The 144,179-nt window shown below is 38.5% G+C and overlaps 2 protein-coding genes across 3 annotated transcripts in view; both read right to left on the bottom strand.

The window, feature by feature from the left end:
• Window positions 1-49,651: 49,651 nt before the first annotated feature.
• Window positions 49,652-113,510, bottom strand: LOC128638174 (venom serine protease inhibitor-like). 2 transcript variants are annotated; one of them, XM_053690037.1, is made up of 5 exons: window positions 113,382-113,510; window positions 53,827-53,885; window positions 53,661-53,708; window positions 51,782-51,832; window positions 49,652-50,166 (listed from the first exon to the last, which is right to left on the bottom strand). In XM_053690037.1, the coding sequence occupies exons 3-5, from the start codon at window positions 53,698-53,700 to the stop codon at window positions 49,817-49,819; spliced, it is 441 nt and encodes a 146-aa protein (XP_053546012.1). In that variant the 5' UTR covers window positions 53,701-53,708; window positions 53,827-53,885; window positions 113,382-113,510; the 3' UTR covers window positions 49,652-49,816. The 2 variants fall into 2 exon arrangements, with proteins under 2 accessions (XP_053546012.1, XP_053546013.1); XM_053690038.1 differs by having other exon boundaries at window positions 51,782-51,829.
• A 29,098-nt stretch (window positions 113,511-142,608) lies between these two features.
• The window catches only part of LOC128638990 (venom peptide SjAPI-like), a 16,048-nt gene continuing 14,477 nt past the window's right edge, over window positions 142,609-144,179 (bottom strand). Inside the window, exon 5 of the mRNA XM_053691129.1 lies at window positions 142,609-143,319. Coding sequence (XP_053547104.1) covers window positions 143,141-143,319 — 179 coding nt within the window. The 3' untranslated portion in view covers window positions 142,609-143,140. The remainder of the gene's footprint in view (window positions 143,320-144,179) is intronic.

Below are 144,179 nucleotides of genomic sequence, written 5' to 3'. Positions count from 1 at the left end.
TCTCTCTCTCCCCCCTCTCTCTCTTTCTCCCCTTTCTCTCTCCCCTTTCTCTCTCTCTCCCCTCTCTCTCTCCTTTCTCTCTCCCCTCTCTCTCTCCTTTCTCTCTCCCTCTCTCTCTCCCCTCTCTCTCTCTCCCCCCTCTCTCTCCTTTCTCTCTCCCCCTCTCTCTCTCTCCCTCTCTATCTCCCCCCTCTCTCTCTCACTCCCCCTCCCCTCTCTCTCTCCCTCCCCTCTCTCTCTCTCCCTCCCCTTCCCCTCTCTCCCCCTCCCATCTCTCTCTCACTGCCCTCTCTCTCTCACTCCCCCTCCCCAATCTCTCTCTCCCTCCCCCTCTCTCTCTCCCTCCCCCTCTCTCTCTCCCTCCAACCTCTCTCTCTCCCTCCCCTCTCTCTCTCCCTCCCCCTCTCTCTCCCCTCTCTCTCTCTCTCTCCTCCTCCCCCCCCCCCTCTCTCTCTCTCTCTCCTCCCCTCTCTCCTCCTCCCCCTCTCTTTCTCTCCCCCCCCTCTCTTTGGATCTCTCTGTCCCCTTTCTTTTGCTCTCCCTCCCCCTCTCTTTTGCTGTCTCTCCCCCTCTCTTTTGCTCCCTCTCTTGTGCTCCCTTTATCTCCCCTCTTGATCCCTCTCACCTTTCTTATCTTTTCCCTACCCCCTCTCTCCCCTCTTTTGAGCTGTTTTGAGCTCTCACTGCACATCCTTTCACGGGACGCCTGGCCCCGCCCCTTCACGCTTGGCCACGTCCCCTCACATCCCTCGCGCTCGGTCACGCCCCCTTCACGTCCCCGGCCACGCCCCCGGCCACGCTCGGTCACGCACACTTCTGCTCGCACTGAAGAGCAGAGACTTAGGGACTCTCAAAGGCCAGGTGTGTTTGTCCTCGTGCTGTGCTGTCTACTGCGCATGACAGCTTCGGACAAACACACTTGGCCTTTTATTATATAGGATGATATCAAGAAAAAAAGTTGATAAAATCAAGGTAAATAAAACTCCAGGTCCAAATGGAATAAACCCAATTGTGCTAAGGGAACTGTCAAAGCCAAACCTCTGCTCTTAATATTTCAAAACTCATTATCCTCAGTGATAGTACCCTAGGACTGGCATCAAGCTGATGGGTGCCACTACTTAAAAGGGAAGTAGGTCTGATCCAGTAAGCTATAGACCAATAAGTCTGCCACTGGTAGTGGAGATGATACTGGAGGGATAATGAGGGATTCTATTCAAGAGTAGATTTGAGAAAACAAGATTATGAGTTCAAATCGGCATGGTTTTATAAGAAATAGATCATGTCAAACTAATCTAATTAGATTCTATGGGGAAGTAATGGACTAGGAATAGCTAAAATGTTAGCTTATATATAAATAACCGGATAAAAGACAGGGAGCAACACATTGTAATAAATGGGCCATACTCAGAATGTGCAAAAGTAATTAATAGGGATTAGCACAGGGCTCTGTTCTTTTTAATATTTTTATAAATAACAGTAAACAGTAAGATTTCTAGTTTTGCCCATTATACAAAGTTGTGTATGGTGATTATGTCAGTTTAGGATGTAATTGCTTTTCAAGGGGATTTACAAAAATTGGAAGAATGGACTGATAAATGGCAAATTTGATTTAGTACTGGTAAATGTAAGGTTCTAAATTTTGGAAGAAAAAATTTGCAGGATTAAAAATATATATACGTATATCAGCAATTTGTTAAAGGAACACTAAAGTCAATATTAACCTTTCCTGGTTCAGATACAGCATGCAATTTAAACAACTTAGCAATTTATTTCCATTGTGAAAGGTGCACAGTATTTTTATTTGCACACTTTCTGAGGCACCAGCTCCTACTGAGCATATGCATTAATTCACAGAATATATGTATATGTATTTTGTAATTGGCTGGGGAAATCTACTAATTTGAAATTTAGACTAAGGGGCCGAATTATCAAGCTCCGAACGTAGCTTGATGCTCCGTGTTTTGGCTCGGCGGAAACACAAGAATCGGCAGGGGGCGGTATTGCACCAGCAGTTCACAAGAACTGCTGGTGCACTGATAAATGCAGAGAGCGTATGCTGTCAGCATTTATCAATGTGCAGCAGACATGATCCGCAATATCGGATCATGTCCGCTTGCAGCAACATAAATAGGCCCGTAAGTGCTTTTGCACTGTTTATTTCATTATGCATTGGCTGATTATGCTATTCTAGTGTATGTAATGGTCCTTTACAATTCCATAAAAGAATTTCACATATTCTTTACACAACGAATGCTATCTTTATCCCTCCGTGTAATCATCTACATAAACTTACCTATGGCCACCAGCAAAATGATGGGAATGTTTTGTAGCATCTTTCTCTGTGGAGAGAAGGCACATTAGCATAAATAGTCTCTGTTTCTTCAGGTGCTGAATCATCTTTCTCCATTTCAGATCTCTTGTTTAGTGATATACCTGATAACTACCCCGAATCATTACCTGTCCTGGTGATGTTCTGGTGCTTCTTAATCTTTGCTGCTGACTATCAGGATCTTCATCGGCCAAGAATCAGAGAGTAATCACTTCTATTTATAATTAGCTATCAGAGGATGGTAAAGTAATAAACGAAATTGTTTACTGCAAAACATCATACTGTTATGAAACTAACAAACTAATGTCTTGATGTCTGGCGTTTATTGGAAAATATATTTTGTAATGTTATACTATTACATAAGAATGCAAAACATAAAATAAATACTAAGAGAAAAGAACTGATAATAAGAGAAAGAACGTGTAAAAAAGGGAGAAAAAGTAGTTAAATCATTACAGTGAATAAATAGAACATATTCTTCTATATGAAGAAGATTAAAATGTTAAATATTAATACTTCATCTCTGGTTAGAGCACCTGAGAAAACGTGGTGCAGAATTTTTAGTTCTGCACCACGGGCACTTTTTATTACAAAAGAGGGTTTTTCAGACCCGCCCTCTGTACTCTACTAAGCTGGTCTGGTTTTCCCTCAGAGCGCATCTGACCAGCTGTCTAGTCACAACCCGGCCCGACCGCTCCATTACACTCAGTGTAGCTCACTCCCGCTATCAGACAGAGCAGGAGCAAGCTACATTGAGTGTAATGGAGTGGTCGGGCCGGGCTGTGACTAGACAGCTGGCCAGATGCGCTCTGAGGGAAAACCAGACCCGTTCAGTAGAGCACAGAGGGCGGATCTGAAAAACCCTCTTTTGTAATAAAAAATGCCCGGCAATATTATGTTTTATAAAGCTAGCACTAAAATAATGTTATATAATTCTGCAGTATGTGTAAATTTATATAACATTATTTTCTATGTTTACAGGCACTTTAATGTGTGAGTGGGAGTGATAAATAGCACTACACATGTAATCTATCCCTAATTATGTGCATAGTATGTACATTTATATGACTTAACCCCCAGCTCTATAAAATGACATTATCATTCAGTGAACCTTTCATCTCTTCTATCCTCTTAAGAAATCATGACTTATATGCCCCTCCCAGAAAAAACCCCATCAGTGCTGTTGAACATGGATGCTACTTATCGAAAAATCACCTTCGCCTTAATTACCTCCCCTGTAAGCCAAGCACTCAATTCCTTTTTCCTAATGGCTGTTAGGGATGGGCGAATGTGTTTATATTCAAATTTGAATGTTAGAACAAATGTTATTATAGAAATCTGATTTACAGAATCGAATGTTGATAAGAACAAATTCTTCAAAATTCTATAATCTAATTGTCAGGGTATTGCTGAGTGATATTTAATATATATATATATATATATATATATATATATGTATATATATAGAAACATAGAATAGTGTATGAGCGCACAACGGGACCGCAATAAGGTAACTAACAATAGAAAATTGTTACCTGTGAAGCGGTAGTGAAACGGCTGTAGACCGGCACATCCGTAGCAATGGAGGTATAGTTGTTGAGAGCTGCAGATGTGAGTACTCCAAATCCTGGTCTGTGAACCAGGTCACATGTGAATAAGTATCCAATAGAGGGCAGAGTACTAGAAAAGCGCAAAGAACTCCTTGTAAAAGTTAAAAGTCCATTTATTTGAATTTACAGGGTAAAAACATAACAACCATGGGGTTGTAAAAATAAGCAGTAAAGATAAAATCAGTCACAATGTTGCAAAGATCAGGACCTCATGCAGACATGTTTCGTGCGAGTTGCGCACTTGGTCACTGCTTGTGTGAGGTCCTGATCATACAAGCTTTATAGCAAATTTATTTAAAGAGACAGATAATCTTGTGTTCAACATTGTGTAATTTCCTGCATAATAAGTTTTAACTATCTAATACATAATATATATTTATATGTTTGTTTACCCTAGACAATATTAGGTGAATTATTTCTCAAAAATATATATTGGATTTGTCATTGTATTTAAGCTAATGTGTCCTATCAAATGTTTATATATTTCATATCTTTATTCAAAATATATTCTTTCTAGACAATAAGCTATAAAAAAGATTTTTAATTAGATAGATAAATTGATTGTTATTGTTGATGAAACTTTATATTCAATTCACAAATAAATCTAGGTCTCTCCTCATGTTTAAACCCTGGGGACTGCTAGTTCTGAGTTTAAAAATCCAGAATACTTCACGTTTATTTAATTTGTCCTCTCTATCTCCTTCCCTTTTCCATAAGGGAACATGATCTATACCCTGGATTTTTAACAGTGATGCATCAGCATTATGGCAATTTTTAAAATGTCTGGATACCGGAGTATCCGTTTCATCGTCCTCAATGGATCTCAAATGTTGTAGGAATCTATCCTTGATACTACGTTTTGTTTTTCCTACGTATTGAATTTTACACAGTTGACACATGAGTAAATACACTACGTGTGTTGTAGAGCAATTTATATAATAATTGATATTAAATTTCTGTTGTGTAGTGCTTGAGACAAAGTTGTCTCCTTCAGTCACATGATGACAAGTTTTGCAGATGTTCCTTCTGCATTTGTAAAAACCATTTCTTCCCTTTAACCAACAGCTATTGGTCTTAGTTGGTAAGTCAGAGGGTGAAAGATAATTGGACAAAGTTTTACCTCTGATGGATATTATGTCAATACCTTCACTTGTTATTACTTTAAGAATTGGATCTGAATGCAAGATGTGAATAGTTTCTTTTACAATCTTTTTAATGCTGTTGAAATCTTTACTATAGGTAATAATAAACCTAGGTTTGTTTTTATCTCTAGAGTTTAAAGATTTCATTTTATAAGTTAACAAATCCTCTCTTGTTTTAGACTGTACATCTTCCCTAGCTTTCTTTAGTATATCCTCATTATATCCTCTTTGTTTTAACCTTGTTGTTATAACATCACACTGCTCTATAAAATCTGCATCTGTTAAGCAATTTCTCCTTGCTCTAATAAACTCTCCTCTGGGGATACCCTTGAAGACAGGTTTTGGATGACATGAATTAAATTGCAGTGTAGTGTTCCCCGCTGTCGGCTTCCTATATAGAGTAGTAGTAATGGTCTCATTAATCTGGTCTGCCTTTAATTCTAAGTCCAAAAAGTGGATAGACACTGGACTATATTCTCCCACAAATTTCAAACCACATGTATTGTGATTGAGATAAGCACAAAAATCTTCTGCTTCTGATATTTCTCCCTCAAAAATAAAAAAGCAGATCATCTATGTATCTGAAAAAATGTATTACTTTGTCTTTGAAGGGGTTTCAGTCTCCAAAGACGTGGAACTGCTCCCACCAACCCATAAAAAGGTTGGCGTAAGAGGGGGCAAACTGGGTTGGTGGGAGCTGTTCCACGTCTTTGGAGACAGAAACCTCTTCAAAGACAAAGTAATAAATTTTTTCAGATACATAGATGATCTGCTTTTTATTTTTGAGGGAGAAATATCAGAAGCAGAAGATTTTTGTGCTTATCTCAATCACAATACATGTGGTTTAAAATTTGTGGGAGAATATAGTCCAGTGTCTATCCACTTTTTGGACTTAGAATTAAAGGCAGACCAGATTAATGAGACCATTACTACTACTCTATATAGGAAGCCGACAGCGGGGAACACTACACTGCAATTTAATTCATGTCATCCAAAACATGTCTTAAAGGGTATCCCCAGAGGAGAGTTTATTAGAGCAAGGAGAAATTGCTCAACAGATGCAGATTTTATAGAGCAGTGTGATGTTATAACAACAAGGTTAAAACAAATAGGATATAATGAGGATATACTAAAGAAAGCTAGGGAAGATGTACAGTCTAAAACAAGAGAGGATTTGTTAACTTATAAAATGAAATCTTTAAACTCTAGAGATAAAAACAAACCTAGGTTTATTACTACCTATAGTAAAGATTTCAACAGCATTAAAAAGATTGTAAAAGAAACTATTCCCATCTTGCATTCAGATCCAATTCTTAAAGTAATAACAAGTGAAGGTATTGACATAATATCCATCAGAGGAAAAACTTTGTCCAATTATCTTTCACCCTCTGACTTACCAACTAAGACCAATAGCTGTTGGTTAAAGGGAAGAAATGTTTTTTACAAATGCAGAAGGAACATCTGCAAAACTTGTCATCATGTGACTGAAGGAGACAACTTTGTCTCAAGCACTACACAACAGAAATTTAATATCAATTATTATATAAATTGCTCTACAACACACGTAGTGTATTTACTCACGTGTCAGCTGTGTAAAATTCAATACGTAGGAAAAACAAAACGTAGTATCAAGGATAGATTCCTACAACATTTGAGATCCATTGAGGACTATGAAACGGATACTCCGGTATCCAGACATTTTAAAAATTGCCATAATGCTGATGCATCACTGTTAAAAATCCAGGGTATAGATCATGTTCCCTTATGGAAAAGGGGAGGAGATAGAGAGGACAAATTAAATAAACGTGAAGTATTCTGGATTTTTAAACTCAGAACTAGCAGTCCCCAGGGTTTAAACATGAGGAGAGACCTAGATTTATTTGTGAATTGAATATAAAGTTTCATCAACAATAACAATCAATTTATCTATCTAATTAAAAATCTTTTTTATAGCTTATTGTCTAGAAAGAATATATGTTGAATAAAGATATGAAATATATAAACATTTGATAGGACACATTAGCTTAAATACAATGACAAATCAAATATATATTTTTGAGAAATAATTCACCTAATATTGTCTAGGGTAAACAAACATATAAATATATATTATGTATTAGATAGTTAAAACTTATTATGCAGGAAATTACACAATGTTGAACACAAGATTATCTGTCCCTTTAAATAAATTTGCTATAAAGCTTGTATGATCAGGACCTCACACAAGCAGTGACCAAGTGCGCAACTCGCACAAAACATGTCTGCATGAGGTCCTGATCTTTGCAACATTGTGACTGATTTTATCTTTAGTGCTTATTTTTACAACCCCATGGTTGTTATGTTTTTACCCTGTAAATTCAAATAAATGGACTTTTAACTTTTACAAGGAGTTCTTTGCGCTTTTCTAGTACTCTGCCCTCTATTGGATACTTATGTATATGTATATATATATATATATATATATATATATATATATATATATATACAAATCCAAAAGTACCAGCACTCACTATGTATAGTCCACAATAACGGGTGCACTCAGGGTATCCAATATAGTAGTAGTTCAAAGAACAGGGGCACTTGCCATAAATAAAGAAAGCATGTTTATTCAAACATTAGAGTGAACGTTTTCGGACTGTGATGCCCGTCATCAGACTCCTGAAATGAATTACAGTGTTATTCTTTTCAGGAGTCTGAGGACGGGCATCACAGCCCGAAAACGTTCACTCTAATGTTTGAATAAACACGCTTTCTTTGTTTACGGCGAGTGCCTCGGTTCTTTGAACTACTATATATATATATATATATATATATATATATATATATATATATATATATATATATATATATACTGTATATATATATATATATATATATATATATATATGTGTACCACATAAATTAATATTTCATTTTAGATAAAAGCTGTTTTGAAATAAAAATGCTTTGACCATTTGTAAATGACTGAGGTGGGTGACCCAGAAACCCCTTTTACTATGCTAAAATACACCTCACAGGCAGGATGTCTAAAAAAAAATACAAAGGGGACATTTCTTAAAGTATAAGCGTCAAAAGATTCTTTACTTCATTGCTTAATGAGATCAGACCTCTACAAATGAGATAAACATGTTACCTAGATCAGGATGCCCCCTGGGATGGCAGAGACACAATTCTGTACTTTAATTCAGATATGCTCAGAATCTTCAGAAAAGTAAGTAATTTACACTTGCATGATATGCAAATGATGGGACAAAAAATCCCTTTGAAGGTTCACATTTATGTCTGGAAAGGTATGCTAGCTCAAATGCCAGCATATAGAAGACCAACTGTCATATGAAATGACATATATTTTAATATACTCCTATACTTTATTAAGAAATGACTTCAAATATGAAATGAGATTTTGAAACAGATGCCCACTAAATAGGCTGTCCTATGAATATTATTATAGACATGAGTCCATGCACTCAAAAATTATTAAGACATGTGCAATGATGAAATAAAATATATATAATAAATAGTCAGTAATAATATAGATATATATATATCTATATCTATAATGAATTAATTACTACAGAATTCTAATTAAATGCAATGTAATATCAAAATATTAAATTATATGATTCTATTGAAGTCAAATACTTAATAGTATAGCTGATTATTAATATCATACTGAAAGTATTAAATTTAAATACTTTTAAGTCCCCTCATAGAAATATGACTCTTAATTGCATCTCTTAAGACATTATCAGCAGGAAGTATATATATATATATATATATATATATATATATATATATATATATATATATATATATATATACAGGGAGTGCAGAATTATTAGGCAAATTAGTATTTTGACCACATCATCCTCTTTATGCATGTTGTCTTACTCCAAGCTGTATAGGCTCGAAAGCCTACTACCAATTAAGCATATTAGGTGATGTGCATCTCTGTAATGAGAAGGGGTGTGGTCTAATGACATCAACACCCTATATCAGGTGTGCATAATTATTAGGCAACTTCCTTTCCTTTGGCAAAATGGGTCAAAAGAAGGACTTGACAGGCTCAGAAAAGTAAAAAATAGTGAGATATCTTGCAGAGGGATGCAGCACTCTTAAAATTGCAAAGCTTCTGAAGCGTGATCATCGAACAATCAAGCGTTTCAGTCAAAATAGTCAACAGGGTCGCAAGAAGCGTGTGGAAAAACCAAGGCGCAAAATAACTGCCCATGAACTGAGAAAAGTCAAGCGTGCAGCTGCCAAGATGCCACTTGCCACCAGTTTGGCCATATTTCAGAGCTGCAACATCACTGGAGTGCCCAAAAGCACAAGGTGTGCAATACTCAGAGACATGGCCAAGGTAAGAAAGGCTGAAAGACGACCACCACTGAACAAGACACACAAGCTGAAACGTCAAGACTGGGCCAAGAAATATCTCAAGACTGATTTTTCTAAGGTTTTATGGACTGATGAAATGAGAGTGAGTCTTGATGGGCCAGATGGATGGGCCCGTGGCTGGATTGGTAAAGGGCAGAGAGCTCCAGTCCGACTCAGACGCCAGCAAGGTGGAGGTGGAGTACTGGTTTGGGCTGGTATCATCAAAGATGAGCTTGTGGGGCCTTTTCGGGTTGAGGATGGAGTCAAACTCAACTCCCAGTCCTACTGCCAGTTTCTGGAAGACACCTTCTTCAAGCAGTGGTACAGGAAGAAGTCTGCATCCTTCAAGAAAAACATGATTTTCATGCAGGACAATGCTCCATCACACGCGTCCAAGCACTCCACAGCGTGGCTGGCAAGAAAGGGTATAAAAGAAGAAAATCTAATGACATGGCCTCCTTGTTCACCTGATCTGAACCCCATTGAGAACCTGTGGTCCATCATCAAATGTGAGATTTACAAGGAGGGAAAACAGTACACCTCTCTGAACAGTGTCTGGGAGGCTGTGGTTGCTGCTGCATGCAATGTTGATGGTGAACAGATCAAAACACTGACAGAATCCATGGATGGCAGGCTTTTGAGTGTTCTTACAAAGAAAGATGGCTATATTGGTCACTGGTTTGTTTTTGTTTTGTTTTTGAATGTCAGAAATGTATATTTGTGAATGTTGAGATGTTATATTGGTTTCACTGGTAAAAATAAATAATTGAAATGGGTATATATTGTGTTTTTGTTAAGTTGCCTAATAATTATGCACAGTAATAGTCACCTGCACACACAGATATCCCCCTAAAATAGCTATAACTAAAAACAAACTAAAAACTACTTCCAAAACTATTCAGCTTTGATATTAATGAGTTTTTTGGGTTCATTGAGAACATGGTTGTTGTTCAATAATAAAATGTATCCTCAAAAATACAACTTGCCTAATAATTCTGCACTCTCTGTATATATATATATATATTTATAGTATAGGATTTAATATTGTGCCCAGATCTAATATTTAAATATATATAAGAATACATACTAGATTTAATAAACATGCCCATGTCTAGTCATAAAATGTGCATGCTCAGTTAAAATGTAATAGTCACATATATATTGACCAGATAGTTTATTAATACTAGGAAATAATAAATATACTGAATATACATTTATGAAAATATATTGTTCTGTACTTTAAAGTACCTTAATGATGGAACTATGTTCCAAATTCATGTTGTCCCCCCTGTGTTCAATATGAGGTAATGTAGCCAAAAGCTATTTGGTTACCAGGCCTGCATAGCTTACCAAGGGCCAATGAGAACTAAGCTCAAACTCAAAGGGCGTACCCAGAATTTCACTGGATGACTAGAAATAGAGGTAGGTTTTGATCACAGATAAAACCCTTGCACAGGAAGTGAAAGGGGCTGATTCTTATGTTCAATGCTGGCTGATACTGCTTACCTTGCCTTACTGACTGAACCTGCTGCCTGGAAATACACAATTTTTGTGAGTCAATTTTTGATGGGAAACTCTTTTTATACCAAAAAGAGCAAACAAAATTGGCCCTACTATTCACTTCCAGAATTGCACATACCTCTCTTCATATGACAGTGAAAATAATTCTGATTGAGGACTGAACCCTCAAATATTGGTATCTGGTATAGTATTGTGGTCTAATACTTTTAAAAGTTTACAGCAAAGATATTATTTATAGCCATAGTTTAAAGGGACACTGAACCCAAATTTTGTCTTTCGTGATTCAGATAGTGCATGACATTTTAAGCAACTTTCTAATTTACTCCTATTATCAAATTTTCTTCATTCTCTTGGTATCTTTATTTTAAATGCAAAAAACTAAGTTTAGATGCTGGCCCATTTTTGATGAACAACCTGGGTTGTCCTTGCTGATTGGTGGATAAATTCATCCACCAATAAAAAAGTGCTATCCAGAGTTCTGAACCCATAAAAAAGCTTAAATGCCTTCTTTTTCAAATAAAGATAGCGAGAGAACGAAGAAAAAATTATCATAGGAGTCAATTAGAAAGTTGCTTAAAATGGCATGCTCTATCTGAATCACAAAAGAAAAAATTTGGGTTCAGTGTCGCAATAATTGAAGCTGTATTTAAAGGTGTAATTTGTAGTTATAATTCTCATTTCATAAACCGGTGTAGTCTATAAATAAATATATTAGTGCTAAGTAATTTAAGAGGAAAGTATTAAGTATTTTAATGTTCATAGGGGTAGCCATTAATATTTACAAATTTGTTATATTTCACTTTGATATCTCTTAGAAATGTCACTAGTTATTGTGGTTAAAACATTGCTGCCACCAAAATAATAATCTGCCGCTCCCGATATCGCTGCCACTATAATAAAGTTATTAACCTCTATTTCCCCGCAGCCCAACATCACCCACACTATAATAAAGTTATTAACCCCTATTCCGCTGCTCCCCGACATCGCTGTCACTAAATAAAGTTATTAACCCCAAAACCTCCAGCCTCCCACATCACTGCCACTAAATAAACCTACTGAAATTCTATTGGCTGATTTGAATAGCCAATAGAATTTCAGTAGCTCTCATCCTATTGGCTGACTTGAACAGCCAATAGGATTTCATCCTATTGGCTGATTTGAATTTCCAAAATCAAATCAGCCAATAGGAATGCAAGGGACACCATTTTGAAAAGGCTCCCTTGCATTGAAGATTCAATTCAATTCTAAAAACAGGATGAGATAATACTGAAATCTTGGCCGTTGGTAATGTGCATTAAAGATGAACTATCCCCGTACAGGATAGAAGCAGAATGGCAATTACAGCAGCTAAAAGATGAAATTCGCTCATCATGCAAATGCAATTTTTTTTTTAGAAATAGCCCAAAATGAAATTTTTACACTTAAACAAGACATGGCCGCCTTAGATAAACATAACCAAAAATGAATAGCTAAAATAAAAAGCAACTTAGTTGTGGCTGCAAGACGCCGTGGGGGACCCGGTGAAGAAGGAAAACTGAGCTAGATAAGCGTTTTACAAAGTGCGTGCTACAAGGACGTTTCACATTCAGCAGCTCTGAGTAAGCAATTTATTTTCATTACTTCAAAGGGGCAGACTATGGGTCATATTCAATAGACAATAACTTTGGTAACAGACACATTGTCTAATAAGTTGCTTATCTTTATGTGTGACACCTAATATCTACGATCATTTGTAAAAAGTATAGCTACTATGACAGAATCACAGGAGGGCTTTGTGTTTACGGACTTAGAAGCCACCTTACAGACCTATGACCAGGAAGAAGACAATATTCTATAAGAAAATGAAAATACATTAGATGGGTTATTCTTCCAAATGGATGAATTGAGGAGAAAGGACATAAAATTGGACTTGGACATTAAGACCTTCCTTTTATACAAACGCCAAAAAAGAATACCCAGGGGACTCAGGATAAGGAAGTTCCCTTCCTTTCTGGTAAATGACATGGACTTTATCAGAAAATGGAACCAAATACTGGATGCATGTTCCTTTGCCTTAATGGAACTTTTAACTGACTTTAAAAAAGAACAAAGAAAGGAATCTATTGAATTTATTAAAACAGTACAAAAGGACTTACAATTGTTCCAAAATGATAAAGACTTTAAGTGATATGACAACAAATTTGAGGCCAATATGGCACGTTTTACTAAAGATCTATGGGAATTCAAAAAACAAAAACTGGCTAGGGATAACAGGGATTACGAGTTCAATAAAGTCTATAGATGGCAAAGTGTTGTGAGAGGTCAACGTCCTACTTATAGTTTCCACAAAAATAAAACAGATATACAATCCAAGAAAGGTACAGGTAAAAAAGTACAGTTTGCAGAAACAGAGTACGACGTTGACACCTCAGAGCATGATTCAAGTGAAGAACTAATGGTATCAGAAACAGTATCAGTGTTAGATGTACCAATAGACAATAGTGACAATATGTAAAAAAACGAACAGCGCATGGGAACAAAAGCAAAGATAAAAAAACAAGAAAGGGCAGCAGGGGGAGAAACAAACAGAAGAGGAAGGGGAATCAGATATCAGACACGCAACCAACAAAGGAAATACATATAAAAAATTTAATAAATTTATCTGATTATGATTTAACAGCCACGGAAATAGAGGTCATGGGCCTAGGGCTAGGCTTCACACCCACAACTCACTTTGACCTGTTCGGCACTGTCCATGATGTTAACAAGTTTGTAAGGAAACTTGCTTTAAGAAACCATTTTAATCGGGGCAGTGCCGAACAGGAACAAAGAGAAACAACACAAACAGTACAAATAGAAAATCCCACTGATGTACGTAGCCTCCCCTTTAGTGAGCAATGCTCTGTATTAGATCTTACCGCCATGCTAAATACTGATACGTCAGAACAACACACTGTAGCCATTCCTAAATTTAGGCCTAGTATGAGAAAAAGTAATTTCTACCCAGTTAACAGTAGGAGCAAAGGTATTGATGTGTTTCAACGCACAGTGGAACACAAATTGAAACAACTGTCGGATAAAATACAGACAGCAAAGACAAATAAGAACAAGGATAGGTACTTGCACAACCTAAGTAAAGAACACCATTTAGCCCTTAAATCCTTAAAATATAACCATCAAATAGTTATAAAGGAATCGGATAAGGGGGGGAATGTAGTGGTCATGAATCGTGACTACTACATCAAAGAAGCATACAGACAATTAAATGAGGAAGCTGTCTATACCAAACTTAAATTTAATCCCACAAAGAAATTTAAGGCCAAATTAGAAGATGTTCTTAGTCTGGGCAAACAAGTGGGTGCATTCGCAGAGACATTTTTTGAGACATTACTTCCTACAAATCCATATACACCAATTTTTTAGTTTCTACCGAAATTGCCTAAGGACAGCCAGGAACCACCAGGCCGACCCATCATCTCTGGGGTGGGGTCATTACTTGAACCCCTCTCGGAGCTGGTGGATACTTATCTCCAACCTTTGGTGGGAAATTTAATGAGTCATATCAGAGACTCAACAGAAGTCCTCAATCGAATGAATAACTTATCATGGAAAGACACCTATTGTCTAATGACAATAGATGTTTCTGCATTGTACACGTCCATCCCACACCACCAGGGGTTAGAAGCATTGTCATTCTTTTTGAACAACCACTCTAATTATACTAAGGAAATTAATCAATTTTTGCTAATAGCAGTGGAATTTCTTCTGTCTCATAATTATTTTCTTTTTGAGGGATGTTGATATCCAGAGACGTGGGACGTCTGTGGAGATGACAACCCCCTCAGGGAACATATAATCTATTACGGTAGATATATTGACGACCTGCTGGTGGTGTGGGATGGAGACCTGGAACTAGCTAAAGAATTTATTAATAATATTAATAATAACAGCTTGAATCTAACATTTACATCACAGTTGAGTTCTGACCACATAGAATTCTTAGATTTGGACATAATAGTGGATAAGGAGCATAAAGTTGTGAATATATCACTCTACAGAAAACCGACTGGGGGAAACACTATATTGAATTTAAAATCTGGTCACCCAGCACATGTAAAGAAAGCCATCCCCAAGGGACAGTACATAAGAACTAAAAGAATCTGTTCAGACACACAAATTTTTGAGACTCATTGTCAAATACTTGAGGATAGGCTAGCTCAAAGGAATTACCCCATTCCATTACTTAAGAAAACTAAAGAGGAAGTGGATAAGATTCCAAGGGAAAATTTGTTAAAATATAAACACAAAACTAACAGCAAACAAATCCATTTACACCAATTTTTTATTTTCTACCGAAACTGCCTAAGGACAGCCAGGAACCACCAGGCCGACCCATCATCTCGGGGATGGGGTCATTACTTGAACCCCTCTCGGAGCTGGTGGATACTTATCTCCAACCTTTGGTGGGAAATTTAATGAGTCATATCAGAGACTCAACAGATGTCCTCAATCGAATGAATAACTTATCATGGAAAGACACCTATTGTCTAATGACAATAGATGTTTCTGCATTGTACACGTCCATCCCACACCACCAGGGGTTAGAAGCATTGTCATTCTTTTTGAACAACCACTCTAATTATACTAAGGAAATTAATCAATTTTTGCTAATAGCAGTGGAATTTCTTCTGTCTCATAATTATTTTCTTTTTGAGGGATGTTGATATCCAGAGACGTGGGACGCCCATGGGGGCAAAATTTGCCCCCTCCTATGCCAACCTGTATATGGGTTGGTGCGAGGCCTCTCACGTCTATGGAGATGACAACCCCCTCAGGGAACATATAATCTATTACGGTAGATATATTGACGACCTGCTGGTGGTGTGGGATGGAGACCTGGAACTAGCTAAAGAATTTATTAATAATATTAATAATAACAGCTTGAATCTAACATTTACATCACAGTTGAGTTCTGACCACATAGAATTCTTAGATTTGGACATAATAGTGGATAAGGAGCATAAAGTTGTGAATATATCCCTCTACAGAAAACCGACTGGGGGAAACACTAGATTGAATTTCAAATCTGGTCACCCAGCACATGTAAAGAAAGCCATCCCCAAGGGACAGTACATAAGAACTAAAAGAATCTGTTCAGACACACAAATTTTTGAGACTCAGTGTCAAATACTTGAGGATAGGCTAGCTCAAAGGAATTACCCCATTCCATTACTTAAGAAAACTAAAGAGGAAGTGGATAAGATTCCAAGGGAAAATTTGTTAAAATATAAACACAAAACCAACAGCAAACAAAGTTTTAATACACAAGCCTCCAAAAGGAGAGCAAACTTGTATTCAGTACACCATATAGTCTAGAGTACCAGACAATATGTGATATCATTAAACAATGTTTACCAATCTTAGCCATAGACACGAATCTGGAAGACATAGCAACAGGAGGTTGCAGATATGTGGCGAGAAGAAGAAGAACTATTGGCAACATAATAGCACCCTCAGACTTAGCTAAAGTTGATACTCAAACATGGCTCCCACAAAGGTTGGGTTTCTTTAAATGTAGAGCACCAAGGTGCAAAACCTGCAGCCATGTAGCTGAAGGGGTAAACTTTACATCCTCAGTAACACAGAGTACATACAATATCAGATATAAGCTTAATTGTAAATCAAACCATGTCATCTATTTATTGACCTGTAGGGGGTGCAATATTCAATATGTTGGGAAAACCAAACGATTTGTTAGGGACAGGGCACAGGAGCACGTTAGGGACATTGAAGATCCAGAAGTATTTACCCCAGTAGCGAGACATTTCAAATTAGAACACTCAGGTAATGCGGCCCTTATGTCCATACAGGCAATAGACCATGTGCCACCACACAGGAGGGGTGGGGACAGAATTGAAAAGTTGGATTATAAGGAGGCACAGTGGATATTTTTACTTGGTACTAGATGTCCACAAGGTATTAATAAAGAGAGTGACGTTAATCTTTTCATTTAATTTAATATATCTCATTATGTGATAGTCACTATCTCTTTACTGTATACTAAATATTTCATCAAAGATAGAGGAAGTAAATATATATGTATCTGGATATGTATCCCCTTTGTATCTCCTTTCATCCATTTCAATTATACACAATATTTGGCCTATATTAAATGTATCTTTATTTAGGTTAAAGTAACACAATAAACATAAATGTATAGTGATGTATAGTGCCTTATTCACATTCATTTCTACTAGCTAATTATTTCCCCCAGTGTGTAATCTGTACATAGTAGCTTCTTGATAAATTATGACAATAAGGGGTTAATCTTGTTTGTTTTTAATAGATTGTTATGTTCCTTTAAATAGGAGTATCAGTGGCGGCAAACATTTAGCAGTGAACAAGTGTGTTTGAGGCACACGAAACATGTCTGCTGTTGCTACACTGATACCCCTGATTGTCAGTGTGTAGAGCTGCGGCTCTTTTTTGTTTTTATGAAGTGCACACAATAAAGTTTTCAACTTTTACTCTTTGGACTGACCCGTCCTCATCACTTGGACATAGTGGGTTTGTAGCCCTGTAGCCGTTGCTGTTTCGCATATTTGTATTTGTTGCGCCCAGGACAGAGGCGTTTCGGCTGGGCTCCCCACTTCCGGATTACACTCTCACAGCTGCAAGGAGGAACGAAACGGAACGGAAAGTATGACACGTTCATTACACGCTGAAGCGACGCTGCTCAGACTACGTACCCTGAAGGAGCGGTAAACGCCACTCTTGCTTCTTTGTTTGCACATAAAAAATAGATTTAATATTTCGGGTGATTTAAATGATTACATTGATATGTTTAATAAGGCCAAAAATATCGCTATTGAAAATAGAGCATGGAATGAAACAAGTGAATTATTTCAAAAATTATTAAGAATTAATCAATGCAAGAATTCTAAAAACGGGATGAGATAATACTGAAATCTTGGCCGTTGGTAATGTGCATTAATGATGAACTATCCCCGTACAGGATAGAAACAGAATGGCAATTACAGCAGCTAAAAGATGAAATTCGCTCATCGTGCAAATGCAAAATTTTTTTAAGAAACAGCCCAAAATGAAATTGTTACGCTTAAACAAGACATGGCCGCCTTAGATAAACATAACCAAAAATGAATAGCTAAAATAAAAAGCAACTTAGCAATTCATCATTAGCGATGAAAATAATGAGAATAATACAGAGATTATGAAATCCTTAAAAGAATTTGTAAGAAGTGAGATACAAAGCAACAGGGAAGAAATTAAACAGACGACCCCGATTGGCTCAGAAATAAACTTCCCAAATAGGCAGTCACCTAATGTTTTAAATTCAGGGAATTTCTACACTTCAGAGGGAGAGGGCATTTATTTTAGTGAGTCAGAGGGCAGAGCCAGCTACCCAGATAGCCCATATAATAATAATACTACACATAAGGGATCTCTCTGTAGTAGATATAGGACAGATAGGGAGTGCTCCAGCCCATACAATAAGGTCCTTAGGAGAATTGAAAATCTACCGCATAAGGTGTATGACACCCCTCAGATAATTAAAGGGACACTGAACCCAAATTTTTTCTTTTGTGATTTAGATAGAGCATGACATTTTAAGCAACTTTCTAATTTACTCCTATTATCAAATTTTCTTCATTCTCTTAGTATCTTTATTTGAAATTCAAGAATGTAAGTTTAGATGCCGGCCCATTTTTGGTGAACAGCCTGGGTTGTCCTTGCTGATTGGTGGACAAATTCATTCACCAATAAAAACGTTCTGTCCAGAGTTCTGAACCAAAAAAAAAAAGCTTAGATGCCTTATTTTTCAAATAAAGATAGCAAGAGAACGAAGAAAAAATGATAATAGGAGTAAATTAGAAAGTTGCTTAAAATAGCATGCTCTATCTGAATCACTAAGAAAAAATTTGGGTTCAGTGTCCCTTTAAATTCTTAAGCAATGCAGTACCTGTGTTCTCCAAAAGGGAGACCACTTCTATAATCGATCACTTAGAGGCCTATGAAAATGCTTTGTCTATATTAAATGTTAACAGTGAGCAGTCTAAAATTGAATTTCTGCCAATGGGTATTTGATGGTACGCAAAGGAAATTCTTTGCTTCACTAAAAGATATGAATGTCCATTCTTGGAGTGAAACAAAGCAACAGTGTAAAAGGGAGTTTGGGCAGTATTGCACCATCACCGCAGCTAAAGTAGTTGTATATGGGTTGAACTGTGGCCTGAATCAAAGCCCAATCAAATTCCTTTCTACATTAAAAGGAGCTTACTCTATGGCCCAAAACAATCCCAAATTTGAAAGCTCAGAATTTGTAAATGCATTTTATGAAACATTACCCTCATATATCAAAGTAAATCTGGCTAGAGACTTTGATGATATAACTGTTCATTGGATTGGCTGATCAGAGAGAGTACAACATTATACTCCATTCAGCAGTCCAGTGAACAGGGGGTTAAAGCAATACCGAATACTAAAATAGTATGAAGCTAGGGTGTCCCCAATCCCCCTCAATTTTTTTTTTTTTTTTAGTTTTCAAAAAATAGCTTTATTTGGCTCCAAAAAGAGCTTACAAATCATATTTCAAATGTACACAACATGTAATGGTAACGTAACAATGTCCAATGGTATCAAGCATTCTCGAGAAAGAGAGAGAGGAAGCAAAAGGGAATTTGTGTTTAAGGTCACAGTCTCTGGCTTCTGATGGTCAGTTTCTGAGTGTCTTTCTCTATTTTTATAGGTCTCCCGCAGGCCTCCATCAGAGTCTTATTAGGATGATGTCTGGAATGGCGTCTATTATTAGATCAAATCAAACTAAACAAAATTACAGCATATTGTCTAGAGTGGGAGGCATAAAGGTAGATATAAAAAATGAAAGGCAAATAGGGGTAGTTATCCAGACAATGGAACAATGAAGCTTGGTGGCACATGTGTTTTGAGGGTGTATGGTGTTAGTCACTAAGTGTAGTTTTTTTAGCCTGATTACTATCGTCTGGTGTTGTACCTTTTCCCAGTCTCCGTTAACCCCCCCCCCCTCAGTTGGCTTTACACTAGTCCCATAGGTCTTGTATGGGTGATGATGTATGTATATATATTTGGGTATATAGTCGAGTAGGTAGCCCTCCATCATATGACCCAAGCCCCCCATGTGGGACCCGTCACCGGTCTATACAACTCTACTTCTATACTGTGACCATTCAAGTATCATATATTCATGTAACTCTAGAGTCCCATTTTTTATGTGGTGATACCTTTCCAACTGCAAAAGTTTGTCTACCTGGTCCCTCCACTTCCCCACCCCTGGTATATCTTGTGACTTCCACTTGCAAGGAATCAATAATTTCGCACTGTTTAGCATAATTAGCATTAGGGCCCTAAGAGCCCCGTTCTCCACCTTGGGGAAGTCGAGGTATAGTAGAGTTTTTGGATCGTTCTTAATTGTCTTTCCCACCACTCTAGTAATGTGTGTCAGTATCTCCACCCAAAATGAGTCTACCTTAGGGCAACTCCACCAGATGTGCCCCATCGTGCCCTCGCCTCCGCAGCCTCTCCAGCATTGCCCATTAGCTGTTGTATATATTTTTTGCAATCTACTAGGTGTGAGATACCAGCGGGACAAGTATTTGTAGCAAGATTCCTGTATTCTAGTGGAAATTGAAGCTTTCTTTGTGGTTTCAAATGCCTTCTTCAACAGTCTTGGTGTTCAATCAGGTTCTCCCCTGCTACTTTAAATAGGTAAGCAGGTGTTCAGTATGCAGATATGATTACGAACTAAGGGTCGAAACATGTTACCATTTTGTTGCTAGTGTGCCGTATGTGACCCATGGATGCAATTTTTATCTTTGATTGAATAAAATATGAAGTTTTAACCATCCACCGCTATTCTTCTTTATTCAAATACACATATATATATATATATATATATATATATATATATATATATGAAATAAAGTAAAGAACTTTCAGCAATCAACCATAGGTGTATCAAAAAACGTAGTGCTTTATTCCACGATAAAACATCAGGACAAGCAGTAAAAATTTCAGAACATAGTCTGACCGGTTTCGGTCTCACTGACCGTAATCATAGACTGATGCATAACATGTGTAACATACATTTAAATAGCATGTATCTTATCCTGATTGGCTAAAAACAACCAGTCAGAAATTTTAACTCCATATGTACTGACACCAATGAATCACACTTATTAAATGGCTATACATATATAAAGTTTGTTAAACCATATAGACGTTAAGTGGTGAGGAGGACAATAATAGACCCTTTAAGCAAATATCATATCATAACATATAAAATGTGCAAGAATAAAGAGAGTTTATGTACAAAAAATATTTTATAAAGAATGTATATATGTGTATATATATTCTCACATGGAATACAGAAACTGGCAAAATAGGAATATATTTAAGCAAATACATATCTTCATGCTTATGCTTATAGACAGTTGGATCAAGAATATATAGTAGAGTTTAGGCAAAATGATATACTAATCTATAGCTTATCCCATAAAGTGATAATGAATCATATGGGAATTAAATATAGAAAATAGAAATAGTCTGGCATTAAATCATGATGATGACAACACCTTACTATTCATTGGACACATTTATAATCATACATATTACTCTCGAAACATACATTAAGATAAAGCAATAATAATGAATGTTTGTGCATCTCCAATTCAACTAGGTAATGAAACATCCTAAGATAATGCTTGATCATCTTTGCCAATTATTAATGATGTCGAACTCAGAATTAAAGCCTAAAGGTAATAAGCTTTTCATTTTAAATATCCAATAAGTTTCCTGTTTGCACAGAATTGGAAATTTGTTTCCACCTCTAGGAGGTTTCCTAATTTGTTCGATAGCTTGCCATCTCAATGTTTTAGCATTTTGATCATGCATTTCAATGAAATGCTTAGATAGCGCTGAACAGGTAACTTTACTGGATATGTAAGACAAATGCTCTTTTATACGTTTGCCAACTTCCCTTGTAGTTCTTCCTAAGTACTGTTTCTGGCAAAGACTGCATTCCACCAAATAAATGATGTATGTGCTCCTACAATTAATACATCCTTTAGTAGGAAATATTTTTCCAGTAACAGTAGATTGGAATGTTTCACTGCTACGAATGTGGTCACAAGAGCCACAGTTCTTTCTGCCGCATTTGAATGTCCCATTATGATGTAACCAAGAACTGGTCACTTTTTTGTCACTTCTCAGCATACTTGGTGCTAATATATTTCCCAAAGTGACATTTCTTCGGGGGACAAACATGCAACCCTTTTCTACAGTGTGTCTGAGGGACTTGTCTCCCATTAGAATCGGAAGATTTTTCTTGACTATGGTACAGACCTCATCATATTGATTGGAAAAAGACGTGATGACTTTGGGTTTACAATCATCTATTTGGTTTGTTTTTTTGTTGTTCTGAATCCCTTTTGTTTTAAGTAAAACATCACGTTTTAATCCTTTAGTCTCAAAAAACGCCTTATTAATAGTTTGTTTGGGATATCCCCTAACAATCATTCTGTTTCTAAGTTGTTTACTTTCAGATAGAAAATCACTCTCAAGGGATCAGTTTCGCTTAGCTTGTAGGAACTGGCTCTTAGCAATACCTTTAAATACATGTTTGGGGTGACTGGAATGGGCATGTAGAAGACTATTGCCTGAGATGGGCTTTCTATAAAGAGTGGAAATAATTTTTCCACTCCCCACATCGCCCATCAAGGTAACATCTAGAAAATTGACCCTAACCTATTCCATTCAGAAGTGAATGTTAGACCAACATTGTTGATATTAATATTAGCAACAAAGTTGCTGGCTTCTGATTCATCTGATGACCAGATGATAAGCAGGTCATCAATGAATTGCTGGTATAGTACAATGTGATCAATATTACCTCCATAGACGTGGGACCGCTCCCACCAACCCATAAATAGGTTGGCGTAAGAGGGAGCAAACTTTGCCCCTATGGCGGTCCCACGTCTCTGGAGGTAATATGTGTCTTGAAACACAAAAAAATTGTGTTCCAATAAAAATCTGACTACTTTGATGAACAGTAATCGTTTTTCATCAGTAAGGTCTGAGTATAACCTTAAATAGTAGTCAATTGCAGTAAGGCCATGATGATGAGGAATTGAGGAGTACAAGGAGGTGACGTCTATAGTCAACCAACTGAATCCTTTTTGCCATATGACATTATCCAATAGTTGCAGGACATGGGTAGTATCTCTCACATAGCTAGGTATTAGCTTCACTATGGGCTGTAAAAATTGATCAACTCATTTTGATAGCGGCTCCAATAAGGACCCAATACCTGCAACTATCGGTCTCCCCTTTACGTTCTCAACACTCTTGTGGACTTTCAGGAGATGATGGAAAATTGGGGTCACAGGTTGATCAACCAAAAGATGATCCGCTGTAACCCCATCCATCAAACCCTCTTCCACAATTTCATCAAGCAGATGGGATAACTAATTTTTGAATCTGGCAGTAGGATCCCCTGACAGAACAAGGTAAGTGTCACTGTCATTCAGTTGTCTAGTGGCTTCGGCAAGGTAGTCAACCCTGTCCAAAACCACCACACTCCCCCCCCTTGTCTGATTGCCTGATTACTATCTCACTGTTCTTTTGTAAATTAGCTAGTGCTTCACGTTCCTTTAACGATAGATTGTAAATATGCTCATCTGTTTGTTCAGCTAATATTGAAAGATCCTCTAAAACTCTCTGATGGAATGTTTCTAAGAGTTTGCCCCTAGCATGTATGGGGTAAAAATCTGATTTATTTTTAGGTTTAGATTTTGTCAGTGTATAGCTAGTCTCAGGGTCAGTAGAACTTTCATGATTGAGATCTTCAAGTGTGATGATGGCACAAGCATCATTAAAGTTTAAATTTGGCCCTCTTACTTCAGGGTCTTTGTTGGTAATGTTACCATCATATTGTTGATAATCACAATCATGAAAAAACCTTTTTAGTGTTAGATCCCTAACCAATTTGTTAACATCCAAAATTGTTTCAAAGAGGTTAAACTTTCTGGAAGGAACAAAGCCTAACCCATAGTTAAGAAGTTTAATCTCAAGATCAGATAATGAATATGATGATAAATTTATCACCATGTTTACTGATATTTTTTCGTTTTGGATTGTTTCCCCCTCAGTGTGTATCTCTGATTGTCCACATCCTGTATGTTGTCTACTACTGTTTTGCCTCCTCCCTGGAATTGTTTTGTGGCCCCTTGAAAAACCTGTTCCTCAATGGTGGGTTTGTTCTGTTGTTTGTTGGTTCTATTCTTATTACCATTTTCCACTGTATTTACATTAGTACTGGTTATTTTGGGTCTTGTACCTAAAGGTAAAGTGTTTTTCAATATACCCTTATTAACATTAGTGGTTGGTAATGTACATTGATCATCACCCTCAGAACCTCCTTCCTCTCCTGATGTGCCCTCAAAGCTAGAAGCAAACCTTTCCTCATCAGTGTTGTCACTTTCTGATGTGGAAAATGTAACTTTTTTGTTAGATTCAGTAGGGTTTTAGCTTTCTTATATCTCCTATTGAAAAACCTCCTTCTTTTGTTTTTTCTTATTAGTTTGTGGTGCTTCTAATTCATCTTTGTCGTACCAAGACTTATTTCTCTGGCGACGTCGCCAGATATATTCTGAGCCTTGTGTGTAGTCTTTCTGGTCACGCAGAAATTTACTGTGTTTCACCTGAATGACTAGTTTTTTTGACTCATCCATAGTTTCTTTAAAGATTTTATCAAATTTGAAAAATATTTCACACTGATTAAATTTATTCATATCGGTTTCTAATAGCGCAATCTTACTCTTGATGTCATTTAAAAGATAGTCCTTGTACTCAATAAGTAGGGTTATAACTAAGTGTGAGGGAACAATCAGTTAGTGCTTTGTTCCATCTTTCAACAAAGGATGGATCTTTTATATCATATGTTGGGAACTTGTTAATTCTGAGGCCTCTAGGGATCATTTTTAGAGACAAATACTTATAATATCCACTTGTCCCATTTAAGTTTCTGTTCCTTTAATTTTAAGTGTTCATAATCTTGAAATAAATCACCCAATTTCGTTTTTGGTGAATCACAATTAAAAACATCCTCCAATTCTAAAAGGTCTAAATTGTCCTCATCAATGTCATTAAAAGAATACATAATTTCTAAATCCTGAGTATTATCCATATTATATGTTTAAATTGTAAATCCACCAACTATTGGAAAAAATCTTAAACAAATGTTGATGTTTTAAATCCTGTACTATAATACATATAATTGGATAGAGCAAAACTGTGCAATTAATGCAGCCAAATGTACACAATATGTAATCACCCCTATTAAGGAGCAAAAAAACATTCCTAAAAAAATATATCTCTATAGGGTTAGGTAATAAGAATTAAGAATATAGAACAGAGATATATATTGAGTATCTAAGACAATTGTATTAAACAATAGCAGCCACATAGATCACATGTAATCAAAGGACACAAATATGCAGGCTTAAGCCTAAAAGCACAAGTCCCATCGTACTTAAATGGTCAGTCCCATGAGCATATGTAGAAAAGTGACCTAAGTCTTTTATCAGGTGTAGTTAATAAGAAGGCTTGTAGTGTCCCAATTGCAGAAAGGGACACAGCATAGTCAGCAAAGTTCAGTGGATACGTGCAGGACAAGACCGGAGCAGCTCCTCTCTAGGCCCTTGGGCACAGCGTGAGGACTGACACCGGTACACTCACCCAGGAAGCGACAACCAGCCGTGGAGAAAAGTAGAAGCTCCTATCTCCGCAGGACAGTGTCGTCTCGGCGTTCACATCTGAGAGCAAATCACTTCCGGTATCATGTGACTGCTACCTCACACGTCACGTGATCTCCAGCCAACCAATCTATAACTTTGTAGAGCCGTAACTAAGACCTTGATGCAGCCAGGGATTTCCATGTCACAGCACGATACATCCAGCTATAGGCATCTCCTCACTTAGATAGCGGCAATGATGGTGGCAAATGTAGGTGTAGGTGAATCCTGAACAGCACAGCTGCATATAGGCTGACAGAAAAGTGCTTCTTAGATGCCCCAATAGGTATAATGCGAATTGAGCCAGGGATGATATCAAAGGTAGAAACTGCTGATAATAGGTAGACACCCCACAGTCCACCAGGTATAAATGAAATAAAGTAAAGAACTTTCAGCAGTCAACCATAGGTGTATCAAAAAACGTAGTGCTTTATTCCAGGCTAAAACAACAGGACAAGCAGTAAAAATTTCAGAACATAGTCTGACCGGTTTCGGTCTCACTGACCGTAATCATAGACTGATGCATAACATGTGTAACATACATTTAAATAGCATGTATCTTATCCTGATTGGCTAAAAATTTTAACTCCATATGTACTGACACCAATGAATCACACTTATTAAATGGCTATACATATATAAAGTTTGTTAAACCATATAGACGTTAAGTGGTGAGGAGGACAATAATAGACCCTTTAAGCAAATATCATATCATAACATATAAAATGTGCAAGAATATAGAGAGTTTATGTACAAAAAATATTTTTATAAAGAATGTATATATATGTGTATATATATTCTCACATGGAATACAGAAACTGGCAAAATAGGAATATATTTAAGCAAATACATATCTTCATGCTTATGCTTATAGACAGTTGGATCAAGAATATATAGTAGAGTTTAGGCAAAATGATATACTAATCTATAGCTTATCCCATAAAGTGATAATGAATCATATGGGAATTAAATATAGAAAATAGAAATAGTCTGGCATTAAATCATGATGATGACAACACCTTACTATTCATTGGACACATTTATAATCATACATATTACTCTCGAAACATACATTAAGATAAAGCAATAATAATGAATGTTTGTGCATCTCCAATTCAACTAGGTAATGAAACATCCTAAGATAATGCTTGATCATCTTTGCCAATTATTAATGATGTCGAACTCAGAATTAAAACCTAAAGGTAACAAGCTTTTCATTTTAAATATCCAATAAGTTTCCTGTTTGCACAGAATTGGAAATTTGTCTCCACCTCTAGGAGGTTTCCTAATTTGTTCGATAGCTTGCCATCTCAATGTTTTAGTATTTTGATCATGCATTTCAATGAAATGCTTAGATAGCGCTGAACAGGTAACTTTACTGGATATGTAAGACAAATGCTCTTTTATACGTTTGCCAACTTCCCTTGTAGTTCTTCCTAAGTACTGTTTCTGGCAAAGACTGCATTCCACCAAATAAATGATGTATGTGCTCCTACAATTAATACATCCTTTAGTAGGAAATATTTGTCCAGTAACAGTAGATTGGAATGTTTCACTGCTACGAATGTGGTCACAAGAGCCACAAGGGAAGTTGGCAAACGTATAAAAGAGCATTTGTCTTACATATCCAATAAAGTTACCTGTTCAGCGCTATCAAAGCATTTCATTGAAATGCATTAAGGTGAGGAGGCTGCATTCCTTTACCCAATACGTGTATAACCTCAAAAACCATAACACCCCCGATCCCCGTTTTTCTTATCTAATTCTTATCTAAAAATAAAAACACAGACACAGTAGTTATGGCGAAATGTGGAAATGTCACGATTTATTACTTAATTGAATTTTGCCACCTTTAAACTATATCTTGAAAAATTCAGCCATAAATCAACTCAAATTAAACATCCAATAATGCCACTGCATTAAAACCAGAATTTTGGGAACCACGCCTAGGGGGTTGTAACAACTACCCCCCCCCCTGGCAGGGCAGCTTGGAGAAGGGAGTACCCACGGTATAGCCCTCCCCCTAGATAGACCACCGGATCACCCCTCAGGGCTGAGTATGCCGCGGGATCCTCCCACCTCCCCTTCTGCCCCGCCCACTTGTCGTGCACAAACTTCACCGCTTGTTGCGATTGTATGATCAATAATATGACAAAACAGCTGCCGTTTTGTATCCTCCAGTCAGCGTAGACCGCCAGGTCACCTGCTGCCCTTCGGTTGCGCTGTGTTCTTCCCCTTATTGAGGAGCACGGGCGGTCTTACTGTGACTCAACCAATTAGTCAACGTCCTGCCCTTAGACGTGCAAGTACTGCTTCCTCACGTGACCTCTCCGATTATTGCATCATGCTCTGCTGCGTCTAGGGTGGGAGGGTGGGAAGCAAAGAAAAAAGGTTAGTGACTCCTTCCTGCAGTCCCCTTCCTTATAACACCTTTTCCTCAGTCCCCCCCCCTGTCCCTTTTCCTGACCAATGCCTTCTCTCCTTATCTCTGCCTCAACCCCCACACCTGGCACACCTAGATCATCCATTGTTCTCTCCCAGCAGCCCCTCCCTTATGACGTTCCCCTCACATACGCTCCATACACTAGTTTAAGGTGAGGAGGCTGCATTCCTTTACCCAATACGTATATAACTTTAAAAACCACAACACCCCCGATCCCCGTTTTTCTTATCGAATTCTTATCTAAAAATAAAAACACAGACACAGTAGTTATGGAGAAATGTGGAAAGGTCACGATTTATTACTTAATTGAATTTTGACACCTTTAAACTATATCTTGCAAAATTCAGCCATAAATCAACTCAAATTAAACATCCAATAATGCCACTGCATTAAAACCAGAATTTTGGGAACCATGCCTAGGGGGTTGTAACAACTACCCCCCCCTGGCAGGGCAGCTTGGAGAAGGGAGAACCCACGGCATAGCCCTCCCCCTAGATAGACCACCAGATCACCTCTCAGGGCTGAGTATGCCGCAGGATCCTCCCACCTCCCATTCTGCCCCGCCCACTTGTCGTGCACAAACTTCACCGCTTGTTGCGATTGTATGATCAATAATATGACAAAACAGCTGCCGTTTTGTATCCTCCAGTCAGCGTAGACCGCCAGGTCACCTGCTGCCCTTCGGTTGCGCTGTGTTCTTCCCCTTATTGAGGAGCACGGGCGGTCTTACTGCGACTCAACCAATTAGTCAACGTCCTGCCCTTAGCCGTGCAAGTACTGCTTCCTCACGTGACCTCTCCGATTATTGCATCATGCTCTGCTGCGTCTAGGGTGGGAGGGTGGGAAACAAAGAAAAACGTTTAGTGACTCCTTCCTGCAGTCCCCTTCCTTATAACACCTTTTCCTCAGTCCCCCCCGTCCCTTTTCCTGACCAATGCCTTCTCTCCTTATCTCTGCCTCAACCCCAACACATGGCACACCTAGATCATCCATTGTTCTCTCCCAGCAGCCCCTCCCTTATGACGTTCCCCTCACATATGCTCCATACACTAGTTTAAGGTGAGGAGGCTGCATTCCTTTACCCAATACGTGTATAACTTTAAAAACCATAACACCCCTGATCCCCGTTTTTCTTCTCGAATTCTTATCTAAAAATAAAAACACAGACACAGTAGTTATGGAGAAATGTGGAAAGGTCACGATTTATTACTTAATTGAATTTTGCCACCTTTAAACTATATCTTGCAAAATTCAGCCATAAATCAACTCAAATTAAACATCCAATAATGCCACTGCATTAAAACCAGAATTTTGGGAACCACGCCTAGGGGGTTGTAACAACTACCCCCCCCTGGCAGGGCAGCTTGGAGAAGGGAGAACCCACGGCATAGCCCTCCCCCTAGATAGACCACCGGATCACCCCTCAGGGCTGAGTATGCCGCGGGATCCTCCCACCTCCCCTTCTGCCCTGCCCACGTGTCGTGCACAAACTTCACCACCACCAAAGAGAGCCCCTCTTTCGGCCAACCTCTTTCCTCCATTCGTGACCTTTCCTTACCTTTACCAACTCTTGGCACATCCCTCTGATGTCCACCAGCAGTTGGTCATTCCCCTCGTCCGTTAGGTGCACTCCATCCCGTCTGAATAGCTCCTCCTTTTTCGCTGCTATCAGTGGGTTCTCTACCACTCTACCCCCTATCTGCTTCATAACCTACGCTGCTACCTGGTTCACTTTTCTCCTTGATCTATACCCTGCTTTGCTCGTGTACGAGTTCCGCCATTATATCCTTGACACTATATTGGACCATACCGCCCTTACTGATGGCCATGCCACCTTCATACATCTCATTGCTCCTGTTACTTTCTCTTCTAGCTCTCTGAGTGGGTATGCTCCTATGTTGTTCCCCCCTAGATGTATAATTAGGGCGTCGGGACACCCCCATCTTCGCCTTGCCTGCTGTATTGTTGGTACTAACTCGTCCCACATCATACCTCTTTTTCCTAACCATCTAATGCTAACTTCCTTGTGCGATAGACCCAAATTTACTCCCTGTGCCGATGCTGCCGCCCTAGCCTGTGCCCAGTAAACGTAGGAATGCCCTACTATCCACACCCTTAATGCTTTGCCTGTAAAAACAAAAAACAATTTAACAATTAGAACCTTTTAATTGAAGCCTTAGTCCTTTTGTACTCTTATGTATGATTTGTATGCTGCGGATTTCCATCTCCCTAGCTTTTTTATTTGTACTTTTGAACAACCCCTACCGGCTGCTGCGGTCACTGCTCCTATTCTGAATGAATGCGGCGCAAGGTGTGCATCTTTCCATCCCAGTTTCTTATATACCCTTTGTAATACGCTTTTAAACTGAAAGGTTGTTACATCCGAGCCATCTGCATGCCTCAGAAATGTGCAACCCCCCTCCCTCTTTGTTATCAGGTACTCCTTAACACAGGCCACCGGGCACAGTGCTCCCCCTGTTCTAGCCATATTTAGCCATGCCCCTTTTCCTTCCTTGTCTGTTTTAGATCGTCTTACCAATATTAGCACAGCTTCCTCCCCCCATCTTACATCCCCTATCTCTACACCCCCTTTACCTATTTTTCTGTTCTTTGGTAACAGCTCCCCTATCCTCATTGCTCCGTGAAACGCCACTACAAACACCATTCTGAAGATTAGTGCCTCATCCCGGTTTGCACATACGCCTTCTAACGCCCCTGTCATTTTCTGTAATCTGACCTCCGTTATTGATTCCCTTTTATCCGCTCCCTTTTCTTCCCCTCTTCCCCATGCCCTTGCGATTTTCTTTACTATAAACTTTCTGGACCAATCTATTCCTCCGTATAGCTGTGAACAGTATGAGATCCCTGCTAACACTGTGCTCAACCTCCCCTTTTTTACGCCTTCCCTCCGCAGTACCATCAATCATTCTAGGAATCTTCCTTCCTCCCCTCCTTTCGCCTCCTCCCTATGCTTGCACCATTGACCCCAATATTTCCTGTACACTGCCCATGTACTTGGTGCCAAGGCTCTCTCGACCAGTTCCTCGATTCCTTCTATCCTCTGCCAATCTGCCAAAGAAGCATAGGGCAACATTCACCTTCCTGCCTGGCATTGGGTGCGAGCTCCCTAAACTCCTTCCACTTAAATCGTGATAGCGCGTCAGCAACTACGTTTCTGAAACCCGGAATATGCTTGGCCATGACACATATATTATGCTTTAAACATTTCAAAACCAAGTACCTTAGGTACCTAACTACTGGCAGTGATGATGCGGATAGCTGATTGATGATTTCGACCACTCCCATGTTGTCCGACCAGCATATTATTGTCCTATTTGCTAGCTCCCCACCCCATAGCTCCATGGCCACCACTATGGGGAATAGTTCCAGCAGCACCAAATTCTTAACCCAACCTATTTCCTTCCATCTTTCTGGCCATTCTCCCGCGCACCACCTCCCTTGAAAATATGCTCCATAACCCCTTCCCCCTGCTGCATCCGTGTATAGTTCTAAATCTAATGCGGGCGCCACCTCCTGCCATATGCGCACCCCGTTGAATTCCTGCAAAAACTGGTCCCATACTTTCAGGTCGTCCCTCATCTACTTTGTCACCCTAATCATATGCTCTGGCCTTTTTGCGCCCTTTGTGCTAATTTCCAATCGCCTTTTGAAGATCCTCCCTACTGGTATCACCTTACATGCAAAGTTTAATACCCCCAAAGTTTTCTGCATCTCCCTTAGTGTTACTTTTTTATGCGTCGCCATCCATGCTATCATCTCCCTAGCCTTTTCCACCTTATCCTCGGGTAGCTCACATTTCCCTTTCAGCAAATCTATTGTTATGCCTAGGAATGCTAGCCTCGCGCATGGGCCCTCTGTCTTTTTGTCTGCCACCGGGACCCCCATTTCTTCAAGCAAACCTATCAGCCCCGCTTTCATGCTTTCGCATTTGTCAGTGCCCGCCCTTCCTACTACCATGAAATTGTCCAGGTAGTGGACTATTGAATCCCTCTTTTGCCTTGCTACCACTAACCAGTGCAGAAAAGTGCTAAACTTCTCAAAAATTGAGCATGATATAGAGCACCCCATTGGAAGGCATTTATCCATATAAAACTGCCCTTCGAACTTGCACCCCATCAGCTTAAAACTATCAGGATTCAGCAGCAGTAGCCGAAAAGTCGATTCAATGTCTATCTTAGCCATCATGGCCCCCCTCCCCGCCTTCCTTACCAACTGCACTGCGCTGTCAAACGATTGGTACTGCACTGCTGCTTCCGCTTTATCGATAGCATAGTTTACCGACCTACGCTTTGGGTATGATAAGTGATGTATCGTGCAATATTTCCCTTCTTCCTTCTTGGGCACCACCCCCAAGGGGGAAATGACTAGCTCTGCTATTGGCTTTTCTGCGAATGGCCCAGCCATCCTCCCACATTCTACCTCCTTCCCTAGCTTCTCCTTCAGTATACCCGGGAGTTCCGCTGCTGATTTTAGATTTCTAGCTTTCATTGCACCCGTTACCACCCCTTTTACTGGTACTGTAAAACCTTTACTCAACCCCTCAATTAATAAATCTCTATCCTCTATGATAGGGTATGATTGCAACTCGCGAACCAGTCTATCTATTCTCAGCAGGGTTGGCGCTAATCCCCCCAACTTGTCCTCCACCCGCGTTTCCTTGGCCCAGAAAAGACTGCTTCCCATACCCGTTGTTACCCCCATTTTTTCTGCAGTCTACTCCAGGGTGCGCCCCGCCACAGTATCTGCAAATGTGTCTGGACTTGCATGCTCCCCCCCTATCGCACTTTTTCTCGTTATACGCCCAGCACTCCTTGTTATCAGTTCTCCTGCTCTTATTAGCATTAAACGTTGCGCCCCGCCCCCATGATCATCCTGTACCCTCATTACCCTGGTGTATAGATCTAATATCTTTATACCAAAGTCCCTCCTTCCTTTGTCTCCTAATTGCAGGATACCCTTCCTAAATTCTGTGTCGTAGTCCTTCCATGCAAACCCCCCATATGTCGTGTAACATTCTGCGATAAAATGGATGTACCTTAACATGCCCTTCACCTTCCCTGGATTGGCAGCTAAAAAACACTCCGCGTATATGAGTATCCCTTTCACCCACTCTGTAAATGTTTGCTTACCCTTCTTCCCTTTACCTTCCTCGCCCCTAGATTTAACAGCCGCTGCGTCCCTAGTAATTTCGAATATGTCCACATATTTCCCTTTCTGCGCCCTGGCAATTATCTTTGCTTTTAAATGCGTTGTTAAAGGCATTAACATGGTTCCCGTTACCTCATCATCCCCATTAAACACCTCTCCCGTCTCCTCCTGTTCCTGCGCTGTTAGCCCCTTCCCTGCACCTTTTCCTTGTTCTGCATAGATTTTCCTCACTATTTTTAATATCCGCTTCTCCCCTTCCCATTTTACATTCTCGTCCTCAGAGTCAAACTCGGATGAACTATCGGATACATAACTGTTCAAGCACAATACTTTCTTACCTTGCTTTGCCCCTTGTTCGTCGCCTGCCGCACCTGATGCTGCCACCTGCTTTGCTTTTCCTGCTTCCTCCCCCCTTCCTGGGGTTGTTCCTGCTACCACAATGTTTTCCCCCGCATTGCTGCTGGGTACTTCCATTGGCTCCTGCTGCCGTGCTTGCTCCGGTGGGCATACCTCCTTTTCAGCGCTCTGTGTGGATAACATAGAAAAGTTAATATTCCTTCCTACTTTCTGGGATCCCGGTGTCTGTGCCATTCCCCCACTCCTACTGACGTCTGATATTACTACCTCATCCTGCCCCCTGACCCCCCTCTCTTTTTCTGCCTCCCACCTCTGTCCTTCTCCCCTTTCCACTCCTGATTCCATATCCCTTATTTTTGACTCTTCCTCTATTAACCTATAGCTATTCCCCTCCGAGTCCCTGATCACCCTCTTATCTCCCATGCTCCCCCAATTCCTCTAGCTCTCTTCTGTGGCCTAATGCCCTCCTCCCCCCTCTCCTAAATACCTCTATCCTACTGGGCTCCCCATACCCCCCCTCGCTGCCCATGTTCCCCTTTATGCTCCCTGTACCCAATTATTCCCCTGCCCCCAGTTTTCCCATGCTCCCTCCCTCCACTCCCTTGGCCCGTTTTGTAACCTCCAGATGTGCTCACTCGGCCCACCGGGACCGACATAATCCTCCTCCGTCCCCCATCCCCCCCACCCGTACCCCCGCTGTGCAGCTCCTATTGAGAATGGGCTCCTGTCCCACCCGTTACCGCCCGCCGCGTATGCGCCTCTGCCAAATCCATCCTGCTCCCAAGATGGCTGCCCCCATTGCGTGACCTCCGCCCTACGCTCCCCCAGTGCCCGCGCATGTCGCCACCCATGTGACCCCCCTTAGCCTATCATCACCGAGGCCTCTCCCAGCCACGGTGACATTGATTGGGCATGCGCAATGCGCTCCAATTCTAGAAAGTTGCGGCTCGCTTGCGTCCCTAATGCCTATGGGTAAACTGTGCATGCTGCTGCCGCCCCCCTGTCTCAGCGGAATGGAGATGAGGCTAGATGCGGGGCTCCCACTGAATAAATCCGGACTACCTCCGCTACCCCCCGGGGATACACTTGGCCCCTCCACCGCTCCAGCACCACTACCCGGTGGCCCCGTACCTGTTCCTCCGCTCCCCCTGCATGGGGTGCTAACCCCCCCCCCTGGCTTACCTGCATGGCCGCCATCGCACCAACCTCCACTGTGCCTCCGCCGGATATCACCTCTCCTTGGACTGTCTGTTGTTCCTTCCTGGCTTTCTCCATCCTCCTGATCCTCTTCTGAGCCTGGATTGCCCTGGTCTTCCACACTGTCTCACCCTCGTCCAAGTATCTCCTTGGGATTCTCCTATTCCTTGCGGTCATCTTCAAGCTTCTTCTCTGAAACAAAGAAAAAAGGTTAGTGACTACTTCCTGCAGTCCCCTTCCTTATAACACCTTTTCCCCAGTCCCCCCCCCGTCCCTTTTCCTGACCAATGCCTTCTCTCCTTATCTCTGCCTCTACCCCCACACCTGGCACACCTAGATCATCCATTGTTCTCTCCCAGCAGCCCCTCCCTTATGACGTTCCCCTCACATACGCTCCATACACTAGTTGATCAAAATACTAAAACATTGAGATGGCAAGCTATTGAACAAATTAGGAAACCTCCTAGAGGTGGAGACAAATTTCCAATTCTGTGCAAACAGGAAACTTATTGGATATTTAAAATGAAAAGCTTATTACCTTTAGGTTTTAATTCTGAGCTCGACATCATTAATTATTGGCAAAGATGATCAAGCATTATCTTAGGATGTTTCATTACCTAGTTGAATTGGAGATGCACAAACATTCATTATTATTGCTTTATCTTAATGTATGTTTCGAGAGTAATATGTATGATTATAAATGTGTCCAATGAATAGTAAGGTGTTGTCATCATCATGATTTAATGCCAGACTATTTCTATTTTCTATATTTAATTCCCATATGATTCATTATCACTTTATGGGATAAGCTATAGATTAGTATATCATTTTGCCTAAACTCTACTATATATTCTTGATCCAACTGTCTATAAGCATAAGCATGAAGACATGTATTTGCTTAAATATATTCCTATTTTGCCAGTTTCTGTATTCCATGTGAGAATATATATACACATATATATATTCTTTATAAAATATTTTTTGTACATAAACTCTCTATATTCTTGCACATTTTATATGTTATGATATGATATTTGCTTAAAGGGTCTATTATTGTCCTCCTCACCACTTAACGTCTATATGGTTTAACAAACTTTATATATGTATAGCCATTTAATATGTGTGATTCATTGGTGTAGGTACATATGGAGTTAAAATTTCTGACTGGTTGTTTTTAGCCAATCATGATAAGATACATGCTATTTAAATGTATGTTACACATGTTATGCATCAGTCTATGATTACGGTCAGTGAGACCGAAACCGGTCAGACTATGTTCTGAAATTTTTACTGCTTGTCCTGTTGTTTTATCGTGGAATACAGCACTACGTTTTTTGATACACCTATGGTTGACTGCTGAAAGTTCTTTACTTTATTTCCTTTATACCTGGTGGACTGTGGGGTGTCTACCTTTGATATCATCCCTGGCTCAATTTGCATTATACCTATTGGGACATCTAAGAAGCACTTTTCTGTCAGCCTATATGCAGTTGTGGTGTTCAGGATTCACCTACACCTACATATGCCACCATCATTGCCGCTATCTAAGTGAGGAGATGCCTATAGCTGGATGTATCGTGCTGTGACATGGGAATCCCTGGCTGCATCAAGGTCTTAGTTACGGCTCTACAAAGTTATCGATTGGTTGGCTGGAGATCACGTGACGTGTGAGGTAGCAGTCACATGATACCGGAAGTGATTTGCTCTCAGATGTGAACGCTGAGACGACACTGTCCTGCGGAGATAGGAGCTTCTACTTTTCTCCACGGCTGGTTGTCGCTTCCTGGGTGAGTGTACCGGTGTCAGTCCTCACGCTGTGCCCAAGGGCCTAGAGAGGAGCTGCTCCGGTCTTGTCCTGCGCGTATCCACTGAACTTTGCTGACTATGCTGTGTCCCTTTCTGCAATTGGGACACTACAAGCCTTCTTATTAACTACACCTGATAAAAGACTTAGGTCACTTTTCTACATATGTTCATGGGACTGACCATTTAAGTACGATGGGACTTGTGCTTTTAGGCTTAAGCCTGCATATTTGTGTCCTTTGATTACATGTATGTGACCTATGTGGCTGCTATTGTTTAATACAATTGTCTTTGATACTCAATATATATCTCTGTTCTATATTCTTAATTCATATATATATATATATATATATATATATATATATATATATATATATATATATATATATATATATATATATATATACATATATTTATATATAATGTAGCAAAGTTCAGTATCTGCACTCTCACCAACTCTCCACAACTGCCAGGGTGCTTTCAGGAGTATGTAGTAGGTAAATGATTTAAAGCACTCTCTGGACTTCTGACAACAAAAGCAAACTTTATTGTGATAGTGACGTTTCGGGACCAAACCTGTCCCTTCTTCTGACAGACAAACAATGCAAAAAACAAACTTAAATAGGCCCTTCAGACCCTCCCCTATGTTGCTACCAATCCCAGGTAAGCGTGTGCAAAAGTAAAGACCACACCAAAATAAGGTACAATGTGTAATTGTAAATGTGTAAAACTGATATGAAACATAATAATCATTATTAGTAAAATCATCATATATCTAAGTGAACTTTGATCATAATAATCAAATTATACAAACATATTAGTGCAGATTCTCATAATACATATCAAGGATTCACACCTCCTTTAAAGTGCACAAAATGGATTCTACCACTATTCAAGAGAAACACCCCTATTCATTGATAGGTTCTAGTCCACAGTCACAATAATATTATACAATGTGACTATAAGGGTCATCAAATCATCAAACCAAGTTATTTATTTTGTGACTTAACAGCGCATCATTCATGGGGTGTTTCTTAACCATAGCAAAACAAAAGTAATATAAAGAAATAAAAAATATAAACCGTGCGATTAGATCGCAGCTGAGTGCTGCTATCACCATAACATCTGTTAACACACACCTCCTGCTCTCATAGGTCAAGCGTAAACAACACCTCTCCACATTCATATGAGCTGGAAAATAAACAAACGGAAACAAACATGCCCTTACTAGATTTAGTGACTGAAACATTAATAGCGCATCTCTCATAGGGTGCTTCTCAACCGCACAAGACAAATATAAAAGTATAAGCCGTGCGATCAGATCGCAGCTGAGTGTTGCTATCATCATGACATCTGTTAACACACCCCTCCTGCTCCCATAGGCCAAGCGTAAACAACGCCTCTCACCATTACCATAAGCTGGAAAATAAACGAACGGAAACAAACGCACCCTCTCTAGGTTTAGCGACTGGGGCATAAACCTGGAACAAAAATTCTATGTGCTTTCATAACATGCACTTAACCACACTGCAATCCTACTGTCCGATCTCCACTGCTATAGATGTAACCAGAGTGCTGGGCTTAATCTTACCGTCATCGCCAATCACAATTGCTTTTAAGCCACACACCCCCGTGTCAAACCCAAGTGGCAGCGTTAATAGTCTCAGAGGTGAATGACGTCACCCGGTTCTAGCATACATCAGCACAGTTTTCTACTATAGCAGCCAAAGGCGTGAGACCACTGTAGATCCATTATATACTTACTGGTAACCGAAAACGCATAAGTGAAGTCTCAGCATCACAGCAATCACCTGCCCCCGGTCATATCATTTGCTCAAACAAGCACATACTGACAGGACATATTATTCCCATATCTTAAAAACTAACTACAGCTAGATCACACAAACCAATGTACGCTCTATTTTACAAAAATTTTACTTTCTATTTTCCAATGTACGCTCTATTTTACTAAAATATATGCAGTCTCTTAAACACCTGCTATACTCCACAAATAAGTAAATCATAGCCTTCGTCATGATAACGCTATATCTCTATGGAATAATAAAAACAAAAAATTAAGCACACAAAAACTTGAACTACTATACCACTATGAAAATCTATTTCCAAAGGCATATTTCAGGCATAAAAGTTATTAGAAAGCATAATAGGGGTGTTTCTCTTGAATAGTGGTAGAATCCATTTTGTGCACTTAAAAGGAGGGGTGAATCCTTGATATGTATTATGAGAATCTGCACTAATATGTTTGTATAATTTGATTATTATGATCAAAGTTCACTTAGATATATGATGATTACACTAATAATGATTATTATGTTTCATATACAGTTTTACACACTTACAATTACACATTGTACCTTATTTTGGTGTGGTCTTTACTTTTGCACATGCTTACCTGGGATTGGTAGCAACATAGGGGAGGGTCTGAAGGGCCTATTTAAGTTTGTTTTTTGCATTGTTTGTCTGTCAGAAGAAGGGACAGGTTTAGTCCCGAAACGTCACTATCACAATAAAGTTTGCTTTTGTTGTCAGAAGTCCAGAGAGTGCTTTAAATCATTTACCTACTACATACTCCTGAAAACACCCTGGCAGTTGTGGAGAGTTGGTGAGAGTGCAGATACTGAACTTTGCTACATTATATACCCCATGGTATAATGCACCCACATCAGGGCTGAGCTAAGCCCATTCAGCAGCTTCCCTTATTTCTTTTTGTGTCTATTGAACTGTTTACAACATGGATGCTAATGAGGCATTAACACAGACTGAGGATAATACAGTCACACTGGGCGCCAGTGGAGAGGAGAAAGATGAAGACATATTTATGTTTACAGATGAGGACGCTGATCTCATCAGGTTTGGCTCAATTGAAGAACAACAAGTGGAGGAGTCTAATCAGTCACTATACAACACATGGGCCAAACTTAAACAGAGAGAAATAGACCTTAACCTACATGGGACTTATCTGTCCGAATATCATAAAAAGAGAATGATACCCAGAGGATTCAGAATTAGGAATGTGCCTACAATTGGTAGATCGAATACGGAGTTTTGTATTAATTGGAGCAAAATACTTAATAAATGCTCATTTGACCTTATGTTGCTGGTGATCCGGGAGGCTGGGAAACTACTAGCCGAAGTAAGAGTTGAAATAAGGGCATTTGAGAATGATCAAGCAATAAGACTAAGGACTGACAATACCTGTGATTGGCTTAATAAGCTCACAACACAAGTGAAATTATATAAGTAAGAACTCATTGCTTTTAAAAACCGTAAATTACAAACTGTAAGTCTTGATTATACACACAAAAGTGTCTATCGTTGGATGTTGGCACCTGAGGAGAGAAAGCTGTTTAGACCCAGGCGGGAAAGACGCCATACAAAAAGAACCCTCAATACAGTGGATACAAGTTTGGGTGACAGTGCTGAATTAGAAAGTGGAACTGATACTGAAACACCTACTTTTGCCGGTATTACTACTAGATCTTGTGGGCAACAACAGTGGGAATTCCCACGTGAAGAAATAACGACCAGGCCCCCACTAGCTCCATACTCCCAGACATCGTCTCGTTTTTTCGGAAGAGGCCCCGGCCGCACACGAGAAGGGGGGGGCACATCCTGCCGGCCATCCACTCGGAGAAGACAATAAACAATGTCTTTAACATTAGTTCCAGGGAATTAACCCCAGGAGAAATGTCACTACTAAATAAAGGACTCTCTTTTGTGCCATACACCAAGATGAACACGTTCAACACACTGGTGGATATTCAAAAATTTGGCAGACAGTTACGCCTAAAGGAACATTTTGGCACTACAAGTGAGAGCAACCAGCATTTTAGAACTGCGGGTTCCTTTGATACAAACTCCAGTAACGCATCTATTACCACTTATACCAAATACCTTATGAAATTGACAGAAGAGACGAGAAGTACATCTAGACATTTTGATAATCTCTCCAAGGATGAGAGAGTGGCCTTGAAGACCCTGGGTGATGATTCTACTATTATGATTCGCCCGGCTGACAATGGTGGGGCTGTCGTAATAATGAACACAACCGATTACAAGAGCGAAATTATTCGCCAACTCTCTGATGAAACAACATACAAGGTGCTTGATAGAGATCCGACATCAGCTCTAAAATGTGTGATTGACAACAAGATTGTGACATGGAAACAAGAGGGGTCTATTACAGAACAGGAAGCAAGATTCTTACAAAAGGGCTTTCCTATTATACCAATCTTGTATATACTCCCCAAGATTCATAAAGATCCTGTACGCCCCCCTGGGAGACCTATCGTTTCGGCAAGGGGCTCTCTTCTACAATCTTTGGCCATATTTGTGGATCATTTCCTACAACCTTTAGTGAAAAGAATGAGATCTTTTACCCAGGATTCAACAACATTTATACAAAAAATCATCTCTTTGAAAGATATCAGTGAAACCGATCTACTTGTCACCATGGATGTCTCAAGTCTCTATACGGTCATTCCCCATTCTGCAGGAATAACAGCTGTAGCGAAAGCATTAAGGCGAATGCCCTATGTTGGCCCACCAGAATATATCCTGATTGACCTCCTCTCTATGTGCCTTGAGAAGAACTACTTTAGATTCAATAATATCTTTTACCTACAAATTGCAGGAACAGCGATGGGGTCGAATATGGCCCCATCGCTGGCGAATCTATTTATGGAGGAGTACGAAACCACTCTGATGAACGTCTATGAAAATCCATCAATCAATTTCTATTGCAGGTATATAGACGATTTGTTCCTCATTTGGAGAGGTGATGAAGAATCCCTGAGCCAATGGATACAGACACTTAATACAATGGAAAGTACCATTAGGTTCCAATATGTGGCCAGTAGAGACACTGTCGACTATCTGGACGTGAGAGTGTTTAAGAAGAGTGGCTCATTAGGCACCACACTCTACAGGAAAAGCACGGATCGGAATACGGTACTACATGCCAGAAGTTGTCATCAACCATCTCTCATCAAGAATATACCCAAAGCTCAATATCAGAGAGTCAGGAGAAATAACACTGATGGTGAATTATGTCTGACTCAGCTGACGGAGATGACAGAGAGATTCACACAAAGAGGGTATAAGAGGAAAGAATTGCAAGTTACCTGTGATCAGACCAACGAGGTGGAGACCAGGGCCATTAGTAACGAGGCTGAAAAACAAATGACCTTTGTCACAACATATTCACCAGATCAGTATCGGATCTTGAGAGCCATCAAAGATGAGTGGAAGATTATTGAATCAGACAGTAGCTTACCGTTCAAACATTGGAGAGCACCAAGACTATCATACAGAAGAGGGCAAAGTTTACGAGATTCCCTTATGAAAACGGATATCTCCCCGCTGATGGAAAAACAATCATGGCTCAAAAAGAAAAATGGGTGCTTTAAATGTCTGAGCTGCGTCACATGTAACAGTATGCACACTGGAAATTTGTTCCAACACCCCGAAAAAAAGAAAAAGTATAAGATCAACTGGTTTCTAACATGTACTACCACACATATCATATACCTCCTCAACTGTCCATGTGGGATGTTTTACATTGGGAAATTGACTGATGATGCCAGAACTCGAATGGCTAACCACCGTTCAAGTATTAGAACTGCACTTGAGAGTGGAAGATCGGGACAACCAGTTGCTCGACATTTTCTGGACAACAACCATTCAGTCACTGATCTCAGGTTTCGCCTCATTGATCATGTGCCACCACTAAGACGGGGAGGTAATAGAGCGAAGATTCTGCTCCAAAAGGAGGCTCGCTGGATCCATGAATTGGGTACACTGGTGCCCAGAGGCCTCAATATACAATCCGGGTGGCAAGCATTCTTGGGTTAACCTATGGACCTAAATATCAGATGAGAGTCCTGATTCATTATACATGAATGAGAGAATGTGATGGCCAAGTCATGCTTTTGCCTCTTATTTAATAGTATTTGACTTCTAGCTATATCCATACAGTTTATTATTGGCTATTGGGGCCATATATACATGGGCTTATTCCAGTATTTTTGTTATTCTACAATAGACACAAGTGCTTTTAAGTTTAATTAATGTATGTGTAGTTTAATGTTTTAGTCATTTCTATATTCTTCATTTCACCATGTACCACGTGGAGTTTTGTAATACACCATCAATTGTTCACTCACTTAAATTGATTAGAGCCTGATCAGCTCGATTTGTAAGGTTCACACCTATAAAGTGCTGAATTTGGATTTTTAGTTTTTGTATTTAGGTATGTTTTGACTTTATCCATCTAAATTTAGATGGTATGACCCCTCCGGTTTATAGCTTTCACAGAGGTTCTGATATATACACATATGTCTTGGCATTTATTTTAGATGCTTTCTAATAACTTTTATGCCTGAAATATGCCTTTGGAAATAGATTTTCATAGTGGTATAGTAGTTCAAGTTTTTGTGTGCTTAATTTTTTGTTTTTATTATTCCATAGAGATATAGCGTTATCATGACGAAGGCTATGATTTACTTATTTGTGCAGTATCGCAGGTGTTTAAGAGACTGCATATATTTTAGTAAAATAGAGCGTACATTGGAAAATAGAAAGTAAAATTTTAGTAAAATAGAGCGTACATTGGTTTGTGTGATCTAGCTGTAGTTAGCTTTTAAGATATGGGAATAATATGTCCTGTCAGTATGTGCTTGTTTGAGCAAATGATATGACCGGGGGCAGGTGATTGCTGTGATGCTGAGACTTCACTTATGCGTTTTCGGTTACCAGTAAGTGTATAATGGATCTAGAGTGGTCTCACGCCTTTGGCTGCTATAGTAGAAAACTGTGTTGATGTATGCTAGAACCGGGTGACGTCATTCACCTCTGAGACTATCAGCGCTGCTGTGTTTACCAGCCACTTGGGTTTGACACGGGGGGTGTGTGGCTTAAAAGCAATTGTGATTGGCGATGACGGTAAGATTAAGCCCAGCACTCTGGTTACATCTATAGCAGTGGAGATCGGACAGTAGGATTGCAGTGTGGTTAAGTGCATGTTATGAAAGCACATAGAATTTTTGTTCCAGGTTTATGCCCCAGTTGCTAAACCTAGAGAGGGTACGTTTGTTTCTGTTCGTTTATTTTCCAGCTTATGGTAATGGTGAGAGGCGTTGTTTACGCTTGGCCTATGGGAGCAGGAGGGGTGTGTTAACAGATGTCATGATGATAGCAACACTCAGCTGCCATCTGATCGCACGGCTTATACTTTTATATTTGTCTTTTGCGGTTGAGAAACACCCTATGAGAGATGCGCTATTAATGTTTCAGTCACTAAATCTAGTGAGGGCATGTTTGTTTCCGTTTGTTTATTTTCCAGCTCATATGAATGTGGAGAGGTGTTGTTTACGCTTGACCTATGAGAGCAGGAGGTGTGTGTTAACAGATGTTATGGTGATAGCAGCACTCAGCTGCGATCTAATCGCACGGTTTATATTTTTTATTTCTTTATATTACTTTTGTTTTGCTATGGTTAAGAAACACCCCATGAATGATGCGCTGTTAAGTCACAAAATAAATAACTTGGTTTGATGATTTGATGACCCTTATAGTCACATTGTATAATATTATTGTGACTGTGGACTAGAACCTATCAATGAATAGGGGTGTTTCTCTTGAATAGTGGTAGAATCCATTTTGTGCACTTTAAAGGAGGTGTGAATCCTTGATATGTATTATGAGAATCTGCACTAATATGTTTGTATAATTTGATTATTATGATCAAAGTTCACTTAGATATATGATGATTACACTAATAATGATTATTATGTTTCATATACAGTTTTACACATTTACAATTACACATTGTACCTTATTTTGGTGTGGTCTTTACTTTTGCACACGCTTACCTGGGATTGGTAGCAACATAGGGGAGGGTCTGAAGGGCCTATTTAAGTTTGTTTTTTGCATTGTTTGTCTGTCAGAAGAAGGGACAGGTTTGGTCCCGAAACGTCACTATCACAATAAAGTTTGCTTTTGTTGTCAGAAGTCCAGAGGGTGCTTTAAATCATTTACCTACTATATTTATATATATATATTTATTTAGACATATATATGTACGAATCTCTTTGTTAAAGCCCTTTGTAGCCCTTTGTAACATCGGAGACGTCATATCTTTGAGCCCTTATAACTTTTTATTGCAGTTTTTTTTTATTTAATAGTGTTATTATGTGTGTAACTGTACTTTTAAATATCATATTGATGTGTTTTGTGCAACTTTTTAGTCGAGCGTAACAGTTAATCAGAGCTCTGAAGTCGAGCAACCCTTTAAATTGCGCTCATGGGAAGCGTTTACTTTCAACCTGTAATACGTGCGCTACTTCCAATGCACAAAGAGCTGCGATAAACCCATTTTCGCTTAAGTGCAACAGTTATCGTGCCACTCGTAATCTAGCCCTCAGTTTGACTTTCTTCCTGAATTTGATTTATATAAACTTTCATAGATAAAAATGAATGTTTAAATAAATTAAAGTGCCAGAGAAGGTGTGATATATTTAAAACAAATAACGTTTTTATAAAAACAGCTATGCGATAAGCCTGCCCAGAGGGCAGTCTATGTTTAAAAAATACAAACCCCCAAGCTAAAGTTACAAAAATAAAAAAACGTAAAATTATAGATAAAAAATAAACAAAGCTATCCAAAATAAAAAATTTAAACCTAAACTAATACCCCCTATAAAAATAAAAAAATGCCCCCCAAAATAAACCCCCCCTAATCTAATACTAAACTACCACTAGCTCTTAAAAGGGCCTTTTGTAGGGCATTGCTGCCCTAAGTTAAACAGCTCTTTTACTTAAAAAAAAAATACCAATTACCCCCTAACAGTAAAAGCCCCCACCTAACCAACCCCCCAAAATAAAAAAAAACCTAACACTAAAAAAATCTAAACTACCCATTGCCCCTAAAGCATTTGTATGGGCATTGCCATTAAAAGGGCATGCAGCTCTTTTACTGCCCTTAAAAGGGCAATCAGCTCTTTTACAGCCTATTAAATCCCAAATCTTTTTTTAAAAAAAATTCCTAAAACCAAGCCCCAAATAGGTATTCATCTTTCCTGGAGTCCGGAGAAGGTCTTTTCCAGGCAGCTCCATCATCTTCTATCTTCATCCTGTGTGAAGACGGTGTGGAGCAGAGGTGCGGAGTGGTCTTCCCCGATGTGCGGAACCGGACCTGTGGTCTTCAGCGGCGGTCCTCAACAGCGATCTTCAGTGGTGGTGATCCTCAGCGGCATGGAGGCTCCTCTTAATCCAATCTCCGGTGTACACTGAAAATTGAATGCACAGTACCGCAATCAATTTGGGGTACCTTGCATTCCTATTAGCTGACATTTTTAAATCAGTCAATAGGATTAGAGCCACTGAAATCCTATTGGCTGTTCAAATCAGCCAACAAGATTTCAGTAGCTCTCATCCTATTGGCTGATTTCAAAATTTCAGCCAATAGGAATGCAAGGTATCCCAATAAATATGGGGTACCTTGCATTCAATCTTCAGTGTGTGATGGACGATTGCATGAAGAATAGCCTCCACGCTGCTGAGGACCACCGTTGAGAAGCCATGCATCGGGGAAGCCAGCTCCGCACCTCCGCTCCGTGCCGCCTTCGCTGTGGATGAAGATAGAAGATGATGGAGCCGCCTGGAAGAAGACTTTCTCCACTGGACTTCAGAAAGGGTGAGTACCTATTTGGGGCTTAGTGTTAGGATTTTTTTTTGTAATTTTAGATATTTTTTCTTGGTAATTTAATGTTATGTTTTATTTAAGTGTAACTTAGTATTGGGGTTAATTTAGGGGGTGTTAGGTTAGGGGGCTTAGTAATTAAATTAGTTATTTGCATTGGCGGTTTAGGTTAGTTAATAGGTTAATTAGGTTTATTGTGATGTGGGGGTTCGTCAGTTTAGGGGTTAATAGGTCAATTAGTTTTATTGTGATGTGGAGACTTGGCGGCTTAGGGGTTAATAGATTAATTAGGCTTATTGCGATGTGGAGGTTTGTTGGTTTAGGGGTTAATAGGTTAATTAATTTTTTTTGCGATGTGGGGGTTGACGGCTAAGGGGTTAATATTTTAATTATGTTATTTGCGGATTAGGGGTTAATTACTTTATTCATTTGCAATGTTGGCGGTTTCAGTGTTTTTTAATACTTCGTGCGGGAGGTTAGTTTTTTTTTGTTATACTTTGTGTGGGCGTTTTTTTTTTTTTTAATTTCTTGCGAGTGGTTATGTGGTTTTTCGTTGTTTCGTGCGGGCATGTTTTTTTTTTTTTTTTTAAAGGCTTCGTTTACCTACCCTGCATCATGGTGGATTCTAAAAATGTCAGGGTGGTGAAAGAATCTACCTCTGGTGGATTCTTTCACCACCCTGCCATTTTCGGAATCCACCAGGAGGCAGCTTTGCTGCATCAAAGTGGATTCTTTTGGCTCCGCGCACAGCCAACATTCTTTTGGCTGCCTCATGCAGACAACATTCTTTTGAGGATGTGTGTGCAACTAGCGACGGCAACAAACGCGTTACAAACGTGATTATACTATAGATGGGCATAACACTTTAGAAAACTTTTATGTTCTACCTAGAAACATTTTCTTAGAGTTTAAAGAGTGAAACTAGGTAGGCCCATTAGAGCTCAGGAGTGTGCACGTGTCTTTAGTACTCTATGGCAGCAGTGTTTTGCAACATTATTTGTAGCTTTCTTGTACAATGCTGCTAAACACAGCTGCCATAAATTAGTAAATACACGTGCACACTCCTGAGCGCTTATGGGCCTACCTAGTTTTTCTCTTTAATAAAATATACTAAGAGAATATAACAAATTTGATAATAGAAGTAAATTGGAAAGTTGTTTAAAATTGCATGCTCTACTCAAATCATGAAAGTTTAATTTTGTCTTTACTGGCAATTCTGTAGACTTAAGTCCTAAAGAGTTAGAATGAATATGCCTAATTACAAAAAGATGATTAGCAATTGAGTGACAACACAGACTTTACTCAATTAATCTCATTTGATTTATTTTAGAACCTTTACAATTATTAATGATTTTCAACTTGATATTTTGACAAAAGAAACAGATTTTTCCAAAACTTTGTGTGGGCATTTTTTTTTTTTTTAATTTTTCTTGCGAGTGGTTATGTGGTTTTTCGTTGTTTCCTGCGGGCATGTTTTTTTTTTTTTTAAGGCTTCGTTTACCTACCCTGCATCATGGTGGATTCTAAAAATGTCAGGGTGGTGAAAGAATCTACCTCTGGTGGATTCTTTCACCACCCTGCCATTTTCGGAATCCACCAGGAGGCAGCTTTGCTGCATCAAAGTGGATTCTTTTGGCTGCGCGCACAGCCAACATTCTTTTGGCTGCCTCATGCAGACAACATTCTTTTGGCTGCCTCATGCAGACAACATTCTTTTGAGGATGTGTGTGCAACTAGCGACGGCAACAAACGCGTTACAAACGTGATTATACTATAGATAGGCATAACACTTTGGAAAACTTTTATGTTCTACCTAGAAACATTTTCTTAGAGTTTAAAGAGTGAAACTAGGTAGGCCCATTAGAGCTCAGGAGTGTGCACGTGTCTTTAGTACTCTATGGCAGCAGTGTTTTGCAACATTATTTGTAGCTTTCTTGTACAATGCTGCTAAACACAGCTGCCATAAATTAGTAAATACACGTGCACACTCCTGAGCGCTTATGGGCCTACCTAGTTTTTCTCTTTAATAAAATATACTAAGAGAATATAACAAATTTGATAATAGAAGTAAATTGGAAAGTTGTTTAAAATTGCATGCTCTACTCAAATCATGAAAGTTTAATTTTGTCTTTACTGGCAATTCTGTAGACTTAAGTCCTAAAGAGTTAGAATGAATATGCCTAATTACAAAAAGATGATTAGCAATTGAGTGACAACACAGACTTTACTCAATTAATCTCATTTGATTTATTTTAGAACCTTTACAATTATTAATGATTTTCAACTTGATATTTTGACAAAAGAAACAGATTTTTCCAAAACTTTGTGTGGGCATTTTTTTTTTTTTTAATTTTTCTTGCGAGTGGTTATGTGGTTTTTCGTTGTTTCCTGCGGGCATGTTTTTTTTTTTTTAAGGCTTCGTTTACCTACCCTGCATCATGGTGGATTCTAAAAATGTCAGGGTGGTGAAAGAATCTACCTCTGGTGGATTCTTTCACCACCCTGCCATTTTCGGAATCCACCAGGAGGCAGCTTTGCTGCATCAAAGTGGATTCTTTTGGCTGCGCGCACAGCCAACATTCTTTTGGCTGCCTCATGCAGACAACATTCTTTTGGCTGCCTCATGCAGACAACATTCTTTTGAGGATGTGTGTGCAACTAGCGACGGCAACAAACGCGTTACAAACGTGATTATACTATAGATGGGCATAACACTTTGGAAAACTTTTATGTTCTACCTAGAAACATTTTCTTAGAGTTTAAAGAGTGAAACTAGGTAGGCCCATTAGAGCTCAGGAGTGTGCACGTGTCTTTAGTACTCTATGGCAGCAGTGTTTTGCAACATTATTTGTAGCTTTCTTGTACAATGCTGCTAAACACAGCTGCCATAGAGTAGTAAATACACGTGCACACTCCTGAGCGCTTATGGGCCTACCTAGTTTTTCTCTTTAATAAAATATACTGAGAGAATATAACAAATTTGATAATAGAAGTAAATTGGAAAGTTGTTTAAAATTGCATGCTCTACTCAAATCGTGAAAGTTTAATTTTGTCTTTACTGGGAATTCTGTAGACTTAAGTCCTAAAGAGTTAGAATGAATATGCCTAATGACAAAAAGATGATTAGCACTTGAGTGACAACACAGACTTTACTCAATTAATCTCATTTGATTTATTTTAGAACCATTACAATTATTAATGATTTTCAGCTTGATATTTTGACAAAAGAAACAGATTTTTCCAACACTGAAGCTAATATGATTATTGTGCATAACCTACAGTGGATGTGAACGTCAAAAAAAAAATAACTTCATGATAACAATTAGTTGTTAGATCTTGGACACCTTGAGCGCATAATACACCTCCCCCTGTGTCTGACATAGTTTTCCTTGCATTTGCAACCAGGTTTACATATGAATGTGCACGGAGTTGGACCATCACAAGTATCATCGCAGTGAGCACGGCATTCATCATAAACTTCCAGTTCTCCGCATTTAATACATTTTGCTTCTGGGATGCATGCTGTAGAGGAGGAAGTCTGACGAACATAGCCAGGTTTGCAGCCACAGCCAGGTTTACACATCATAGTGCATGCAACACGTTCATTTCCACAGTATTTGGGGCAGGGCTTGCATTCAGAATAATATTGTTCATTAACCCCACAGTTTGGCTCTGCAAGATAAGAGAAAACATATTTTAGCTAACTAAATATTACAAATCACAGCAGAACATAAAACTGGCTAATTAAAAATAATTTTAAAGTAATGCATTCAAAGTTTTATATCATTTGTTTGTAGAGCATAAATATGTATGACATGCACTTATGTAGGTATACACTTAAAGGAACATGAACATTTTAAAAATTTTCTACTTTACTTTGATGATCAAATTTATTTGTTCTCTTGGTATCTTTTGCAGAAAAGCAGGGAGGTGGGCTCAGGAGCGTGCATGTCGGGAGCACTATATGGCAGCAGTTTTGCAAGAATGTTAGACATTTGCAAGAACATTAGATGGCAGCACTATTTCCTATCATTTAGTATTCCAGATGCCTGGGTATCTCTTCAACAAAACAAAGAATAACATGGGAAAAAAGCAAATTTGATAACAGAAGTAAGTTGGAAACGTTTTATGTATGTGGTACATAAATTTTGTTTGTTTCACATCCCTTTAATGGAATATTTGTGGAGGTTACAGCAACTTTGGGGCAAAAATAATATGTTAATGCTCAGTTGCCTGTATTATAAACTACAGTACTAAATTTACATAAAAGAGACTTTTATGCTTAGACATCTTTCCCAAATGTCAATTTATATTGTTCATAATATTAAAGGGACATTTAACAGAAAATAAATTCTAGATGTTGTAATTTATGCAGAACAAAGAATTTGCAGAGAATAATATGCAGACATATTTTTAAACTTAAATCTTAGGAATTTAGTGTAAATGTTCCACATTCATAAAGCTACTTGGCTTTACTAATTTCTAAATAGACCTAACAAAGGGATAAATCACAATCCTTAGAAAAGCTTATAAAAGGATTGTTCTAAAACAATCCCAAAAGGCTTTAAAGGGACATGAAACTCAAATATTTTGTAAAACAATCAGTAGATAAACTCCAATAAAGGATTGTGATCAACCCATATGTTTTACTCATACTGATAAGTACTTTTCACAACTTTAAAAATACATGAAACTCTTAAATATGATCTATTTTTATTTGAATAGTTAATAGTTCAGCATAATTAATACTTGCCAAGGGCTCTCACCTTACAATTAAAGGGATGTGGCACTCAAAATGTTTATTGCGTATGATAAAAATATATTTGCATGAGACTCTACTGACTCTACTCTACTGTTCACAGGCTAATAGCGGCAACTCCTACAGATAAAAAAATATTATTATTCAGTTTCTAAACATATTTTTTATTAAAAAAAGCTCTGTAATACATTTTGATGCATTATCTTTTAGATAGAGCAGAGAAATGTTTGAGTACCATGCCCCTTTAATTTCAAATGTCTGATCCACATTTTACATAGTTGTATGTTGTCTCTAACTGACTTCTCATATCCATCAGACTGCAGTTAAACAATCATAGAAGTAAAATGAACATTACACTCAAAACCATAAATGTATTAATTATTGAAAATAAATAACTGCAATATATTTCCATTATTTATTTTATTTGCCTTTGAGGGAAAATGTTTTTTGTGTGCAGATATTTTACAATTCAGTACATAATTACTTCTACCTACTGTGCATATATAAAATAAATGCAATATGTCTTACTATGATTCACAGGGTATCCTTGGGCTTTTACCAAAGTCAAGGGCAGCACTGCTGGAGAAAATAATATGTTAATTACACATGTAATACTCTGTTTCACATTGCTTTATCATGCATTGTAGTAAGTCATAAAAAAGCAAAACTGTAAATATTTAAATACATTTATTAAAGGGATACCAAACCCATTTTTTTCTTTCATGATTCAGATAGAGCATGCAATTTTAAGCAACTTTCTAATTTACTCCTATTATCATTTTTTTCTTCATTCTCTTGCTATCTTTATTTAAAAAGCAGTAATGTAAAGCTTAGAAGCCGGCCCGTTTTTTGGTTCAGAACCTAGGTAGCACTTGCTGATTGGTGGCTAAATGTAAACAAATCATGTAAAAGACCAATTAGATTAGCCACAAATGAAAATGAAAGATTAATTGCGAAGGATTCTACAACAAGCCCTAAAAGATTTTATAAGTATATAAATGGCAAACATCTAAAAGTAAAATATAGGTACATTAAAATATGAGAAGAGTAGAATGATTAACGGTGAACGGGGAAAGGTTTAGGTGCTAAACACGAGAGAAACGAAAGGGAGAGACATTGAACAAACTAGAACACAGAAGTTCATACCAATAAATGGATTATTTTTAGATGATATCAAGAAAAAAAGTTGATAATATCAAGGTAAATAAAACTCCAGGTCCAGATGGAATAAACCCAATGGTGCTAAGGGAATTTAGAGCTGGCAATGCCAAACCTCTACACTTAATATTTCAAGACTCATTATCCTCAGTCACAGTACCCTAGGACTGGCATAAAGCTTATCGGGTCCCACTTCGTAAAAAGGGACGTAGGTCTGATCCAGGAAGCTATAGAGCAATATGCCTGGCATTGGTAGTGGGGAAGATACTGGAAGGGATAATAAGAGATTATATTTAAGAGTAGATTTGTGTAAACAAGATTATGAGTTAAAATCAGCATGGTTTTATTAGGCATAGATCATGTAAACTAATCTAATTAGATTATATGGGGAAGTAATCAAGAACATAGATAAAGGTGAATTAGTTCATGTGATATACTTTTTTGCAAAGGCTTTTCATACAATACCACATAAGAAATTATTGTACAAAATGAATGGACTTGGAATAGCTAATATTTTAGCTATGGATAATTAATTGGATAGAAGACAGTGTCAGGGAGCAACACATTGTAATAAATGGACCATACTCAGATTGGGCAAAAGTAATTAATGGGGTCCCCCAAGTATTAGTAAAGGGCCCTGCTCTTTTTAATACTTTTATAAATAACTTAGGAGAGGGATTAAACATTAATATTTTTATTTTTGCAGATGATACAAAGTTGTGTATGGTGATTAGATCAGTTCAAGATTTAATTGCTTTCTAAGGGGATTTACAAAAATTAGAATAATGGACTGGTAAATGGCAACTTTGTTTTGTACTGGTGTAAGGTAAGGTTCTACATTTTGTAAGTAAAAATTTGCAGGATTCCGGATTCAGATACAGCATGCAATTTAAACAACTGCAATTTACTTCCATTGTGAAAGGTGCACACTTTGCACACTTTCTGAGGCACTAGCTCCTACTGAGCATGTGCAAGAATTTACAGAATATAAGTATATGCATTTTTTTGATTGGTTGATGAATGTCATACGATGCTGGGGGAATGAAATTGAATTAACTTTGACAAAATCTACTACTCATTTAAAAATTAGCTAAGTGCTTTTGAACCATTTTTTTTCATTATTCATTGGCTGATTATGCTATTCTAGTATATGTAATGGCCTTTTATAATTCCATATAAGATTTTCACATATTCTTTACACAACAAATGCTACCTGTATCCCTCGGTGTAATCATCTACATTAACTTACCTATGGCCACCAGCAGAATTATAGGAATGTTTTGTAGCATCTTTTTATCTGTGGAGAGAAGTCACATTAGCATAAATAGTCTCAGTTTTGTCAGGTGCTGGGTTATCTATCTGCAACTTAAATCTCTTGTTTTGTGATATATCTGATAACTACCCCCAATCATTACCTGTACTGGTGATGTCCTGGTGCCTCTTTATCTTTGCTGCTGACTATCAGGATCTTCATCTGCAAAGTATCAGAGAGTGATCACTTCTATTTATAATCAGATATAATAGGGTGGTAAGGTAATAAATGAAATTGTTTATTGTGAAACGTCATACTGTTATGAAACAATAATTATATGTAATAAATTAATGTCTTGATGTTTGGCGTCTCTTGGAAAAAGATATTATGTAATGTTATGCTATTACGTAAGAATGCAAAACATAAAATAAATACTAAGAGAAAAGAACTGATAAGAGAGAGAAAGAACGTGGGAAAAAGGAAGAAAAAAATAGTGAAATCATCTCACTGAATTGTCTTGGAAAAAAGTCAGAGCCTGGAAGCCTCTGTGAGATGTGAGATGTGAGCTGCCTCCCAAATAAAGTAATGAGGTTTTTCTGAGTATGAGATAACCAGGGGAGTTCTGATAAAAATTATCAATGCATTGCAAATAAAAATCAATTTCCATGTTTTTAAAAACAATTTAACATGCATTTGCCTCCAGTTAATATGTGTATTATGAGTTATAGTAATTTTTTTTTAAATACAGTTGCTGAGATAAATCAGTGAGACCAAATGGTGTAGCTCTCCCCAACACTTGATCATAACCTAAAAAGATATGTTTAGCCTAGGGCTCCATTTATCAATAGGTGGCCGGACGATGTTTGCTGTCATGAACTTTGTTTGCCCAGCCTCAGGCCAGCGGGCAGCATGCGCTGCCTGCATTCAACATCACAGAAGCTGCAGCTTGTGCAATGCCACCCTCTGCAAGCCTGCAGCCAATCTTGTGCAAACAATAGCTGTCAGTTGGATCTGATCAGGTTGATTGAACTCTGCCACACTTTAGATAGCGGAGAGGTTAAATAGCAGTGGTCTAAAGACTGCTGCTACATAACTATTGTACCAGGATCGCTCACACTGGGGCTCTGAAGCTGCTCTTGCAGCTGTGACAGGGCTTCATATGATTGGCTGTTCTGCCCATCTAAAAAAAAGTGGGTTGCCATGGAAGCTTAGGCTTTGGTGAGCAAAGAACTCCCTACATGTGTGAAATTAACATTTTGAACATTGTTTGAAAACGTTGATGGAAAGCCTTAAACAGTCTGTGCTTCCCAGCTTTTAAAGCTTTTCAGAAAAATGTAAAGTTTACTGTCCCTTTAAATTCTTATTTTAACTACAAACAAAAGAGTGCTAACACATACAGAAAACTATTTAACACTTTATTTTATATTCAGAGGCTGCTGTTCAACATTCTCAAGGAGCTCTAGTAAATGTGTGTGGGGGGTCCCAGTCTGTAAGAAGACAAGGTAGCATAATAATGACCTATTTCTTACATTTGCCAACCCCTAAAAGTCTGCAGATCTAATTGGATTATGCTTTTACACATTCCTTGGTGTAATTCTAGCTAAAGTACTGAAAATAGTTCCATAGGATCTATAAAGCAAACTACATATTGTACCTGATTCTCAATGATTTTTCCCTGAGCAGTAGGGTTGCTGCATTTCTGGCATACTGGAATATTATTTAGCAGAAATTTGTATAAATAATTATACAGCATAACTTGGAAACTGCAACTGCGAGGGCATGAAATAATAAATGGTTTAGATTCTAACAAAGTAGAAGGTTCGACATAGCAGGACCCTTATTTGTAGATGTATATTTATTATCTACATTTACCTGCTAAGACGTGAAACCAAAAATGTATAATTCAAATAAAAGGATAAATCTATTCATTTACAAATGCATTTTATCAATCCAGGAAAACTACTTAATAGTAAATAAAATTAATTAAAATCTTTCTCTTATCAGATCACAATGAGTACTGAGAAAGTAAAGCAGATGCTAGCTCATCATACATCTGCACATCATCAATATACTTTAATGTCTGATCAAACGACAAGTACAAAACCAGAATTCCAGAAAACCAGTATAGGGTATATCAATACACTTTATATAGTGAGACATTGTTGCCTATGTACCCCATAAACATATTGTATCAAGAGTTTCATATGTTCGGCTTTCTTTTCAAGCCTCCATTGTCTTAGGTATAGCACTGCCATGTCTAGCTAAAGTACTGAAAATAGTTCCATGGGATCTATGAAGCTTGCTACATATTGCAGCAAATACAAAGTAGCAATCCCAGCATGAAAATAAGCCAGGAGAGAGGTAATTATTAAAACGTCCACTTTATTGGATACAGCATATAAAAACCTAAAGGGCACAGCAGACAGGTTCTGCAGCTGACGTGTTTCCTGCCTCAAGTGCATTTCATCAGAGCTGGAAAACAGGTGTATCTACCACAATATATTGCCAATGAAGGTGTTTGCCTGAACCAATCACAGTGTAAAACAAATAAATATCAAAATTAACCATTGACCCACCACCTAACTTAGAAATTCACATAATATCAAAAAAGTAAATATCTTTATTAAACAAAATATACACTTAAAATACATAAGTAACACTGAATTGGGTACCTTGTTATTAAAACATCTCCCCTATTAAATTTGCAAAACAAACACATATGTATACATAAGGTAAGATAAAAGGTGTAGGAGCACATGGATTAAATAGCTAAAGTAAACAACTCATCAAAGGCTATTACAGATATATGTATAAAAGATAAATGCAAAATATATATATATCATGTCACTACTAGTGATGTCGCAACGATAAAAATTTGGGTTCGCGAACGGCGAACGCGAACTTCCACAACTGTTCGCAAACGGGCGAACCGGGCGAACCGCCATAGACTTCAATAGGCAGGCGAACTTTAAAACCCACAGGAACTCTTTCTGGCCACAATAGTGATGGAAAAGTTGTTTCAAGTGGACTAACGCCTGGACTGTGGCATGCCGGAGGGGGATCCATGGCAAAACTCCCATGCAAAATTACATAGTTGATGCAGAGCCCGGTTTTTATCCATAAAGGGCATAAATCACCTAACATTCCTAAATTGTTTGGAATAACATGCTTTAAAACATCAGGTATGATGCTGTATCGATCAGGTAGTGTAAGGGTTACGCCCGCTTCACAGTGACAGACCAAACTCCCCGTTTAACGCACCGCAAACAACTGCAAACAGTCCATTTGCACAAACGCAAACTTCCCATTTGCACAAGGTTGGATACCAAGCTAGCCATGTCCCGTTCCTTGTCCTCACTGATGTCATTGAAGGTCTCTTCCTCCACCCAGCCACATACAACACCAAGGGTCCCCGAAAGGTGACAACAAGCCCCCTGGGACGCCTGCTGTGTTTGGTCTTCCACCTCCTCAAAGCCACCTCCCTCCTCTGACTCCTCTTCTTCAGACTCCTCTCTCTGCGTTGCCTCTCTCTGCGTTATTATAAGGTGTGTTAAGTAGTACTATTCCTATCAGTTTAATCCCTGTTACGTCCCCTATCAGGGGACGTGTATATGGCATCGATTTTAGGAACTGGGAGATGGAAAAAGATGCTTGGTCGGTCCTCCTACTTCAAATTTGGGGCACTGCGTGTGCAATCTAATGTGCCACCAGATAGGAGTGGTGTGTTAAGTTGTTCTATTCTTATCAGTTTAATCCCTGTTACATCCCCTATCAGGGGACGTGTATATGGCATCGATTTTAGGAACCGGGAGATGGAAAAAGATGCTTGGTCGGTCCTCCTACTTCAAATTTGGGGCACTGCGCGTGCAATCTAATGTGCCACCAGATAGGAGTGGTGTGTTAAGTAGTACTATTCTTATCAGTTTAATCCCTGTTACGTCCCCTATCAGTGTTGTTTTTTTTTAAATGTACACTACTGTTACACTAGATATGAGTTGCACTGGGGTGACACTGTGCCCTGGCAGGCAGGCACTGAAACGCACACGTGTGAAGGAAACTGACTGCTATTATTTAACACAGTCAAAAAAGTGTTGTTTTTTTAAATCTACACTACTGTTACACCAGATATGAGTGGTGGCACTGGGCAAGTGGGCACAGTATACGCTGTCAGCCTGACACAAAAAAGCAGACTGATGCTGGCAGGCAGGCAGGCAACTGCAATTAGATTACAAAGGAAAAAAACAAAAGCAGACTGATGTTCTAGCCCTAAAAAGGGCTTTTTGGGGTGCTGTCCTTACAGCAGAGATCAGATGAGTCCTTCAGGACTGTAGTGGACACTGAATACACTAGCCTAGCTATCGATTTCCCTATTAAATCAGCAGCAGCTACACTGTCCCTCCTCTCACTAAGAATGCAGCTTCCGAATTAATCTAAAATGGAAGCTGTCCAGGAGGTAGGAGGGTCTGGAAGGGAGGGTCTGCTGCTGATTGGCTGGAATATGCCTGCTGACTGTGAGGTACAGGGTCAAAGTTTTACTCAATGATGACGAATAGGGGGCGGATCGAACATCACATATGTTCGCTCGCCACGGTGAACGCAAACATGCTATGTTCGCTGGGAACTATTCGCCGGTGAACTATTCGCGACATCACTAGTCACTACATATTGTACCTGATTCTCAATGTGGAATTTTTCCCTGAGCACGCAGTAGGATTGCTGCATTTTTGGCATACTGGATATAATATTTAGCATAAATTTGCATAAATAATTATACAGCTTAACTGGGAAACTGGAGCTGATAGGGCATGAAATAATCATTTGCATAGATTCCAAAAAAAGTTAGAAAAGCGTTCAACATAGCAGGAGCCCTATTTGTATATGTATATTTATTATCTATATTGACCCACTAAGCTGTAAAACCAAGAAGTTATCATTCCCATAAAAGTAATAAAAGGATGTATCTATTAATTTACAAATGCATTTTATCAACCCAGGAAAACCACTTAATTGTATGTAACATAAAAAATAATCTGCACATATCAATATACTTTAATGTCTGATCAAACACCAAGTACAAAACCAGAATGCAACAGCATAGTATTTAAATCCCCTTTATATAGTGAGTCACTGTTGGTCACTGTTGCCTATGTACCCCATAAACTTATTGGGGCCTAGTTATCAAGCCGTCAACCTCAAATACGCTGGAATTCCGCAGCGTATTTGTGGCGAGGCTGATTTGCCTTAGTTATCAAGCCCTAGACACCGGCAAAAGTAGAATTTTGTGACGTAAGTTTCGATCCGCCGGACTCAGTCCGACACAGATCGATTCTTACGTCACTCCAGATGTTCCGCACACAAGTGCGGCAGAATCTGACTACTTTTGCTAGTTATCAAAAAACTAGCAGGTACGCTCGGCACTTTTCCGGCCCAGCGTACCTGGTTTTCAATCCGCCGCCCTGGAGGCGGCGGATCCCATAGGAATCAATGGGAGTCTGACCATAGCGAAAGTACAAGTTCGCTGCTGCCAGACATCCCATTGATTTCTATGGGAGATGTCTGCACCTAACACCCTAACATGTACCCCGAGTCTAAACACCCCTAATCTGTCCCCCCTACACCACCGCAACTAAATAAAGTTATTACCCCCTAAACCGCCGCTCTCGGAGGCCACTGCAAGCTATACTAAATATGTTAACCCCTAAACCGCTGCTCTCGGAGCCCACCGCAAGCTACTCTATACATATTAACCCCTAAACCGCCGCTCCCTGACCCAGCCGCAACTATAATAAATGTATTAACCCCTAACGGCCGCTCCCGGACACTGCCGCAACCTACATTATACCTAGTAACCCCTATCCTGCCCCCCTATGCCGCCGCCCTCTATAATAAAGTTATTAACCCCTATCCTGCTGATCCCGCACCTCGCCGCAACTAAATAAATAGTTTAACCCCTAAACCGCCGCTCCTGGACCCTGCCGCAAACTATATTAAATTTATTAACCCCTAATCTGCCCCCCCTACACCGTCGCCACTGATAATACATTTATTAACCCCTATCCTGCCCCCCACTACACCGCCGCCACTGTAATAAATTTATTAACCCCTAAACCTAAGTCTAACACTAACCCTAACACGCCCCTAACTTAAATATTAATTAAATAAATCTAAATAATATATCTATTATTAACTAAATTAATCCTATTTAAAACTAAATACTTACCATTAAAATAAACCCTAATATAGCTACAATATAAATAATAATTATATTGTAGCTATCTTAGGCCTAGATTTAGAGTTGAGCGGTAGCCGTGAAAACCAGCGTTAGAGGCTCCTAACGCTGGTTTTGGGCTACCGCTGGTATTTAGAGCCAGTCATTAAAGGGTCTAACGCTCACTTTGCAGCCGCGAATTTCCATACCGCAGATCCCCTTACGTCAATTGCGTATCCTATCTTTTCAATGGGATCTTTCTAACGCCGGTATTTAGAGTCGTGGCTGAAGTGATTTTTAGAAATCTAACGACAAAACTCCAGCCGCAGAAAAAAGTCAGTAGTTAAGAGCTTTCTGGGCTAACGCCGGTTTATAAAGCTCTTAACTACTGTGCTCTAAAGTACACTAACACCCATAATCTACCTATGTACCCCTAAACCGAGGTCCCCCCACATCGCCGCCACTCAATAAAACATTTTTAACCCCTAATCTGCCGACCGCCACCTACGTTATACTTATGTACCCCTAATCTGCTGCCCCTAACACCGCCGACCCCTATATTATATTTATTAACCCCTAACCTGCCCCCCACAACGTCGCCTCCACCTACCTACACTTATTAACCCCTAATCTGCCGATCGCAAAGCGCCGCTACCTACGTTATCCTTATGTACCCCTAATCTGCTGCCCCTAACACCGCCGACCCCTATATTATATTTATTAACCCCTAATCTGCCCCCTCAACGTCGCCTCCACCTGCCTACACTTATTAACCCCTAATCTGCCGAGCGGACCGCACCGCTACTATAATAAAGTTATTAACCCCTAATACGCCTCACTCCCGCCTCAATAACCCTATAATAAATAGTATTAACCCCTAATCTGCCCTCCCTAACATCGCCGACACCTAACTTCAATTATTAACCCCTAGTCTGCCGACCGAATCTCGCCGCTACTATAATAAATGTATTAACCCCTAAAGCTAAGTCTAACCTTAACCCTAACACCCCCCTAAGTTAAATATAATTTAAATCTAACGAAATAAATTAACTCTTATTAAATAAATTATTCCTATTTAAAGCTAAATACTTACCTGTAAAATAAACCCTAATATAGCTACAATATAAATAATAATTATATTGTAGCTATTTTAGGATTAATATTTATTTTACAGGTAACTTTGTATTTATTTTAACCAGGTACAATAGCTATTAAATAGTTAATAACTATTTAATAGCTACCTAGTTAAAATAATTACAAAATTATCTGTTAAATAAATCCTAACCTAAGTTACAATTAAACCTAACACTACACTATCAATAAATAAATTAAATAAAATACCTCCAATTATCTACAATTAAACCTAACACTACACTATCAATAAAGTAATTAAATACAAATACCTACAAATAACTACAATTAAATAAACTAACTAAAGTACAAAAAATAAAAAAGAACTAAGTTACAAAAAATAATAAAATATTTACAAATATTAGAAAAATATTACAACAATTTTAAACTAATTACACCTACTCTAAGCCCCCTAATAAAATAACAAAGCCCCCCAAAATAAAAAAATTCCCTACCCTATTCTAAATTAAAATAGAAAAGCTCTTTTACCTTACCAGCCCTGAAAAGGGCCCTTTGCGGGGCATGCCCCAAATAATTCAGCTCTTTTGCCTGTAAAAAAAACATACAATACCCCCCCAACAGTACAACCCACCACCCACATACCCCTAATCTAACCCAAACCCCCCTTAAATAAACCTAACACTAAGCCCCTGAAGATCTTCCTACCTTATCTTCACCTCACCGGGTATCACCGATCGGTCCTGGCTCAAAAATCTTTATCCAACCCAAGCGGGGGCTGGCGATCCATAATCCTGCGGCTGAAGAGGTCCAGAAGAGGCTCCAAAGTCTTCATCCTATCCGGGAAGAAGAGGCGATCCAGACCGGCAACCATCTTGATCCAAGCGGCATCTTCTATCTTCATCCGATGAGGAACGGCTCCATCGTGAAGACCTCCAGCGCGGATCAATCTTCTTCCGACGACGTCCAACTGAAGAATGACGGTTCCTTTAAGGGACGTCATCCAAGATTGCGTCCCTCGAATTCCGATTGGCTGATAGGATTCTATCAGCCAATCGGAATTAAGGTAGGAAAATTCTGATTGGCTGATGGAATCAGCCAATCAGAATCAAGTTCAATCCGATTGGCTGATCCGATCAGCCAATCAGATTGAGCTCGCATTCTATTGGCTGTTCCGATCAGCCAATAGAATCAGCCAATCGGAATTCGAGGGACGCCATCTTGGATGACGTCCCTTAAAGGAGCCTTCATTCGTCGGTAGTCCGTCGGCCCAGAAGGATGTTCCGCGCTGGAGGTCTTCAAGAAGATGGAGCCTCATCGGATGAAGATAGAAGATGCCGCTTGGAAGAAGATGTTTGCCGGTCCGGATCTACTCTTCTGCCCGGATAGGATGACGACTTTGGAGCCTCTTCTGGACTTCTTCAGCCGTTACTAATCCATGTTGAAATATTTTCAAATAGAGATCCTATACCCAAAATATTTCAACATGGATTGAATCTCTACTACAACCAGTAGTCTATGGTCTTCCATCATATCTCAAAGATACGAAGCACCTTTTAGGTTGTCTAAAAGAGGTAGCTTGGACAGATGCAGCGGAATGGCTTACTATAGATGTAGTTAGTCTGTATTCTGCTATCCCTCATAAAAAAGGTTTAGAAGCCATCTCATACATGCTGGACAGATTCAGTAACTATGACAGCAATCTTAAGACCTTTCTAATTCAAACCTTGGATTTTTTACTAACCCATAATTTTTTCCAATTTGAGGGGACTTTTTATCTCCAAGGACGTGGCACTGCCATGGGGGCTAAATTCGCCCCAGCCTACGCCAACCTATATATGGGTTGGTGGGAGGCATGCCACGTCTTTGGAGATGCAAATCCCTTCAGGGGTTACATTACTATGTATAAAAGGTACATCGATGACCTCCTGTTCGTTTGGACAGGGGGTCCATCTAGATTAAAGGAGTTTGTCCAATTTCTCAACTGCAATGATGCTAATTTACAGTTTACATATGAGAGTAATAAAGAATCTATACCCTACTTAGACCTCCTACTGATTGGAAAAACAGACACTCAGCAGATAAAGACAACTTTATATCGCAAACCAATTGCGGCGAATGCCATATTACATGGCCAAAGCAATCATCCAAAACATATGGGTTTTGGAATAGCCAAAGGGCAATTCATAAGGTTAAAACGTAATTGTACTGACAATGAAGTCTTTATCACAGAGAGCTTGAAAATGAGAAAAGATCTCCTAGAGAGAGGCTATCATATAAAAACAATAGATCAAGCTCTCCTATAAGTAACCAGATTAGATAGAGAAACCCTCCTCCTTGATAACAAAGCCCTAGTGAATAAACAACGTTTTGATAACTCCAGACCTACATTCATAACCACATATAGTGCACAATTTAATGCAATATGTGATATAGTGAAAAAACATCTCCCAATTTTAACTGCTGAGGACAGCCTCAAAGACCTTGTGCAGAAGGGATGCAACTTTGTCTCGCGTAGAGGCTATACGATAGGTAATGCAGTTTCTCCTAGTCTACTTAGAAGTACACAGACAAGAAGCAATAGCTGGTTAAATGTAAAAGGGCACTATAGGTGTCACTACAGCAATTGCATTGCTTGTGGATTCACAAAAGTTACTAAGAATTTTCAATCATACACCACACAGAAGGTCTATGAGTTGGATACATATACTAACTGTCGCTCTGTCTTCGTAATCTATCTTATAGATTGCGTGGAATGTAAAAAACAATACATTGGGTGCACCTCTAGAGAGTGTAGAAATAGGATTAGGGAGCATCTCAAGAATATTGAGCATGGTATCGAATGTTCTGACCTTGCCAGACATTTTATACATGTCCACAACAAAGTGGTTAATAGTCTAAAATGGCAAATTATTGACCATATCAAACCTGCCATACGTGGTGGAGATAGAGTAACTAAACTTTCATACAAAGAGGCTTTCTGGATTTTCAAAATGAAAACCAGGATTCCAGATGGTTTTAACATAGTGGGCGATGTCATTAATTTTTGGAGGCATTAATAGATAGGATTTATGATTATGATCCCAGGAAGTCCATTATGTAGCAAAATGTGATAATCTATACTAAAGAGGAGTTACATCATGTATTTAAGATGGGTACACAGAAGTATAGTTTAGATTGGCTTGTATATATCCTTTATCTCTATGTATTAATAGAGTAAATTCCATCTTTACTAATTTATTCTAGGTACATTATCATTAGAATTAGCACACCTCGCTCTGAACCATATATAAAGAGATTTATACACATTATTCTGTGCATCTCCTCATTGTCTTTTGCAACGCTCTCTCTATTGTTCTTCATTAATAAGTTCTCTCAGGTATACAATATATATAATACTGTTGGGGTAATTAATAATGTGATGCACTCACTACCATTTATTTCCAAAAATATGGTTATTGTTAAGGCATTAGCATATCAGTTCATAAATATTTTTTCGCATGGAGGCTCTACATTAAATAGAGGCAGATCCCATTTATATAAGTCTTTAATTAGATGTTTATGGTAGAATATGCTACTCAAATTATATGTATATGTTTAGCCCAGGCGTTTATAAATTGTTGAGATCTGTATATTTCTTTATATGCTATATTGACATTTAAAGTATTAACGTTGCAATCCCCCAATGAAATGCTTATTATTTTTAGTCTGTCTTTATTTCAGTATGGTGATATTCTAGGTCTGTCCCTTTAATAATTAGTACCTGGAGCTCTCACACCTGATGACAAGGGTGTGTTTAAATAGACATGCTGGTGTGGAGTAAATTATGTCCATGAATAAGGCGAATATCTGCTGAAACGCGTAGGACGATTCCTTTATTTGTTCCAGGTTGTTGGGACATTCTGTATGTTTTACCCTTTCTTATATGTTTTTGTGCACGGTTTTCCAAATAAATCTTTGATTGATTATATGCCTGGGAGGTTTGCTGGATTTCTTTTCTGATATTTCTCTTATGTTTGTAAATATTTTTTATTTTTTTTAACTTAGTTTTTTTTTATTTTTTGTACTTTAGATAGTTTATTTAATTGTAGTTATTTGTAGGTATTGTATTTAATTAATTTATTAATAGTGTAGTGTTAGGTTTAATTGTAGATAATTGTAGGTATTTTATTTAATTAATTTATTGATAGTGTAGTGTTAGGTTTAATTGTAACTTAGGTTAGGATTTATTTTACAGGTAATTTTGTAATTATTTTAACTAGGTAACTATTAAATAGTTATTAACTATTTAATAGCTATTGTACCTGGTTAAAATAAATACAAAGTTGCCTGTAAAATAAATATTAATCCTAAAATAGCTACAATGTAACTATTATTTATATTGTAGCTATATTAGGGTTTATTTTACAGGTAAGTATTTAGCTTTAAATAGGAATAATTTATTTAATAAGAGTTAATTTATTTCGTTAGATTTAAATTATATTTAATTTAGGGGGGTGTTAGTGTTAGGGTTAGACTTAGCTTTAGGGGTTAAAAAAAGTATTATAGTAGCGGTGAGCAGATTAGGGGTTAATACTTGAAGTCAGGTGTCGGTGATGTTAGGGAGGGCAGATTAGGGGTTAATACTATTATTATAGGGTTATTGAGGCGGATTAGGGGTTAATACATTTATTATAGTAGCACTCAGGTCTGGTCGGCAGATTAGGGGTTAATAAGTGTAGTTAGGTGGAGGCGACGTTGGGGGCAGCAGATTAGGGGTTAATATATATAAAGTAGGGGTCGGCGGTGTTAGGGGCAACCGATTAGGGGTACACAGGGATAATGTAGGTAGCAACGGTTTACGGAGCGGCAGATTAGGGGTTAATAATAATTTGCAGGGGTCAGCGATAGCGGGGGCGGCAGATTAGGGGTTAATAAGTGTAAGGTTAGGGGTGTTTAGACTCGAGGTACATGTTAGGGCAGTGCTTTCCAAACTGTGTGTCGGGACACACTAGTGTGTCGGCAGCAGTGTGTAGGTGTGTCCCTGCTTCAGCACAATATTTTTAAAATGTAATTTTTAAAAAAAATTTTTTTTTGGTTTCTGACTTTCCGCCTTCCTGCTATGCATATCACATGGTTGACACGTGATTGATACCTAGGGGGTCTCAGATCATCTTAACCTATTGGCGCAGCTCAGTGGGAACTGAAAGTTTTCTCATTGGTGGCTTTGGCGGCACATTGGCTCCTGACTGCACGTGTAGTCTCCTTAAATGGCTCGTGACTGCATGTGTAGTCAGTAAGTGGGACAGCAGTCACCGAGCTCTAAGGGCAGCAGCTTAAACGCTGAGCTGAAGTCAGTGGGGGGTTTTTGCAACTAGCTCCCAGTAGTGCATTGCTGTTCCTACTCTTGATATATGGATAGGAAGGGGAAGCTTAAAAATGCGAGTGTCTAATATTCCACCAAATATTCATAAACTGTGTTCATCCCGTCAACCTCATACATCCCATTAAAATAGTAAGTAGCTATTGGTGTTGTTAAACTTGTTTTAATTCTTGCACATACATACTGTTACTTGTAAATGCATTTCGTTATTATATAATTTATTTATGTGTCCGTATCTCTTAAAACAAGTTAGTTTAACCTCCTGTTTGCCAGTGCAACTGAATTACTGTGTCGCGAAATGACGTAGGTCTAAAAAGTGTGTCACCAACATAAAAAGTTTGGAAAGCTCTGTGTTAGGGTGTTAGGTGCAGACATAGGAAGTGTTTCCCCATAGGAAACAATGGGCTGCGTTAGGAGCTTAACGCTGATTTTTTGCAGGTGTTAGGGTTTTTTTAACCTCAAACTGCTCCATTGTTTCCTATGGGGGAATCATGCACGAGCACGTTTTTGAAGCTGGCCGCGTCCGTAAGCAACGCTGGTATCTAGAGTTGCAGTGGCGGTAAATGATGCTCTACGCTCCCTTTTTGGAGCCTAACGCACAGAAAACCCTGCCATTCTGTGAACTCTAAATACCAGCGGGCTTTAAAAGGTGCGGGGGAAAAAAAGCATGCATTAGCTACGCGGTTCGTTACCGACAAAACTCTAAATCTAGGCCTTAGGATTTATTTTTATTTTACAGGTAACTTTCAATTTATTTTAACTAGGTACAATAGCTATTAAATAGTTCTTAACTATTTAATAGCTACCTAGCTAAAATAAAGAGAAATTTACCTGTAAAATAAAAACTATCCTAAGTTACAATAACACCTAACACTACACTATACTTTAATAAATTATTCCTATTTAAAACTAAATACTTACCTATAAAATAAACCCTAAAATAGCTACAATGTAATTAATAATTACATTGTAGCTATTTTAGGAATTATATTTATTTTACAGGTAACTTTGTATTTATTTTAGCTAGTTAGAATAGTTATTAAATAGTTATTAACTATTTAATAACTACCTAGCTAAAAGAAATACAAAATTACCTGTAAAATAAATCCTAACCTAAGTTACAATTAAACCTAACACTACACTATCATTAAATTAATTAAATAAATTAACTACAAATAACTACAATTAAGTACAATTACATAAACTAACTAAAGTACAAAAAATAAAAAAAGCTAAATTACAAAAAAAAAAAAATAGGTTACAAACATTTAAAAAATATTACAACAATTTTAAGCTAATTACACCTAATCTAAGCCCCCTAATAAAATAACAAAGCCCCCCAAAATAAAAAAATTCCCTACCCTAATCTACATTAAAAAAGTTCAAAGCTCTTTTACCTTACCAGCCCTTAAAAGGGCCTTTTGTGGGGCATGCCCCAAAGAAAACTGCTCTTTTGCCTGTAAAAGAAAAATACAACCCTCCCCAACATTAAAACCCACCACCCACATACCCCTAATCTAACCCAAACCCCCCTTAAAATAACCTAACACTAATCACCTGAAGATCATCCTACCTTGAGTCGTCTTCACTCAGCCGAGCAGCGATGGAACCGAAGAGGAGATCCGGAGCGGCAGAAGTTATCCTCCAAGGGGCGCTGAAGAAATCTTCCATCCGATGAAGTGATCCTCCAGTCGGCGCTGAAGAAGTCTTCTATCCGGGCGATGTCATCTTCCAAGCGGGGTCTTCAATCTTCATCCCGCCGACACGGAACATCCTTCCTTCCCGACGGACTACCGACGAATGAAGGCTCCTCTAAGGGACGTCATCCAAGATGGCGTCCCTTCAATTCCGATTGGCTGATAGGATTCTATGAGCCAATCGGAATTAAGGTAGGAAAAATCTGATTGGTTGATTGAATCAGCCAATCAGATTGAAGTTCAATCCGATTGGCTGATCCAATCAGCCAATCAGATTGAGCTCGCATTTTATTGGCTGTTCCGATCAGCCAATAGAATGCGAGCTCAATCTGAATGGCTGATTGGATCAGCCAATCGGATTGAACTTCAATCTGATTGGCTGATTCGATCTGCCAATCAGATTTTTCCTACCTTAATTCCGATTGGCTGATAGAATCCTATCAGCCAATCGAAATTGAAGGGACGCCATCTTGGATGACGTCCCTTAAAGGAGCCTTCATTCGTCGGCAGTCCGTCGGGAAGGAAGGATGTTCCGCATCGGCGGGATGAAGATTGAAGATTGAAGACGCCGCTTGGAAGATGACATCGCCCGGATAGAAGACTTCTTCAGCGCCGACTGGAGGATCACTTCATCGGATGGAAGATTTCTTCAGCGCCCCTTGGAGGATAACTTCTGCCGCTCCGGATCTCCTCTTCGGTTCCATCGCTGCTCGGCTGAGTGAAGACGACTCAAGGTAGGATGATCTTCGGGGATTAGTGTTAGGTCATTTTAAGGGGGGTTTGGGTTAGATTAGGGGTTTGTGGGTGGTGGGTTTTAATGTTGGGGGGGTTGTATTTTTCTTTTACAGGCAAAAGAGCTGAATTCTTTGGGGCATGCCCCACGAAAGGCCCTTTTAAGGGCTGGTAAGGTAAAAGAGCTTTGAACTTTTTTAATTTAGAATAGGGTAGGGCATTTTTTTATTTTGGGGGCTTTGTTATTTTATTAGGGGGCTTAGATTAGGTGTAAGTAGCTTAAAATTGTTGTAATATTTTTAAAATGTTTGTAACTTATTTTTTTGTTTTTTGTAACTTAGCTTTTTTTATTTTTTGTACTTTAGTTAGTTAGTAATTGTATTTAATTGTAGTTATTTGTAGTTAATTTATTTAATTAATTTAATGATAGTGTAGTGTTAGGTTTAATTGTAACTTAGGTTAGGATTTATTTTACAGGTTATTTTGTATTTCTTTTAGCTAGGTAGTTATTAAATAGTTAATAACTATTTAATAACTATTCTAACTAGCTAAAATAAATACAAAGTTACCTGTAAAATAAATATAATTCCTAAAATAGCTACAATGTAATTATTAATTACATTGTAGCTATTTTAGGGTTTATTTTACAGGTAAGTATTTAGTTTTAAATAGGAATAATTTATTAAAGTATAGTGTAGTGTTAGGTGTAATTGTAACTTAGGTTAGTTTTTATTTTACATGTTAATTTCTCTTTATTTTAATAACTATTTAATAGCTATTGTACCTAGTTAAAATAAATTGAAAATTACCTAAAAAATAAAAAATAAATCCTAAGATAGCTACAATATAATTATTATTTATATTGTAGCTATATTAGGGTTTATTTTAAAGGTAAGTATTTAGTTTTAAATAGGAATAATTTAGTTCATAATAGAAATATTATTTAGATTTATTTAATTAATATTTAAGTTAGGGGGTGTTAGGGTTAGTGTTAGACTTAGGTTTAGGGGTTAATAATTTTATTACAGTGGGGGCGGTGTAGTGGGGGGCAGGATAGGGGTTAATAAATGTATTATAGGTGGCGACGGTGTAGGGGGGGCAGGGTAGGGGTTAATAAATTTAATATAGGTTGCGGCAGGGTCCGGGAGCGGCGATTTAGGGGTTAATACATATATTATAGTTGCGGCGGGGTCAGAGAGCGGCGGTTTAGGGGTTAAACTATTTAGTTGCGGCGAGGTGCGGGATCAGCAGGATAGGGGTTAATAACTTTATTATAGAGGGCGGCGGTATGGGGGGCAGGATAGGGGTTACTAGGTATAATGTAGGTTGCGGCAGTGTCTGGGAGCGGCGGTTTAGGGGTTAATACATTTATATGTGTTGCGGCGGGGTCTAGGAGCGGCGGTTTAGGGGTTACTAACTTTATTTAGTTGCGGGGGGCTCCGGGGGCGTCTGTATAGGGGGTAGAACAGTGTAGTTTAGTGTGGGTGCTTAGTGACAGGCTAGCAAGAAAGCTGTAAAAAAGCTGAAGAGCAGCGAGATCGGATGAGTGATAACTCTCACAGTCTGCTGCTCATCGCCCCGTACTTGGTGCACGGCTTTTTACCAGCTTTTTTGATAACTTAGGCAAATTTTTGCAGGTCCGCGGCGGCGATGTGAGGCGAGCTTAGGTGGGCGTATTGGGCCGGCGAAGGCAGGTAAAGTAGACACGTTGATAACTACCCCCATTGTATCAAGGGGCACATATGTTAGGTTTTCTTTTTTATAGCACTGCCATGTAAAAGAGAAGGAATGTATAAACCTCTTAGTGCTCAGCCCATATTGGCAAAAACAAATCATCCTCTTTAAAAGTATTTATACTAAGGTTTGCGATAGAATAAAATATGAGACAATTAAATTCAACACAAAAAATGCCCTGATAATGTATGTTTGTTGCTTATTCTCAGCTTCAGTAATAAATTAGCAGCTTGCAGACCAGGATTACAGGCCAGGAAGAGCTCATTATCTCCCTACTGGACATCTCACTGATATAACTTTGGTTGCAGAGGTGCTAGGCACATGTAGGTGATTTTATAAAGTCCAACTGCTCCAGCAATTGCTGAGTATGTATAATATTTCAAACAAAAGTGGAAAAATGAACAACCATGCTTTGGGTGATGGGACACTTATTGTGTAGAAAATGAAAATGAATGGTGTAGGTGAGAAAACACATGTTCATACACAGTTAAATACATTTATTAAATATGAATATTAAATAAATAACATTTATCATGTTTTCAGCTACTTGACTGCAAAGGGCTCCAATGCATTTTCAGCTACTTGCATTTTAAACAGAACAGTACAATATACAAAACTTAAATACAATTTTAAAACACATAGAATAGAACTATAAAATATTTTTTTAAACTGTGATAAATGACATTTTTATTGGTGTGATTCTGTTTAGTTCTTGAATGATGTTTCCTTTAACCCCTTAACGACACACGTCGTACAGGGTACGTCATACACAAACTGGTCTTTAAAGACCAGCGATGTACCTTGTACGTCGTTAGGGGTTTAAAGCGGCTGGAAGCGATCCTGATCGCTTCCAGCAGCTTTCAAGGTATTGCCGTGATGCCTCGATATTGAGACATCACTGCAATACCTTTTTTGGCACACCGATGCAAAGATACCACTCTGTGACCCTCTCTGCATAGGCCAGCGATTGTGCTGATCGTTGGTGGGTGGGAGCAGCTGCAGGGAGGTAGGTGGGCGGCCCATCGCTGGTGAGCTTGCGGCCAGCAATGGGAAATGCTTGTCACTACCCTAAAGCTAAAATTAACCCTCTAAGCTACCTAATTAACCCCTTCACTGCAGGGTCTAATACAAATGGGTTGCACAGCAGCATTTAGCGGCCTTCTAATTACCTAAAAGCAACGCCAAAGCCATATATGTTTGCTATTTCTGAACAAAAAGGATCCCAGAGAAGCATTTACAACCATTTGTGCCATAATTGCACAAGCTGTTTGTAAATAATTTAATTGAGAAACCTAAAGTTTGTGAAAAAGTGAACAATTTTTTTTATTTGATTGCATTTGGCGGTTAAATGGGGGCATGAAATATACCAAAATGGGCCTAGATTAATACTTTGGGATGTCTTCTAAAAATAAATATTTACATGTCAAGGGATATTCAGGGATTCCTGACAGATATCAGTGTTCCAATGTAACTAGCGCTAATTTTGAAAAAAAAAAATGGTTTGGAAATAGCAAAGTGCTACTTGTATTTATTGCCCTTGCAAAAAAGCAAAGAACATGTAAACATTGGGTATTTATAAACTCAGGACAAAATTTAGAAACTATTTAACAAGGGTGTTTTTTGGTAGTTGTAGATGTGCAACAGATTTTGGGGGTCAAAGTTAGAAAAAGTGTTTTTTTCCATTTTTTCATTATATTTTATATTTTTTTAATAGTAGATATGATGAAAATAATGGTATCTTTAGAAAGTCTATTTAATGGAGATAAAAACGGTATATAATATGTATGGGTACAGTAACTGAGTAAGAGGAAAATTACAGCTAAGCACAAACACAGCAGAAAGGTAAAAATAGCCCTGGTCCATAAGGGAAAGAAACTGAAAAATGGCCTTGTCCTTAAGGGGTTAAGAAGCAATATTTCAACTCTGCGATTTTTCTGTTAACTGCATCACTTATGACGCCTTTTGAAGTTCAAGGAAACTTCTTCAGAGAAGCGGCTTTAAAAAGTAAATGAAATGTATTGAACTTATTAGATTTTTCTCCTGAACCAAAAACTCTGCAACAGCTATCAACTGAATAAATTAGCAATATTAGGCATGTCAAACTACATACAAATATTGTAGACCTACAAGGACCAGATTACAAGTGAAGCGCTAACAGGTACACACAAAAAATGGATTGAAAGTAGATCGCTTGAGCTCAATTTAAGTTAACGCGTGTCAGGATTGCGTACCCTCAGAGCTCTGGTTAACTGTTTTGCGAAACAAAAAACATGAAAAATGCATTGAAAAAAGTACATAATAACACTATCTAATAAAAAATGTTTTTTAAAAAAATAGCACAAAAAATTATAACTGCTCATAGTGTTGGGGAAAAAAAAAAGACAGACAAAGGGCTTTAACATATATATATATATATATATATATATATATATAAGGCAGTAGTAGGTCCAGCACCAGTATGCAAAGGCAATTCAAGCCCATATGTTAAGTGCACGTCCGCCTGAGGGTCCTGCAACTTCTCAAATATGTATATCCAAAGGAACAAAGATGGCGTCAGCACTGCTTCTTTAGTTAAGCAAACGTCTTTATTGCGACAGAGGAACAGCAACATTTCTGGTCCCACAGACCCTTAGTCATGCTATGGAATGCTACGAAACACTGCCTTATATAGCACCTGTGTCTTAATTACTAATCATTAACCCTTTGGGCTCTTGAATACTATCATATGACATTACAACACTGACATCTACTGACAAAAAATAAACATAACACCTTAAGAAAATTATTATCTCTAACACAGATTATATGCTAGCAGAAAGTTATACATAGCAAGATTAAAACCATACAATATAATGAAAATATTGCAACATTAAAAAGAAAAAAGTTACATAAAGAATTACTTATTTAAACAAATGGAGATCATAATCTTTATTAAGACCTATCGGATGCAAAGTTTTAAGGTGTCGAATCCACCAAACCTCTCTTTTTTTTAGCTCTATCTCCCTATTACCACCTCTCCTTAATTTTGGAATGTGGTCAATAATCTGAAATCTTAATTGACTGACCGTTTGTCCCATTTCAATAAAATGTGATGAAACAGGAAGGGATTTGTCCTCACACCTAATTGATGATTTGTGGGCCCTGATTCTGTCCCTAATGGAGCATATGGTCTCCCCACATAGCCCCGCCCACATGGACATTTAAGTAAATACCACATTGTCAGTGTCACAGGTATAGAAACTACTTATTTCATGCTTCTTCCTATCCTGTAGTTGTGCTACAAATTGACCTTTTATCATAGCAAAATGTAGACAGGGATAAGAGCCCTTTTTTGGAGTGGTTAAATAGTTGATTCTTCCAGTGTTATGTCCACCCACATCAGCTTTCACTAGTACATCTCTGATATTTTTAGCCCTTTTGTAGGAGTGCATGGGGGGAATTTTAAATTCTGCTATATGTGGATTATATTTATTTAAAAGATACTAATGTTTTCTTATGATCTTGGAAATAGTGTCACTGAGTGTTATATTCAGAGTTAAAAATTAGTTGTTTATTATCTTTCTTGCTCTTAGGACTGGTATTTGTCAAAACTTCATTTTTACACTCTGAAATAATGGAGGAAGGATATCCCCTCTCCCTGAATTTGTGAGCCATTTGCTCGAGTCTAATGCCTTGCAAATTTTTGTCCTTAATCCCTTAACAACCGAGGACGTGCAGGGTACGTCCTAAAAAAAAGGCAGTTAACGCCTGAGGACGTACCCTGCACGTCCTCGGTGTGGAAAGCAGCTAGAAGCAATCCTGCTCGCTTCCAGCTGCTTTCCGGTTATTGCAGTGATGCCTCGATATGGAGGCATCCTGCAATAACCTTGTATGGCGATCTGATGCAGAGAGAGCGACTCTGTGGCCCTCTCTGCACCGGACATCGATGGCCGGTATCGTTGGTGGGTGGGAGCCTGTGTGGGAGGCGGGTGGCGGCCATCGATGATGATCAGTGAGGTGGAGGGGGGCGGGATCGTGGGTGGGGATGGCCGGGGGAGCGCACGGACGCACGCGCATGCACGGGAGGGCGGGGCAGGCGCATGCACGGGGAGGGAGCGGGTGGGAACCACTACACTACAGAAAAAGTTGGAGTACAAATTTTAAAAAAAGGATAAAAAAGTAAAAAAAAAAAGATCAGGCAGGTGGTGGGGGTTGGTCTGTGGGGGGGGGAATCTACACTACAGAAAAAAAAACAATTATTGGGGGCCATCTTGGGTACTGGCAGACAGCTGCCAGTACCCAAGATGGCCCCCAATAAGGCAGATGGGGAGGGGTTAGAGAGCTGTTTTGGGGGGATCAGGGAGGTTGGGGGCTAAGGGGGATGCTACACCACAGCATATGTAAATATGCTAAAAAAATACAAACAATTTTTAAAAACCTTTTATTTTAGTACTGGCAGACTTTCTGCCAGTACTTAAGATGGCGGGGGCAATTGTGGGGTGGGGGAGGGAAGGGAGCTGTTTGGGAGGGATCAGGGGGTCTGATGTGTCAGGTGGGATGCTGATCACTACACTAAAGCTAAAATTAACCCTGCAAGCTCCCTACAAACTACCTAATTAACCCCTTCACTGCTAGCCATAATACATGTGTGATGTGCAGCAGCATTTATCAGCCTTCTAATTATCAGAAAGCAACGCCAAAGTCATATATGTCTGCTATTTCTGAACAAAGGGGATCCCAGAGAAGCATTTCCAACCATTTGTGCCATAATTGCACAAACTATTTGTAAATAATTTCAGTGAGAAACCTAAAATTGTAAAAAAAATTACATTTTTTTTTTTTTTTAATTTGATCGCATTTGGTGGTAAAATGGTGGCATGAAATATACCAAAATGGGCCTATATCAATACTTTGGGTTGTCTACTACACTACACTAAAGCTAAAATTAACCCTACAAGTTCCCTACAAGCTCCCTAATTAACCCCTGCACTGCTGGGCATAATACACGTGTGGTGCGCAGCAGCATTTAGGGGCCTTCTAATTACCAAAAAGCAATGCCAAAGCCATATATGTCTGCTATTTCTGAACAAAGGGGATCCCAGAGAAGCATTTACAACCATTTGTGCCATAATTGCACAAGCTGTTTGTAAATGATTTCAGTGAGAAACCTAAAATTGTGAAAAATGTAAAAAATTTTTTTAATTTGATCGCATTTGGCGGTGAAATGGTGGCATGAAATATACCAAAATGGGCCTAGATCAATACTTGGGGTTGTCTAATACACTACACTAAAGCTAAAATTAGCCCAAAAAGCTCCCTACATGCTCCCTAATTAACCCCTTCACTGCTGGGCATAATACATGTATGGTGCACAGTGGCATTTAGCGGCCTTCTAATTACCAAAAAGCAACGCCAAAGCCATAAATGTCTGCTATTTCTGAACAAAGGGGATCCCAGAGAAGAATTTACAACCATTTATGGCATAATTGCACAATCTGTTTGTAAATAATTTCAGTGAGAAACCGAAAGTTTGTGAAAAAATTTGTGAAAAAGTGAACGATTTGGCGTGAAATGGTGGCGTGAAATATACCAAAATTGGCCTAGATCAATACTTTGGGATGTCTACTAAAAAAAAATATATACATGTCAATGGATATTCAGGGATTCCTGACAGATATCAGTGTTCTAATGTAACTAGCGCTAATTTTGAAAAAAAAAATGGTTTGGAAATAGCAAAGTGCTACTTGTATTTATTTCCCTATAACTTGCAAAAAAGCAAAGAACATGTAAACATTGGGTATTTCTAATCTCAGGACAAAATTTAGAAACTATTTAGCATGGGTGTTTTTTGGTGGTTGTAGATATGTAACAGGTTTTGGGGGTCAAAGTTAGAAAAAGTGTTTTTAAGATTATAAGATATGATGAAAATAATGGTATCTTTAGAAAGTCCATTTAATGGCGAGAAAAACATTATATAATATGTTTGGGTACAGTAAATGAGTAAGAGGGAAATTACAGCTAAACACAAACACTGCAAAAATGTAAAAATAGCCTTGGTCCCAAACGGACAGAAAATGGAAAAGTGCTGTGGTCATTAACGGCTAGATTTAGAGTTGGGCGGTAGCCGTCAAAACCAGCGTTAGAGGCTCCTAACGCTGGTTTTTACCGCCCTCTGGTATTTGGAGTCAGTCAGGAAAGGGTCTAACTCTCACTTTGCAGCCGCGACTTTTCCATGACGCAGATCCCCCTACGCCATTTGCGTATCCTATCTTTTCAATGGGATCTTTCTAACACCGGTATTTAGAGCCTTGGCTAAAGTGAGCGTTAGAAATCTAACGACAAAACTCCAGCCGCAGAAAAAAGTCAGTAGTTAAGAGCTTTCTGGGCTAACGCCGGTTCATAAAGCTCTTAACTACTGTGCTCTAAAGTACACTAACACCCATAAACTACCTATGTACCCCTAAACCGAGGCCCCCCCACATCGCCGCCACTCTATTAAATTTTTTTAACCCCTTATCTGCCGCTCCGTACACCGCTGCCAGCTACGTTATCCCTATGTACCCCTAATCTGCTGCCCCTAACACCGCCGACCCCTATAATATATTTATTAACCCCTAATCTGCCGCCCCCAACGTCGCCGCCACCTACCTACAAATATTAACCCCTAATCTGCCGACTGGAGCTCACCGCTACTATTATAAAGTTATTAACCCCTAATCGGCCTCACTCCCGCCTCGCAAACCCTATAATAAATATTATTATCCCCTAATCTGCCCTCCCTAACATCCCCGACACCTAACTTCAAGTATTAACCCCTAATCTGCCGACCGGAGCTCACCGCTACTATAATACATTTATTAACCCCTAAAGCTAAGTCTAACCTTAACCCTGACACCCCCCTAAATTAAATATAATTTAAATCTAACAAAATAAATTAACTCTTATTAAATAAATTATTCCTATTTAAAGCTAAATACTTACCTGTAAAATAAACCCTAATATAGCTACAATATAACTATTAGTTACATTGTAGCTATTTTAGGATTAATATTTATTTTACCGGCAACTTTGTATTTATTTTAACCAGGTACAATAGCTATTAAATAGTTAATATCTATTTAATAGTTACCTAGTTAAAATAATTACAAATTACCTGTAAAATAAATCCTAACCTAAGTTACAATTAAACCTAACACTACACTATCAATAAATTAATTAAATACAATACCTACAATTACCTACAATTAAACCTAACACTAAACTATCAATAAATTAATTACATAAAATACCTACAAATAAATACAATTAAATAAACTAACTAAAGTACAAAAAATAAAAAAGAACTAAGTTACAAAAAATAAAAAATTATTTACAAACATTAGAAAAATATTACAACAATTTTAAACTAATTACACCTACTCTAAGCCCCCTAATAAAATAACAAAGCCCCCCAAAATAAAAAAAATGCCCTTCCCTATTCTAAAATTAAAATAGAAAAGCTCTTTTACCTTACCAGCCCTGAAAAGGGCCCTTTGCGGGGCATGCCCCAAAGAATTCAGCTCTTTTGCATGTAAAAAAAACCCATACAATACCCCCCCCAACATTACAACCCACATACCCCTAATCTAACCCAAACCCCCCTTAAATAAACCTAACACTAAGCCCCTGAAGATCTCCCTACCTTGTCTTCACCACACCGGGTTCCGATCTGTCCAGAAGAGCCTCCGAAATCTTCGTCCAAGCCCAAGCAGGGGCTGAAGAGTGACGTCCATCCTCCGGCTGAAGTATGGATCCAAGCGGCAAATGAAGAAGTCCATCTTCGGGAAGATATCTTCATCATATCCGGGCAGAAGAGGACATCCGGACCAGCAAACATCTTCATCCAAGCCGCATCTTCTATGTTGTTCCATCAGATGACGAGCGGCTGATCTTGAAGACCTCCGGCGTGGATCCATCCTCTTCGTTCGACGTCCAACTGAAGAATGACGGTTCCTTTAAGGGACGTCATCCAAGATGGCGTCCCTCGAATTCCGATTGGCTGATAGGATTCTATCAGCCAATCGGAATTAAGGTAGGAAAATTCTGATTGGCTGATGGAATCAGCCAATCAGCTTCAAGTTCAATCCGATTGGCTGATCCAATCAGCCAATCAGATTGAGCTTGCATTCTATTGGCTGTTCCGATCAGCCAATAGAATGCAAGCTCAATCTGATTGGCTGATCCAATCAGCCAATCGGATTGAACTTGAATCTGATTGGCTGATTCTATCAGCCAATCAGAATTTTTCTACCTTAATTCCGATTGGCTGATAGAATCCTATTAGCCAATCGGAATTCGAGGGACACCATCTTGGATGACGTCCCTTAAAGGAACCTTCATTCTTCAGTTGGACGTCGGAAGAAGAAGATGGATCCGCGTTGGAGGTCTTCAAGATGGAGCCGTTCGTCATCAGATGAAGATAGAAGATGCCGCTTGGATCAAGATGGTTGCCGGTCCGGATCTCCTCTTCTTCCCGGATAGGATGAAGACTTTGGAGCCTCTTCTGGACCTCTTCAGCCGCGGCTTGATAAAAGACTTCAGCCGGATTATGGATCGCCAGCCCCCGCTTGGGCTTGGATCAAGACTTCGTAGGACGGATCGGTGAACCTGGCATGGTGAAGATAAGGTAGGAAGATCTTCAGGGGTTTAGTGTTAGGTTTATTTAAGGGGGGTTTGGGTTAGATTAGGGGTACGTGGGTTGTAATGTTGGGGGGGTATTGTATGTTTTTTTTTACAGGCAAAAGAGCTGAATTCCTTGGGGCATGCCCCGCAAAGGGCCCTTTTCAGGGCTGGTAAGGTAAAAGAGCTTTGAACTTTTTTAATTTAGAATAGGGTAGGGAATTTTTTTATTTTGGGGGTCTTTGTTATTTTATTAGGGTGCTTAGAGTAGGTGTAATTAGTTTAAAATTGTTGTAATATTTTTCTAATGTTTGTAAATATTTTTTTATTTTTTGTAACTTAGTTCTTTTTATTTTTTGTACTTTAGTTAGTTTATTTAATTGTAGGTATTGTATTTAATTAATTTATTGATAGTGTAGTGTTAGGTTTAATTGTAGGTAATTGTAGGTAGTTTATTAAATTTATTTATTGATAGTGTAGTGTTAGGTTTAATTGTAACTTAGGTTAGGATTTATTTTACAGGTAATTTTGTAATTATTTTAACTATTTTAGCTATTAAATAGTTATTAACTATTTAATAGCTATTGTACCTGGTTAAAATAATTACAAAGTTGCCTGTAAAATAAATATTAATCCTAAAATAGCTACAAAATAATTATTATTTATATTGTAGCTATATTAGGGTTTATTTTACAGGTAAGTATTTAGCTTTAAATAGGAATAATTTATTTAATAATAGTTAATTTATTTTGTTAGATTTAAATTATATTTAATTTAGGGGGGTGTTAGTGTTAGGGTTAGACTTTAGGGGTTAATACATTTATTATAGTAGCGGTGAGATCCGGTCGACAGATTAGGGGTTAATTATTGTAGGTAGGTGGAGGCGACGTTGGGGGCGGCAGATTAGGGGTTAATAAATATAATATAGGGGTCAGCAGATTAGGGGTACATAGGTCTAATTTAGGTTGCGGCGGTATACGGAGCGGCAGATTAGGGATTAATAATAATATGCAGGTGTCAGAGATAGCGGGGGCGGCAGATTAGGGGTTAATAAATATAACATAGTGGTCGGCGATGTTAGGGGCAGCAGATTAGGGGTACATAGGTATAATGTAGCTGGCGGCGGTGTACGGAGCGGCAGATTAGGGGTTAATAATAATATGCAGGGGTCAGCGATAGCGGGGTCGGCAGATTAGGGGTTAATAAGTGTAAGGTTAGGGGTGTTTAGAAAGTACAAAACAGAAAAGCTGAGGGGCGCTTACGTTCCTGGGTTTAGTCTGTGAACTGAAGGAAAGCCGGTTGCTCTATTGAGCAGGAAGTAGATCCACTGTGAAAGCGTGTTGCAGATGTCAGTGATGGTCTGCTTCCTGTGTCACTGTAGTGATGAGCGCTGCCTGAGAAAGAGGGGGGTGTATTCTCCAAACACCTCCAGCAGGTAGTAATCTGTGAAAAGAAAGCAAAGACAGGCGCAGCCCAATTCAAGTGTAGTATTCTTTAATTCAGTGTAAGAGCACACGTACAAATGGCTACTTACAAAATGCACAAATAAAAACTGCATATAAAGGTATCTTTACATCCAAACTGTGTTGTAGTATAACATACAGCTGTGAAACAAACTCTACGCGTTTCGTCTGAGAACGCCCAGACTTTCTCAAGAGGTGAAAAATTGGAAGTGTTGCAAGCATGGTGCCTACCGGCTTAATAAAAGGAACCATTAATTGCATGATTGATTACCAGCCAATCAAAGTGTAGGTGAAACTGATTGGCAGGTGAGCATGTTAAGTAGGAAAAATGCTTTGCATTATTGCATGTCTGAAAAGCATATAGAATTTGTTCAGTGTAATCACCTTAAATGCAAAAATAAAAGTTAAAATATGAACATAGATATGAAAATGAACAATGATGAACATGAATTGTACTACATGTACATTATGTTAAAAAACCTTGAATGTTAAAAACTAAATAAATGTTTAAAAGCAATGTGTGATTGTATACATTAAAATTAAAAATGTGATGTTGTGTTTTTAAAATGTGTTTTTAATGAAACTACATGAAAGCTTGCAGGTCTAGTTCTAGGTTTAGACCTGATGGTTGCATGGTGTTTAGTTGATAAATCCACCATGATTCTCTGCGTCTGAGTGTTAGAAGCCTGTTTTGAAATTTGTTGGGGGGTATCCAGTCTATGACTTGGATTTTTAGGGATACAGGATTTGAATTGTGATGTAGTTTAAAATGTTCTGGCACACTGTGTGTCATGAGGCCATTTTTTATATTATTGACATGTTCTCCCAGCCTCGTACGTATACTTCTTTTGGTTCTTCCTATGTAAATCAAATTGCAGCTACATTTCAGCAAGTAAACTACATAGGTGGTACTGCAGTTGCTCTTATATTTTTGTTTGAATGTTATATCTCCCCCTGAAAACTTTGACCCAAATGCCTTATTTAAGGACCTAGAGAAATTATTAAATAATGACACCAGAGAATGGCAGGACCTAGTGTTGCTTGATAACTATGTCTTACATGACATAGTTCCCAGGGGACTAAGGTTGTATAAGAAACCAGCCTTTGAACTAGAGGAGGTAGAATTTAGCACGGAGTGGGATAAAGCTTTCCATGACTGCTCACTTACCCTAATCAAAATCCTCATCAAATATAGGGAATACAAACTGGGCAAAATTAAAGTAGATCTAGATAAATTGTTCCCTAAAATTCAGAACTTTCAGAATATTGATCATTGGAAGAAACTCAATGATAGTATTCAAGAAAGAAATAATAAATATGGGTCTGACCTAATGAGTGCAAAATATAAAAAACTCTGCAGAGATATGGAAGACTATCAAAATGATAGGGTCTATACTTACAAAACAAAAGAAATCACTCATACCATATCTGAGAATGAGACTAGAAATGACACATGCGAACAAAGACCATCCAATCATCATACTAGAAATCCACATATAAATTGCAATACATATCAGCCCCAACAGAATGAAAACCACAATAGACATTTAACTGAAAATTACAATAAAGGCCATCAACAAACTATGCAACCCAATGGACAACGGAGTTTTAATGTCAGCTCACATTCAACAAATAGAAATAGAAATCAAAACACAAACACTTTCAATAGGCCTTTCTCAGTTCCCCACACAGGTGGAAACACAGAACATAGAGATGATAATCATCAATTTAACAACAATTATTATCGTAATAATAAAAATGGTAATTTTAGGAGAAATTCCAACACAGGAAACCACATTGCACATCATACTGCAAATACGGGCTTCCACACTGCCAGGAAGGAATCCTGGCGAAGCGGAAATAATTCCAGCTGCTTCACTCCACCATATCTTAAAGAATCTAGATTTAACATTCCAACCACAAACAGATTCAATACTCTGGGGCACTTGGGAAATGGTAACTCAAGTACAGCTTTAAAGCCCAACTGGCAAATACAGGGGGCGAAACCTAAGTTTACACATTTAACACACAATACATCTAATCAGGATAATAGAAGTCACCAGTTGCATTTTTTAGATCTCGCCACTTCCCCAACAGGAAGATTTCGAAATCAAACACACGAAAACACAATAGAAAACCTAAGGCTTTTGCCAGGCAAAAGAAGAAGAGCAAGCGGGGATGTAGAGGGGGGAGAAAGATCCAACTTCTCAAACACAAAAAGAATGAGATAGAAAAAAATAGAGCTAATATATTTAATCTTTCCACTGTACCATTGGGCAATAAAGAAATCAATCTTTTGGCGAAAGGCCTTAACTTTGCCCCCAAAAAAGCCCCAAACAAATTTCAGACTTACCTCGATGTACAAAAATATATTAGAAACCTGACCATAAAAAGGTATTTTTTAAAGAACACACCAAGAATTACACCGACATTGCCTATCACCTTGGACCACTCTGACCAATCTGCTTTGGCGACTCTCAATGAACTAGATACGGGGGTGACTTTAACTAATACATTGACTCAAAATCAATCAGATTTGTTAGATCTTAGCACACATGATCTCGAGGAAAGTATCAAACACAGTGATTTTAAACGTAAATCTAGTTTTTACCCCTACACATCCCAAGGCCAATTTGTAAATACTTTTAGCAAACTTATATGTGATGATCTCACTAAACTTTGGGAAAAGAAAGGTGACAACTGGATACACAAATATAATGATAATTTAACAATAAGTGAAAGAAAAACACTTAAAGATTTAGAAAACAATTATAATATCACTATCAGGGCAGCGGACAAGGGTGGTGGGGTGGTGATAGAAAACAGAGATGATTATCTCAAAGAGGCTTTTAATATATTAAATGACAAAAGCACATACAAAAAATTAAACTTTGATCCCACCCTTAAATTTAAAAAGGAATTCAATATTATTTTGAAAGAAGCAAAAAATAACAACATACTTAATAATGATGAATTCAATTTCTTAACAGAAAACCACCCCACCATACCCACGTTTTATCACCTTCCCAAGGTGCATAAAACCTTAATATCTCCACCTGGTAGACCCATAATTTCTGGGATCGGATCACTAACCAATAACCTGTCTTTATATATAGATCATTACTTACAGCCTATAGTACAATCTACTAAGGCGTATCTCAGGGATACAATCCACACAATCAACACATTTGAAGGGTTAGATTGGTCGAATGACTTTCTGTGGGTATCCTGCGACGTATCGTCGCTATACACTTGTATACCGCACGACCAAGGAATCAAGGCTATTAAAGAAATACTTATTGAAGACTTCTCACCCCATCAACATCTTCAGTTTATTTTAACAGGCATTAATTTTATACTTTCACATAATTATTTCACATTCGACAAACAGTTTCACAGACAGATACAGGGCACTGCGATGGGGACCACATTTGCCCCATCGTATGCCAATCTCTATATGCATCATTTCGAGAACAATCGCATTTGGACAAATAACCCTTATCACAGTCACCTAATTTGTTATTTTCGGTATATAGATGATGTAATTATCATCTGGAGAGGAAGCGAAACACTATGTAAGGAGTTTATAGAACACATCAACACCAATAATTATAACTTAAAATTTACATCAAAAATAGATACCAAACAAATAGAGTTTCTTGATTTAATTTTATATATCGATGAACAAAACAAGGTAGCAGTGAAGAATTTCAGAAAGCCAACTGATAAGAATGGGTTCCTTAACGCAGGTAGTGGCCATTTACCCAGATGGAAGACTAACATTCCCCTGGGGCAATACCAAAGGGTAAAGAGAAACTGCACCAAAATAAGCGATTACAATCAAGAGTGCGCTCTACTTGACTCTAGATTCATTGAAAAGGGTTATTCAGTTGAGTTATTAGAACAGGCTAAAACTAAAGTTTCTCTAATGGACAGGAAAACTCTTTTACTTCCCACTGAAAAGTCAAAACGAAGGAGACAATCTAACACATCAAATAATGTCAGATTTATCACTACATACAGTCAGGGTTCTAGAGAAATACAAAATATCCTAAAGAAACACTGGGGTGTGTTAAAGGCAGATCCTATACTGGGTGATGTTTTACCAGATCACCCATTGGTAACTTTTAGAAAAAATATGGATTTTAAAAACATTTTAGCACCCACAAGATTGCGTAATTCTAATAAACCTTGTATAATTAAGGATAAAACACACTGGTTACAACAAAAAACCGGCACCTACAAATGCGGGGTATCCAGATGTGGCATGTACGAACATGTAAATAGGGAGGTTACCTTTACCAATTAAGGGGGAGATATAACATTCAAACAAAAATATAAGAGCAACTGCAGTACCACCTATGCAGTTTACTTGCTGAAATGTAGCTGCAATTTGATTTACATAGGAAGAACCAAAAGAAGTATACGTACGAGGCTGGGAGAACATGTCAATAATATAAAAAATGGCCTCATGACACACAGTGTGCCAGAACATTTTAAACTACATCACAATTCAAATCCTGTATCTCTAAAAATCCAAGTCATAGACTGGATACCCCCCAACAAATTTCAAAACAGGCTTCTAACACTCAGACGCAGAGAATCAGGGTGGATTTATCAACTAAACACCATGCAACCATCAGGTCTAAACCTAGAATTAGACCTGCAAGCTTTCATGTAGTTTCATTAAAAACACATTTTAAAAACACAACATCACATTTTTAATTTTAATGTATACAATCACACATTGCTTTTAAACATTTATTTAGTTTTTAACATTCAAGGTTTTTTAACATAATGTACATGTAGTACAATTCATGTTCATCATTGTTCATTTTCATATCTATGTTCATATTTTAACTTTTATTTTTGCATTTAAGGTGATTACACTGAACAAATTCTATATGCTTTTCAGACATGCAATAATGCAAAGCATTTTTCCTACTTAACATGCTCACCTGCCAATCAGTTTCACCTACACTTTGATTGGCTGGTAATCAATCATGCAATTAATGGTTCCTTTTATAAAGCCGGTAGGCACCATGCTTGCAACACTTCCAATTTTTCACCTCTTGAGAAAGTCTGGGCGTTCTCAGACGAAACGCGTAGAGTTTGTTTCACAGCTGTATGTTATACTACAACACAGTTTGGATGTAAAGATACCTTTATATGCAGTTTTTATTTGTGCATTTTGTAAGTAGCCATTTGTACGTGTGCTCTTACACTGAATTAAAGAATACTACACTTGAATTGGGCTGCGCCTGTCTTTGCTTTCTTTTCACAGATTAGGGGTGTTTAGACTCGGGGTACATGTTAGAGTGTTAGGTGCAGACGTAGGAAGTGTTTCCCCATAGGATACAATGGGGCTGCGTTAGGAGCTGAACGCTGCTTTTTTGCAGGTGTTAGTTTTTTTTTCAGCTCAAACAGCCCCATTGTTTCCTATGGGGGAATCGTGCACGAGCACGTTTTTGAAGCTGGCCACGTCCGTAAGCACTGCTGGAATTTAGAGTTGCAGTGGCGGTAAATTATGCTCTACGCTCCCTGTTTGGAGCCTAACGCACTGAAAACGCAGCCCTTCTGTGAACTCTAAATACCAGCGGTATTTAAAAGGTGTGGGAGAAAAAAAGCCAGCGTTAGCTACGCACCCCTTTGGCCGCAGAACTCTAAATCTAGCCGTCAGAGTTTAAAGGGACACTGAACCCAATTTTTTTTTCTTTTGTGATTCAGAAAGAACATGTAATTTTAAGCAACTTTCTAATTTACTCCTATTATCAATTTTTTTTCGTTCTCTTGCTATCTTTATTTTGAAATAGAAGGCATCTAAGCTAAGGAGCCAGCAAATTTTTGGTTCAGCACTCTGGACAGCACTTTTTTTATTGGTGTGTGAATTTAGCCACCAATCAGCAAGCACAACCCAGGTTGTTCACCAAAAATGGGCCGGCATTCTTGCTTTTCAAATAAAGATACCAAGAGAATGAAGAAAATTTGATACTAGGAGTAAATTAGAAAGTTGCTTAAAATTGCATCCTCTATCTGAATCACAAAAAAAAAAAAAAATTGGGTTCAGTGTTAACATTTCTCATAGTGTGAATAAATTGTCTCTTTGGGATGGAGGAGAATACTCTTTTAGGATGGTGACTGTCGTAATGTAATAGTGTGTTATGGTCCGTTGGTTTAACATATAAGTCAGTTATGAGTGTAGAATCTTTTTTGTACACAATAGTATCTAAATAGTTAACTAAGGTATATGAATAACTAAGTATAAGCCTCAGACTGTCTGAGCATATATTCATTTCCTCTACAAAATTCTCCAATGATGTTAAAGGGCCCCTCCATACGCCAAACACGTCATCTATGTAGCGAAGCTATAATTTACGTTTTCTTTTTACAAAATAAAGAGACCACCATGGGCTCTAATATGGTCCCTTCATACGCCAACATCTTTGTCAGCCAATTTGAAAAAAGATTTGTGTACAACAAGCTAACATTTCAGACACAATGTCAATTATATCTTTGCACCATAGACCATACGCCCCATTAGTGCCCACAAATCATCAATTAGGTGTGAGGACAAGTCCCTTCCTGTTTCATCACATTTTATTGAAATGGGACACACGTCAGTCAATTAAGATTTCAGATTATTGACCACATTCCAAAACTAAGGAGAGGTGGTAATAGGGAGCTAGAGCTAAAAAAAGAGAGGTTTGGTGGTTTCAACACTTTACAACTTTGACTTTAATCTTGCTATGTATCACTTTCTGCTAGCATATAATCTGTTTTAGAGATAATCATTTTCTTTAGGTGTTATGTTTATTTTTTTGAAACAAACAAATTAAATACAGCACCCACCAATCACAGAGACATGGAGAAGGCTTACCAAGCCCAGCAGAACATCCACACAAAAGAGTTTCTCCAGCTGTGATGTATAAAACAACCTTTATTGCTTATACAGGGTCCAAAAGAAAAGCAGCTTTTCTCGCTTACACTTAGCCCTTTCTCAAGCTTGACATATTGTGAACATAATGGTGTTTAAATAGCCATAATGGCACCAAAAAATTGTAATTAACACATAAACATCGCCATTTAGTGGTTAAAAAAGTGAACAATTCTATTTAACATTTGCATATACAGTACTTTGTAAGAACTGATGCAACAGTTCCCTCTAATGGTTATCAACATACACGTGCATGTGCAAAATTCTATAAAAATGTACAGGTGGCCCTCGTTTTACAACGGTTCAATTTACACCGTTTCAGAATAACAACCTTTTTTTCCAGTCATGTGACTGCTATTAAAATGCATTGAGCAGTGCATTTATTAAAATAGCCAGTAGGTGTAGCTGTCCGCTTGTGTTGCAGCAAAGCCAAGCAAGCTGAAATTAATCAGTTTAACCAGACCTGAGCTATTGAGCAGATTTCAAGGGAACAAGATCTTCCGGTCTATAACTCAGTCCAGATTGGAATGCATAGAAAGAACAGTGAAGTCTGTGTTGTGTGATTATTTTATTAGGTTTATAATGCTGTTTAGCAAATGTTTTTATTTATTTAACTTAGTTTATTTATATATTCTGTGTTGTGTGATTATTTTATTAGGTTTATAATGTTGTCTAGCATTTAAAGTCTTTATTTCAAAGCTTTTAAAATAATGCATTAGGTGTTACTTATGACAATTTTGAGAGGTGCCTGGAACCTATCTACCTCACTTCCTATTGACTTACATTATAAACTGGGTTTCAATTTACAACGGTTTCGATTTACAACTATTCCTTCTGGAACCTAACCCCGGCGTAAACTGAGGGCTACCTGTATATACATGATCAAAATTCAAAAACTAATTAAAAATACATTTATATACAAGAAATAATAAATAAAAAATACAATTTCATATAGATAATTACAATTGTGTCAATTAGCTCTAAAAAATATCTAAAAAATATTTTTGTCAATAATATATGGGTACTCAGAAAAGAATGTTTATAATAAAAAGACAATGTAAGTATATATAAGTAAATATATCGGTCATAAATTAGAAACCTATTATATGTTTAGATGTTAACCAAGATGATCTAATTAAACTGCACATACATAATATAGGGGACAGAAATGTATCTACCAGAAAGCTGTCCAGTTACATTCCCTATTTAAACCTTTAGGCCATAAAGTATCTAATTCATTAATCCAGAAGGTTTCCCTTTTATTCGATATAGCTTCCCTATCACCACCTCTTCTGGGCATATGGATCTGTTCAATGATTTGAAAGTGGAGCTGGCTAATATTATGTCCCGCTTTAAAAAAAGGGAGGAAACTGGGGCATCCTTGTCTCCACACCTAAATATTTGATTTATGTTCAGAGATCCTCTCTTGTGCCTCTCTAGTCGATGGACCAATATATAAAAGAGAACATGGACATTTAATAGCATAAATGATGAACTTAGATCTACAAGTCAGATACTCTTTCATCTTATACTTTTTACCTGTATAAGGGTGAAAGATTCTATCACCTTTAACCATGGAATTGCAATTAATACAAAAACATCATGGGCCCGTCATTTGTTCTAGACGTACTTTTTTCAAATCAGTGTTAGACACAATGCGGCTTACTCTCAAGAGCTTGCTCTTTGGTATAGCCTTAAAAGTGGGGGGTGGATGGAAGCTATTAAACAACAACGTAAATTTTTTATCAGTAGGCTTGGAATAGATGTCAGATTTCAAACCATACTCCCCTTTATAAATGCAAGTGTCAAGAAACTGAATAGACTGTTCATTTCACGTTAAGGTAAATTTGATGCTATTGACTGATCTATTAAGATCATCCACAAAGTCAGTTAGGGATCCAATGTCGCCATACCATATGCCAAACACATCATCAATGAACCGCCACCATGTGGCTCCATATTTTTTGAACAACATGTTTTATATACAAATGATTTTTTATAGTTGTTCATGAAGATGTTGGCATAGGTTGGGGAGACATTGGATCCCATAGCTGTACCGTTCATCTGAAAGTAAAATGTATCTTTAAAGAGAAAGTAATTAATATACAGAATCACTTCTAAAAACCTTAGAAAAAAAACTGACGGCTAGATTACAAGTTTTTGCGGTAAAGCTGTGTGGGGCTAATGAGCAGTTTATGCTCACTGCTCACTTGCAGACATCGCTGGTATTACGTTTTTTTTAAAACCCGGCGTTAGCTGCAGAAAAGTGAGCGAAGAGCAAAATTTTGCTCCACATCTCACCTCAATACCAGCGCTGCTTACGGTAGCAGTGAGCTGGTAAAACGTGCTTGTGCATGATATCCCCATAGGAATCAATGGGGCAGAGCTGGCTGAAAAAAAACCTAACACCTGCAAAAAAGCAGCGTTCAGCTCCTAACGCAGCCCCATTGATTCCTATGGGGAAACACATTTTATGTCTACACCTAACACCCTAACACTAACCCCTTGAAGATCACCCTACCTTGAGAAGTCTTCACCCAACCAGGCCGAAGTCCTCAACGAAGCCGGGCGAAGTGGTCCTCCAGACGGGCAGAAGTCTTCATCCAAGCTGGGCAGAAGAGATCTTCCAGACGGGCAGAAGTCTTCATCCAGACGGCATCTTCTATCTTCATCCATCCGGCACGGTTTAGGGGTTAATACATATAGTGGCGGCGACGTTGGGGGCGGCAGATTAGGGGTTAATAAATGTAGGTAGGTGTCGGCGATGTTAGGGACGGCAGATTAGGGGTTAATAAAATGTAACTAGTGTTTGCGATGCAGGAGTGTGGCAGTTTAGGGGTTAATATGTTTTTTATAGTGGAGGCGATGTCCGGTTCGGCAGATTAGGGGTTACAATTTTTATTTAACTGTTTGCGATGTGGGGGGGGGGGCCTCGGTTTAGGAGTTAATAGGTTAGTTTATGGGTGTTAGTGTACTTTTTAGCACTTTAGTTAAGAGTTTTATGCTACGGCGTTAGCCCATAAAACTCATAACTACTGACTTTCAAATGCGTTAGGGATTTTGGAGGTAGAGGGTGTACCTGTCACTTTTAGGAAGACTCGTAATACCGGCATTAGGAAAATCCCATTGAAAATATAGGATACGCAATTGACATAAGTGGATTTGCGGTATTTTAGAGTCGCGCCAAAAAAGTGAGTGGTACACCTGTACCTGCAAGACTTGTAATACCAGCGGGTGTTAAAAAGCAGCGTTAGGACCCAAAGCTACCTTTTAACCCTAACGCAAGACTCGTAATCTAGCCGTGAATTTGTACAGCATTATACTTATTATCGCTCACCAGTATTTTAGCTACTGACATTATACCACTTGTATGTTTAATTGATGTGTACAAACATACATCTAATGTAAACATAATGATTGTTTGATTGTAAATTAAGGTCTTCAAGTTTCTTTAAAAATAATAAGAATCTTTAATATAAGAAGAGGATTTAACCACATAGGGCTGCATCCTATCAAGGAAAACAGCAATGTTGGTAAAAATTGACCCTGAACCAGTCACTATGGGTCTGCCAGATGACTTAGACTCATTTTTATGGATTTTAGGCAAACAATGTATAACAGGTCTTATAGGGTGCTTGATATTCAAAAATTCACATCTTTCACAGCCTGTACAATAAATATACCAAATATCACAAAGAAATACAAGTGAAATAAATGTGATAATCTAATGTTACAAAATGAAAAGGTGAACCATAAAATAAAAGTTCATATGTAAGGATATGTTCGTTCTCTTTGGGTTAGTTTCCCCGCTCCTCTGCGTTCCTCCGTGTGTTCTCAGAGAAAAGGAAACAAAATATGCAACATAGTGTAACTCTGTAACCACTTGAAATGGAGAAGTTCTACTTGTTAACGAGTGATTACTCACATTTGTTGGAGCTTGTCGGAATTGTAACGATAGACTCTCCTGTGCGTCTTTACATTTGCCTGTACACCTGGGGGAGGAGCATTCTTTACTGGTATTGCGAGGTGGAGGATTTAGCGGTTAAGGTTCTGCTTTTCCATCCATCCCCATCCAGGACTTGCAACTGCTCTTTTGAGTGATCTTATACTTAATATTGCTCATTTACCCTATGTCATAGGTGATTTGGGTGCATTTGTGACGCCTTTTATATATTTTAATAAATATTTGTTTTTAAGAGATTTGCCTGAGAGTAACTGTTTTCCCACCAGTATAAAGTGGGAGTGCGCATTTCCCTGAGCTTGGTTATAAGCTCCAACAAATGTGAGTAATCACTCGTTAACAAGTAGAACTACTCCATTTCAAGTGGTTACAGAGTTACACAATGTTGCATATTTCACAGCCTGTACCAAAATGCCAAATATTTATTTCTGTATCTTATGTGTGGGATCAAAATAGATGGCTTCATATACCTCTGTATCACTTAATTGGTGTTCAATTTCTGATACATAATCATTTTGATCCATAACCACTGATGCACCACCTTTATCAGCCCCTTTCACGGTTAACCCTTTCCTAGATTTAAGTAAATTTAAGGATGCCAGATCAGTTTTATATTCTATAAGTTTCTTTTGAAACAACAAATCAGGTTTTTGGAATAATTTCTCAACATCCTTAATTACTAGATCAAATAATGTGTTTGCACTATTGTCAGTAGTCTTAGGGTTAAATGTGCTGATATTTCTAAGGCCAATTAAATTACATGTAAGTGTCCTCTCTTTAAGTGTATTATCTTCATCGCATACAGTGTTTGCATTTTTGCCAATGAACAATTTCAATTTAATGGTACGAAAAAAAATTCTGTAACTCATGTTTAATTTGAAACAAATTCCTTTTATTCATTGGACAATATGATAACCCTTTATTTAGAAGTAAAAGTTCCACGTCTGTTAAATTTACCCCAGAAATATTATGTACAATATCGATTTCATTAGTGTTAATACTATCACCAGTAAGAGATTTGACAAATGTAACTGAATTTTACGGTTCTGTTTGTGCAGAAAGACCAACCAAGTCCATTTCACCAACTGTGGGGGCATCATATGATATAGTATGATTGCAGTCCACCCCAGAAAGAATTTCCTTATTTGAAGAAAACATTACCATCTTCATCTGACTCACATGAAGAACGGGTGGTCATGTTTTCTTCAAATAAGGACACCATCGTTGCTCCTTTGGATATATATATATATATATATATATATATATATATATATATATATATATATATATATATATATATATATATATATATGTGTGTGTGTGTGTGTGTTCATATGTATTTATGTGGGTATATATGTCTGTAAATATATATATATACCCACATAAATACATATGAACACACACACACCCTTTTCTATATCATGCAGTAGGAACAGTAAAAAATAAACGCGTTTCAGCCAAATTTAGTTTTTGGACACATTTTGGCTGATTCCGAGATTCGAATTAATCTAAATTTCCGAATCGGCACTATAACTAAAATGCCAAAAAATTCAGAAAATTAATAAATCAGTTTGCCGAATTTTTGGATCCATTCTTTATTCACATTCTGAATTTGTCATTATTTTAATCTAAACCGCAGTTCCCCGACACTAACTAAATCACTAAATAAAGCTATTAACCCTTAAACCGCCGTTCCCTGACATCGGCAACACTAAACATATTAAACCCTTAAACCGCAGTTCCCTGACATCGACGACACTAACTAAACCTATTAACCCCTAAACCGCAGTTCCCCGACATTGCCAACACTAACTAAACCTATTAACCCCTAAACCGCTGGCCCCCACATCGCAACAACCTAAATAAAACTATATTAACCCCTAAACCTAACACCCCCAGCTTTAACGTAATTAAAATAGACCTAAATTAAAGTTACAATTATTAACTAACTACCTATTTAAAAATAAATACAAACTTACCTGTGAAATAAAAATAAAACCTAAGCTAGCTACAATATTACTATTTACTAACTACCTAGTTAAAATAAATACAAACTTACCTGTGAAATAAAAAAAAACCAAAGCTTACAGTAACAAAACCTAACATTACTAAAAATAAAAATCCTAACATTACTTCAAATAAAAAGAACTAAGATTACTTAAAAAATTAAACTAACATTACAAAAAATAATAAACACTAAAATGGCAAAAAAAATAAAAAAAACTACAATTACAAAAAATAACAAACGAAATTATCCAAAATAATAAAAAATATTCCTATTCTAATACCCCGTTTTAAAAAAAACAAAAAACTTACCTCAAAATAAAAAGTCCTAATCTATAATAAACTACCAAGGGTCCTTAAAAGGGCCTTTCGTAGGGCATTGCCCTAAAGTAACAGCTCTTTTCAAAACAAATAAAAACAAACACCCCCTAACATTACAAACCCCTACCCCCCAAACCCACAAAATAATAAAAAAACTAACTAAAAAAAACGAATCTGCCCACCCCCCTGAAAAGGGCATTTGTATGGGTATTGCCCTTAAAAGGGCATTCAGCTCTTTTACTGCCCTTTATAGGGCATTCAGCTCTTTTTGGGCCCATCAAAATAAAAAAAGCCCTAATCTAGAAAAAAAAAAACACCCAAAAAAAACAAAAAAAACCCTAACACTAACCCCAAAATCGGTACTCACAGTTACTAAAGTCCGGTGAAAGATCTTCACCCAGTAGGCTCCATCTTCATCCATCATGGAACTGGCATCTTCTTCATCCCTGCGGAGGTGGAGCGGTCGATGCGCGGAGGCGGAGATTGAGGCAGACGTCCATCGGTCCGACGTGGATGTCCTCTTCATGCGATCGTCCGCTGCACACTGAGGATTCTATGCAAGGTACCCCTTATATATTTATACTATTGCATTCCTATTGGCTGAAAAATTAAAATCAACCAATAGGAATGAGATTTAAACAGTTTTTTTTATTTTTGGGTGCTTTATTTTTTTTTTTAAAACGGGGTATTAGAATAGGAATAATTTTTATTATTTTGGATAATTTCCGGCTAGATTACGAGTTGTGCGTAAGGTTAAAAAGCAGCGTTAAGAGGTTCTAACGCTGCTTTTTTTACACCCGCTGGTATTACGAGTCTTGAAGGTTTAGGGGGTACCGCAAACTTCTTTGGCCTTACCGCAAAACGACTTACGTAAACTTTGCAAAGTCTTTTTTCTATGGAACTTCCATAGCGCTGATATTACGAGTCTGTCCTGGGAGGCCAAAAAGTGAGTGGTACACCCTACCCCGTCAAGAATCCTAACACATTTAAAAGTCAGTAGTTATGAGTTTTATGGTACAACGCCGTAACATAAAACTCATATCTAAAGTGCTAAAAAGTACACTAACACCCATAAACTACCTTTTAACCACTAAACCGAGGCCCTCCCGCATCGCAAACACTATAATACAATTTTTAACCCCTAATCTGCCGCTCTGGACACCGCCGCCACCTACATTATATTTATGAACCCCTAATCTGCTGCCCCAACATCGCCGACACCTACATTATATTTATTAACCCCTAATCTGCCACCCCCAATGCCGCTGCAACCTACCTACACTTATTAACCCCTAATCTACCTCCCCCAACGTCGCCGACACTATAATAAACATATTAACCCCTAAACCGCCCCACTCCCGCCTCACAAACATTAGGTAAATATTATTAACCCATAATCTGCCGTCCCTAACATCGCCGCCACCTACCTACCTACATTTATTAATCCCTAATCTGCCGTCCCCAACGTCGCCGCCACTATACTAAATGTATTAACCCTAAGTCTAACCCTAGAACCCCCTAACTTAAATATAATTTAAATAAATCTAAATAAAATTATTATAATTAACTAAATTATTCCTATTTAAAACTAAATACTTACCTATAAAATAAACCCTAAGATAGCTACAATATAACTAATAGTTACATTGTAGCTATCCAACACCTAGATTACGAGTTTTGCGTTCGAGGTTATGCGGTGCTAATGAGCAGTTTTTGCTCACCGCTCACTTACCTACAGCGCTGGTATTACGAGTTTTCAGAAAACCGTCGTTAAAACACTAGAAGTGAGCGTTGAGCAAAATTTTGTTCATTACCGCACTCCAATACCAGCGCTGCTTAAGTCAGCGGTGAGCTGGTGTAACATGCTCGTGCACGATTTCCCCATAGGAATCCACGGGGAGAGCTGGCTGAGAAAAAGTCTAACACCTGCAAAAAAGCAGCGTAAAACTCAGTAACGCAGCCCCATTGATTCCTATGGGGAAATAAAAGTTATGTCTACCCCTAACACCCTAACATGAACCCAGAGTCTAAACACCCCTAATCTTACACTTATTAACCCCTAATCTGCCGCCCCCGACATCGCCAACATCTACATTACATTATTAACCCCTAATTTGCCGCTCCGGACACTGCCGCCACCTACATTATAGTTATAAACCCCTAATCTGCTGCCCCCAACATCGCCGACACCTACATTATTTTTATTAACCCCTAATCTGCCGCCCCAAATGTTGCCACAAACCTACCTACACTTTTTAACCCCTAATCTGCCGCCCCAACGTCGCTGTCACTATAATAAACATATTAACCCCTAAACCGCCGCACTCCTGCCTCGCAAACATTAGTTAAATATTATTAACCCCTAATCTGCCAGCCCTAACATCACCGCCACCTACCTACATTTATTAACCCCTAATCTGCTGCCCCCAACATCGCCGCCACTATATTAAAGTTATTAACACCTAAACCTAAGTCTAACCCTAACACTAACACCCCCTAATTTAAATATAATTTAAATAAATCTAAATAAAATTATTATCATTAACTAAATTATTCCTATTTAAAACTAAATACTTACCTATAAAATAAACTCTAAGCTAGCTACAATATAACTAATAGTTGCATTGTAGCTAGCTTAGGGTTTATTTTTATTTTAAAGGCAAGTTTGTATTTATTTTAACTAGGTAGAATAGTTATAAAATAGTTATTAACTATTTAATAACTACCTAGCTAAAATAAATACAAAAGTACCTGTAAAATAAAACCTAACCTAAGTTACAATAACACATACCACTACACTATAATTAAATAAATTAAATACAATTAAATAAATTACATACAATTTGCTAAATTCAATTCAATTAAATTAGCTAAAGTACAAAAAACAAACAAACACTAAATTACAGAAAATAAACAAATTACAGATATTTAAACTAACTACACCTAATCTAATAGTCCTATTAAAATAAAAAAAAGCCCCCACAAAATAAAAAAAACCCCTAGCCTAAACTAAACTACCAATAGCCCTTAAAAGGGCCTTTTGCAGGGCATTGCCTCAAAGTAATCAGCTCTTTTACCTGTAAAAAAATACAAACAACCCCCCAACAGTAAAACCCACCACCCACACAACCAACCCCCCAAATAAAATACTATCTAAAAAAAACTAAGCTCCCCATTGCCCTGAAAAGGGCATTTGGATGGGCATTGACCTTAAAAGGGCAGTTAGCTCTTTTGCAGGCCCAAAGTCCCTAACCTAAAAAATAAACCCACCCAATACACCCTTAAAAAAACCTAACACTAACCCTCTGAAGATCGACTTACCGGGAGAAGTCTTCATCCAAGCTGGGCCGAAGTCCTCAAAGAAGCCGGGAGAAGTCTTCATCCAAGCCTGGCGAAGTGGTCCTCCAGACGGGCAGAAGTCTTCATCCAGACGGCATCTTCTATCTTCATCCATCCCGCACGAAGACATCCGACGCGGAGCATCCTCTTCATCTGATGACTACCCGACAAATGAAGGTTCTTTTAAGTGACGTCATCCAAGATCACGTCCCTTAAATTCTGATTGGCTGATAGATTGAAGTTTAATACTATTGGCTGATCCAATCAGCCAATAGGATTGAGCTTGCATTCTATTGGCTGTTCCAATCAGCCAATAGAATGTGAACTCAATCCTATTGGCTGATTGGATCAGCCAATAGGGTTGAACTTCAATCCTATTGGCTGATTGCATCAGCCAATAGGATTTTTTCTACCTTAATTCTGATTGGCTGATAGAATTCTATCAGGCAATCAGAATCTAAGGGATGCCATCTTGGAGGACGTCACTTAAAGGTACCTTCATTCATCTTTAGTCGTCGGATGAAGAGGATGCTCTTCGTCGGATGTCTTGAAGATGGACCCGCTCCGCGCCGGATGGATGAAGATTGAAGATGCCGTCTGGATGAAGACTTCTGCCTGTCTGGAGGACCACTTCACACGGCTTGGATGAAGACTTCTCCCAGTTAGTCGATCTTCAGGGAGTTAGTGTTAGGTTTTTTTAACGGTGTATTGGGTGGGTTTATTTTTTAGGTTAGGGACTTTGGGCCTGCAAAAGAGCTAACTGCCCTTTTAAGGGCAATGCCCATCCAAATGCCCTTTTCAGGGCAATGGGGAGCTTAGGTTGTTTTTACATAGTATTGTATTTGGGGGGTTGGTTTTGTGGGTGGTGGGTTTTACTGTTGGGGGGTTGTTTGTATTTTTTTTTTTACTGATTTTTTTGATTACTTTGGGGCAATGCCCCGCAAAAGGCCCTTTTAAGGGCTATTGATAGTTTAGTTTAGACTAGGGTCTTTTTTTATTTTGGGGGGCTTTTTTATTTTAATAGGGCTATTAGATTAGGTGTAATTAGTTTAAATATCTGTAATTTGTTTATTATTTTCTGTAATTTAGTGGAGTTTTTTGTACTTTAGCTAATTTAATTTAATTTAGGTAATTGTATTTAATTTAGTTAATTTATTTAATTGTTATGTAGTGTTAGGTGTTAGTGTAACTTAGATTAGGTTTTATTTTACAGGTACTTTTGTATTTATTTTAGCTAGGTAGTTATTAAATAGTTAATAACTTTTTAATAACTATTCTACCTAGTTAAAATAAATACAAGCTTGCCTGTAAAATAAACATAAACCCTAAGATAGCTACAATGTAACTATTAGTTATATTGTAGCTAGCTTATGGTTTATTTTACAGGTAAGTATTTAGTTTTAAATAGGAATAATTTAGTTAATGATAGTAATATTTATTTAGATTTATTGTAATTATATTTAAGTTAGGGGGTGTTAGGGTTAGGTTTAGACTTAGGTTTAGGGGTTCATAACTTTAATATAGTGGCGGCGACATTTGGGGCGGCAGATTAGAGGTTAATAAATGTAGGTAGGTTGCGGCGACATTGGGGGCGGCAGATTAGGGGTTAATAAATAGTATTTAGGTGTCGGCAATGTTGGGGGCAGCAGATTAGTGGTTCATAAGTATAATGTAGGTGGCGGCAGTGTCCTGAGCAGCAGATTAGGGGTTAATAATATAATGTTGATGTCGGCGATGTCGGGGGCGGCAGATTAGGGGTTAATAAGTGTAAGGTTAGGGGTGTTTAGACTCGGGGTTCATGTTAGGGTGTTAGGTGTAGACATAAATTTTATTTCCCCATAGGAATCAATGGGGCTGCCAGTACCCAGTTTATACAAAAATATATTTATTTTTTTATTTTATTTTTTATTTTCTGTAGTGTAGCTTCCCCCCCCAAAAAGACCATCCCCCCACCCGCTCCCAGATCCCTTCGCAACTTATTAACCCATTCCCTCCCCCCTTTCTCCCACTTAGAAGTTTTTTTTTCTGTAGTGCAGCGGTTCCCACCCGCACCCTCCCCGTGCACGCGCACGCCACTTTCCCGTGCGTGCCCCCAGCAGCCACGCCCCCAATCCCGCCCCCCTCTTAATCATAAGAGCCATCGATGGCCGCCCACCCGCCTCCCAATTTGGCTCCCACCCACCAACGATTTTCAGCCAACGATGTCCGGTGCAGAGAGGGCCACAGAGTGGCTCTCTCTGCACCGGAGGGGTAAGAAATGTTATTGCAGGATACCTCGATATCGAGGCATCACTGCAATAACCAGAAAGCGGCTGGAAGCGATCAGGATCGCTTCCAGCCGCTTTAAACCCCTATGTTGTACAGGGTACATCTCTGGTCTTTAAAGACCAGCTTGTGCAAAACGTACCGTGTACAACATGAGTCGTTAAAGGGTTAACTATTTACTAACTACCTAGTTAAAATAAATACAAATGCACCTGTAAAATAAAACCTAAACTGTTTTACTCTAACACCTAACATTACACTACAATTAAATAAATTAAATTAATTAAATACAATTACCTAAATTTAAAAAAAAAAAACACTAAATTACACAAAATAAAAAAAGAAATTATCAGAACTAATTACACCTAAAGAAATCAGCTCTTTTACCTGTAAAAAAAATACAAACAACCCCCCAACAGTAAAACCCACCACCCACACAACCAACTCCCCAAATAAAATATTAACTAAAAAAAACTAAGCTCCCCATTGCCCTGAAAAGGGTATTTAGCTCTTTTGCCATCTTGGTTTTAATATCTGATAATTTATTTTTTTATTTTGTGTAATTTAGTGTTTGTTTGTTTTTGTAATTTAGGTAATTGTATTTAATTGATTTAAATTTGTATTTATTTTAATGAGGTAGTTAGTAAATAGTTAATAACTATTTAGTAACTATTCTACCTAGTTAAAAATAAATACAAATTTGCCTGTAAAATAAAATTAAACCCTAAACTAGCTACAATGTAACTATAAGTTATATTGTAGCTATCTTAGGGTTTATTTTATAGGTAAGTATTTAGTTTTAAATAGGAATAATTTAGGTAATGATAGGATTTTGTATTTAGATTTATTTTAATTATATTTAAGTTAGGGGGTGTTAGGGTAAGTGTTAGACTTAGGTTTAGGGGTTAATAAATTTAGTATAGTGGCGGCGATGTTAGGGGCGGCAGATTAGGGGTTAATAAATGAAGGTAGGTAGGTGGCGGCAATGTTAGGGGCGGCAGATTAGGGGTTAATATTTAACTAGTGTTTGCGAGGCAGGATTGTGGCAGTTTAGGGGTTAATATGTTTATTATAGTGGCGGCGATGTCGGGAGAGGCAGATTAGGGGTTAATAATTTTGTTTTAGTGTTTACGATTTAGGAGGGCCTCGTGTTTAGGGGTTAATAAGTAGTTTATGGGTGTTAGTGTACTTTTTAACACTTTAGTTATGAGTTTTATGCTACAGCTTTGTAGTGTAAAACTCATAACTACTGACTTTAGATTGCGTTACGAATCTTGCGGGATAGGCTGTACCGCTCACTTTTTGGCCTCCCAGAAAAAGCTTGTAATATCGGCGCTATGGAAGTCCCATTGAAAAAAGACTTTACACAAATTGTGTAAGTTAATTTGCATTTAGTCCAAAAAAGTGTGTGGTGCCCCTAAACCAGCGGTAGTGAAAAGGCAGCGTTATGGCCTTAACGCTGCTTTTTCACTCATACCGCAAAACTAGTAATCTAGCCGTTGGTTAGCAATAGCAGTAGTTGTGAGCAAGCCAAATTTCCCCGTAGTTTATTCTGGCAGTCAGAGTGTTAAATGCGGTAAGTCAACAAGCAAGCAGATGTTAGTATGTCAGTAAATATTAGACACGGATGAATATTGAGCAATTGACTTTCCGTATATAAATCTAGAGGCATCTGTTTATTTATGGGAAGGGGGTCTGCTTCCATCCATTCAGGGACCTCTACACCCAGTGGTTAATAGCTTTATCTCCTTATTTGTTTATTTATAGATTGTGCTGGCATAGGGCATACTGTGATCTCGTAAGGCGAAATTACAAGTTTTGTGTTAGGAGCTATGCGGTGCTAACGAGCAGTTTCTTCTCACCGCTCACTTACCTGCAGCGCTGGTGATAAGGGTTTTCATTAACCTGGCGTTAAAAGACAAGAAGTGAGCGAAGAGCAAAATTTAGCTCCATATCTCACTTCAATACCAGTGCTGCTTAAGTCAGCGGTGAGCTGGTCGTACATGTTCGTGCACGATTTCCCCATAGACATCAATGGGGAGATCCGGCTGAGAAAAAGTCTAACACCTGCAAAAAAGCAGCGTCAAACTCAGTAACGCAGCCAATGCATTACGAATCTTGGAGGTAGAGTGTGTACCGTTCACTTTTTGGCCTCCCAGGGCAGACTCGTAATACCGGCGCTATGGAAGTCCCATAGAAAAAAGGGTTTACAAAGTTTACGTAAGTCATTTTGCGGAAAGGCCAAAAAAGTGTGCGGTGCCCCTAAACCTGCAAGACTCGTAATACCAGCGGTAGTGAAAAAGCAGCGTTAGGACCTGTTAACGCTGCTTTTTCAGCTTTCCGCAAAACTCGTTATCTAGCCATATATGTTGTAAATACAACCCCCCAAGCTACAAAAAATAAAAAATAGAAATACAGAAAAAAATAAACACGTTATCCAAAATAAAAAAGCCCCCCAAAATAAAAACACCCCCTTATCTAATGATAAAATACCAATAGCCATTAAAAGGGCTTTTTGTAGGGCATTGCCCTAAGTTAAACAGCTCTTTTACATTAAAAATAAACAAAGTCCCCCCTAACAGTAAACCCCCACCCATTAAACCCCCCAAAATATAAAAAACCTAACAATAATAAACCGAATCTACCCATTGCCATAAAAAGGGCATTCAGCTCTTTTTCACTGCCCTTAAAAGGGCATTCAGCTCTTTTTCAAAGTGCCCCAAAAAAACTAAGTTAAAAAATAAAAATAATAAAATCTTTTTTTTAAAAAAACCTAACACTAAAGCCCCAAATAGGTACTCATGGTTTCAGAAGTCCGGCGGAGAAGGTCTTCTTCCAGGCGAGTCCATCAACTTCATCCACAATGAAGGCAGAGGGAAGGTCCGGAGCGGTCTTCCCAGATGTGGTGATCCTCGGCGATGGGCCTCGGCAGTGGTGGCGGTCCTCAGCAGCAGAGGCAGCAGTCTGCGTCGGCGGCGGTCCTCAGCGACATGTAGACTCCTCTTCATCTGATCATCCGTGGTATACTGAAGAAAGAATGCTAGGTAGCACAACCAATTTGGGGTACCTTGCATTCCTATTGGCTGAATTTTTCAAAACAGCCTATAGGATTAGAGCTACTAAAATCCTATTGGCAGTTCAAATCAGACAAAAAGATTTCAGTAGCTCTCATTCTATTGGCTGCTGAATTTTTCAAAATAGCCAATAGAATGAGAGCTACTGAAATCCTATTGGCTGTTCAAATCAGCCAATAAGATTTCAGTAGCTCTCATCCTATTGGTTGATTTAGAACATTTTAGCCAATAGGAATTCAAGGTACCCCAATAAATATGGGGTACCTTGAATTCTTTCTTCAGTGTGTGGCGGACGATCGCATGAAGAGGAACCTCCACTCCTTCGCTGAGGTCTGCCGCCACTGAGGAGTGCCAATGCCGCAGCCGAGGAGCGCCACCGCTGCAGATGACTGCCGCCGAGGATCACCACATCTGGGAAGACCGCTCCATCCCGCCTTTGCTGTGGATGAAGATGATGGACCTACCTGGAAGAAGACCTTCTCCGCTGGACTTCAGGAACCATGAGTACCTATTTGGGGCTTTAGCGTTAGGTTTTTTGTAAAAAAAAAAAAATGTTTAATTTTTTTATTTTTTAACTTAGGTTTTTTTGGGGCACTTTTAAAAAGAGCTGAATGCCCTTAAGAGCGAAATGCCCTTTTAAGGGCAATGCCCATACAAATGCCCTTTTCAGGGCAATGGGTAGTTAGGTTTTTTAGTGCTAGGTTCTTTATTTTGGGGGGTTTGGTGGGTGGGGATTTTTACTGTTAGGGGGGACTTTGTTTATTTTTAATGTAAAAGAGCTGTTTAACTTAGGGCAATGCCCTACAAAAAAATCCATTTTAAGGACTATTGGTAGGTTAGCATTAGATTAGGGGGTGTTTTTATTTGGGGGGGCCTTTTTATTTTCATAGGGATTAGGTTTAACTTTTTTATTTTGGATAATGTGTTTATTATTTTTGTAATGTTAGCCTTTTTTATTTTCTGTAATTAATCTAATGTCATTTATTTTTTTGGAGTTTTTATTGTAATGTAGTTTATTTTTATTGTAATTAAGGGGTTAATTTAGGGGGGTTAGGTTAGGGGGCTTAGTCATTAAATTAGTTTTTTGCAATGTGGGGGTTGGCAGTGTAGGAGTTAATAGGTAAATTAGGTTTAATGCTTTGTGGGGGGTTGGCGGTTTAGGAGTTAATAGATGTATTAGGTAGTTTGCGATGTTGGGGTTTGCGGATTTAGGGGTTAATTATTTTATTAGGAAGTTTGGTTATTTATTTTTTTCAAACACTTATTGCAGGCGCTTAGTTTTTTTTTTTAATACTTATTGAGGGCGTTAATTTTTTTTTTAATACTTATTGCGTTCGGTTAGGTGTTTTTTTCATACTTATTGCGGGCAGTTTTTTTTTTTGTAATGCTCCGTTTGCCTTTGCTGCATCCCGATCAATTCCAAAAATGGCAGGGTGGTGAAAGAATCCACCTTCGGTGGATGTTTTCAGCACCCTGCCATTTTTCAGAATTCACCTGCATCCAGGTGAATTCTTTTGACTGCACGCGCAGCCAACATTCTGTTGGCTGCCTCGCGCTGTCAACATTCCTTTGAGGATGCATTCGCAACTGCCAACGGCGACGGACATTACAAACGTAATTATAGTATAGATAGGTAGTTTCAAATGGGTAGAGGGCCCAGCCGAGAGTTGCACTGTTGTAGTCAGCTCTGAAGGTGATCTGCAAACAGCTGGGCTCAAAAAAATAATTGGCATATATATTTTAAAAATACATTTTCAAATATATTTGCTTGGAAAATACATTTTAATTACATGTTTGGAATGCAGTTACACATATATTTCAAAATATCAGCTAGATTTCGAGTTTTGTCGGTAACGGCCCGCGTATCTAACGCTGGCTTTTTTCCCCCCGCACCTTTTAAATACTGCTGGTATTTAGAGTTCACAGAAGGGCTGCGTTAGGCTCCAAAAAGGGAGCGTATAGCATAATTTACCGCCACTGCAACTCTCAATACCAGCGGTGCTTACGGACGCGGCCAGCTTCAAAAACGTGCACGTGCACGATTCCCCCATAGGAAACAATGGGGCAGTTTGAGCTGAAAAAAAACCTAACACCTGCAAAAAAGCAGCGTTCAGCTCCTAACGCAGCCCCATTGTTTCCAATGGGTAAACACTTCCTAAGTCTGCACCTAACACCCTAACATATACCCCGAGTCTAAACACCCCTAACCTTACACTTATTAACCCCTAATCTGCCGCCCCTGCTATCGCTGACACCTGCATATTTTTTTAACCCCTAATCTGCCACTCCGTACACCGCCGCAACCTACATTATACCTATGTACCCCTAATCTGCTGCCCCGAACCCCCGCCGACCCCTATATTATATTTATTAACCCCTAATCTGCCCCCCACAATGTCGCCGCCAACTACCTACAATAATTAACCCCTAATCTGCCGACCGGACCTCACCTCTACTATAATAAATGTATTAACCCCTAATCCGCCTCACTAACCCTATAATAAATAGTATGAACCCCTTATCTGCCCTCCCTAACATCGCTGACACCTAACTTCAAGTATTAACCCCTAATCTGCTGACCGGACCTCACCGTTACTCTAATAAATTTATTAACCCCTAAAGCTAAGTCTAACCCTAACACTAACACCCCCCTAAGTTAAATATAATTTAAATCTAACAAAATAAATTAACTCTTATTAAATAACTTATTCCTATTTAAAGCTAAATACTTACCTGTAAAATAAACCCTAATATAGCTACAATATAAATTATAATTATATTGTAGCTATTTTAGGATTAATATTTATTTTACAGGCAACTTTGTATTTATTTTAACCAGGTACAATAGCTATTAAATAGTTAATAACTATTTAATAGCTACCTAGTAAAATAATTACAAAATTACCTGTAAAATAAATCCTAACCTAAGTTACAATTAAACCTAACACTACACTATCAATAAATTAATTAATTAAATAAAATACCTACAAATAAATACAATTAAATAAACTAACTAAAGTACAAAAAATAAAAAAGCTAAGTTACAAAAAATTAAAAAATTAATTACAAACATAATAAAAATATTACACTAATTTTAAGCTAATTACACCTACTCTAAGCCCTCTAATAAAAACAAAGCCCCCCAAAATAAAAAAATGCCCTACCCTATTCTAAAATTAAAATAGAAAAGCTCTTTAACCTTACCAGCCCTTAAAAGGGCATATTGCGGGGCATGCCCCAAAGAATTCTGCTCTTTTGCCTGGAAAAAAACCCATACAATACCCCCCCAACATTACAACCCACCACCCACATACCCCTAATCTAACCCAAACCCCCCTTAAATAAACCTAACACTAAGCCCCTGAAGCTCTTCCTACCTTGTCTTCACCATGCCAGGTATCACCGATCGGTCCAGGCTCCAAAGTCTTCATCCAAGCCCAAGCGGGGGCTGGAGATCCATCATCCGGCTGAAGTCTTCTATCAAGCGGCAAGAAGAAGTCCAGAAGAGGCTCCAAAGTCTTCATCCTATCGGGGAAGAAGAGGAGATCGGGACCGGCAACCATCTTCATCGAAGCGGTATCTTCTATCTTCATCCGATGACGAGCGGCTCCATCTTGAAGACCTCCGGCGCGGATCCATCCTCTTCTTCCGACGTCCTAAGTCCAAATGAAGGTTCCTTTAAATGACGTCATCCAAGATGGCGTCCCTCGAATTCCGATTGGCTGATAGGATTCTATCAGCCAATCGGAATTAAGGTAGGAAAAATCTGATTGGCTGATTGAATCAGTCAATCAGATTGAGCTCGCATTCTATTGGCTGTTCCGATCGGATTAAACTTGAATCTGATTGGCTGATTCCATCAGTCAATCAGATTTTTCCTACCTTAATTCCGATTGGCTGATAGAATCCTATCAGCCAATCGGAATTCGAGGGACGCCATCTTGGATGACGTCATTTAAAGGAACCTTCATTTGGACTTAGGACGTCGGAAGAAGAGGATGGATCCACGCCGGAGGTCTTCAAGATGGAGCCGCTCGTCATCGCATGAAGATAGAAGATGCTGCTTCGATGAAGATGGTTGCCGGTCCGGATCTCCTCTTCTGCCCGGATAGGATGAAGACTTTGGAACCTCTTCTGGACTTCTTCTTGCCGCTTGATAGAAGACTTCAGCCGGATGATGGATCTCCAGCCCCCGCTTGGGCTTGGATGAAGACTTCGGAGCCTGGACCGATCGGTGATACCTGGCATGGTGAAGACAAGGTAGGAAGATCTTCAGGGGCTTAGTGTTAGGTTTATTTAAGGGGGGTTTGGGTTAGATTAGGGGTATGTGGGTGGTGGGTTGTAATGTTGGGGGGGGTTATTGTATGTTTTTTTTCCCAGGGAAAAGAGCTGAATTCTTTGGGGCATGCCCCGCAAAAGGCCCTTTTAAGGGCTGGTAAGGTAAAAGAGCTTTTCTATTTTAATTTTAGAATAGGGTAGGGCATTTTTTTATTTTGGGGGGCTTTGTTATTTTATTAGGGGGCTTAGAGTAGGTGTAATTAGCTTAAAATTGTTGTAATATTTTTATTATGTTTGTAATTTATTTTTTTATTTTTTGTAACTTAGCTTTTTTATTTTTTGTACTTTAGTTAGTTTATTTATTTGTATTTATTTGTAGGTATTTTATTTAATTACTTTATTGATAGTGTAGTGTTAGGTTTAATTGTAGATAATTGTAGGTATTTTATTTAATTAATTTAATGATAGTGTAGTGTTAGGTTTAATTGTAACTTAGGTTAGGATTTATTTTACAGGTAATTTTGTAATTATTTTAACTAGGTAGCTATTAAATAGTTATTAACTATTTAATAGCTATTGTACCTGGTTAAAATAATTACAAAGTTGCCTGTAAAATAAATATTAGTCCTAAAATAGCTACAATATAATTATAATTTATATTGTAGCTATATTAGGGTTTATTTTACAGGTAAGTATTTAGCTTTAAATAGGAATAATTTATTTAATAAGATTGAATTTATTTTGTTAGATAAAAATTATATTTAATTTAGGGGAGTGTTAGGGTTAGACTTAGCTTTAGGGGTTAATAAATTTATTAGAGTAGCGGTGAGGTCCGGTCGGCAGATTAGGGGTTAATACTTGTAGTTAGGTGTCGGCGATGTTAGGGAGGGTAGATTAGGGGTTAATACTATTTATTATAGGGTTATTGAGGCGGGAGTGAGGCGGATTAGGGGTTAATAACTTTATTATAGTAGCGGTGAGGTCCGGTCGGCAGATTAGGGGTTAATAATTGTAGGTAGGTAGCAGCGACGTTGGTGGCGGCAGATTAGGGGTTAATAAATATAATATAGGGGTCGGCGGTGTTAGGGGCAGCAGATTAGGGGTACATAGGGATAACGTAGGTTGCGGCGGTGTGCGGTCGGCAGATTAGGGGTTAAAAAAAATATTAGAGTGGCGGCGATGTGGGGGGACCTCAGTTTAGGGGTACATAGGTAGTTTATGGGTGTTAGTGTACTTTAGAGCACAGTAGTTAAGAGCTTTATGAACCGGCGTTAGCCCAGAAAGCTCTTAACTCCTGACTTTTTTCTGCGGCTGGAGTTTTGTCGTTAGATTTCTAACGCTCACTTCAGCCAAGACTCTAAATACCGGCGTTAGAAAGATCCCATTGAAAAGATAGGATACGCAATTGGCGTAGGGGGATCTGCGGTATGGAAAAGTCGCGGCTGGAAAGTGAGCGTTAGACCATTACCTACAAAACTCTAAATACCAGCGGTAGCCCAAAACCAGCGTTAGGAGCCTCTAACGCTGGTTTTGACGGCTAACGTCAAACTCTAAATCTAGGCGTATGTGTTCAAATTTTAGATGTTAAAAATATCTGTCAAATATATTTTAAAATATATTTTAAAAATACTTTTATAAATTTATGAGCTTGGAAATTACATTTTAATTACATTTTTGTAATTCATTTACACATATATTTTATATATATATATATATATATATATATATATATATATATAAATATATATATATATACAGCATATATATATATATATATATATATATATATATATATATATATATATATATATGTATATTTAGATGTTAAAAAAAATCTTTCAAATATATTTTTAAAAATAAATTTTAAAATATATGTGCTTTGAAAATACATTTACCTTTTTTTAATAAATGTTAAAATATGTGGGAAATATATTTCTCTTCCATATGGGCGTACTCATAGACCTCTGTTGCAATTGCCTTAATGACCACCTTATTTCCGTTTCAGATTATACTTAATTAAAAACAAATGCCCCAATGCAGATTAACTACCGTGAATTACAAAGCTAGGCTTTTATTGAAACCTATGGTAATATGCTGCTTTTAGTATATTACTGTCAAACTACAACAATCTGACTATGTTTATCAGTACATAAGCAAATTTAGACTAGTCTAACAAAAGAGCTGGGAAATTCCAAAATAACTATTAAACTATAGCCCTACTAGCTGTTACTCAGGTCTGCTCACCAAATATATTTAGTGGCACATGAGACTAAGTTAAGTTGATTTCATGGATATGTGAGTAAATATCAAAGGTATTGGTTCATAAACTGACAGCTATCCTATATAACTCATGGAATGGGGCTCAAAATATGTTAAAATATATATTTGCTATTCCTAAACACTTAATCCTGGTTATGAACACCAAATCCAGGACAATATAAATTGAAATCCTTGTTTCCAAAGCCAAGTATGAAATCATTATCGATTTTAAACAAATACCAATCCCTCCACACAAGAGTGTATCTCGACTTAGTTCATATATCTATTGTATTAGAGGCCCTTGCTTGTATGCTTTATATATCTTTCCTACACAATGTATACTGCATTATACAGTATAAAAAAAAAAAATATCCTTAAATACACAAATCATTGTCAGAAATTGATTTAATCAAATCTGGAATTACATCCATCAGGCATTCTTGTTTTAAGCCGGAAAATCCAGTATACCTCTCTTACTTAAGAGTTTATCTAAATCACCTCCTCTAGTTGTCAATGCCACTTTTTCTATAATAAGTCATTTAAAGGACATAGTATTGTGGGCATGTGTTTCTATGAAATGTTTTGCCAGGGGGGATAACTTTTCGTCTCTTTTTCTGCTCATGTCCGTGTCTACAGTTATAGTGGACAAGTGCTCTCTAATACGGGTCCTTACTTCCATATGGGTTTTACCTACATATTGTAAGTGTCAAAGTTGACATTCTATAAGGTAAGCAACCCCTTTGGTATGACAAGTCACACAACTGTCAATAAGGAATATCTCGCCTATTTTTTCTGAGTCAAATCGATTGGTTACTCTTGCATGCTTCAAGGCTTTGCAATCATCGAACCCACATTTGTGCATGCCTTTGACCTGTAGCCATGAGGATTGACTTTTAGGAGAAAGCAGGGTAGTTGGGGATACTCTGTTCCCAATGGTTTTTCCCCTACTATAAGAAAAACAAACATTTTTGGGAGGTTATGTCAAATATGTTATCTGCTGATAACTAGTGATGTCGCGAACCTAAAAATGACTTCAATAGGCAGGCGAACTTTGAAACCCACAAGGACTCTTCCTGGCCACAATAGTGATGGAAAAGTTGTTTCAAGGGGACTAACACCTGGACTGTGGCATGCCGGAGGGGGATCCATGGCAAAACTCCCACGGAAAATTACATAGTTTATGCAGAGTCTGGTTTTAAGCCATAAAGGGCCTAAATCACCTAACATTCCTAAATTGTGTGGAATAATGTGCTTTAAAACATCAGGTATGATGTTGTATTGATCAGGTAGTGTAAGGGTTACGCCCGCTTCACAGTGACAGACCAAACTCCCTGTGTAACGCACCGCAAACAACCGCAAACAGTCCATTTGCACAACCACGAGATAGATTTGATAGATAGATACATAGATTACATAGATCAATAGATGCAATATACATAAGATAGATAAAAAAATACATAGATCAATAGATGCAATATACATTTGATAAATACGAATTACATAGATCAATAGATGCAATATATATTTGATAGATACGATTGATAGTTAGATAGATTCGATAGATAAATCGATAGATTTGATAGATATATAATTTCCCTGACAGAGTATAACAATAAGACATGCGGTCTGGGACCCGTGGTGTGTTAATTAGTACTATTTTTAGCAGTTTACTACCTGTTACTCCCCCTATCGGGGGAGGTCTATATGGCCTGCATTTTTGGAACAGGGAGATGGAAGAAGATGATTGGTCTGTCCTCCTAGTTTAAATTTTGCCTAAACACAAGTGGCTGTCTCAAAACAGTCCGGCCACGAGATAGATAGATTTGATAGATAGATATACATAGATTGATAGTTAGATAGAATCGATAGAAGATAAATAGATAGATTTGATAGATATATAATTACCCTGACACAGTAGAATAATAAGACATGCGGTCTGGGACCCATGGTAACTAGGTTGTGTTAAGTAGTACTATTCTTAGCACTTTCATCCCTGTTACCCCCCCATATCGGGGGAGGTCTATATGGCCTGCATGATTAGCCTGACAAAATATAATAATAAGACATGCGGTCTGGGACCCATGGTAACTAGGTTGTGTTAAGTAGTATTATTCTTAGCACTTTCATCCCTGTTACCCCCCCCATATCGGGGGAGGTCTATATGGCCTGCATGATTAGCCTGACAAAATATAATAATAAGACATGCGGTCTGGGACCCATGGTAACTAGGTTGTGTTAAGTAGTACTATTCTTAGCACTTTCATCCCTGTTACTCCCCCTATCGGGGGAGGTCTATATGGCCGGCATGATTAGCCTAATAAAGTACAACAATAAAACATGCGGTCTGGGACCCATGGTAACTAGGTTGTGTTAAGTAGTACTCTTCTTAGCACTTTCATCACTTAGCACTTTCATATGAGTGGTGGCACAGAGGAATTAATCACAGTATATGCTGTGAGCCTGAGAGACCCAGGAATGATGGAAAATAAAATTAGATTACACTTACAAACTAATGTAAATTTGTTTTGTTTTTTAATTTACAATAATGTTCCACCACCAGATATGAGTGGTGACACAGAGGAATTAATCACAGTATATGCTTGTTGTGGGCCTGGCACACAGGCCTGATGGAAAAGGAAATTAGATTAAACTTGCAATTAGCAAACTAATGTAAAAGTTTTCTTTTTTAAATTTAAAATAATGTTAGACCAGATATGAGTGGTGGCACAGAGCAATTAATAACAGTATATGCTGTGTGCCTGAGAGACCCAGGCCTGATGGAAAATGAAATTAGATTACACTAACAAACTAATGTTAATTTTTTTTTTTTAATTTGCAATAATGTTCCACCACCAGATATGAGTGGTGGGGTGGCACAGAGGAATTAATCACAGTATATGCTTTCTGTGGGCCTGGCACACAGGCCTGATGGAAAATGAAATTAGATTAAACTTGCAATCAGCAAACTAATGTAAATGTTTTTTTTTTAATTTAAAATAATGTTCCACCACCAGATATGAGTGGTGGCACAGAGGAATTAATCACAGTATATGCTTGCTGTGGACCTGGCACACAGGCCTGATGGGAAATGAAATTAGATTAAACTTGCAAATGCAATTAGCAAACTAATGTAAAAGTTTTTTTTTAATTTAAAATAATGTTCCACCACCAGATATGAGTGGTGGCACAGAGGAATTAATCACAGTATATGCTTGCTGTGGGCCTGGCACACAGGCCTGATGGAAAATGAAATTAGATTAAACTTGCAATTAGCAAACTAATGTAAAAGTTTTTTTTTTTTTTTAAATTTAAAATAATGTTACACCAGATATGAGTGGTGGCAGTGAGCAAGTTGGCACAATATATGCTGTGAGGCTCACACACAGGCTGGTGGCAGGCAGGCAAATGCAAAAAAAAAAAATGACTGGAGTTCTAGCCCTATGCAAAAAAAAAAAAGATTGAAAAACAAACAAAAAAAAAGACTGATGTAGCCCTAAAAAGGGCTTTTTGGGGTGCTGTCCTTACGGCAGAGATCAGATGAGTCCTTCAGGACTGTAGTGGAGACTGAATACACTAGCCTAGCTATCAATTTCCCTATAAAATCTGGAGCTGCAACACTAAACCTCCTCTCTCTTCAAAAGCTGCATCACAATGATTCTAAAATGGCTGCTGCCCGGGACCTGGGAGGGTCTGGAAGGGAGTGTCTGCTGCTGATTGGCTGTAATATGTCTGCAGACTGTGAGATACAGGGTCAAAGTTTACTCAATGATGACGAATGGGGGGGCGGATCGAACATCGCATATGTTCGCCCGCAGCGGCGAACGCGAACAAGCTATGTTCGCCGGGAACTATTCGCCGGCGAACAGTTCGGGACATCACTACTGATAACATTGGTAGATGTTTCTTAATTATACTACAAATGTCCCTGTACTAAGCAGAGTATTGCATAACAAACTGGATTACTCCCTGCTCTTTTAGACTGGGATTTGGCCGCCTCTTATCTTTAATCAGATCTTTTCTGTCCAGGGTAGACACTGCAAAATGTGCATGTTTAATCACTCTACTGCTGTACCCCCTTTCTTTAGGTTCCATATCTAGATGTGCTGCTTCCTTATTGTATATGTGTTGTTCAGTGCAGTTATGTCTAATTCGTGTTGTCCCTTAGCTATGGCCTTAAACGTTTGCATTTGGTGACTACTTCTTACGTGCAGGAATGACTTTTTTGTGATGTGTTTCTTATAGAGCCTGGTTTCGATACGTGCAGTTTTTTATTACCTAATAGTGTTAAGTCCAGATAATTAATCTGACTGCTGTGTACCTCATGTGTAAATTGTAATACCTCATCAGATGTTTCTACTTACTTCAAAAAGAGATCCAGGGCATCATTGTCCCCTTCCCATATTACAACAAGATTGTCAATATAATGCTAATATAGTGATATGTGCTTGGTTATTGAAGTAAGAGCACCTCCTTGTTCTACTCTGTTTTCATCAAGCTCTAACCTAGGAAAACACTTCCTGATAGACAAGACTTTTCCTGTGACTGCTACTCTTTGGACAAGTAATCGGATACAACTTTCCTATCTCCTCCATATAACTTTGATTTATAACTGCCTCACAGAGACTGGGCTGACAAGGTAACTCTGCTGTGTGTTACAGATCACAAACTCCTCCCATCAGTTATGTTCTAATCTCAGACTATCAATCACCTTCCTGCGTGTATTCAGCTTGTTAGCTCTGGCTCAAGTTTCCTCTGTGTATTTACAGCCTGCATTCTAAACTAATTCTCTTCTTCTGATTTATGGACAAGCTTCTGTTCAGACATTTCATCTGCTGTCCACATTCCAAGAGATCAACTTGCAAGGAAGTTAATTTCATATATGCTGAAGAACAGCCACTCTCCAGTCTTGGCTCACTGAATGAGCACTTTGTCATTTTGGATTAACTCCTGCAGTTCAGATAAGTCCTTTTCCTTATTCTTGACCAGAGAGTTACAATTTGTATAACATTTTATTACTCACTATTATTATTATCGGTTATTTGTAGAGCACCAACAGATTCCGCAGCGCTATAAACAAAGGGGGGTACAACAAAACAATTATAGGGTAGAGGGCCCTGCCAAGATTTGCACTGTTGTAGTCAGCTCTTAAGAAGGTGATCTACAAACAGCTGGACTTTTAGGCTTACATGCTAAGAGGGTTCAGGGGATTGCAGTGGAGGAGAGGAACTGGTATTAGGAAAGGTTAGCGTAGGTTGTATGCGAACCTGAACAGTAGAGTCTTTAGGGAGCACTTGAAGCTTTTAAAACTAGAAGAGAGTCTTGTGGAGCGAGGCAGAGAGTTCCACAAGATGGGAGCCAGTCTGGAGAAGTCCTGTAAACAGGGGTGTGATGAGGTGACAAGAGAGGAGGAGAGGAGGAGAGGAGGAGAGGAGGAGGTCATGAGCAGAGTGAAGGGGAGGGAGAGTATCTGGAGACAAGGTCTGAGATGTAGGGGGGAGCAGTGCAGTTGAGGGCTTTGTATGTCAGAGTGAGAGTTTTGTGTTTGATCCTAGAGGCAAGAGGAAGCCAGTGAAGGGATTGGCAGAGAGGCGCAGCAGATGAAGAGCGACGTGTAAGGAAGATGAGTCTGGCAGAGGCATTCATTATTGATTGTAATTTACTACTATTTACTACCAACAGTATCAGCTCCAATTGTGCTAACGTGCCACTACTACATCTTAATTAAAATTGCAGGTTCTCTGAATTATTACCCTATGCATTGGTAATTTCATTCATTTACCTGCATACATTTACTCATAACAGCTTATACTGTTTAATTAAGTTTATGTGAGAAAGTTGTGTTGCCAAAAACTGATTTGTGTTACAGAATAACCAAGCGCCATTTAACTACCAACATGAGTGTAACTGAAATGGCTGACCATTTAGTTGTCCTTACACAAAAGGTAGAATAATTAAGCCAACGTGTACAGGATTTTTTATCTGGAAAACCAGAATCTAAAGACTACCATTGCCACTTTAACAAATGCTCAAAATAAGCCTGAGCCTAATGTCAATACCCCAGAATGTTTCTGCAATGATAGATCTTAATATAACTAATTAAAAATATCATGTGAGCTTTTATTCATGATTAAACCCAGAACATACAGTACAGAACATATCAAAGTTTGTACCACCATCTTCTACCACCGAGGAGAACCCAGGATTTGGACACCTTTATTGACTCGCAAGACCCAATACTGAATTATCTTACACAATTCTTGGCAGCAATGTCTGCTTTATATGAGGACACTAATTCGCAACTAACTGCTCTTAGATCCATCAAACAAGGGAAAAGACCGGTAGAAGATTACATTGTGGAGTCCAAGCGTTGGTCCAGAGACTCCCAATGGAGTGACATCAATTTAAGAAACCAGTTCAGATTAAATCTCTCTGAAAGTCTAAAAGATGAACTCTCCCAGATTGCACTGCCTCCTACTCTTGATGAAGCAAGCTGTTAGTATGGACTGCCACTTACGCAAGCGAAATGCTGAACAATTTAATTCCGAACCTACTCATTGGAGATCCCCTGCTCGTAGCAGTCAAGTAGAACTTTCTGAACATATGGAGATAGCTATTTTTAGGGGCCCTCTTTCATCTGAGGAAAAAATCCGTAGAAGAAGATTCAAATTATGTCTCTACTGTGCTGCTCCAGAACATGACATTAAAAATTGTCCTTCTCTAAAGAAGCCTTGATTTGGTAAGCAACAACATAAGTATTGTTTATCTTCATTGTCCAACAACCATTCTTATTGTAAACGTTCCATCTCTTTACAGTGGCATCAGAAATACATAGTCCTTGACGTCATCATAGATTCTGGGGCATGTGGGAATTTTATTGATCTATCTGTAATTCAATGTAATAAAATTCCTGCCGTTAACAAGCAAAACCCTATATCATTGAAAGTTTTTTATGGTTCACCTATGCCTAATGGGCGTATAACACAACACACTAAACCTTTACACATGTCCACACTGACAGGCCACTCTGAACACATAGCTTTTGACATCATTCCTTCTCCCCTATTTCCAGTTATACTAGGATTGCCTTGGTTACAATAACATTCACCCGCCATCTCCTGGTGAAATTTACAAATAGAATTTAATTCAGATTACTGTCTCACTACCGGTTTCCATCATCACCTTCTACTACAAGCACCTACATCTTCTATTCCTGAACAGTATCAGGATTTCAAAGATGTTTTTAGTAAAAAGCAAGAAGAGGTACTACCCCCTCATAGGCAATATGATTGCCCTATAGACACACTACGGTCATGTGTATTCTATGGGGCCTATTTATTAATGTGCCATTGGACATGATACGATGTAGCATATCATGTCCACCGCACATCGATAAATGCCGACAGCATATGCTGTCTTGTGAACTGTTGGTGCAATGCTGTCCTCTGCAGATTTGCGGCCAATCGGCCTCTAGCAGCGGGTGTCAATCAACCAGATTGTATTCGATTGGGTTGATTTCTGTCCGCAGCCTCAGAGCAGGTGGACAAGTTATGGAGCAGCTGTCTTTAGACTGCTGCTTCATAACTTCTGTTTCCCGCGAGCCTGAAGGTTTTGCAGAAACAAGGGGCATCAAGCTCCATTCAGAGCTTGATAATTCAGCCTTACTGACTGAGAATGAACTTGCAGAACTAAAAAACTACCTTGAGGACAATCTGCGAAAGGGTTTCATCCAACCTCCCACCTCTCCAGCAGGAGTAGGTATGGGTTTTTTTCGCAACAAAGATAACTCCCTCAGACCCATTATAGACTACCGTCAATTAAACAAAATTACAGTCATGAACCGTTACACTCTCCCTCTTATTCCTGAGATGGTAGAGAGACTACAGAAGGCAACCATGTTCACCAAACTAGATTTGAGAGGCACGTATAACGTAGTACGCATAAAAAAGGGTGACAAATGGAAGACAGCATTCTGGACCAGGTATGGGTTATACCAGTATTTACAAAAAAAAAAACAAATAGATAGGGAGAATGCCCAATGTATACCAAACTTAAAATGTCCCAGCTCAAGTGTAGCATGGCTTTGCCTTAGTGCTATCTCACAGGAGGTACAGGGAGCACAACTTGAATAGTAGGAGCAATGGTAGTTAAATACCGTTCAATGTTATTGTATAGATGACAGTCACAGATATACACATACATATATCCACCTCCTCCTTATAATATTTCCGTTTACTTATGGTTCTTCATAAGATCCTGGGTGGGTATGTCCATCTGATATGAACAAAAGAGAGCTATCCCCTTCTTGTGTAGCTTTCCACCGAATTTCAGCACTCTGCTATAGTGAAGGTCCTCAGCATCTGTGTATGGCAACTAACTGCTCCACGGAAACCCGGTCCGTCTACAAGGAGCAGGTCCAACCCCGACACAGACTGCCGATAATGACGTCACACGTGAGCTTCCTCCAATCAGTTAACAGCTCACTCGGCAGCTCAACAGGTAGGGGAGAACACTGCTATAGGTTCCTTTCAGCCCAAAGTTACTCCAATTCTTAGGACATTTCACACCCTCCATAAGAGCAGTTCTAGTAAATCATTGTAGGCTCCATTCAAAAACTTGGAAGCAATATGCAAGTGCTACCCCGTAACTTCCCACGGCTCATCATGTAAGGGACATAGAAGGGTGCTAATGCTCTAGCAGGTAATAAAGTACGGTCCCAAAAAAGAAGTAAAAAGAGCGATAGCCTTAAATATAAAACATAGCGTTTATTGCAAAATCATCTTAAAAACAGAAAGATCAAGTGACAAAAAATGATTATGGCTCTATGCTGAAATGCATAAGCCTGCCAGCCAAGAGGTGCCCTTGCCTCATTTTTTTGTCACTTGACCTTTCTGTTTTTAAGATGATTTTGCAATAAACGCTATGTTTTATATTTAAGGCTATCGCTCTTTTTACTTCTTTTTTGGGACCGTATTATATGAGTATTTAGTCATGCAATTTGGGTTGTACAATGCACCCGCAACTTTCCAAAGGTTCATTAATGACATCTTCCGTGATCTATTAGACATTTGTGTGGTAATTTACCTTGATGATATTTTAATCTACTCTTCCTCAGAAGAAGAACACATAAGAGATGTCCCCTGTGTCCTCACTAGATTACAAACCCACATCTTATACTCTATAATCGAGAAATGTATTTTCCACTCAAACTCTATCAGTTTCCTGGGCTACTATATCACACCGGGTAAGATCAGCATGCAGGAAGATAAGGTACAGGCCATCCAAAAATGACCTATTCCACATAATAAGACTGAACTCCAACTTTTCTTAGGATTCACAAATTTCTATTGGAAATGTATTAAAAACTTCTCCAGAATTGTCAAAACTTTACCTACCTTAACAGGATCCTCTATAAAATACATCTGGACAGAGTCAACCCAACAGGCCTTCAAATTCCTGAAACATTCATTTACAAACAAACCCATCCTTCACATTCTGAATCCTAAACTTCAATATACTCTGGAGGTTGACGCCTCCGACTTAGCTCTTGGTGCCGTATTGTCCCAAAGGAAGTCCCTTTCTACTCCTCCTCACCCAGTTGTCTATTACTCAAGGACACTCACTTCAGCTGAAAGTCTTTACCCTGTAGCAGAAAAAGAGTCACTTTCTATCAAGGCCACCCCAGAAAAATTGGAAACAGCTACTTGAAGGAACTGAATTACCCATTGTCATATTTACGGACCACAGGAATTTGGAATATTTAAAAAGCACTAAAACTTTGTCCTCCAGGCAAGTTAGGTGGAGCTTCTTCTTTGACAGATTTAATTTTTTAATAACCTATAGGCCTGGCACATCCAATGTTAAGGCTGACTCTTTGTCATGCATGTACCCCAAGACTACAAACACAGTGCATACTTCCATCATACCTCCAGATCATGTCATTTCTGTACTCCAAGAATTCCCAAAAAAAGTTAAAAAAGCATATAAAAATGAACAAGACATAATTAACCACAATCTCACCTTAGGTGTTGATCGATTATGGTATAAATACAAACACTTATATGTTCCCTCCTCCTTGACTCTGAACTGCTACAACAAATTCATTATGCTTCTCTATCAGGGCATCTAGGAATCCACAGAACCACTCACCTACTCCAAAGAGAATTTTGGTGGCCAAACATGACTGAGTATGTTAAAAAATATGTTGAAACATGCCATTGTTGTGTGACATCAAAACATTCCAGAACTGCTCCTTTTGGTCACTTGATGCCTTTGCGTATTCCTGAAATTCAATGGCAGTCCATCTACATTTATTTCATTACTGCCCTTCCTCCATCTGACTCTTATATCACTATCTTCGTCATCGTTGACCAATTGACCAAGGTGGAACATTTTGTCCCTCTACTCACCATACATAATGCACCATAAACTGCTTGAGTCTTTTTTATTGATCACATAGTTTGTCTGCATGGCCTCCCTTTATCTATCACCTCTGACAGAGGGGTCCAGGTCCCCTCTAAATTTTGGAGAAAATTGTGTAAACAACTATCCATTAAAAACAACTTTACTTCTGCATATCCTCCTCAAAGTAGCGGTCTGACAGAGCGCACCAATCATTGGTTGGAGAAGTATTTGCGATGTTACTCCACTTATCTGCAGGATAATTGGTCAGAATTACTTCCATTGGTTGAGTTTGTATTCAATAATAATGTCAGTATGACCACCAAAAAATACTCCTTTGTTCTCCAATTATGGGTTCCACCCCAATTTCCACAACTTGCTTCCACGTGACAGCAAAAACATTGCTGTGGGAAATTATTTGGCTAATATACAATCAGGCCTCTGTCTTATCCGTTCTAATATACTGAAGCCCAACAACAACAAAAGTTTTACTATGACTTACAACTCTTTCCTACAAAATTGGTGACAAAGTCTGGCTCTCCACCAGAAACCCCTGTCTTTCGACTCCATCTAGGAAACATAGTGCTCTGTTCATCAGTCCATATCCTATCTGCATGATCATTAACACAAATGCTGTAAGACTCCAGCTTCCAACTCACCTGCGTATTCATGCTACTTTTCATGTCTCCCTGCTCAAACCCTAGAAACCTGATTCTTTCATGGATCGAGTTCCAGTCGCTCCAGATCCTATTCTCATCAATGGTGACCTGGAATATCAGTTGGATTCCATTCTGGACTCAAGGATTCATAGGGGTTCCTTCCAATACTTTTTCCGTTGGAAGGGGTATGACTCTTCTGAAGACTCCTGGATACCTGTTCGTGACATTAGGCTCCTCACCTTCTTCAACAGTTCCACAGCCACTATCCTTTGAAGTCAGGTGGGCAGCCATGAGGTCTGCTTTGGAGGGGGGGGTTCTGTCATGATTTCTCCTGTCTCTTTAAACTTGCCCCTCCTTTTCCTTTGCCAGCACCTGTTATAAGCGCTAAGCCGTTATTACTCAGTGCTTGGTTATTGAAGTAAGAGCACCTCCTTGTCTACTCCGTTTTCATCCAGGTCTAACCTAGGAAAATGCTTCCTGATAGACTTTTCCTGTGACTGCTACTCTCTGGACAAGTAATCGGATACAACATTCCTATCTCCTCCTTCTAACTTTGATTTATAACTGCCTCATAGAGACTGGGCTGACAAGGTAACTGTGCTGTGTGTTACAGATCACAGACTCCTCCCATCAGCTATGTTCTAACCTCAGACTATCAATCACCTTCCTGCCTGTAGCCGCAGTTTGTGTCTCTAACCTCCAGTTGACTCAGCTTGTTACCTCTGGCTCAAGTTTCCGCTGTGTACTTACAGCCTGCATTTCTAAACTAATTCTCTCCTTCTGATTTACGGACAAGCTTCTGTTCAGACATTCTATCTGCTGTCCGCATTCCAAGAGATCAACTTGCTAGGAAGTTAATTGCATATACACTGCAGTACAGCCACTCTCCAGTCACTGCTTACTGAATGAGCACTTTGCCTCTCAACCTCAGAGTTCCTAAGCTCATAAGATAATTCCTTTTCCTTATTCTTAACCAGAGAGTTACAATTTGTATATCATTTTATTACTCACTATTTACTGCCAACAGTATCAGCTCCAATTGTGCTAACGTGCAACTACTACATCTTAATTACAATTTCAGGTTCTCTGAATTATTACCCCATGCATTGGTAGTTTCATTAATTTACCTGCATACATTTACTCATTACAGCTTATACTGTTTATTTAAGTTTGTGTGAGAAAGTTGTGTTGCCAAAAACTGATTGTGTGTTACAATGAGCCACCATAGCTGAAATAGTTATGGGTCAAAAGGTACTCAATAACTCCCAAAATATATTCTTGCATATTCTCACTGTAATTGTTCCTTTTAGACAAGAAAAAAGAGACTGCCTGTAGTCCCCTTGTATGTGTTATACAGCTATACAGGAACACTACATTGAGTGTTATCCATTTGGAGTTTTCTGTCCATTTCAAGTTATCTAAAATCTGTATGAGATGCTATGAATCCCTTAGATAACTTGCCAAATTGGTCACCAATGGCTGTAAGATAGAGTCCACCCACTCTGATAGGAGAGCCAACTCCCGATACTATTTGGAGACCCTTTACATCGACTAGACTTTTATGTACCTTTGGAACGTGTGGAATAAGGGTATCTGTGGGTGTGTTTTCAAAAGATATTCATGAGTGGATCTATCTATGATACCATGATGTAGACCCTCATCCAATATATGTTACAACCTGGACTTAAATTATTTAGTGGGATCATTAGGGAGTGGGGTGTAGCACTTTGTATCTGATAATTGTCTTGTAATTTCTTTATCATAGTCCTCCCTATTAAGACCCACTATGCTTCCACCTTTATCAGACTTCTTTATGACTTTATTGGTATTGTCTTCTAATTCTTTTATTGCTTGACTTTCTCTTCTTCTGAGGTTGTAATGCTATTTATTTGTGTTGTCATAATAGAGTAGTTCTAGATCCCTAACTACCTTTTCTTGAAACAGTTCCAAGACTCCACCCCTAGACTGTATAGTATAAAACGTTGACTTAGGTTTAAAACCTATGCGTGAGTCAACTTGAGAGAAGGGGTCTGGCAACTGTTCACTTTTTAATTGTCACAGTGTCTCCCTAGTGCATGCATCTTTAAAGTCTAAAGGTTATATAGATGGGTTATATATAGACTCATTGTCACTGGGTTCTGTTTCAGTCCCAGTGCATGTAAAATGTTTTCTAAGTGTGAGATTTCTCACCATTCTGTAAAAGTCAACAATAGTGTTAAATAAGTTAAACTTCATGCTAGGTACAAAGTTAATACCATGGGCATATTTATCAAAGTCACACAGTAATCAATGTTTCTTCACATCAATTGACAGATGAACAGAAACAATTACTACAGCTGGGATTAGGTTTTGTACCAGCTGAAGACTTTAATGTTTTTGATACAATTATTGATGTCAATAAGTTTATACGTAAATTGACATTAAAAATGTTTTTCACACAGCAGAACATGCTTCCCTCCAATACTTTAGACACTGAACATGACCCCTGTCCCTTGGAAATTACACCTATTGATCTGTCATTTGATGAAGTGCATGACTACATGTCCCTCTTAGAACTGGAAGTTGAATCCAGTAAGGTAAAACAGGGGGTTAAAAGCACACATGCAGGCTTCAAACCACCTTCTATTTTCTATCCTACCAAAAGTAGGGGTAGTGTATTGGAACTTTTCCATAAGAAAGTGGAAACGGATTTGCAAAGCCTGCATGATAGTCTAAATTCCTCTAAAAGGACTCAAAACTTGTCTCTAGTACAGAAGACAGCCCTTAAGTCCCTGCAAGATAATTTTAACATCATAATTAAACAAGCGGACAAGGGAGGTAATGTGGTGGTGTTAAACAGAGGGGACTACATTGACGAAGCCTATCGCCAACTCAATGACACTGATGTTTATATAAAATTAGGAAAAAAACAACCTTAGACTACCAGAGACTTGTGTATGACCTTTTGGACAATGGTAGAGAAGCAGGATTTTTTGATAATGACACTCAGGATTATCTTTATGTAAAGGATCCTATTATTCCCATGTTTCACCACCTTCCAAAGGTCCACAAGTCTCTGGAGTCCATTAAGGGTAGTCCCATTGTTTCAGGCATTGGCTCCCTTTTGGAAAGGCTGTCGGCCTGGATTGACAGTATTCTCCAACCTTTAGTTCAACTTGTCCCTAGCTTTCTCAAAGATACTAAACATCTTTTGAATCTGTTGGATAAAGAAACCTGGTCTCAGAATCACGTGTGGCTCACTGTGGATGTTGTCGGGCTGTACTCAGCCATTCCACATAATTTGGGCCTACATGCTGTAAGGTTTTTTCTGGACACGTATAGTAATTATTCAGTGGATTTCAAAAGATATGTTATTGATGTGATAGAATTTCTACTCAATCACAATTATTTTCTTTTTGAAAATGAGTTTTTCCTCCAGAAACGTGGAACAGCTATGGGGGCAAAATTTGCCCCCTCCTATGCCAACCTGTATATGGGTTGGTGGGAGCTGTTCCACGTTTATGGACAGGAAAACTCTTTTCGTCAATGTATCAAATTTTACAGGCGTTATATTGATGATTTGCTCTTTATCTGGGTAGGTACTGCGCAAGAGGTTGATGAGTTTGTTGCAACCCTTAACATAAACAGATGTGGATTAAGTTTCACGTATACATGTGACCCAATTAAGATTCCATATCTTGATTTAACGCTTATAGGTGAGTCTTGCAACAGTGTCATCACGACTGAGCTCTACTCTAAACATATCAAGTCCAATGCCCTTTTGCATGCAAAGAGTTTGCATCCCAACTGCACGGGCTTTGGTATGATAAAGGGTGAATTTATCAGATTAAAATGAAATTGTTCCAACATCAAAACTTTCTTGTCAGAAAGTGCCATGTTGAAACGGAAATGTATTGAACGAGGGTATGAAATGTCCGTGATAGAAAAAGCTACATCTCAGGTGCAAGCTTTGGACAGGTCAACTCTCTGAAAGGACAAACCCAGATATAGGTCTGAAAAACTCGTTACACAGGATGAAAAAATAATCTTCAGTACAAGATACAGTAGACAATATGATTCCATTATTAAGATTGTCAAAAAGAATTTACCTATACTCATGGGAGACGCACTTTTGAATCCTATTGTTAAGAAAGGTTTTAGTTTCGTCTCACGATGTAATCAAACCTTAGGAAACTGCTTGTCACCCAGCATGATCCACAGTCAGACTCAAAAAGACAACTGGTTAATGTACAAAGGCCACTATAAATGTGGCAGAACCAATTGCAAAGCTTGTGGTCATGCCATGGTTACTAAGCAATTTCAATCCTGTGTCACCCAAAGAATATACAATTTGGATCATTTTTCAAATTGTAGGAATAAATATGTTGTCTATTTGATCAGATGTCAATCATGTAACCTACTGTATGTAGGTATGACTACTAGGGAAGTCCGAGAGAGGATCAGAGAACATCTCAATGATATCTCTAACGTTACTCCATGTTCAGCATTGGCAGATCACTTTATTGTCAAACATGACTGTAAGGTGGACACATTCAAATGGCTTGTGATTGAACAAATCCGAAAGAGGGGGAAATTTGGATGAAATCCTTTCCAAAAGAGAAGCCTTTTGGATTTTTGTTTTGAGAATGAGATTACCTTTAGGCTTTAATATTGATTCAGATATTATAAATGTCTGGACATAGAATTTTTGACTCATTAGGCTGCCTGATAGAGACACATTACAGCTTAATACGTATTTAAGAGGTTATGTATAGTATAAGTTGATGATAATACTAATTGATAGCTCTTATTGCTGTTAATGTTGCCTCAATTTTTTCGTTCAGCTATTGGGAGGATAGGAGAATAGGGTTGACTCTGTTTAATGTGAGAATGGATTGCAGGGTGTCTATTTAAGACTAATTTTTGGCTTTATCTTTCCACCCTTTCTCCAGTGCCGCTGAAATTTGAGGACCTGGATGTTCTCTTCCCAAAGCTCAATCATGATGTTTGTGTTTTAAACCATAATAATGTTTTCTTTTTACATATATTTGAAGGAATAAGGCGATGCTATTCAGTATTAATATCTATCTTTAAGAGGGCATATATCGACACCTTTACTAACTCACATCAAACAGTATGACCAACAGTTTAAGATACCCTACCACCTATACATCAAGAAACATGTTTTATGGCAAGTCATTGTTATCGTGTTTCTATTATGTTAAAATTTGATGCCTGATCAGTTTCATTAACATTTAATTTTTTCCTCATATCAAGTACCAATATAGAAGGTCAATATTAGTAACTTTTTGACATAAGTAAATAGAATTATGAGAATACAAAGGGCAATTTTGGTATTGGCTTAAGAGCTGTTTCTAAAACTATATATTAGAGAAAGTGAGATATTGGCATTTATTAATATTAGTATCCCAAGATCAGGGTGTACAACATATTATAATAATATTCAGTACATAAGGTGTTCTTATTATATCCTATTGTTGATTGTTATCTTTAGTATTATTGTGTTCAATCACTGTCAGCATACTCTTCTTTTTAAGGGGTTAAAATTCAAGAGGGAGCTCACAAAATCTCAGCAATCAATTGTTCAATCAAGTAATTAACCAACCAGCTTTGACCTAAGGGTATATACATGTCCAACATTGTATAGTTTACAGGTCACAAATGAAGGCGTGAGCCGAAAGGCGTCTGACAATTTCCTTGTCTACATGTAGTTTGTTTTTATAATCTTATCTTTCCATGTGTTGACCACAATAAATGTGATTTTTGTTTTGCAAATTTTTCTGCCTGAGACCTGCTTTTTTGTTAATACCATATTTATCAAGCTCCGTAAGGAGCTTGATGCCCCGTTTTTCCAGCGAGCCTGAAGGCTCGCCGGAACCAGAAGGAAACTGAAGTTATGAAGCAGCGGTCTAAAGACAGCTACTCAATAACTTGTCCACCTGCTCTGAGGCCACGGACAGAAATCAACCCGATCTAATACGATCAGGTTGATTGACACCCCCTGCAAGTGGCCGATTGGCCGCAAATCTTCAGGGGGCGGTATTGCACCAGCAGTTCACATATCGATGTGCGGCAGACATGATCCGCAATATCGGATCATGTCCGTCCGCACAATAATAAATTGGCCCCTATAATTTAAAACTTTAATCTGCTCTCTTGTACGAGTGGTATCAGAGAGGTTAATACTATATAGCTATTGTTTATTCCCAGTCCTTCTTTGTCCTTAATAAAAACCTGTGTTGGGCGATCTAAACCTATGTGAGGAGGTTGTTTTATAGTTGGTGCTGGTACTAAAAAACTTTGCTCAAACCTACTCCTAGCTCCATCTTGTGTCATAATTGGTCTATTAGTGGTGTGAGATGCATACTTGTTGGTATTGGTTTTTTTCTTAGCTCCTATATATCCTATATATCCTAAATATATACACATTTAGAAATGTGTATGCTTGAATCTCTATGTTAAGGCCCTTTGCAGCCCTTTTGCAACACCTGATACCTCAAATCTTTGAGCCCTTATAACATTGTATTGCAGTTTTATTTTATTAAATAGTGTTCTTATGAGTGTAACTGTACTTTTAAATATAATTTTATGTGTTTTGTGCAACTTTTTAGTAGAGCGTAACAGTTAATCAGAGCTGGTAAGTCCCTCTACCCCAACACGGGTTAAATTCAATTTCACTCAAGCAAAGCATTTACTTTTAACCTGTAATACTTCTGAGGCGAAAAGAGCTATGATAAACCTCTTTTGCTTGCACGCAACAGTTAGCGCACAACTCATAATCTAGCCCTAAGTCTGTCTTCCTGTATATGATTGATATAAACATTTGTAGATAAAAATGAATGTTTAAATAAATGAAAGTGCCAGAGAATGTGTGGTAAATTTCAAACAAATATACGGCTAGATTACGAGTTTTGCGTTATAAGGGGTGCGTTGCTAACTTGCACGTTATTGTCACCGCTCACTTACCTACAGCGTATTACTGGTATTACAGGTTTTCAGAAACCCGGAGTTAAAAGGCAAGAAGTGAGCGTAGAGCAAAATTGAGCTCCATACTGCAATCCAATACCAGCGCTGCTTAAGGCAGAGGTGAGCTGGTTTTACGTGCTCGTGCATGATTTCCCCATAGAAATCAATGGGGAGAGCCGGCTGAAAAAAAGTCTTACACTTGCAATAAAGCAGCGTAAAGCTCCGTAATGCAGCCCCATTGATTCCTATGGGGAAACTAAATTTATGTTTACACCTAACACCCTAACATAAACCCCGAGTCTAAACACACCTAATCTTACACTTATTAACCCCTAATCTGCCGCCCCCGACATCGCTGACACCTGCATTATACTTATTAACCCCTAATCTGCCGCTCTGGACATCGCCGACACCTACATTATACTTAGTAACCCCTAATCTGCTGCCCCCAACATCGCCAACACCTACATTATATTTTTTAACCCTTAATCTCCTGCCCCCAATGTTGCTGCAACCTACCTACACTTATTAACCCCTAATCTGCCGCCACCAACATCGCCGCCACTATAATAAACATATTAACCCCTAAACCACCGTACTCACGCATCGCAAACACTAGTTAAATATTAACCCTAAACCTAAGTCTAACCCTAACCCTATCACCCCCTAACTTAAATATTAAAACAAATCTAAAGAAAACCTACTATCATTATCTAAATAATTCCTATTTACAACTAAATACTTACCTGTAAAATAAACCCTAAGCTAGCTAAAATATAACTAATAGTTACATTGTTTAAAATAAATAACAAGATAATGTACCCTAAGATCGTAGTTTTTGCAACTCACAATGTGTGATTTTCCCAGTAATCACACTTAAAAATATTCAAATACCAAATCTCTGAGTGCGCATAAAGAGCTCTACCTAATAATTGTTAATTAAATTTACTTAAGATGTAATATGATTTGAAATATTAATAGTTTATTTATAGAATTTATACAAACACACATAAAAACTTATATATACTAAATTCCTAAGGTGCACCTTAATTGATTAAAATTAATATATAAAAATTCATAACATCCAGTACATACACATATTGCAGTATATTCAATATATATTCTATTAAAATCAAATGTATCCCAAAGTCTTAAGGAAAAAAGCTAGTTGTCGATATTTTTTTATATATAAAGACTTTTTGTATCCAGTCATGTAACTATCGCCTAGATTTAGAGTTTTGCGTTAGAAGGTTCGTTAGCTACGCGTGTCTTTTTTCCCCCGCACCTTTTAAACAACGCTGGTATTGAGAGTTCTCTGAAGGGCTGCGTTAGGCTCCAAAAAGGGAGCGTACAGGCATATTTACCGCCACTTCAACCCTCAATACCAGCGGCCAGCTTCAAAAACGTGCTCGTGCACGATATCCTCATAGGAAACAATGGGGCAGTTTGAGTTGAAAAAAAACCTAACACCTGCAAAAAAGCAGCATTCAGCTCCTAACGCAGCCCCATTGTTTCCTATGGGGAAACACTTCCTAAGTCTGCACCTAACACCCTAACATGAACCCCGAGTTTAAACACCCCTAACCTTACACTTATTAACCCCTAATCTGCCGCCCCTGCTATCGCTGACCACTGCATTATATTATTAACCCCTAATCTGCCGCTCCGGACACCGCCGAACCTACATTATCCCTATGAACCCTTAATCTGCTGCCCCTAACACCGCCGACCCCTATATTATATTTATTAACCCCTAATCTGCCCCCCCAACGTCACCGCTACCTTACCTACACTTCTTAACCCCTAATCTGCCTACCGGACCTCGCCGCCACTATAATAAATGTATTAACCCCTAAACTGCCTCACTCCCGCCTCAAAAACCCTATAATAAATAGTATTAACCCCTAATCTGCCCTCCCTAACATCGCCGACACCTAACTTCAAGTATTAACCCCTAATCTGTCGACCGGACCTTGCCGCTACTCTAATAAATGTATTAACCCCTAAAGCTAAGTCTAACCCTAACACTAACACCCCCCTAAGTTAAATATAATATTTATAAATAATAATTATATTGTAGCTATTTTAGGATTTATATTTATTTTACAGGCAACTTTGTATTTATTTTAACTAGGTACAATAGCTATTAAATAGTTATTTACTATTTAATAGCTACCTAGTTAAAATACTTACAACATTACCTGTAAAATAAATCCTAACCTAAGTTACAATTAAATCTAACACTACACTATCAATAAATTAATTAACTATACTATCTACAATTGTCTACAATTAAATCCACTAAACTAAATTACAAAAAAAACCCACTAAAATACAAAAAAAAAAGATTACAAGAATTTTAAGCTAATTACACCTACTCTAAGCCCCCTAAAAAAATAACAAATCCCCCAAAATAAAAAAAAATGCCCTACCTATAAAAATTTAACAGCTCTTTTACCTTACCAGCCCTTAAAAGGGCCTTTTGCGGGGCATGCCCCAAAGAAAACAGCTCTTTTGCATTTAAATAAACATACAATACCCCCCCACAACATTACAACCCACCACCCACATACCCCTAATCTAACCCAAAGACCCTTTAAAAAACCTAACACTAAGCCCCTGAAGATCTCCCTACCTTATCTTCACCACGCCGGGTATCACCGATCCGTCCAGAAGAGGGTCCGAAGTCTTCATCCTATCCGGCAAGAAGAGGTCCAGAAGAGGGTCCAAAGTCTTCATCCTTTCCGGCAAGAAGAGGTCCAGAAGAGGCTCCGAAGTCTTCATCCTATCCGGCAAGAAGAGGACATCCGGACCGGTAGACATCTTCATCCAGGCGGCATCTTCTATCTTCTTCCATCCGGCGCGGAGCGGGACCATCTTCAAGCAGCCGACGCATATCCATCCTCTTCTTCCGGCGACTCCCGACAAATGAAGGTTCCTTTAAGTGACGTCATCCAAGATGGCGTTCCTCGAATTCTGATTGGCTGATAGGATTCAGCCAATAGAATGCAAGCTCAATCTGATTGGCTGATTGGATCACCCAATCCGATTGAACTTAAATCGGATTGGCTGATTCAATTAGCCAATCAGATTTTTCCTACCATAATTCCGATTGGCTGATAGAATCCTATCAGCCAATCGGAATTCGAGGGACGCCATCTTGGATGACGTCACTTAAAGGAACCTTCATTCGTCGGGAGTCGCCAGAAGAAGAGGATGGATCCGCGTCGGCTGCTTCAAGATGGTCCCGCTCCGCGCCGGATGGAAGAAGATAGAAGATGCCGCCTAGATGAAGATGTCTACCGGTCCGGATATCCTCTTCTTGCCGGATAGGATGAAGACTTCTGAGCCTCTTCTGGACCACTTCTTGCTGGATAGGATGAAGACTTCGGACCCTCTTCTGGACCTCTTCATGCCAGATAGGATGAAGACTTCGGACCCTCTTCTGGACCGATCGGTGATACCCGGCGTGGTGAAGATAAGGTAGGGAGATTTTTTTTTAGGGGGCTTAGAGTAGGTGTAATTAGCATAAAATTCTGGTAATCTTTTTTTTTTTGTAATTTAGTGTTTTTTTTTTTTGTAATTTAGTTTAGTGGATTTAATTGTAGACAATTGTAGATAGTTTATTTAATTAATTTATTGATAGTGTAGTGTTAGGTTTAATTGTAACTTAGGTTAGGATTTATTTTACAGGTAATTTTGTAATTATTTTAACTAGGTAGCTATTAAATAGTAAATAACTATTTAATAACTATTGTACCTAGTTAAAATAAATAAAAAGTTGCCTGTAAAATAAATATAAATCCTAAAATAGCTACAATATAATTATTATTTATATTGTAGCTATATAAGGGTTTATTTTACAGGTAAGTATTTAGCTTTAAATAGGATTAATTTATTTAATAAGAGTTAATTTATTTCGTTAGATAAAAATTATATTTAACTTAGGGGGGTGTTAGTGTTAGGGTTAGACTTAGCTTTAGGGGTTAATACATTTATTATAGTAGCGGCAAGGTCTGGTCGGCAGATTAGGGGTTAATACTTGAAGTTAGGTGTCAGCGATGTTAGGGAGGGCAGATTAGGGGTTAATACTATTTATTATAGGGTTTTTGAGGCGGGAGTGAGGCGGTTTAGGGGTTAATACTTTTATTATAGTGGCGGTGAGGTCCGGTTGGCAGATTAGGGGTTAATAAGTGTAGGTAGGTAGCAGCGAAATTGGGGGGGCAGATTAGGGGGTAAAAAATATAATATAGGGGTCGGCGATGTTAGGGGCAGCAGATTAAGGGTACATAAGTATAACGTAGGTGGCGGTCGGCAGATTAGGGGTTAAAAAATTTTTATCGAGTGGCGGCGATGTGGGGGGACCTCGGTTTAGGGATACATAGGTAGTTTATGGGTGTTAGTGTACTTTAGAGCACAGTAGTTAAGAGCTTTATAAACCGGCATTAGCCCAGAAAGCTCTTAACTACTGACTTTTTTCTGCGGCTGGAGTTTTGTCGTTAGAGTTCTAAAAATCACTCCAGCCACGACTCTAAATACCGGCGTTAGAAAGATCCCATTGAAAAGATAGGATACGCAATTGATGTAAGGGGATCTGCGGTATGGAAAAGTCGCGGCTGGAAAGTGAGCGTTAGACCCTTTTTTGACTGACTCTAAATACCAGCGGTAGCACAAAACCAGCGTTAGGAGCCTCTAACGCTGGTTTTCACGGCTACCGCTCAACTCTAAATCTAGGCCAGAGGTATTTAAAAATGAAATTCTTTTAACCTATCCATTTCTATTAAGATCTATGAAATTTCCTCTCTGATGAAATCTATTACTATTTAATGGCTGAAGAAATATATATTTTTAATATTCCTAATTGGCTAAATGTGAAGTAATGCTTTAAAATATATATCTATATTTATATATATATGTTTTGTGATAGTTGCCGCTAGAATGGATAATTCTCATGAACCATTAGGTTTCTTGTTAATAGGTGTTTTTTTATAGATTTGGATTGTATGAAAAAATCTTTCAGAAATTTAAAAGAATCTGCAAAAATGTATACAACTTTTATGCACTTTTATTTCAATCATCCCAAATGAAGATAAAACCTTAATATACAATATTTAATAACTAATTCCAACTGATACCGGACACGTGTATGAATACACGCCAAGACCTGCACTAACGGCTAATATCAGAGACGCCGGATAACCACTTGCAAAGGTAAAGGGCACGGTCGGGGAAAGAGGAAAAAAACTTTCGTATTCTAGTGAGTGCAAAAAGGGTTACTTTGGGGTTTACAGATCATATTTGGAATCTCCCTAATAGATATTTGAACTGGAGAGACATTATAAAAAGTATTATCTTAAAAGAATCTAAAGGACATTGTTTCAGTTGATTAACAGATTTAAAAAGGCATTAACTAACATACACCTAGATTAAGAGTTCTGCGGCCAAAGGGGTGCGTTAGCTACGCATGCTTTTTTTCCCCCGCACCTTTTAAATACTGCTGGTATTTAGAGTTCACAGAAGGGCTGCGTTAGGCTCCAAAAAGGGGGCGTACAGGCATATTTACCGCCACTGCAACTCTCAATACCAGCGGTGCTTACGGACGCGGCCAGCTTCAAAAACGTGCTCGTGCATGATTCCCCCATAGGAAACAATGGGGCCGTTTGAGCTGAAAAAAAACCTAACACCTGCAAAAAAGCAGCGGTCAGCTCCTAACGCAGCCCCATTGTTTCCTATGGGGAAACACTTCCTAAGTCTGCACCTAACACCCTAACATGTACCCCGAGTTTAAACACCCCTAACCTTACACTTATTAACCCCTAATCTGCCGCCCCGCTATCGCTGAGCCCTGCATATTATTATTAACCCCTAATCTGCCGCTCCGTACACCGCCGCAACCTACGTTATCCCTATGAACCCCTAATCTGCTGCCCCTAACCCCCGCCGACCCCTATATTATATTTATTACTCCCTAATCTTCCTCCCCCAACGTCGCCGCTACCTACATACAATTATTAACCCCTAATCTGCCGACCGGACCTCACCTCTACTCTAATAAATGTATTAACCCCTAAAGCTAAGTCTAACCCTAACCCTAACACCCCCCTAAATTAAATATAATTTTAATCTAACGAAATAAAATAAATCTTATTAAATAAATTATTCCTATTTAAAGCTAAATACTTACCTGTAAAATAAACCCTAATATAGCTACAATATAAATAATAATTATATTGTAGCTATTTTAGGATTAATATTTATTTTACAGGCAACTTTGTATTTATTTTAACCAGGTACAATAGCTATTAAATAGTTAATAACTATTTAATAGCTACCTAGTTAAAATAATTACAAAATTACCTGTAAAATAAATCCTAACCTAAATTACAATTAAACCTAACACTACACTATCAATAAATGAATTACATACAAATACCTACAAATAAATACAATTAAAGAAACTAACTAAAGTACAAAAAATAAAAAAAGAACTAAGTTACAAAAAATAAAAAAATAATTTACAAACATTATAAAAATATTACAACAATTTTAAGCTAATTACACCTACTCTAAACCCCCTAATAAAATAACAAAGCCCCCCAAAATAAAAAAATGCCCTACCCTATTCTAAAATAAAAATTGAAAAGCTCTTTTACCTTACCAGCCCTTAAAAGGGCTTTTTGCGGGGCATGCCCCAAAGAATTCTGCTCTTTTGCGTGTAAAAAAAAACATACAATACCCCCCCAACATTACAACCCACCACCCACATACCCCTAATCTAACCCAAACCCCCCTTAAATAAACCTAACACTAAGCCCCTGAAGATCTTCCTACCTTATCTTCACCACGCCGGGTATCACCGATCCATCCAGAAGAGGGTCCGAAGTCTTCCTCCTATCCGGCGATGTCTTCATCCAAGCGGGGGCTGAAGAGGTCCATCATCGGGCTGAAGTCTTCATCCAAGCGGGGGCTGAAGAGGTCCATCATCCAGCTGAAGTCTTCATGCAAGCGGGGGCTGAAGAGGTCCATCATCCGGCTGAAGTCTTCTATCAAGCGGCATCTTCAATCTTCTTTCTTCCGGCTCCATCTTCATCCCGCCGACGCAGAACATCTATCCTGGCCGGCGACTTCCCGATGAATGATGGTTCCTTTAAGGGACGTCATCCAAGATGGCATCCCTGGAATTCCGATTGGCTGATAGGATTCTATCAGCCAATCGGAATTAAGGTAGGAAAATTCTGATTGGCTGATGGAATCAGCCAATCAGATTCAAGTTCAATCCGATTGGCTGATCCAATCAATCAATCAATCAATCAATCAATCAATCAGATTGAGCTTGCATTCTATTGGCTGTTCCGATCAGCCAATAGAATGCAAGCTCAATCTGATTGGCTGATCCAATCAGCGAATCAGAATTTTCCTACCTTAATTCCGATTGGCTGATAGAATCCTATCAGCCAATCGGAATTCGAGGGACGCCATCTTGGATGACGTCCCTTAAAGGAACCGTCATTCGCCGGGAAGTCGTTGGCCAGGATGGATGTTCCACGTCGGCGGGATGAAGATGGAGCCGGAAGAAAGAAGTTTGAAGATGCCGCTTGATAGAAGACTTCAGCCGGATGATGGACCTCTTCAGCCCCCGCTTGGATGAACACTTCAGCCGGATGATGGACCTCTTCAGCCCCTGCCGCTTGGATGAAGACTTCAGCCCGATGATGGACCTCTTCAGCCCCCGCTTGGATGAAGACATTGCCCGGATAGGAGGAAGACTTTGGACCCTCTTCTGGACAGATCGGTGATACCCGCCGTGGTGAAGATAAGGTATGAAGATCTTCAGGGGCTTAGTGTTAGGTTTATTTAAGGGGGGTTTGGGTTAGATTAGGGGTATGTGGGTGGTGGGTTGTAATGTTGGGGGGGTATTGTATGTTTTTTTTTACAGGCAAAAGAGCAGAATTCTTTGGGGCATGCCCCGCAAAAAGCCCTTTTAAGGGCTGGTAAGGTAAAAGAGCTTTTCAATTTTTATTTTAGAATAGGGTAGGGCATTTTTTTATTTTGGGGGGCTTTGTTATTTTATTAGGGGGCTTAGAGTAGGTGTAATTAGCTTAAAATTGTTGTAATATTTTTATAATGTTTGTAAATTATTTTTTTATTTTTTGTAACTTAGTTCTTTTTTTATTTTTTGTACTTTAGTTAGTTTATTTAATTGCATTTATTTGTAGGTATTTGTATGTAATTAATTTATTGATAGTGTAGTGTTAGGTTTAATTGCAACTTAGGTTAGGATTTAATAGCTATTGTACCTGGTTAAAATAAATACAAAGTTGCCTGTAAAATAAATATTAATCCTAAAATAGCTACAATATAATTATTATTTATATTGTAGCTATATTAGGGTTTATTTCACAGGTAAGTATTTAGCTTTAAATAGGAATAATTTATTTAATAAGATTTATTTTATTTCGTTAGATTAAAATTATATTTAATTTAGGGGGTGTTAGGGTTAGGGTTAGACTTAGCTTTAGGGGTTAATACATTTATTAGAGTAGCGGTGAGGTCCGGTCGGCAGATTAGGGGTTAATAATTGTAGGTAAGGTAGCGGCAACGTTGGGGGGGGGCAGATTAGGGGTTAATAAATATTATGTAGGGGTCGGCGGTGTTAGGGGCAGCAGATTAGGGGTACATAGGGATAATGTAGGTTGCGGCGGTGTGCGGTCGGCAGATTAGGGGTTAAAAAAATGTATTAGAGTGGCGGCAATGTGGGGGGCCTCGGTTTAGGGGTACATAGGTAGTTTATGGGTGTTAGTGTACTTTAGAGCACAGTAGTCAAGAGCCTTATGAACCGGCGTTAGCCCAGAAAGTTCTTAACTCCTGGCTTTTCTCTGCGGCTGGAGTTTTGTCGTTAGATTTCTAATGCTCACTTCAGCCAAGACTCTAAATACCGGCGTTAGAAAGATCCCATTGAAAAGATAGGCTACGCAATTGGCGTAGGGGGATCTGCGGTATGGAAAAGTTGCGGCTGGAAAGTGAGTGTTAGACCCTTTCCTGACTGACTCTAAATACCAGCGGTAGCCCAAAACCAGCGTTAGGACCCCCTAACGCTGGTTTTGACGGCTAACGTAGAACTCTAAATCTAGGCGATAGTTACATGACTGGATACAAAAAATCTTTATATATAAAAGAAGATCGACAACTAGCTTTTTTCCTTAAGACTTTGGGATACATTTGATTTTAATAGAATTTATATTGAATATACTGCAATATGTGTATGTACTGGATGTTATGAATTTTTATATATTAATTTTAATCAATTAAGGTGCACCTTAGGAATTTAGTATATATAAGATTTTATGTGTGTTTGTATAAATTCAATAAATAAACTATTAATATTTCAAATCATATTACATCTTAAGTAAATTTAATTAACAATTATTAGGTAGAGCTCTTTATGCGCACTCATAGATTTGGTATTTTAATAGTTACATTGTATCTATTTTAGGGTTTATTTTTATTTTACAAGCAAGTTTGTATTTATTTTAACTAGGTAAAATAGTTACTAAATAGTTATTAACTATTTACTAACTACCTAGCTAAAATAAATACAAATTTACCTGTAAAATAAAACCTAACCTGAGTTACACTAACACCCAACCTTACACTACAATTAAATAAATTACCTAAATTGAATACAAATACCTAAATTACAAAAAAAACAACACTAAATGACACAAAATAAAAAACAAATTACAAGATATTTAAACTAATTACACCTAATCTAATAGCTCTATCAAAATAAAAAATACCCCCTCCCCAATAAAAAAAAAACTAGCCTAAACTAAACTACCAATAGCCCTTAAAAGGGCCTTTTGCGGGGCATTGCCCTAAAGAAATCAGCTCTTTTAGCTGTAAAAGAAATACAAACAACACCCCCAACAGTAAAACCCACCACCCACACAACCAACCCCCCAAATTAAGGAATCCAATCAGCCAATAGGATTGAGCTTGCATTCTATTGGCTATTACAATTGCATCAGCCAATAGGATTTTTTCAACCTTAATTCCGATTGGCTGATAGAATTCTATCAGCCAATCGGAATCTAAGGGACGCCATCTTGGATGACATCACTTAAAGAAAACTTCATTTGTGAAGAAGACTTTGTTGGAAGAGGATGCTCCACGCTGGATGTCTTGAAGATGGACCCGCTCCGCGCCGAATGGATAGAGATAGAAGATGCCGTCTGGATGAAGACTTCTGCCTGTCTGGAGGACCACTTCTCCCGGCTTGTATGAAGACTTCTCCCAGCATTGTTGAGGACTTCTCCCGGCTTCGTTGAGGATGGATGTCGGCTCTTCAAAACTGTAAGTGGATCTTCAGGTGTTAGGTTTTTTTTTTTTAAGGGTTTATTGGGTGGGTTTTATTTTTAGGTTAGGGTTTAAGCTAAATTCCCTTTTAAGGGCAATGCCCATCCAAATGCCCTTTTAAGGGCTATTGGTAGTTTAGGCTAGGGTTTTTTTTTATTTTGGGGGGCTTTTTTTATTTTGATAGGGCTATTAGATTAGGTGTAATTAGTTTAAATATTTTGTAATTTGTTTTTTATTTTGTGTAATTTAGTGTTTGTTTGTTTTTGTAATTTAGGTATTTGTATTTAATTTAGTTAATTGTATTTAATTTAGGTAATTTATTTCATTGTACTGCAAGGTTAGGTGTTAGTGTAACTCAGGTTAGGTTTTATTTTACAGGTAACTTTGTATTTATTTTAGCTAGGTAGTTAGTAAATAGTTAATAACTATTTACTAACTAGTCTACCTTGTTAAAATAAATACAAACTTGCCTGTAAAATAAAAATAAACCCTAAGCTATCTACAATGTAACTATTAGTTATATTGTAGCTAGCTTACGGTTTATTTTATAGGTAAGTATTTAGTTTTAAATAGGAATTATTTAGTTAATCATAGGATTTTTTATTTAGATTTCTTTTAATTATATTTGTTAGGGGGTGTTAGGGTTAGACTTATGTTTAGGGGTTTATTACCTAGTTGTTACCTACAAGACTCGTAATAGTAGCGGAAGTGAAAAAGCAGCGTTATGAGCCTTAATGCTGCTTTATTACACATAACGCAAAACTCGTAATCTAGCCGAAAGTTTTTATTAAAACAATGGGAATAACACTTTTGAAAACCGTATGTTTTACCTAGAAACATTTTCTAACGGCTAGATTTAGAGTTTTGTCGGTAATGACCCACGTAGCTAACGCCGGCTTTTTTCTGGCCGCACCATAAAAATAACTCTGGTATTGAGAGTCCACATAAAGGCTGCGTTAGGCTCCAAAAAAGGAGCGTAGAGCATTTTTAACGCAGCTTCAACTCTCGATACCAGAGTTGCTTACGGACGCGGCTAGCCTCAAAAACGTGCTCGTGCACGATTCCCCCATAGGAAACAATGGGGCTGTTTGAGCTGAAAAAAAACCTAACACCTGCAAAAAAGCCGCGTTCAGCTCCTAACGCAGCCCCATTGTTTCCTATGCGGAAACACTTCCTACGTCTGCACCTAACACTCTAATATGTACCCCGAGTCTAAACACCCCTAACCTTACACTTATTAACCCCTAATCTGCCGCCCCCACTATCGCTGACCCCTGCATATTTTTTTAACCCCTAATCTGCCGCTCCGTAAACCGCTGCTACTTACATTATCCTTATGTACCCCTAATCTGCTGCCCCTAACACCGCCGACCCCTATATTATATTTATTAACCCCTAATCTGCCCCCCACAACGTCGCCTCCACCTGCCTACACTTATTAACCCCTAATCTGCCGAGCGGACCGCACCGCTATCATAATAAAGTTATTAACCCCTAATCCGCCTCACTAACCCTATAATAAATAGTATTAACCCATAATCTGCCCTCCCTAACATCGCCAACACCTAACTTTAATTATTAACCCCTAATCGGCCGACCGGAGCTCACCGCTATTCTAATAAATGTATTAACCCCTAAAGCTAAGTCTAACCCTAACACTAACACCCCCCTAAGTTAAATATAATTTAAATCTAACGAAATTAATTAACTCTTATTAAATAAATTATTCCTATTTAAAGCTAAATACTTACCTGTAAAATAAATCCTAATATAGCTACAATATAAATTATAATTATATTGTAGCTATTTTAGGATTTATATGTATTTTACAGGTAACTTTGTATTTATTTTAACCAGGTACAATAGCTATTAAATAGTTAAGAACTATTTAATAGCTAAAATAGCTAAAATAATTACAAAATTACCTGTAAAATAAATCCTAACCTAAGTTACAATTAAACCTAACACTATACTATCATTAAATTAATTAAATAAAATACCTACAATTACCTACAATTAAACCTAACACTACACTATCAATACATTAATTAAATACAATACCTACAAATAACTACAATGAAATAAACTAACTAAAGTACAAAAAAAAAAAAGAACTAAGTTACAAAAAATAAAAAAATATTTACAAACATAAGAAAAATATTACAACAATTTTAAACTAATTACACCTACTCTAAGCCCCCTAATAAAATAACAAAGACCCCCAAAATAAAAAATGCCCTACCCTATTCTAAATTACTAAAGTTCAAAGCTCTTTTACCTTACCAGCCCTGAACAGGGCCCTTTGCGGGGCATGCCCCAAGAAGTTCAGCTCTTTTGCCTGTAAAAAAAACCATACAATACCCCCCCCCAACATTACAACCCACCACCCACATACCCCTAATCTAACCCAAACCCCCCTTAAATAAACCTAACACTAAGCCCCTGAAGATCATCCTACCTTGTCTTCACCTCACCGGGTATCACCGATCGGTCCTGGCTCCAAAATCTTCATCCAACCCAAGCGGGGGCTGGCGATCCATCATCCGGTGGCTGAAGAGGTCCAGAAGAGGCTCCAAAGTCTTCATCCTATCCGGGAAGAAGAGTAGATCCGGACCGGCAACCATCATCTTCCAAGAGGCATCTTCTATCTTCATCCGATGAGGACCGGCTCCATCCTGAAGACCTCCACCGCGGACCCATCTTCATCCGGCGACGTCAAACTGAAGAATGACGGTTCCTTTAAGGGACGTCATCCAAGATGGCGTCCCTCGAATTCCGATTGGCTGATAGGATTCTATCAGCCAATCGGAATTAAGGTAGGAATATTCTGATTGGCTGATGGAATCAGCCAATCAGAATCAAGTTCAATCCGATTGGCTGATCCAATCAGCCAATCAGACTGAGCTCGCATTCTATTGGCTGTTCCGATCAGCCAATAGAATGCGAGCTCAATCTGATTGGCTGATTGGAACAGCCAATCGGATTGATCTTGATTCTGATTGGCTGATTCCATCAGCCAATCAGAATATTCCTACCTTAATTCCGATTGGCTGATAGAATCCTATCAGCCAATCAGAATTCGAGGGACGCTATCTTGGATGACGTCCCATAAAGGAACCGTCATTCTTCAGTTGGACGTCGCCGGATGAAGATGGGTCCACGGTGGAGGTCTTCAGGATGGAGCCGGTCCTCATCGGATGAAGATAGAAGATGCCGCTTGGAAGATGACGGTTGCCGGTCCGGATCTACTCTTCTTCCCGGATAGGATGAAGACTTTGGAGCCTCTTCTGGACCTCTTCAGCCACCGGATGATGGATCGCCAGCCCCCGCTTGGGTTGGATGAAGATTTTGGAGCCAGGACCGATCGGTGATACCCGGTGAGGTGAAGACAAGGTAGGATGATCTTCAGGGGCTTAGTGTTAGGTTTATTTAAGGGGGGTTTGGGTTAGATTAGGGGTATGTGGGTGGTGGGTTGTAATGTTGGGGGGGTATTGTATGGGGTTTTTTACAGGCAAAAGAGCTGAACTTCTTGGGGCATGCCCCGCAAAGGGCCCTGTTCAGGGCTGGTAAGGTAAAAGAGCTTTGAACTTTAGTAATTTAGAATAGGGTAGGGCATTTTTTTATCTTGGGGTCTTTGTTATTTTATTAGGGGCTTAGAGTAGGTATAATTAGTTTAAAATTGTTGTAATATTTTTTTATGTTTGTAAATATTTTTTTATTTTTTGTAACTTAGTTCTTTTTTATTTTTTGTACTTTAGTTAGTTTATTTCATTGTAGTTATTTGTAGGTATTTTATTTAATTAATGTATTGATAGTGTAGTGTTAGGTTTAGTTGTAGGTAATTGTAGGTATTTTATTTAATTAATTTAATGATAGTATAGTGTTAGGTTTAATTGTAACTTAGGTTAGGATTTATTTTACATGTAATTTTGTAATTATTTTAACTATTTTAGCTATTAAATAGTTCTTAACTATTTAATAGCTATTGTACCTGGTTAAATTAAATACAAAGTTACCTGTAAAATAAATATAAATCCTAAAATAGCTATAATATAATTATAATTTATATTGTAGCTATATTAGGATTTATTTTACAGGTAAGTATTTAGCTTTAAATAGGAATAATTTATTTAATAAGAGTTAATTAATTTCGTTAGATTTAAATTATATTTAATTTAGGGGGGTGTTAGTGTTAGGGTTAGACTTAGCTTTAGGGGTTAATACATTTATTAGAATAGCGGTGAGCTCCGGTCGGCAGATTAGGGGTTAATAATTGAAGTTAGGTGTCGGCGATGTTAGGGAGGGCAGATTAGGGGTTAATACTATTTATTATAGGGTTAGTGAGGCGGATTAGGGGTTAATAACTTTATTATAGTAGCGGTGCGGTCCGCTCGGCAGATTAGGGGTTAATAAGTGTAGGCAGGTGGAGGCGACGTTGGGGGGGGGGCAGATTAGGGGTTAATAAATATAATATAGGGGTCGGCGGTGTTAGGGGCAGCAGATTAGGGGTACATAAGGATAACGTAGGTGGCGCCGCTTTGCGGTCGGCAGATTAGGGGTTAATTATTGTAGGTAGCTGGCTGCGACGTTGTGGGGGGCAGGTTAGGGGTTAATAAATATAATATAGGGGTCGGCGGTGTTAGGGGCAGCAGATTAGGGGTACATAAGGATAACGTAGGTGGCGGTCGGCAGATTAGGGGTTAAAAAAATTAAATCGAGTGGCGGCGATGTGGGGGGGCCTCGGTTTAGGGGTACATAGGTAGTTTATGGGTGTTAGTGTACTTTAGAGTACAGTAGTTAAGAGCTTTATGAACCGGCGTTAGCCCAGAAAGCTCTTAACTACTGACTTTTTTCCTGCGGCTGGAGTATTGTCGTTAGATGTCTAACGCTCACTTCAGACACGACTCTAAATACCGGAGTTAGAAAGATCCCATTGAAAAGATAGGATACGCAATTGACGTAAGGGGATCTGCGGTATGGAAAAGTCGCGGCTGAAAAGTGAGCGTTAGACCCTTTTTTGAGTGACTCCAAATACCGGAGGTAGCCTAAAACCAGCGTTAGGAGCCTCTAACGCTGGTTTTCACGGCTACCGCCAAACTCTAAATCTAGGCCTTAGAGTTTAAAGTTGTATTACATGGACTAAAGGCCTAAAGAGTTAGAATATGTCTAATGAGAAAAAGATGATTAGCGCTTGAGTGACAACAGAGACTTTACTCAAAAACATCTAATTTTATTTATTTTAGGAACATTACAATTATTAATGATTTTCAACTTGATATTTTGACAAAAGAAACACATTTCAAAAACTGAAGCAAATATGATTATTGTACATAACCTGCAGTGCATGTGAATGTGTAAACCCCCCCCCAAAAAAAAACCATCATGAAAAAAATTAAATATTGGATCTTTTGGACAAATTGAGGGTATAATAAGGGTTTCCAACTCAGTCATGTTTTCCTGGACACTTATGAGTTACACATGCTGCTGGGTGTGCAGAGAGGAATATAAATAGTGCTGTCCGTAAATACAATTCGTGTTCCTTCCTGCACACCCTGTAACATGTGTAACTCATAAGTGTCCAAGAAAACATGGCTAAGATGGCAACCCTAGGTATAATACACCACCCCATGTGTTTGACATAGATGTTCCTGCAGGTTTACATATGAATGTACAGGGAACGGGACCATTACAAGTATCATAGCAGTGAGAATTGCAGGATCACAAACTTCCAAATCTCCGTATTAAATACAGTTTTCTTCTGGGATGCATGCTGGAGATGAGAGAGACCGAAGAACGTAGCCAGGCTTGCAGCCACAGCCAGGTGTACAAATCTTAGGGCACATAACAGGTACATTTCCACAATATGTGGGGCAGGGCTTGCAATCAGAATAATATTGTTGATTAATCCCACATCTTTGCTCTGCAAGATAAGGTTAAGAGATTATGAGAAAAAATAATTTAGATCAATAAGTATTAGAAAGCACAGAAAAAAACTTGCTAAGAAAAATAACTTTTTAAGTATTGCATTCAAACGCCTAGATTACAAGTTTTGCGGTCACAGGGGTGCGGTGCTAACTTGCAGTTTATTCTCACCGCTCACTTTCCTGCAGCGCTGGTATTACAGGTTTTTACAAACCCAGCGTTAACAGGCAAAAAGTGAGTGTAGAGCAAAATTGAGCTCCACACTTCACTCCAATACAAGCGCTGCTTAAGTCAGCATTGAGCTGGTTGTACGTGCTTGTGCACGATTTCCCCATAGACATAGGGAGAGCCGGCTGAAAAAAAGTCTAACACCTGCAATAAAGCAGCGTAAAACTCAGTAACGCAGCCCCATTGATTCCTAAGGGGAAACGAAATTTATGTTTATACCTAAAACCCTGACATGAACCCTGAGTCTAAACACCCCTAATTACACTTATTAACCCCTAATCTGCCGCCCCCGACATCGCCAACACCTACATTATACTTATTAACCACTAATCTGCCGCTCGGACATCTCTGCCACCTACATTATACTTATTAACCCCTAATCTGCTGCCCCCAACATCAGCTCTTTTACCTGTAAAAGAGAAAAAATCATTTAGATCAATAAGTATTAGAAAGCACAGAAAAAAACTTGCTAAGAAAAATAACTTTTTAAGTATTGCATTCAAACGCCTAGATTACAAGTTTTGGGGTAACAGGGGTGCGGTGCTAACTTGCAATTTATTCTCACCGCTCACTTCCCTGCAGCGCTGGTATTACAGGTTTTTACAAACCCGGCGTTAACAGGCAAGAAGT

The sequence above is a fragment of the Bombina bombina genome, chromosome 8 (genome assembly GCF_027579735.1).
Source record: "Bombina bombina isolate aBomBom1 chromosome 8, aBomBom1.pri, whole genome shotgun sequence".
NCBI lineage: Eukaryota > Metazoa > Chordata > Amphibia > Anura > Bombinatoridae > Bombina > Bombina bombina.
This window is presented reverse-complemented; position numbering and strand designations above follow the sequence as displayed.

What these genes read in the sequence shown, in the direction of transcription:
- LOC128638174 (XM_053690037.1), bottom strand. Translation starts at nt 53,700, where the DNA reads ATGCTACAAAACATTCCTATAATTCTGCTGGTGGCCATAG. An exon ending in AATTCTGCTGGTGGCCATAG is followed by an intron (nt 51,833 to 53,660) that starts GTAAGTTAATGT and finishes TATTTTCTCCAG; the next exon opens with CAGTGCTGCCCTTGACTTTG. An exon ending in AGGATACCCTGTGAATCATA is followed by an intron (nt 50,167 to 51,781) that starts GTAAGACATATT and finishes CTTATCTTGCAG; the next exon opens with AGCCAAACTGTGGGGTTAAT.